Source organism: Danio aesculapii, chromosome 6 (genome assembly GCF_903798145.1).
Source record: "Danio aesculapii chromosome 6, fDanAes4.1, whole genome shotgun sequence".
Lineage (NCBI taxonomy): Eukaryota > Metazoa > Chordata > Actinopteri > Cypriniformes > Danionidae > Danio > Danio aesculapii.
In genome coordinates this window covers 52459330-52603508 of record NC_079440.1, presented here as the reverse complement: position 1 = coordinate 52603508, position 144179 = coordinate 52459330, and the positions used below count along the sequence as shown (strand labels likewise).

Sequence of the window (144179 nt, the reverse complement as noted above, 5' to 3'; positions counted from 1 at the left end):
TTATATTTCTTAGCTAAATATTTTAAATATTGTGTTAAAACAAGCAGGTCTAGTTGTAAACATACTTTTTTTCCAACATAAACTTCCTTTAAAATAAAATAAATGACAAATGTTTTAAAAACTAATTATTTTTTTAACTGTATTTTTATTTTAGGTTTATTTATAAACACAGTGTACACATAACATTTACTTAGAATGTTTACATTCACAAAAAACTTAAACAGATAAAAAATAAAATAGATAAATTACAATAATAAATCATCTGTTTCAGCCTTTATTATAATAATAAAGAATCTGTTTCAGCCTTTATTATAATAATAAAGAATCTGTTTCAGCCTCTGTGTCCGTTCTGTCAAAGTAAGTCTTCATCCAGTTCACTGTAATTTTTTTCATAGCTGTTATTAATATGTAGCGCAAATAGGTGAGATTTACTGAACTGATCATCAAGCAAAAAAAAAAAAGAAAATACTGGGTGTATTGGTATGTCGTATCCTAAAACTTTACTAATTTTCCTTTTAACCTCCTGCCAATACATTTGTATTATTGGACTAAAAACTATAATAAACTCAATGTATGCACAACTGTCTGTCCAGGTCAGTGTCCTCAGCAGTAAATACATGGGGAACTTTTAAATAAAGGAAAATAATTAAACCATTATAATAAATGGAGTTTAAAATATATATATATATATTTTTTTTTTTATTTTTTTTTTTTTAAGTTTAAAGTTTTAATAAAATTGGATTGTTGGTGATTGTATGAATGTTAATGGCCAGATTGGGTAGCTATACACAAACAAAGCAAAATTAAGACCTGTTTAAAAAAGATTTAGGACCTACAACACAGTATTTCAGTAGATTTAAGACTTTTTTAAGACCTAAAATTCTGTTTTTGAGATTTAATGCATTTGAAGACTAATAGCCTGTATTAGTTTTGTGGTCCAGCGTCACATTGGAACTGTTTTGGATAAACTCAATTTTAATGTTTGGATGTGTTTTTGTTTTTCTTTCGGGAGTTCCTAGAAAGCAATTTTCTAGGACAACATTGCGTGACTATATCAGCAGATCTGCACTTTTTGTGTGTGATGTTTGTGTTTTGCGCAGGGTGAAGTGTTAATATGAGTCCGTCATTGTGGCTGTGCTGTGTGCTGCTCTGTTTAGTCTGCTGTGTCACGGTGCACACACACATGCCGATGGAGGAACAGCACAGCTCCAACCAAAGCAACAGCAACTTACTTGCAAACAACCAAACAGATGCACCTCCTGTGCTCATAATCGGTAAGAGTTCTTTCTCACACACACACACACGCGCGCAATACACAAAACAAACACTGTAAAATGCTGGGTTCCACACAATCAATTTGTGTTGGGGCAACATGAAGGAATTAAGTTAAATTATTGTTTTTTACAAATTTAAGTGGATTGAACAAAAACAATTTAGCTGTCTCCCTTAAAAAATAAGAGAATTGTGTGGTTTCAGCCCATTTTAAATATGTCGTTTGAACAAAGAGCAACAATATTTTTCCTAAGGGGAGGATCCTCATTCTTAAAGAAGTATACTGTAAATAAATGGTCAACAACATTGTTTTTCCAACATTATTCAGATCATTTTTATGCTGCTAATATAAAAAAAACTGATCCGAGTTCAAACTTTTGTATTTTTTTTATCATCGAAGGGCTTTCAAAAACACCCAAGAAGAACAAGAAGTCAGACAAGAAGGCAAAAAAGGTTTGTAAACTTTGAATATTCTGTTTGGTGCCATTTATTTGTGGAAAGCAGACATAATATGCTTGTCCAAGATGGATATAATGATGAAACAAATGCTAATTTTTGATTAGATTTAGCTTATGGGAATTTTAAATGAGTTTAAAGCTATAATCGACAGCGTTGAATCTCAGCATGGTAAATTTTATTTTATTTATGGGTCCGTTTTGATAAATACGTTTATTAAAATGTTTGTTAAGCAGCATTCTGTGCTGGAAATTATTTTGTTAAACATTTTGGGAGGTATTATAGTTGGCATGTTTGTTTTGCAATGGCTAATTTTATTGCATTTAGTACAATTAAATATTTATTATTTTAAAAATCTTAATTTTTCTTTTACATGCAACGCTCTGACGATTTAAGTTTGCTAACTTTGATAAAAAATTTATTTATATGCATCTTTGTTGGTCATGGTGGATAATATCCTTTACCTAGCATGCTTTTTATATGTTTATTATAGATTTTTGCAAAAATATTACACTGGTTCATGTTTATTTGATGTGTGTACAGTATATATATATATATATATATATATATATATATATATATATATATATATATATATATATATATACATACATATACACACACACACACACACACACACACACACACACACACACACACACATACACAATGCTCAGCATAATTGAGTGCACCCCATTTTAAAAGTGAATATTTTTACCAAGTTCTCAGTGAATATAGGCAATGTATTTTGGTGCATTTAAACAAAACAGATTAAACAGATATATTTATTAAAATAATATTTTAGTCACCAAACAAATTTAGAAATTGAAATTGAAAATTTAAACTTTTTTTTTTCATTTTTTTGCTTCTCTAGATTTTTTCTCTTTACTAAATTTGTATTTAATATTTTTCTCTAACTTATAAATTTAGGTGTACTCATTTTTGTACCGTAATCGTAAGTTATATTGTTAGATTAGCTCTAGATTTAGCTTCAGTACTGACTAATCTAATGTGTGCACAAATATAATATTGTAAAGCTTGCTCTTTAAAATATGATTTTAAAAGATAGATTTGTGAGGGGTGTAATCATATATGCTGAGCACTGAGTTTATACAGCTATAGACAAAAATAAGAGCACATTACCGTTCTCAGATTCTCTAGATTTTCAAGTTATAAATGTTTGAGCAAAATATCATTTGTGTTCATTCTGTAATCTACTGATGAGATTTCTTCCAAATTAAAAAAAAAAGTTACAATTTAGAGCATTTTATTTGCATAAAATATATATAAAAATTGTGCCATGTAACAATGCAATACCAAAATTTTAATTCAATAAGAGTTTAGAAATTAATATTTTGATATTTTTTAATTTTTTTTTGTAATTCCAAAATATTCAATATTTTTTTCTATAATATTTCTATCAGTATTTTGATTTTATTTTGACATGAGAGCTGAATTAATACGCCTTTTATTCATGTATGGTCTGTTAGAATAAGACAATTTATAGCTAAGATGATCTGAGCTGAAAGAAAACATCCATATAAAGAGAAAAATCTACTTTAAATATGTCATTAACATCAAGCATTTTACTATTTAGAAAATAGATTATTGATTTACAATCGGAAAAACATCTTCGTGAAAGATGATCTGTACTTACAATATTCTATTGTGCGGTTTTTCCGCCAAGAAAACCCAATAGGCTAATTTTGACCGATAGCCTAGCTTATATTTTCGGTTTATACCAAAAACATACCAATGCAACATAAGACATTGTTTTTATGCTCCAGGGTCACAGATATGTGCTACTATATATTTTAATAATAAAGCTAAAACATCGCGTGTATCTGGTACATCATTACTAGCCTAAACAGTATTAACATGCATTATTAAAATCAAGTGAAAAGTCGTACATAGCTGGTGTTTAATATAGCAACACATATAAACGCACAATTGACATTTATGTTTCAGAAATTCCCCAATAAAGTGAAGAGAGCTGCAATTATTCACTAGGAAGGCTAACAATTAATTCGATTAAATTCAAGGACTTTCGGTGTTTGTTTTTAAGTAGGCTACTTCCCAGGCATTGAATCAATATATCTGAAATTTAATAGGCTACTTTTAAGAAGTGGGAAGATAGCAATGCATTTCATTATCCAGAAATTAGGGTTTGATTTACAGTAAATGATCTTACTATTCGAATGGTTTCTGCCAATAAAGAAAAATCAATCATTTAGACCCATATATTTTCGGTTATTACCACCGATCACAATTAGCATAGGCCTGATATATTTTAACAACAAAGTTAAAGCTTACCGCAGGTAGTCTACATGGTACATTATTATTAATATGCACAATTAAATTCAACTGCAAAGCTGTAAATTGTTGGTGTCTAATATAGCAGCACATATAAACGCACACTTAACATTTGTGTGTTTCAGAAATTCCCCAATAAAGTGAAGAGACCCCCGCCTCCGCCGAACTGTGTGCCTCTGTGGGCGAGCTGCAAGAGCCCAAACGCGGTGTGCTGCGATCAGTGCGCTTTCTGCCACTGCCGCCTCTTCAAAACCGTCTGCTACTGCCGCATGGGATACCCTAAATGCTGAGGAGAACCACCAGACTCACCCCGTCCTGTTTATGGAGCCCTGCGGGATTATCACCGGCGATAATCTCTCGCCCTGCATCATTATTTTCATACCCGCGGTCAGATTTTCTCGGGAGTTTTTCCCTGACCAGATAAACCTGAGGCGCACGGCGGGAAAACACATGCAGAGACACCTGGGTACTTTAAATCACCTTATGATTATTACTTATATTATGGGTAATATTATGGGAAGAATATTCATGTTTATACGGAGACTTTCTTTGGTTGTATGCACTTTATGGAGATAAGTTAAAAGCATTTGCTCTCCTGTTTGAGCTGCTATACACGAGAACAGAGAGCTGTGTGTTTATAAATCAGTGACGACAATTGCCGCCAAAAAGTTGTTTACTAAAATATATCCGCCATCATGCTAAACTGCAAAGAGATCGAATAAAACACACATAAAAATAAAAAAATAAGTTAATAATCGGAGGAATAGCAAAATATGTCAATATGATGTGGTGACGGACGGGTTTGGTCGTAATGGGCATTCTTATTTTAAGGTTTATGAGGTATATTTTTGTTGAAAGATGAATTATATTGATTTACTAGGCTTGTGATTCAGTAACATGTTAATATTTGTTTTATTCTATAAATCTCTGAGAGGATTTCTTTCAAATTTCATATATTGCTAGAAGTATAATTGGTCTAAATAACAAATGTTTTTCAATGGTTGTGATTGAAAATCAGGGTTATTCCTCTAAATATTGCTTCCTTAATTCTTCTGACGTTAAAACATTGGTATTGTGATGTCTATAAATATAAACACATGGCACCTTTACTGTTATTTTGACCAATTGTCCTTTTTATTTTAAATTTAAAAGAAGAGCAAAGCCAAAATTACATTTTACTTTACTATAAATTGTAAACACAACAAAACAGAGACTTTTCAAGTGATCTCTCGCTCTCTGTCCTTTTTTTATTTACCTACATGGCTGCAGTTCTTGGGTCAGTTTTAAAGATTCAAGATGCAATGTCTATATCATGAATGACTTAGGACCAATTTTATTATATTCAATTCATACCCAGTTATATACTAGGGGAAACTTTGCAGAATTTTATTGTGCAGATTCATAAATAACTTTAGAAATTAAAATAATAAATGAAACGTAATTTGTCTATCCATCTTATTACAAAAATGCCTTTGAAATCGAGTTGCCTCTTGTATGTGTATGTGTGTATATATATATATATATATATATATATATATATATATATATATATATATATATATATATATATATTTATTTTTTTGCTATTTCTATTCAAGATTTAAACACACACACACACACACACACACACACACACACACACACACACACACACACACACACACACACACACACACACACACACTCTACAGATACATTTCTGTACATTAATTTCGTCACTTAAAGAGTAAGGCAACAAAAAGGCGAATAAATCAATCGAGTTTAAAGCTACAAAGGTTAGACGTGAAAGGTTTTTCTGGAGATGCCAGTCAGTGATTCTCCAGCATATGGTGTGTAATGACAGGTTTAAGGCAAGCCATTGTAAAGTCTATGCATGGAAACAGTAAAACATTAAGTTACGCCACATGACAGAAAGCAGACTGTGAGATAAGACGACAAGTTAACATTTTAATTTAATTTTAACATTAAAATTTGCAAAACAACAATAAAATTTACCTGTGGAGTATTTTGTTCTTCTTTAAATGTAACTATCAAACAGAAATTATTAACTTTGATTACTGATTTTCTAGCTTATTTATCTTCTATAATATGTGATTTTTAAAAACAAGACTTTATTTTAGCGACCTATGTTATGCGTTAGGTTATTTATGCAGTAAACTACGCACAATTAAATGCAATTTAACCCTCGAGTAAATTCATGCTTTTAATTAATACCTAATTGTATAATTACACAGTGAGAAGGGCACCGCGACCCAAAATATTTCATTTTTAAATATAACACTCCTTTAATAGGGGTCATAAACTATGTGCACAAACAAACAGCTATCAAAATGCAGTTTAATCAATGCAAAAGTTAAAACATCTTGCTTTAGGGACACAACTCCTTATGAAAGGATGGAGATCAAAGAGTAATTGCCAACACCTCAAATAATTATCAGTCCAACAGGTAATAAAACACACTTTCCAACAAACACACACTCGGGGTGACACTAAAGGCTCCAGATGCCACAGCTGGTTCACATTGAGAGCAAGAATTGGCCCAGAGTGGATGAGGGGAGGAAGGAAAGGAAGGGAAGAAAAAAAAACCTCCAAAAAGATAGGCCCTTGTTATGTCTCTCGGGGGACACTTTCCAGACATTTTATGGGTCCAGGACATCTAATGGCCTAGTTTATTTCTTTACCCAACAAGCGCTAACTACAACATTTTACAATTTCCAGCTAATAAGGGCCAAATTAGATTGAAGCCATGTGTCTGTATGGCAGCTTGAATTAGTGAGGCATTGCTTATCTACTGAATAAACCATCGTAGGCTCATTAGATACTCAATGGGAGCAGATAGTGATTTTATAGGACAGCAGTTCTGCTATTATTCAGATGCTTTAGTGTCGGCGATCAAAACGTTGTGGTATCATGTGAGATTTTGCTGTAAAAATAAATCGTTCAGTCAATGTGAAACAGTGAGGTTTTTAATCAGGGAACTGTTTCAAGTACGCTTTGTGTTTTTGGCTTGACGTTGAGACCATTTATGGGAAAAGTCATAACACAAATATTGTGAATCAGATCTAGAAAGTGCTTTACTAATATTTAAAGGTGCAGTAGGTGATTGTCTTAAGAAACATGTTTGTTGTGCTGGTTGAAAGTCTCTTCACATTCCAATTATTAAAGTAAATGAACTAAATGTATTTATATGTATTTTTATATTCTGGGTAAGGCATAGGACTAAAAAATATTCATCCAATTAAAATTTGTTAGGCCGACAATTCCCATAATTCTGATAAGAAGTCCAAACTGTCTGTCAACAAATGTAGATTTGTAAATCTGTGTATGAGAGTGACAGCGGTCAAATCAAATGCTGAATCAAAACTTGTTAAAATCCTGAATCGATACTGGAGTTACTTTTACACCCTGGAGGAAGGACGACACCATGGCTTAAGTATTTCTTTTAGACAGGTAATGTTATGCTTTTAAAACTATTTTAGTCCCCCAAAGCTGATGTAGATTGTGTTGTATTACGAATGGGCTACATGCAAGGCATTGTTCAGCCACTGAAATCTTCAGCCGAAAGCTTGATGTAACTATTTTGAGTTTCATAAGGAATTGTAGTATTGTAAAGTACTATAAACATATTTTAACTGGTGAATGACATGATCTAGTGGGTTGTCTACTGTCATCTTTAACCCTTTAACTAACCCACCAAGTAAAAAATTTGGATTGCATTTCTTAACTCCTAATGTCGCTAGTTAACACACTCAATGCATTTTGTTTTTCCAACACATCCCATTATTTCTAAAATATTAACACCGACCAAATGGTTTATATGTCAGTTTATGGTAAAAGTACCAGACTTGACAAACTACGAAAATCTGAAAATATAAAGTATAAGACCAATATATATTTTTTAAATATTCAAAATAAAACTTTGAATACTAAATCTTCTCTTTTTTGCCGTAAGTATGCCATAAAATATTACAGATTCTCATTTAACATGTTTCTTTTTTTTTCTCTTCTTTTTACAATTAAACCAAAATCAAGTGTAGTAGTGCAACAGGATTATATTTGTTAGATTTTTTTTTGTAAACCAACAATGCTGTGTTTAAGCAAAGTCCCTTTAAAGCAAGTCATTTCACTCGGCGGCCATCTTTGAAACGCCTCACTGGCAGTATGCTCAGGCATTCTGTTTGAATGGGGAAACATCAAATTCTCCAAAATTGCTTGCCAAGCTTACAACTGAATTTCATACTAGCAATCACCAATAAAATTAAACAACAAGTCCCTTTAGTTTCATTTCTAAACGCTCAAATCACACAAAATCTTGGGGCTTGGACGTCTGCACCTTTAATGATGAATTGAGATCATCACTGTGCGCCAAAATGCTAATTGTTCACTCCAAAATTAATCTTGTGATAATTTCTTGTTCATTATGAATCTGTAGGATATTTATTTTTTAATTATAAATATTAAACGCCATTAATTTGCATTAAAAGGTGAATTTTTAAAAGAAAATCTTCATTTTTGGGTTAGAAATATGCCCTTAAACTGCCACTCATCCAATATTGTTGTTAAAAAGCCACAAGAATGACTTGCCAAAGAGAGAACCAGAAATAACATTAACAAACCACATTATTCTTACATTACAACAATTATGAAAGAAAAAAATGCAAAGGGAAAATGGTGGATTATCAAGCCAAACCATATTCAAACATAGGAATAGCTAAGGAATCATGTTGACTACTCTTTAGTTCTACATTATTAGATGACAAACAATTAGATCTTTTCTGAAGTATTTCCTTAAGGTGGTCATCATGCAGCTACCAGTGCAATATGTATAGTTGATATACTCTTAAAGCTATCATTTTCATGTTTTTGGTTTTGCTGCTTGTGTTTTAGTCATCATTTCCCCCCCAAGTCAACATGTTGCCATTAGTTTCAAGATTTTTAAAATATTAATTAAATGAAGCACAATTTTAGTTTATATTTCAGGTTAACTTCAATTAATGGCAATTCTTCATCTTCTTCTTCTTATTATTATTATTATTATTAAAGAGTTTGAATAAACAGCAAAATCATGTCCATGGATGTCCATTTCAAGTCTCACACTCTCAGTCTTTGTAATTTAACCAATATAAATGTTTTTGTTAATTTTAGAATGGATCATATGTATTTAAGTCTTTTTACCAGAGCAATTTCAACTCTGAAGGGCTGACGTCCAGCAGATTTAGCCTCAAACCCGCTCTTGCACAGTCCTGAATGACACAACAACGTTCCTCTTCTGCTTCAGAATTTAGATCATCTAATTTAAATTCACTTCTTGCAATTGTACTTCATTTTTCACATAAATCTCCATTTAAATCTTATAACTGTGATTTTTTTCAGACGGCCAGCCCAACGGCTTCCAGTGAACTGTCTGTCCATTACAAAATCCCCACGTTTAAGACCTGTTTTCTTTAAAAATAAGTGATCTTCACTGCCTGACAGATATGTTATAAAGTGGGTCTCAGACCAGGCAAGAAGCACTGTGTTTGATATCATTTTTTCCTGCCATCTCTTTAAAACATGAAAATTTATTTTACCCCAGTTTTTTTAATGGAGTTTCTGCGCTAACCTCCTGCTACTAATGGCGCTAGCAGTTACACGGTCTATCATCTATTTTTATGCTTGAACAACTAAATGAATGCTTAAGTATATTTACCGGATTGTATTTTGATGACATTACGATATCGATGCTTTAAAAGGAACCATATGAAATTGAAAATAGTCACATTAAGCTAGGTTAACATTAAAGCACATTAAGGAAGTTTACAGTTAAAAAAAACTGTATTGTCGGTTGAAAAACATTGTCGGTTTAATTCTCCTTATTAAACTTTCTGCCTCCATATTTTAGCCTTAGAATTACGAATAATAAAGTCAGAGTTCAAAGTTTGTCTTGGAATTGACTTTTTAAATGTCTCACATTTCTGATACTCGAATTTCTCGAATTCTGAAGTAAGAATAACAAATAAGTAACTAGCAAAAGCCAGAATCTATTGGCAAAAACAATCCTTACATTGATTTTAAACCATGGTATAATTAAATTCAAATACCCAAGCGAAGCAATATTGATTTACACTTACTAGCTGGGTTTCCATCACTCTGAGTTAAAGCACATTTTAAAGTATCAGATGAAAAACGAGTGATGAAAATGGCAAAATTCAAAACAAAAATCCCTTAATTCACAAATAATGAGAATAAATAATGTGTGTTTAATGCGAGATGAAAACATTTGCCATATAAACTGATATAGTGAACATTAAGGCTAGTTTATACTTCTGCATCGAGTGATCGGCGTGACCATGGCGCATGCCTTGCTCGTAGTAGTGCATTTATACTTCTTCATGCTGTTTGTGTTGCTCTGCAATAACACTTCTGAAACGCTAGCTGGCAGTAGGTTTTTAACGTTCCTCTGTGTCGAGTTTCTTCACAGGTGTTTTGTTTATTTCTGAATGCTACCTTAATGTACAAGTAGCTAGAACTCGCACATTCAGAGGTGGGAACTGGCGGATGTGCAACAACATTTAGAAGGAAAACACAAAACAAGTTTCCATCAAGAGCTCCTTCATGGGACTCGACACTTGTAAACACTTGCTCCAACGGGCTTGTGACTTTCAGCTCCACCCCTACTCACTGGTCACCGATACCAAGGCAACCAACCACAGAGCTTGCGCTATGCGTTGTTACGACATTGAGCGGTGCGGTCAGCCATAGCAAGCGCTATGCAACAGTGCGCCGGACCATACGGGTGCGCTTGACCAAATACTATAGAACACACAAGACACCGTATTCTTTTGAATGGGGAAAAGTAACTGTCAATATGGCGAATAAAGCCCGCCTTCAGTACAAGAACCAATCAGCAACCGCTACAGACTTACAATTTTCCGGGGGAGAAAATTTGGGAGGTTAATTTCTGCAGGCTTTGTGTGACTCAAACGTTTGGAAATGAAACTAAAGAGAAAATTGTTGCTTAATATAATTGTTAGTTCATGATATGAAATTCAGTCGTAAGCTTGGCAAGCATGTTTGGAGAATTTGATGTTTCCCCATTCAAACAGAATGCCTGAGCATACTGCCCGAGAGGCGTTTCAAAGATGGCCGCCAAGTGAAATGACTAGCCTTAAAGGGACTTTGGCTTAACGCAATAGTATAAATCAGTCCTTACACCCACGTGATTTAATTATGTTTGCCTTGTTTACTGTTGGTTGCTAGGTTCCAATACTACAGTCAGACACTTTAACAACTTGATGGAAACGCACCTAATTCGCATTCAGGATCTTCATTTTAATCTTCATTTCAAGTGGGAAACTGATGGAAACTGATGTGCTGAAATGGAAAAATGAAACAAAAGCATGTTACAGTCAAATACCACATTTATTTCATCAGGTCTTCATAAGTGGATGTAATAAAACAGGACAAGCTACCCAGACCCACTCAGACTCACAACCTGCTAACAGAGAAAAACCACACTTTCTTTATGTCCATTAACTTCTCATGGATTTACAAAAGATATGCAGGGCCAATGATCTGCATTTAGTTACCTGACAAACTGGAATCACTTCAGAATAAGACGTGGAAGAGCCGAAACAGTAATTAATTTACAGAGCGGGACTGAAATAACCGAGCAAATGGAAGAATTTTGTGTTTTAACATAACCGTTTTGTAAAACAGGGAATGCGAATGAGAGCATGTGCTCACAGATTAACACTGCTCTTGATATCAATGCAATAAAAGGCGTTGGTGAAGCTCGCAGGCACTCGATGACAGTGAGAGACACACGATTGAAGCAACACTAGAGCTGTACAAGTAACTGGCACGATAGCCCATGATGGTGCAGTCCGTCCTGATCCACAGCTGAAGCTGCCGTCACTCAAAGCTACTCAGTAGCGGTAGTGGTCCGGTTTGAAGGGACCTTCGGAGGGCAGACCCAAGTATTTGGCTTGCTTCTCTGTCAGTTTGGTCAGTTTGACGCCGAGCTTGTCCAAGTGTGCGGCAGCAACCTCCTCGTCCAGCTACATGTGCAGAAAGGACACCGTCAGAAGTATATATATATGGCTAGATGACAGATGACTAGGTGATGTTTGATACTTTTAGTGCACATATATAATTACAAACTCATGCAAGCTAATACAAATAATCTGTTATGGACTTCAGGATATTCATAGATAATAATAAACACTGACAGCATTTGTAAACAGTAAGAGTCTACATGAAGATAGCGCACCTTCTTTGGCAGAAAGTAAACCCCCAGTGGGTATTTGCTGGTGTTTTTCCACAGCTCGATCTGAGCAAGGACCTGGTTGGTGAAGGAGTTGCTCATCACGAAGCTGGGATGGCCCATGGCACAGCCAAGGTTCACCAGACGCCCCTCGGCCAAAACAATGATGTGACGGCCATTTTTCATGCGGTAACGGTCAACCTGTAAAGAAGAAGTCCCATTATGCTTCTTACACTTTTAAAATAGTGTGTAATGTTGTACAAAAAGAGGAAAGGTACAGCATCAGTCCAAAACAAGTTATTCTTTATACTCTATATAGCAAAGCACCGTTTCTGAACTTCCTCAAATTCAACTGTAGTCTTGAGTTTCTTGATCTTCACGGATCTAATATACTGATACACATGCAATTTCTTCTCATTGACATACACAGACTGATGACCAGGGCCAGACAGAATATGTGGACATTTTTACACTATTTCTGCACTGAATGTGCTAATTTACGGAGTATAGGAATCATTTTCGAAGTATCTGCTTTTTAAATCGTAACGTATTGGTGACGTATGAATTGAGAAAATATTCGTTTTGGACCACTATCACACATTAAAGTGAATTTGATATAAAATTATGGTGTACACAACAGTCTCTGGACTTGCTGCATCACAGACACCAATATTTTAACCATTTATAAAACATTAACCACTTTCTGGCCATCAGATATTTGGCATATTGCGATTGTGACTTTCGAAAGTATTACATCGCTTTGTAAATGTTTGTTATTACCAATTGAGGAGTCTCTCCATATGGTTTGATATGGCGCTTTTACCGAGAAGCCCCTTCGCGTGACGTCACACTTAACAAGAGGATATTAACTAAAAACTTTCACTTATTTAAGGTTTACAATGTAAATCCAATTAGATCCACTTGTTTGGTAAGCAAAGGAGGTCTCATATATAACGTACCTACTAAGACAGAAACTATTACTGTTTTGTAAATAAATCATGCACATTTGCACGTTGATCAATAATATTACTGAAATTAATATAAAAACTGAATAAAGTACATAAGTAAATAAACAGACTTAATAATGGGCTAAAATAATCTGTGGAAATCTGCGTCTACTGATGACCAATATTATGTGATGCTGTGTTTTTGCTAAAACGTGCCTATTTTAGTTTAATGGGATAGTTTACCCCAAAATTAAACCTCCCTCACTATGTCCTCATCCACAAGTGGTTTCAAACTTTCACAAGTTTCTTTTTTTTGTTGATCAGAAAAGTTGTGGATTTGAAAAGTGTTAGAAACCCTTACCAGTAAAAACATCCAATAGAAGTCAATGGTTGGAGGTTTTTCAAAATATATCCTCTCGAGTTTAACAGACGAAAGAAACTCAAGCAGGTTTTTGACAAGTGAATAGTGAGTAAATGACAATTGTCAGTTTTGGGGGAACTGTCCCATTAATTAATGGAGAACTTGATTTAATACTCACACAAAAGTTGTCTGAAAGCTGGCTAAAAACACTGTATCTGAGGAATAAATTGATGAGGCTTAACAATTCCTTACATTTATTCCTTGATTAATTCTAACAATCATAATCGGTATTGCTGGAGCAATTGTGGCACGAACTGTAAAGGCTCCGCCCTCTTTTGGAGAGGAGGTGGAGAGCAGCAGGACATTTGCATTTAAAGTGAGACAAATGAGAATTGTCGAGAAAACAGTAAAAGTTGTGAGCTCACGCAAAAAAAAAATCCAAAAACAAAAAGTAAACTGAAATACCCGGTTGATGGATTAGTTTAACCAATAAAGAAAAGTGCGAAATATTGGAGAAAAAAATAAAATAAACAAATAAATAAATAAACACAAATATTATTATAAAATAAACTAATAAATGAATAAACAAATAAATATTAATAATACACAAATAATATTAATATAATATAAACAATAAATAAACAAATTAATATTAATAAAAAACAAACAAACAAATATTAATATAAAAAACAAATATCAATAAAAATAAATAAACAAATAAATATTAACAAAACAAACAAATAGTAATATAAAATAATCACAAATAAATATTATTAAAAATGCAAATATGTTAATAAACAAATATTAATACAAACAAACTGATAAATATTAATAAAAAATATTAATAAAAATAAACAAACAAATAAACAAATAAATAATAACAATAAAAAAATATTACTATAAAATAAACAAACAAATAAATAAATATTAATAAAAAATAAACAAATAATCATAAAAATATTGACTGATTCTTGTTAAATGATTATAATCAATCAGGGAAAATATTTTTTTAATTTACAATTTTTATAATTGAATCTGGTCAAATTCCTAGTGAGTGAGTAAAATAAAACATGTATAATGGTTCCCCAGTCAGTGCAGTTGTACCTGAGGTTTGATGTTGATTTTCTTTGCTGCGTGTTCATTAAGCCACTTCATGTCGATCTCACAGTCAAAATGGCCAATGTTACAGACAATGGAGTCATCCTTCATTTGCTCAAAGTGTCTGTAAAACACACACACACACACACACACACACACACACACACACACACACACACACACACACACACACACACACACACACAATCTTTACTCTACCAGATAGATCAAACAAAACATAAGCTACATTTCAAGTCAAAGTACCATTTTCCAGCATCCTTCGGAACAAAAGTAAACCCAAAGCAAACCACATAGAAGAACACTAATCTAAAACGATGGTCACCCATATGGCACCAACATTAAAGGGGACCTATTAGATCTAATACGAATGTGAATTTTTCCCATCTGTTTACATTCACAGACATAATGACCATGTTTATGTGAACTTGTGTGATTTTGTGCAACTGACAGTTTAAGTGCAATAAGATGCTTAAGAGACACACGATGTACTCGCCTGTCTGTGCATGTGCTTCAGATGTGTGCTCTCAGAAAAGACACGCAGATAAAACTCATGATGAAGAACTGGAGCCCCGTTTCAAAAAGGAGGTTCAACCAACTCGGAGTTTAAACTTGAACTCGGAGTTAACTTAGTCTGACATTTGAAACTATTGAGAACAATTCAATCAACTCTGAGTTTAACCTTGTATAGCCTCAGACGTCACGCCGAGCACTCCTAGCGGACCTGTGGCTAAACGTCTGATGCATATGGCACACTTTTCTGGAAACACTTCGGCAGATCCTCAATGACCCTCTGATTAAATTAAATGCGCAATTTTTGTGAGTCAAGTGTGCAGCGACCTTAACCAGTCCACCTGTAAACAAGTCTGATTGGATAAAAAAAAAAAAGCTGTTATGTTTACCTCAATCGGTGTCTACATCTACATTTTAGGAACAACAAATAATATCTTGACTTCTAGTTGATCATTTGGTATCAGAAGTGGCTCATATGAAAAGGCAAAGGCCTCTAGATTACACTTATTTTACCATATTAAAAGATGATCATGCCTTGATTTTTAATTATTTAATTAGGACAGTAAGGTCTGACTTTGCTTAGACAAAAGTCTTGTCACTTAACAGTAATAATGTACAGAATAGAATATAAAGTCATGATGCAGTGGAAACAGAATTAATATTGTGTCTGACTCCCATGAGCTTGGACGACTGCATCCATACATCTCTGCAATGACTCAAATCACTTATTAATAAAGTCATCTGGAATGGCAAAGAAAGCGTTCTTGCAGGACTCCTAGAGTTCATTAAGATTCATCTTTAATGCCGCCTACATCCTAACCCAGACATGCTCAATAATGTTCATTGTCTGGTGACTGGGCTGGCCAATCCTGGAGCACCTTGACCTTCTTTGTCTTCAGGAACAGCAATCCTGCTGAAGAATTTGCCCTCTCCTGTGGTTTGTAATGTAATGGGCAGCACAAATGTCTTGACACCTCAGGCTGTTGATGTTGCCATCACAAGACTAAATCTTTTTGACAGAGCTACTGTACACTTGCATTTTGTAATTGACACACTGAATAATTTATTTTATTTTAAAATAAGTTGGCGGTTCATTCCATTGTGGCGACCCCTACTGAATAAAGGGAGTGAGCTGAAGGAAAAATTAATTAATAAATTTTTATTATCAAACTGGCAGATTTTATTTAAGCAAAATGCACTTAATTTAGATTCCCCCAGGATCTAAAATACCTATTAAAATACTTAAGAAATAGCATCTTAATTAAAAATATATTAGTACTTGAAATGCAATACTAGGTGACCAATGCATTTTTTAAGTGCACTTCAATTAATGAATTAAGCATTTAAACATTGCCTGTGCATTTAAAAGAGAGAGGAGACTGATAAAAACTCTGGGTTTACTGAAAAAACCCCGCTCCTGACCAGGTTAGGTTCATAGAGTAAGTTACCAATGTTGGTAACTGACTCAAAGTATAGCTTACCTCCCTTTAGGAAACAGACTTGATTTGCCCTGCTTTAAGTTTCACGTACTTTCTGGTCTAAAGTTCAAAGTTTCCTTCATTTCAGAGTTTCACTTATGGCCCATTGCCACAGAGTGGTTCGGTACGGTAAGCTTTTATGGCCATTTCCACTGTCAAAAGCTGCCAAAAAGCGAACTGTACCACTTTTTAGGTACTCTTTCAGAAGGATATCTAGCACAACAAAAGAGTACCAAAAAGGCGGAGCAAGACGTGCAGCTGAATGATATTGGTTTACAGTAAATCACTAGCTCGTGGACAAGCATTAAAATCAAAATAAAGGAAGCGCCATGTTTAAATACACATCTGAGAGATTACACGTAATAATATATACATATAATAAAGAGCCATGGACGACCCAAGTTTAGTTTAAACAAACTTGTCGTCATCTTGATGAACAGCCACAAAGCCAAGAAGAGCAGAATCTACCCTGTGCCCAGGCCGGTTGGATTTCTCGCTTGCGTTCGCCACGCATCTATATTTGAAACAACTAACATCTTGAGCTGATGATAATGATGATGATAGCGTGTGTGTGTGTGAATATTGAAGTGCTTCTAACATCGGATCCTGTCAGAAACGTGAGAGTGACGCGCGAAAAAAAAGGAGAAGCCGGAAAAACAAAAAGAGCAAATGATTCTTTCAGCAACTTAAAACATGAACAAACTGCCATGTTCAACTATTATTGTCACCTTTTGGACTATTATGAACTCTGAATGACGAAACTACTCTAACAGAGGTTACATGTACTGCTGAAGATTACAGATACAGATGAGAGTAGGGCTGCACGATTAATAAAAAAAAGATCACCATCTCGATTCGACCCTACACACAATCCTAATTCAGCTTTTTCTACGATTCAGCCAATTATTTTTTCAAGGTCAGGAGAGAAGAAAAGGCGGCCGCAGAAGTCTTCACAGCAACAATGACAACTTCAAATGGCATTTAAAGCATCACATACTGTATTTACAAGGTATAATTCACCCAAAATGTCATTTGTCTTCATGTAATGATGTATTCATGGTCGCGAAATCACACGTGAGCTGACGCACTGTTTACTGCAGAGAAAGCACGCGTGCATGCAAATGACGCCTACTTTAGTGAACAACTTGCATAGGTTGTGAATAACAGGTAATGAAGTTGTAAATAACGTTCAGTTTGTTGCACAGAGCGATCGTTTGAGGGCCGTGCGGGAGGTTTGATTTGCATGTATGTTTGTCTCAGTGACGGCAGCCATGAGCCGCACTTGGAAGTGAAAGTGAAACCTGTGTGCACATTTAAATGATCATTTTGCATTTTAGAGTTATGATTACGACAAGCATTTGATGTTTTTTCTTTCATAGCGAACACAAAGTCTTGTGCATGAAAATAAATGTTTACTGTGTCAGTATAACAACCCTAGCCTATATATAATTAAAATATAATGGTCTAATAATGTTGTCAATAACAGATGACAAGCACATGTCTTAAACATAATAAATCAACTTTATAATTATGAATAGTTATATTCTGATGTCATCATTTTACTGTGAATTACAAACAGGACATATTGAAAGTCTGTTCAAGCCCACAATAACACAAAATCGAGCATTTTAAGCAACAGTAGACCTACACAGGCCTAATATTATTGTTGTTTTACCATGCGTTTAAGAATGAACAATAATAATAGGCTAATCATATTAACCTTTATTTTACATTTACAGAATCGTGCGAAAAAAATCGTGATCTTGATTTTTAGCAAAAAAATAAATAAATAAAATCGTGATTCACATTTTTGCCAGAATCGTGCAGCCCTAGATGAGAGGTTTGCTCTGACTAGGCTGTATGTTGCCTACAAATGGCCACCTACAACCTGATCATGGTCATGTAGCTTGAGCTGAAACTTCACAGAGACATTCTGGGGACACCTGAGGCATGTATTACTTGTATGGCTTGTAAACACAAGCAACATAACAGACAGCCCCTTTATATAAATCAGCAACATTTAACCGCTAGCCATAATATCAAACCACACACTCTCTGCTCCCGCCATGAATGATGCATCAGATCATATGGATTTGAGGAAAAGGCGGCCAATTATGTTTCAAGGCAATCAGACTAAAATCAAAAAAGCAGGTTAAATATTTCACCTCCACCGTTTCTGGAGTGCATTTGCTTAAGCGCTGCCAGACAGACACTCGCAGATTGCCAGCTTTTAAACATGTCCCTGAAAACTTCCAGAGAATCTAAGACCCAGTTCTCACATCTGTGGATAATCCCAAACAGCAGCTGTGCTGGACGGGGCCCTGCGCGTACTCATCCCGACCATTCATCACAGAGGCCCACACCCCGTCAGAAGCAGCGGCCCGCTCACCTCCACATTTAGACATCAGATGAGTAGCGAGAGCGCATGAATCTCAGGCACGCACTGCATAATGTAGCAGGCCGGGGCCAGATCTCATGCTGAGCGCGTTTGATGGCGGGCCCGGGGGGTCCTTCACCGCACATGAATCTCCCGCCTGTTACACGTACAAGCTTCACTGCTCAAAGGATTCATGGTTGACAAACTTTGACGCTGCGCTGGATGACATCCTCATACGCAGCTGCCACACAGCCAGAGAATTCAATTCATAGCTTTAGAGAGAGATGGCCGACAGTCCTGGGATTGTGTGTTGTGGAGATTATCAAATGTAGTGTAAATGCATTGTCCAGAGTGGAAATAAATAAATGAAAGGTTTGTTTCTGCATACAATGGACTTTATTTTGCTGGAGTGTATAGCCGTTTTACTTCAGGGCACATTTATGCCGCTCTGTAGGCCTATTGGAGACATTCACAAACATTCCTAGCAAATCTAATAAATGTCAGAGACATACTCCTTACATAAACGCACTAAATCACACTGCAGCAGCGTTTATTTGAGAGCGCACAAGAAAATCTGTACTTGAGCAGCGCGCAAGACGTTTTGTGCACAAACAGAGGAAATTGGCACTCGAGCACAGAGATTCACATGCTCGTATTACAAGAATGCGATCTCGACTGTTAATACTGCGCTCACGACATTTGTCAATGAAATAACGCCTCAGGTAGTTAGTCGATCTGTGTAAAAGGCCCAACAGAGTCTGCTGCCACAGCTGGAAAAAATCCTAGAGGAAACACGGTCTACTTTACTGTAGCATACAATAAATGCATTAGTTGAAGATGAAATATCAATATCATACTACACACACACACACACAAGATATGATCAAATGTAACCTAAAGTGTAAATTATTATAAAAAAAATATTAGGATAATAATCATGCAATTATTTACAAGTAATTATTTTGCAAGTGAATCTTTCTATATTTCAACAGTAAATGTATAATTATTTTTATATTTAACAAATTATATATATATATATATATATATATATATATATATATATGCGCTCACGGGCCACTTTATTTATTAGGTACCTGTCCAACTGCTTGTTAATGCAAATTTCTAATCAGCCAATCACATGACAGCAACTCAATGCATTTAGGCATGTAGACATGGGCTGTGTCCGAAATCGGCAAACTTCCATAGTATATAGTATGCTAAAATCATTATGTGAGCTGAGTAGTATGTCTGAATTCATAGAATTTGAAAAATCAGTATGCGAGAAGTACCCAGATGACCTGCTACTACTTCTGGTGAGATTCTGAGGTGTGCATCGGATGGACACTATGCTACCCCATGATGCTCCGTGAAAGAAGTCATGAATGGGAGTTAAGCGACGCAACGCAGGTAAGTCACATGATCACGACAAAATGGCGGATGTAGTACATCAGAGTTCCATTCATACTACTCAGTCATACTATATAGAACATACTTTTTTAACAGCAGTGTAGTATGTTTAAATTCAAATGCAGTACCTACTGAGTAGTAGGCGGTTTCGGACGCAGCCATGGTCAAGACCAGTGGTCACCAAACTTGTTCCTGGAGGGCCGGTGTCCGAATACTATTTCACAATATCTCAGTTCTACTTTGTTGGAGCTCAATAAACACAGCCTCGGTGAGCACAAGAGACTCGTTTTTTTTGCCTGACCACAAACTTTTGAACAGAAGGGCAAATATTTGCAAGATATTCAATGAGAAGTAAAAACAAGAAATGTTTTAAATCATCCCAATCTGACCAAACATTATAAAAGGTTAAAGCAACATGTGCAGGCAAAACATCCACAATAAAAAAAACAATTTCTGCAATGCTGAGACAAATGAAGTCTGAATCATTGCCTTTTAGTAGGTGAAATAAATATGTTGACGCTGTTAAAAGCAATAAATTTGAGTGGGTAATAACCTGTTATATTATAAACTAGTTTTGATTTATTGCTTTCCTGTTTAAATAATGATTTCAACACTGGGCAAAAGGCTGCAGAAATTGCTTCAAGAGTTGTTCTTTATACACGCTTCATCTGATCCGTCTTTAAACGACGAGTATCATTACGAAACCGCAATTGAAATCGGAAATGGAGTTTTCTCACGATTCTTCCAGTCCTCAAGGAGAAGCACATAGAGCACAACACATCTGTTCACTGGTGTATGTTTGATTAATGCTGCACAAACCTGCCAAGCAGAATGTCCTCGCAGCCAGTGGTCGTCACAAAGATGTTTCCTTCTTTACAGGCCTCGTCCATGGTGGTCACTTCATAGCCTGAGTAAGCAGAGCCAGTGAAAATATGGGAAAACGCATCAGTATTCTGAAAACTAGCCTATAGAAACACTTTAAAAGCTCCTAAGAAAATACTGTGCATGACGAGTCCTTTGACTCCTATGTGGGAGATGATGGCGAATTACTGAAGTCCAGAGAAAACAGCAACAAGTACAACAGCTAATATTGGCTTTTTGGTAACCAAACTGAGAGAATCATTTAACAAGAGACCTGCATTATTAAAGCTATTATGTAATCTTACATTTTTAAAAAAGCGATCTATAATAGATAATATTTCTAACATGTACTATATAAAAAGGCTATCAAATATATGTAAAAAGTAATTAAATATTTAATTATAAATATACTGAATAACTGCTGATGTATAACATATTACAAATTATAACTGAATATTCCAAATATTTATTAAATGCATTTAATACTAACGGATATCTATCTATCTATCTATGTATAAAAATAATATGTATTAAAAAAAATAAATAAATAACATACATATATATATATACATATATATATATATATATATATATATATATATATATATTTTATATATATTATATAAATAAAAACACACACACACACGCATATACACAGTATTAAACAAATTTTATAAATATAAAATGAATATATATATATAAAAATGCATAAACATAAATATTTATTAACACTATGAACTTGTATAAAACATTTTATGAATTTAGATATGTAGTTAAAAACCTATAAATTATTTGAAACTATGTATGATGCAAAATCTTTGTTATCTATCTATCTAAATACACACAATCATAAATTACAAAATACTTTTTTTCCATTATAATATTGATTATAAAATATACAGAAATAAAAATCTGACAGCTGACCCTCCATAGCAGCCTGCAGAGCGTTGATGGGATCAATCTCAGTGACGATGACTCGAGCGCCGAAGCCTCTAAGCGCCTGAACGCAGCCTTTTCCAACGTCTCCGTATCCCGCCACTACTGCCACCTTCCCGGCGATCATCACGTCTGTGGCCCTCTTGATCCCGTCAATCAGAGACTCACGGCAGCCGTAAAGGTTATCAAACTTACTCTGAATAATTCACAAATAAATAAAAAAACACCCTGATATTTAGAAGGTGCTGCATGTAAGTTTTTGTTTCTTCTAAAGCAATAAAAACATCATATGTTTGCAGATATTTAAGAAGTGAACATGCTTGTTTATCTGAAAAACAATGCTAAACTCAGTTTTTTCTCATTTGAAAAAGTGTGTTCAGAGTGTCCGTCTTTGTTTTGGTCGGTTTTCTTTTTTTACCCAATTAATATTTTGGCACCCTGGGCTGCCATGATGGAGAAAATGGTGCATTTCAGACATGAATGCAAAGCGAAGCTAAAAGTGCTCCCACCAGACCCAAAGATCAACTGAATGAATTCAAAAATAGTAAAACTCAACTGTTTAAATATAGAGGGATGTAAAATGAGTATATTTCCCAAAAAAGGTTTCCCATAAAACAACCAGTGACCAAAAAAATTACAATAAAAAAATGATTAAATTTTCTTGTCATCAAAATTTCGTTTTTCTGTTGAACAATGAAAATATTTTGAAGAATGTTAGTAACCAATAACCATTGAGGTCAATTGTAGGAAAAACTACATATACTATGGAATTCAATGGCTACCAGGTAAAGTCTTGTCGTTGAACCCAGTTGAAAGAGCTACAAATATTAACTTGATCTCTAGTTGATCATTTGAAAAAGTGGCAGAAGCTAAACTCCATCCCAATCAATACAAATACTGCAGAAGATCTATTGGAACCCTTATGGACCCAAGATTGGTAAAGGAAAAAGGTTTGGGATTACATTCAATATGGGGGCATGCCAGAGATCTGCAGAGTGGATGGCAACATCAACAGCCTGAGGTATAAAGACATTTGTGCTGCCCATTACATTACAAACCACAGGAGAGGGCAAATTCATCAGCAGGATAGCGCTCCTTCTCATACTTCAGCCTCCACATCTAAGTTCCTGAAAGTAAAGAAGGTCAAGGTGCTCCAGGATTGGCCAGCCCAGTCACATTATTACAACATTGAGTATGTCTGGGGTAAGATGAAGGAGGAGGCATTGAAGATGAATTCAATGAATCTTGATGAACTCGCACTTCTGATACCAAATGATCAACTAGAAGTCCAGTTATTATTCGTTGTTCCTAAAACTTGGATAGGCGACAAGTCTTTTGTCAGGTGTATTTTCTTTAGTGCTCAACAGAGAAAAAACTAATCAAAATCAAACAAGTAACAAGTTTGCCTGTGCTTTTTTTTGTAGAATATCTGGTGTTTTTTACATGTGATGTGCTGCTAGTGCGGTTTTTTTGTTGACATTTGTGCTTTGTCTTCCGCATGTCTGGCCTAGGCATGGGATGATAACCGGTTTCAAGGTTTACCGCGGTTTGGAAAGAAGTCAATGTTTTGAAACCGTAAAAATATTCTTTTATACGGTACTAAGGTATTTGTAAGGGGTTTTTAATGTGTTTTTACCACTTATTTCATTAGAGTTTTTTTTAGGGCAACAGTATTTACAGCAAAAGGACCCTCCACATCAAAAGCTACTGGTCAGCCCACGATTCAGGAATTGTTTGAAAACATTTCATTCATTGAAAACAAGTCATTTACACTTACATACAAGCATGCTGTAAACATGGACAGTGCAGTGGCTTTACTTTATATGCAAAGAAATGAAAGCTATCCATAGATCCCTTTTTCAAGTTGTTATGAAATCTGTCATTTTGAAACTAATGAAGACTGTCAGTGAATTATTTAAATTGTTTTGCCTGATATGTTCAAAATAAAAAAGCCCAAATATTTTAAATGTTTCTTAAAATAAAACATATTGTGTTCAATGGGGGAAAAGGTTGTTGTTTTTATCCCCATACATTTTAAAATAACTTATTTTTGAGCAGTAATCACAATACTGTGAAACCGTAAAACCATGATCATTTTATCCAAGGTTATAAAACTCAGTTTTTTTTTTACTGGCCCATGCCTAATCTGGCCTCTGATAACACTCCATTTAGACACTTTGTTTTTAAACAATTACTGCAGTCTGTGTGTAAGACATCAGCACAAAAAAATGCTTGATGCATTTGATCATTGGTACATCTCTACATACTATCAAATTCAATTCAATCCAATTACAAATCATGACAGGAATGAACGGGACGACAGTGTAACGTTGCTATAAGGTGAACGAAGTGAAGTTTACCTTTGTCACAGAGTCATTGACATTGATGGCAGGAACCTTCAGCTCTCCGCTCTTCAGCATCTTGTAGAGGTTGTGAACTCCTGTGGTTGTTTCCTCAGAGATGCCCTTGATTCCTGAGGGAGAAAAACACAAAACACAGTTTACAAAAAATCCTGCTGCATCTGTTTGGAAGGAATGTTGATCTTACTGGTTGCTTATAAATTTTATTTGTGCGCAGGTTAGCTTGACCCTCTCCGCTATAAATGACGTGGCTGAATTAAACGCTTAAGCAAAGATTAGAGGCTGTCACACAACTTCAGCATCGCTGGAAAATCTACTAAAGCTCATAAGCCCAAAGTATTATCCTAATTAACTCCATATTGGAACATTTCTGGCATTAAAGGAACGGTTCACCCAAAAAAAAAAAATTATAAAAAAATTCTGCCATCATTTACTCACCCTCCACATGTTCCAAACCAGTTTGAGTTCTCTTTTCTTTTAGTTGAACACAAAAGGAAATAATTTGAAGAATGTTAGAAACCTGTAACCATTGACTTGCATAGTAGGAAGAACAAATACCACAGAAGTCAATTGTTACAGGTTTCCAGCTCTCGCAATCATATCCTCTTTTGTTTTAAACAGAACAAAAACTAATACTGGTTTGGAACAAGCGTGACTAAATGATGACAGTTTAAATTTTTGGGGTGAACTAGCCATCGAAACTAAAATAAGGAGGAAAAAAAAAAACATCCAATTTCAGACATTTGTAATTTTTATGTATTTTTTGGTGCTGTTTCACAGAGACCACGTTTAATTCTGTGATTCATAATATCATAAAAAGTACTCAATTAAGATTATAAAGAAACTGAATAGCAAAGACAGTTTATTTTCCACATAGCAATTCATACAAAAACTATAAACATGCTCATTTAGTGTACAGGAGCAGGAGAGGTGTTATACTGGGAAAATTAACAAAAACTTATAGACGAGGATAAATTATATTTATAATCTTTATACATTATTAGAATTATTATTAAACAAAGATACTTGTAGCAAGCAGTAGAAAAGTCATATGCTAACGCTTGTAAGTTGATTCTTTATCAAGGGATTAATGGCTAGGAAATAAACAACAATGAAACCATAAATTAAATGTATTGTATGGAGATATTCTGGACAGAATTAAATAAATAAATAAATCAGGCAGATTTTTGGCTTTATTAACAAATGACCTAACAGGAGTCATTCTTACTGAATTCTAATGGCCTTCAAAACAGCAGCATTTACTTAAAACAAATCATTAGTAGCATAAATGCCTCCACTATGGAGAATATATCGTTAGAGCATCGTTATCGCAATGCGTGTATCCCCAGCAGTCACATCACAGGATTAGATTAATAAAAATGATGAAGATATCATTAAATCTTAAAATTTTTAAATAAATGATACAATGACCATTTTATTTTATGTTTGACTGTTTCTGTACCTGAATACTGTTGGACTCTTATACAGCGCTGTTTATTTCACTTTTATGTTTGCTCGGTTGTATTTATATATGCTTGTTATTTATTAATTTATGCAAACGCACATCATAGAACAATACTTCATCATGCTGGTATATCTAAGTGAATAAATTTTTTCCAAATAAAGCCATTTAATTCATCTGGTGAAATAAAAATTCATATCACAATAAATATCAAAATAACACAATGTCAGATTTTTCCAATATCGCTCAGCCTCTCCTGTAACTTGATCAATTCATCATGCCAAAGCTTGATTAAAAGCTTTAATATTAAGGCTGCACGATAATGGAAAAAGAAGACAATTGACATTGCAATATTTAGTTTTTCTGCAGCATGTGTACATTTATGCGTTTATGCACACATGTATGAATATATGCATGTATACACACACTATGATATGAACACTATTTCACAAGACAATTTAAATAACTCTATAGGAAGAATTTGAAATTTTACATCAAGAGGGAATGCATCTGCATACTATATAACAAATACAACAGAACAAAGACACAAATGAAATAAGTGCTTTATTAGTTTTCTGGAGAGTCTCAGTGTTGAGGTACAGAAATTAAATCAAATGTACAAGTTTGTCTTAGTTAAAGCTACAAATTTTAGGATTCTTTGTGCCTTAATGGTTTAAATCGGCTTTAGAAATCTTACAAAGTGTAACCCACCGCTTCTATGGTTACATTAACCCCTCTAAACATAACTCCCATCCCAGACGAGTCCCAAAGCGTAACCCACTGGTCCTACTGCACCCAACCCGGTCTGAGCTGGAATAGAACAGGCGATTCTTTGCATGGGAGTCGGTTGCGCTAACAAGGAGGCTAAAGACCATGTCCTCTAGCGTCTGTTGTTAGAGCACCTTTTGAGGTCAGAGGAGTGAGATTTACCTGCATAGCACTTCGTTAGCTGGCCTCCGTAACAATCACCCCCCTAAACCTCACTGCCACCCTGGACGAGCCCCCACTTGTAACCCACTGGTCCTACTGCACCCAGCCTGGTCTAAGCTGGAATTGAACTGGGGATTCTTTGCATGGGAGTCAGTTGCGCTAACAAGAAGGCTAAAGACCATGGCGTCTAGCATCTGTCGCTAGAGCACCTTTAGAAGTCAGAGGAATGAAGTTTACCTGCACTAGCTGGCCTCTGTTACACAAAGTAACAGGCCTTAAAAATGAATCACTTTACTCAAGTTAACCTTTGTATATCTTCTGAGCTCTGTTTTCTGATAAATTATAATCTGAACTCAACATTGCACATCCTGTAATGCAACTACTGCAGATTCAAACATTGTGCCATCAATACTGAAATGATAGATTGTGCAGCTCTAATTAATATTATTAAAAACTAAGTAGCGCTTTAAACATATAAAACAGCCCTTTCTTTAATAGAGGTATACAACATCAAGCTTGAGTTTTGTATAAAGTGTCATTTATAGTTCCTTAACTGCAAGAACCCAAGAGTGACCTGGCTAGAAACCTATTGTTAATAGTATTGTTGAAAACGTATTGTTAATAGTATTGTTGAAAACGTATTGTTAACAGTTGACATGCAGCTTTACCTACAATCATCTATTAAGCGGCTCAGATACTTTAGTCTAGCAAACAGAAGAGATCAAATGGAGAAGCTTCATAAAACTGACTCATTAAATATGAGACAATATTTAGAGTAAGGCGAAGACCTCATGACTCCGACTCAGTGTAAAAACAACAGATCCTTCAAAATCATGTTGGAAAAGAACTGCATGATCGTGGATTAGGATGACATCTAGTGGCCGCTAAATAACACTGCAGCTCAACATAAGAATGGTCATTTATAGGAGAAATACAGAAAATGATAATTGGGTCAGTTATTGTTATAAAAGCTGTCTAAATCATGGGTTATCAATATTTTAGATATCAGGGATCAAAATATGATCATATCTCTGTCAGGAAGCTTAAATGTAAAAGGTTAAAAAAGCTAAAAATTAATCAGTTTATCTGACAAATTTTAATTAACCAGTGCTATTTTTAATTTTATTTGCATTATTATTATCATCTTATATTATTTACAATCAACACACTTTAAATATATTAATATATCTTTTTTCACTGTGTAACGTTTAATGACCCTTTAATCATATTGATTATTTTACAATGGTTCATTTATTTTAATTAATAACATTTTAATATTACTTTTTTTATACAATGTATTAGTTTCTTTCCACTGGTGCATTTATTTCTCTTAAAATGCTGGATGTTTAAAAATAGTTTTTTTATTATTTTATTTTTTTTACAAATTTAATTAAAAAGGAAAAACTCCACTTTTTTGGAAACCTGCTCATTTCTGAATCCAATTAGCCGATTTCCAGGTCTGGCAGGAGCACCTATATCTTAGCCTAGTATAAACCATTGAATTAGATTAGACCATTAGCCCTTCGCTCAAAGTTTAGATCATTTTCCTACTCAAGAAGGCTCACCAGCGCCTATTCTTCTTGAGGCAACTTAAGAAGAACCAGCTTTCATCAGCCGTCTTGGTGAACTTCTACCGCTGCACAATAGAAAGCATCCTGACCAACTGCGTCACAGTCTGGTATGGAAGCTGCTCTGTTGCTGAGCGTAAGGCACTGCAGCGGGTGGCGAAAACTGCCCAACGCATCACAGGGACCAGACTGCCAGCCATTGAGGACATCCAGAAGAAACACTGTCTGCGCCGAGCATGCAGTATTCTTAAGGACACCTCTCACCCTGCTCACAGACTGTTTTCTCTCCTGCCTTCTGGCAGGCGCTTCAGGCTCCCCCGGACAAAAACCAGCAGACTGAGGAACAGCTTTTTCCCCAGAGCTGTCTCCCTTTTGAACTCTGCCCCTCACTGACTCTTTTGCCCCCCCCCAATACACCCCCCACTCTCCTCTAACTTATACTCCTCACAATCACTGCACTATTTAACATTTGCACATTTAAAGTTTGCACATATTCATTGCACTGACTCACTTATTTGAACTGGACATACCCACTGCACATGGACATTTGTAATTGTTTATCTATCTGCCACTCCTGATTATTAATAGTAACCTGTACATATATTCATTTATTGTAAATCTGTTCATAGCTAATACAACCTGTATATAATGTTCATAGTACATCCATCTGTAAATATCACCATAGTTTTTCTATAACTGCACTTTATAACTTATACCTGTATCCTGCACTTGCTGCTATTGCACTGCTGGTTAGACCGAAACTGCATTTCGTTGCCTTGTACTTGTACATGTGTAATGACAATAAAGTTGAATCTAATCTAATCTAAGCTCAACTTTTCTGAACTTAAGCAAAAAGCTAATAGTCCCTTTTAAACTTAAAGATACCATTCTTTTTCCAAACATTGGTTAGCACTGTCACCTCACAGCAAGGTCGCTGGGTCAGTTGGCGTTTCTGTGTGGAGTTTGTTCTCCGTGTGTTGGTGTGGGTTTCCTCTGGGTGCTCCAGTTTCCCCCACAGTCCAAAGACATGCGCTATAGGTGAATTGGATGAACTAAATAGGCCATAGTGCATGTGTGAGAATGTGAGAGTGTATGGGTGTTTCCCAGTACTGGGTTGCAGATGGAAGGGTATCCGCTGTGTAAAACATATGCTGAATAAGTTAGCGGTTCATTCCACTGTGGCAACTCCTGATAAATAAAAAGGACTACGCCAAAGGAAAATTATTGAATGAATGTATAATATAATAGAAGGATGTGTGAATGCCAGTGTTGTACCTGCGAGCAGTTTGGGGTACTTCTGGTGCACGAGGTTGGTCAGGTCTCCACCGTCGTCCAGGATCATGTTGAGAGGCTGACCGTCCTTGAAGTAGATGGTCTGCTCGATGCACCACACATACTCTTCATCAGTCTCTCCCTTCCAGGCATACACTGCAGAACAACAAACAAAAAAAAACACACACATTAGACACTGATTGTGCACATGGCTGATTACATACAATGAAGAACTGATCTAGCTCTATAGTGTACGTGTATATTCAATCTTATTCTCAAAGTTACACCCAATTTCAAATGGTCCTAAAATCCAATTTCTAGACTTGATTTGATTCAATACTTGTTTAGATTCAGTCAAAATGTGACCCTGGACAACAAAAAGGGACTTTAATTGAAATTTGTACATAATCTAAAGCTTTCTGTTGATGTATGGTTTGTTAGAATATTACGATATTTGGAAAATCTACAATCTAAGGGTGTTAAAAACAATTAAATAAATATAGTATATATAAAGTGCTTAGCAATGCATATTAATGAGCAAAAAGTTAATATATAGAGAGTTGGAAATGTGTAAAATATAATTAATGGAACATTATATTTAGATAATATGAAAAAAATTGCCATAAAAGAAAAATCAATAATTTTGACCCATACAAATTTCTATTTTTTTTTGGCTAGTACCACAACTATACTCAAACTATACTCTATACAATAACAAAATGGTGCAGGGTAATATACAGAATTTAATGTAAACGCTAGTCACATTTCTAAATGTCAAGACTGATGGTGAAAATATTAATAATTTAAAAATATTAAAATCAGAGCCCCAGACCTGTATTCACAACACTTTTCATTTCAGTAAACATGGGATGCATCAAAAACACAACTCGACTCCTTATTTCAAATGCAAACAGTGAGTAGTCAGAAGACAGAATATGGAAGAAAGATGTGGCTTTAGAGAATTAATTAATTAGCACATAATATTATACATCTTTTTTTTTCTCTTTCTTTGCTCTGTCGTAATTATTCTTACTCAAAAGTTTATTATTATTTCTTATACATGATTTAAACTCTAAATATACAGTGCTTTATCAGGGTTTCTACAGATATCATCATGTCAAATTTAAGACCTTTTTACGACCATTAAGTATTAAATTTAAGACCTATATCGCAATATCAAAAACACTCATACACAAAGAGAAGATGCTAAATCACAAAATCAGTGGTTAAACAGCACTAAAGACAGGTTAGATGCACCATTGAACTACAGAAAAAACAAAAAAACAAACATCTTAAGGCTGATTCATACTTTCACCAGGCGCTGCATTGAACCTCATGAAACAGACGAGGCTTTTATACTTGACGCGTTCGCCATTGAGATATTCTTTTAAATAACAGGGGGCGGTCAAAAGAAAGAGACAGTAAAATCAGACAAGTGGAAAGTTTCCGGAAGCAGGTCATATCGTTAATATCATTGAAGATTTTTAAACTAATTGTTTTTTATAATTTATTGAAATGATTATAAAGATTTTTATAACCATTCAAGATTTTAAATCAAACTTTGATGCATCACTTGCAGTTGTTCATATCTCGGACAGTTTTACCTATTAAAATTAAATATTAATGCCAACAGAACATGGGTTGCTCTACAATTCTATTTTTATTATGGCAAGAATAAAAGCAAAAAAAAAAAAAAAAATATATATATATATATATATATATATATATATATATATATATATATATATATATATATATATATATATATATATATATATATATATATATATATATATATATATATATATATATATATATATATATATATATATACTTACTAAAAAAATACTGACTTTTATTTTTATTTTGCCCACTCAACAATTCACGCATTGCTGTCTGGCTAGTTTCTGTCCTCTACTTATAAGCTAAAAAGGCAATAATGGTCCAACATTCTTGACCATCATCACCAATAAAGCCTAGAAAAAGAGGCATCAGCATATTGTAAACCGATAGGTTCAAATATCAGGTCCTTTTCAGTTATCAAAGACATAATTTGTTATTTAATTTTAGTTTGTAATTTGTAAATTGTTTTAAATTCAAAATTGTAATATCTACATCAGTGTAAAATGTTATGAATGGTGGAAAAATATATTCTGTAATATCAAAACCACCCGGGTCTCCACTTTTGCATGGCCTCTTTTTTGTTTTAACAAACTCATCCCTCAGGATTTTCCAAGCTTTTCCAAAACCTTTCCTCCTTTCCCACGGCTGTTGCAATTTTTTGGACGGATCATAAAGATGTGTGTACAGTCGTACCTGTTTCAGACAAAATCTCTTCAAAGTGTTTCATACTTAACTCAAATCAAACGCGGTGCCTCGCGAACTGTTCACTCGAGTCTCAAAACTTTTTGTGAGCTCCGCTAGATGAAATCATGTCGCGCACACCCAAAGCGAACCTCCGCAATCACAATGATGACATCACATTCACCAGGCGCACGGAGTTCAATAACAGAAAGCTGATTGGCTATTGTATGTTGGTCTTATTTGTAGTTGTAATACCGCAAGTTACATTTGGACTAGTGAAATAAAGAACTACAACACCACAAAAACCAAGCAACAACAAAAAATTATTTAAATGAGCATTAGATGTAGCGTTACATTGACATCAGAAAAATAAGACCTGTGCAAAAATATTTAAGACCTAGAACATCGAATTGAAGACTTTAAGGCCTAAAATTCCCATTTTTAAATAGACTTTAAGACCCTGCATGGTTTCCAGAGTCAAACAGTATTCAGGTACAGAAATTAAATAGTGAAAAGTAAAATCCTACTATATAGTCTTCTCTTGAAACTCTTGAAATGCCTTTAAAACACATATAAATGATAAAGTTTCACTCTGTTATGGCTATAAATCTCATGTATTCTCAACTGTTGATCAACTATAATCCCAACTCAACATTGCATATACTGCGATGTGACCAATGAGGACACACATTGCGATATCAATGCTGAATCGATATATTGTGCAGCCTTAGCAGGAATACTACATTAAATTATACTTTAAAATAAAAAGAAAATGTCAAAGAGTATTGTGCCTTTTGCCTGGTAACTGAAACTAATGTCACAATATTTCAATGCTTTTCGACATGGTTACAGTCTCAGCTCTCAATTTAAGATAATCCTCCGAACTTGCATTTTTCTTCTCTCAAAACACCCAATATATCAATTTTTACAAAACTGCCATTGTTCCACAAAGCTCTAAACCAATATTCATTTGTTCCACAACCTGAGCAAGGCCACAGAATTAACTGCATCACAGTTGAGCTCCCAGAATGAAAGAGGTTGTTAATGTAATTATGCTGCTACTAAAACACCTTCTTAAGGCCAAGTTCTTAGGCGGCGTTACATTAAGCTTGTACTCTGTGGAGAAGGCAATCTCGTAATGCACTGTGATAGGTTAGAGAGAAATGGGGATTATAAACACTTAATATTCACTTGACAAAGTAGTGGTAAGAAACTGAAACATGCTATATCACGCAGTATGTTTGTGTTCCTGGTAGAATTTAACTCACATTCTTATCCAACTTATTCTCATTGACTTCATCTTTGTGATGCATAAATTTATTCATAAAAGAAGCTGATTCTCAAAACACACATTTACTTAGAGATATAACCGTTTCACATGTATTATTAGATATTTAAAATAATAATAATAATAATAATAATAATAATAATAATAATAATAATAATAATTATTATTATTATTATTATTATTATATTACATAACTTTTGTAAAACATATCTCTCACACTTTCATTACATTAGCTGGGTTTCCATCATTCTGTGTTAAGGTATATTTTGAATTAGTTGCATGGGAAATGGGTGATTGAAAAGCCTATTTTTAAATAAAAATATTATCATTTACAAAACATATTTTTACACTTGCAAAAAGCTTCCAATGTAAATAATGGCAGATTTATTTATTTTTGTAATGCCATATCAGCAGCATTGACTATATTCATGCTAACACTTGTATTAAATATACAATATATTTTTTAAATCAAAAGTTTCTTAATAATCAGTACAAATCTATATCAGGAGACATCCAATAGGCTGTCAGCTCGGCTTTGACTTTGTCTTCTTCTGATTGACAGGTTGTGATGCTGGTGCTGTTTTCTTAAAAAGATACAGTGGAAGTAATGGACTGAACACGGAGACTGTAAAGCCTAATTTAACCCAATGCGTAAAGTTGTGAACGTTGAGCTGGTGCAAATACAAGCATCAGATGTGTGTCTAATGTAAAATTATATATTTATTCTATTTATCTTTTCCCCCCTTTTAATTACCGAACATTTGATGTGCTTTGCACCACTCTCTGTATTATGCTGCCTGACTGGGTTTCAACTAGGTCAGCTAATGACGTAATGGGGGCAGGTACTTTCACTTTTCACTACTACAGCTTCTCACCTCTGCTCGTGTTTTTCACATGGCAGGTTTCTACGTCCTTCATACATGATGAGAGATCGAGCTGATCGACTTGATAAGGGAATATGTCTTGACAATCCACACAGACGTGACTTAATAAAGTGTGAAGACATGTATCATTTTAATCATTGCATTAGTCTGAATGTAAATCCCCTCATCAGGCAGTGTTGGAGCAGCGGGAGAGAGTGGACCAAAGCGCATCAAACGAGAGGTATCAACAAAAGAAAAACACAACTTAAGACACTTAAATGCTTGTATTTGTTGTATGTGCACCAGCTCTGCGATGCATGTCCACAACTTCCTGCATTGGGTTAAATGAGGCTGTCCAGTCTCTGAGTTCAGTCCGTTACTACCATGGTTGAAACCCAGACAGGCAGTCAGGCAGCGTAATACAATGAGTGGACCAAAGCGCATTGGTGCAATTATAATGCATCTAATATCTTTATTAAAAATAAATAAATAAATCATGATCCCTCGATTTAATAATTAAATCGTCTTAAAACGTAAATTTGAATTAATCGGGGAATAAAAATAAATAAATAAATAAAAAAACGAAAGAATCGCCCAGCCCTACAAACAATACAAATAACACAAAACAAAACAAATCATAGTTGCTTCAGTTTAATTGATCAAACATATTTCTAAAAACATGCACACTGCTAAACGCAACTTATTCCTATTCTTATTGCTTTTTTTGCAAATTTGAAAAGAATTGTGGCCTAGTGGTTAGCACTGTCACCTTACAGCAAGAAGATCACTGGTTCGAGTCCCACCTGGGCCAGTTGTCATTTCTGTGTGGAGTTTGCATGTTCTCCATGTGTTGATGTGGGTTTTTCTCCGGGTGCTCTGGTTTCCCCCACAGTCCAAAAGACATGCGATACAGGTGAATTGGATGGACTAAATTGGGCATAGTCTATGAGTGTGTGTGTGTGCGTGAATGAGTGCATGTATGGGTGTTTCCCGGTACTGGGTTGGGGCTGGAAGGGCATCTGCTTCGTAAAACATATGCCAGAATAGTTGGCAGTTCATTCCACTATGGTGACCCCTGATAAATCAGAGACTAAGCCAAATGAAAATGAATAAATGAAAAGATTTGCTTTACATTCAGATGGAAACCCAGCTACTGATCATCTCTAAGCAAAACTTAAACACTTAAAATAAAAACGTCGCCATTAAATATTGTATTTATTTTATTAATGTGCATATTTGTAACAAGCTTGTGCTGTTGCAAGTTATTTTTGCAAACAAAGTAATAAAGATAAGCTATTGATTTTTAAAAGTAGTCTGAAAATAACTTTGTTAGATAAAGTTGTGACTTTTAACCCTAAAAATCATTCAGCGTGTAACTTTTTCCAGGTTTAAGTCGATTTGTCAACCGAAAGCTGCAATGATGACGTTCGCGGAGTTCACTTTTATCCCGTCCACTCTTGTACGCTAGTCCTTCAGGTCTACAGATTAAACCTATTTGTGCTGATTGTAGCTTTTCCTCAGCACATGCTGTAAAGCTGGACGTGTCTCTAAACCCTGTGTTCTCCTTATCTACACTTGATTACGCAGCTCTAGAGTCAACAGACGGCAGGATTACACCAGAGCCGCGGTTATGAAACAAACCAATGGTCCAGAACAGAAACACCTGTTACCTGGAACGCCGGTTTTGGCGATGGCTGAGGCGGCGTGATCCTGGGTGGAGAAGATGTTACAGCTGGACCACTGGACCTGAAGGAGACACACATCAAAGAGCAGGAATCAGATCTTTAGACTTACAAAGACTTGCGTTCATAAGTTTCTTGCTTTGGGCTGGGAAATTCCGGTTTGACTGAGGTTTTAAAGGGATAAGAAGGAGGAAGCATTTCAGTCAGACTGTGCTTTCAGGCAATTAAAATTACGGTTCCTTTCCTAACAAAGTACCGTGGTAATAAGGCCCGGTAGATTTAAAATAACATAATGACTATTATATTAAGTTTGAAGGAGCAAGGTTTTTTTGTTGGACATGAGAAAGCCTAGCCTGAGTCTCAAAAGCTTGAAAGTAGTTTAAAGCAGATTTACGAGTCTGGAAGGGTTTTACATTTACCAAAGTAATTTTACAAGTCCCCTAAAGTTAAACTGTTGAGTTTTACCATTTTTCAATCCATTCAGACAGTCGCTGGGTCTGGCATGAGCACTTTTAGCTTAGCATAAATCATTGAATCGAATTAGACCATTAGCATCTCTCAAATTCAAAATAGTTTTTTGATTTTTTTACTATTTAGAGCTCGACTCTTTTGTAAACACAGTGTACTAAGGCCAATGGAAAATGCTAATGCAAAGATGCTAATGGTCTAATCCGATGCAATGATTTATGCTAAGCTAAAAGCACAAAGCTCCGCATATATATGGATAATTGACATACAATTTCATATAGTTACTTCAAGGGATGCAAAGCTGAATATTCAGCATCATTACTCCAGCGTCATATAATTTTATTATCTAACAAAACGGTAAGTTATGATCTATTTAATACATAATAAACCTCTTTAACATTATTAAAAGTACATAAGTTACTGAGTGACTGAGTCAAAGTTCTGACTTTCATATCAAATGGTGTTCAAACTCACATTGGCTGCATTTAACACTGAATGAAGCCTATAATCTGTTCCTGAGATGATCACTGTCATCGCTGTTTATGCTGTTGTTCTGCTGCAACGTAAATTTCTAAAGTAATTATTTCGGCACTATTCGTGGCAGGACACAATCTCCTTTTAACATAGAAAAGATAGCATTTATGGGATGTCCCATCATGTGTAGTTATCACACTACTTAACTATACTAAGGGCGTATTCACACTAGCGCTAAGCGAGAGCGCTTTTTAAACTGAACAGCGCATCGATGACGTAAGCATGCTCAGGGTTGAATCCAATGTGAGTGCGGGTCATCGGAGGAGACGGGAGGGTGGACAAGCGTACATAGATCGAGAGTATACCCTAAATAAAATAGTCATAAAAAGCATCTAAAAACAGGTCGCCTATCCAAGTTTTAGGAACAACAAATAATATCTTGACTTCTAATTGATCATTTGGTATCAGAAGTGGCTTATATGAAAGGCAAATGCCTCTAGATTACGCTTATTTTACCAAAATAAAAGATGATCATACCTTGATTTTTAATGATTTAATTAGGACAGTAAGGTCTGACTTTGCTTAGACAAAAGTCTTTTCACTTAACAGAAATAATGTACAGCATAGAATATAAAGTCATGATGCTGTGGAAACAGAATTAATATTGTGTATGACTCCCATGAGCTTGGAGGACTGCATCCATACATCTCTGCAATGACTCAAATAACTCATGAATAAAGTCATCTTTAATGGCAAAGAAAGCACTCTTGCAGGACTCCCAGAGTTCTTCAAGATTCTTTGGATTCATCTTCAGTGCCTCCTCCTTCATCTTACCCCAGACATGCTCAATAATGTTCATTTCTGGTGACTAGGCTGACCAATTCTGGAGCACCTGCTGGAGAATTTGCCCTCTCCTGTGGTTTGTAATGTAATGGGCAGCACAAATGTCTTGATACCTCAGGCTGTTGACGTTGCCATCCACTCTGCAGATCTCTCGCATGCTCCATACTGAATTTAACCCCAAACCATGATTCCTCCTTCACCAAACTTGACTAATTTTTGTGAGAATCTTGGGTCCATGCGGGTTCCAATAGGTCTTCTGCAGTATTTGTGATGATTGGGATGCAGTTCAACAGATGATTCATCTGAAAAATCTACCTTCTGCCACTTTTCCAAATGATCAACTAGAAGTCAAGTTATTATTTGATCGACGACAAGACTTTTGTCAGGTAGTGTACAGTAAAAACTGCGTGACAGAAAATTTTAGTGGTCTTAAAACCTGGACTTTTCCAAACCACAGTAAACCTTGAAACCGGTTATCGTCCCATCGTCCTACTGACCTCAGCACCGAGAGTGGTCAAGGTCTCGATGAGCACAGCGGTCTGTAGAGTCATGTGCAGACAGCCGGCGATACGAGCGCCTTTCAGAGGTTTGCTCTGGCCGTAGAGCTCCCTCATCTTCATCAGACCCGGCATCTCATTCTCAGCGATCTCAATGGCTTTACGTCCCCACTCAGCCAGGCTGATATCGGCTAAACAGGGAGAAAAATCAACAATAAATTAGACCTGAAAAAAAAAAAAAAAAAAAGAAATCTGCAAACTAGTACAGGTTTCAGAAAGCATTTAGAGCACATCTTTAGAGAGTAACAAAAATAGATAAACATCATTTAAAGTTATTTGAAGTGTCAGTCTCGTATTGGCAGATCTCAAAGAGGAATGACACTCAAAACCACATGCCAAACATGTCCTGAACTGGTTGAGGAGATGGTGTTTGGTTTCACAAGCTCACTTAAAGGAATTGCTCAGCTAACTATTTTAATTTGCTATTAATTTACTTACTCTCAGGTCAATACAGGTGACTTTTTTTTTGTTCAGTGGAAAAATAAAGAAGATTATTAGCTGTAAATGTGCAAGTTGACAGCTACCGGCACATTCGAAAAATCAAAGGCAAAACAAATTAATACTCATGGTTCTTGGTGATACACTGAGGTCTATTTAAAAATAAGCATCAGTTCAGGTGCCCGTTTAAACCTGCACATTTTGTCAATATGCAACACGACAAGTAACAATTTTCAGTTTCTTGCACAGACTGAATGCTTAACTTCATAAGACCTCAATGTATCATCAGGAGCCACAAGTATTACATTTGTTTGACTCTTAAAGTACAGCTTGCAGTTGCCATGCATTTTATCAATCACCAGAAGCCACTGTTTCAGCAAAAAACATATTTCATGGGTTAACAAACACCATATTTTCACAATGAATTACAGTTGTCATGAATTTGGTACCAATCGATACTTGAATTTTAAAAACGGCCATTTCCCACTAACATTTGAGCAGGTTGTTAAACAGCGTTGATTAACCATTGGGAACACTTGCTCAACAGAAATGACTGTGATTGGCTGTGAAGGTCATCAGTTCACCAAACTCACCGCTGTTTTCAAAGTTTAAAAAAAAAAAAAAAAAAAAAAAAAAGTACAAAAAACTTGACCATCCTAATATTCAGTGACCAAACAAATGACCACGACAAATGTGACCAAATAAAAAGGATTGGCATTCAATTTACTTTTTTACATTGTTGAAATTCGAAAGTGCTCAAGATCGACATTAGGGCTGCACGATATTGGAAAATTCTGATATCGCAAGGTTTTATTTTTCTGTGATAAATATTGCAATATGAACACAGTTTAACAAGATGAACAGCTGTGCGGAGGTTTTTTGAGGAGTCTAACATTATTCAGGTACAATACCAACAACGCAAAAATGCATTCGTTACGTTGCATCATCTCGTTTCTAGTCCAAATATCAAAAAATTCTTAGATCAAGTACAAATACTGTATTATTTTCACCTTCAGAAGAAATAACCCAAAATTAAGAGCTTTTCCACAATGCAAGCAAAATGATCTGCCATAAGGGTAAGCAAAATAATCTTGTTTTTGCTTTGAAATGTAGTTATTTGAACTAGAAACAAGACAAAAATTCAAATGATTTATACACAATTTAAATTGTGCATAAATAATTAAATGCAATTATTATGTCACACCCCATTCATCATAATTTTTTTGTGCCCAAATGTTTTAAACTCTGTTGAAATGCTCAGTCACAGGCCTTAAAAACACATGCGAATGATAAACCTTCACTCTATTATGGTTAAACTTAGCAGCAACTCTACAAATCGCGTGTTCGGCTCCTTTTTAACTATAATCCAGACTCAACATTGCAGATCTTGCGATGCAACTATTGCAGATTTGCACATTGCGATGTATCGATTCTGAAACAATATACTGTGCAGCTCTAATCTACATTAATGCGGAGTTTGAAATGCAACAACAGTATTTTAGGAACAGTGTTAATAGTCATATGACTAATTTCCATCATTATCCTTTTTGTTTTTCACCATAAGAATCCTGTGAGAAGATTTCAGAATAAGCTATCATTAAATAAGTCAGATATAAAGTGCTGGGGCTGTAAATGACAAACTTTGACATTTCATTCACTGAGTTTGAAAAACTGAACTCTGAACTCTTAAGACTGCGGTGCAAAGTCCAGCTGGATTTACTATTGAATGAATTTCTCCTTATCTACACCACTGAGAACATCAGAGAGATTGCTGGAAAAACAACAACAGATGCTACAAATGTCCTAACCCCAACCCTAAGCTCAACCCGAACAGTTGCCAAGATCGGTCAATGCAAACCAGGCTGACGTATGACTAGCATATAACATATATATTTGTTAAATCTTATTAAAAACGAATGGTTCTTCGAGTTGAATCATTTCAAATGAATTGATTCACAAACTCATTCGAAATTAACAAGGTTTCTGATTAAAACTGGATTAAGGATCATTATGACACCTTTAGAGAAAATACGGCTGATTTAAATAAGAAATATCTTACGCAATGAGCAAATATTTTTTTAATTTGTATGGGGTATTGTGAATGAAAATCAAATTTATGCTTTAAATGACTGCTCAATAAGGAAGAAACAAAAGCATTAATAATTACCAATCAAAAATAAGTAATAAATAAAAATTACCTGCTTATCTTTATCATAGACTAAAAAATCTTTATACAGACGTTTTACATTTTAAACGGGACCACGTGATGGCGTTGAGCAGACGTTTTGAGAACTGTTCAAAGGATCCGACTCACAAAAACGAATGAAGCTGTTCAATGAAAAGGGGCGCGTTTAACCACTGCATTATGGGAAATGTAGTTCAGCATGGCGGCAGATCACTTAGAAAGCGCTTCTAAAGCGAACACAAAAAACTACAACTTCCAAACTTTCTTCTTCACGTTTGCTCAATGGAACCACGCTAGCTTGTTTGACAGGTGTTAGTTATAAAATCATATTTAATATGTCGTGAGTAAACAAATATATAGATATAGTGATAAAATAGATGAATATAGTGCACAAACAGTGATTTTAAAGGAGAGGGCGTGCATTAGAGAGGTTTGTGCACGGCAGCGCTTACAATGACGCCTCCGGTGCCATGTGATACATAAGCACAAGCAAGCAACTAAAGATTTACAGTTCATACACGATTAAATATAACTCTACATCATTTTACACAGATTCATCCGCTTCATCAAGCACATATTAAAGCGCTGATTACAAATCATAAGCGCGGAATCAGCTACTTAGCATTGGCGGTAAACACACGCTTGCATGATTTTGTGCAGACTCACATTAAGCCCACTCCTAAGTCAAGAATCAGATAAAACTTGTACTAACCAACTTTGAATGGAAGCTTCTCTGACATTTTGACGCTGTGCTGTCTGGTAAAGCCTGATACGGGTTGGTTTCAGCCCGGCTGTGGACCTGAGTGAGTGCAGAAGGAGGTAACTGTTATGTGAACTTGAATATAAGTGTGTACAAACCGGTTGTTGTAATATTCATGAGCTCACGCCGTCTGTCGCTTCTCATTGGTGGATGTTCGCCCCGCCCCTTTGGCTTAAATAACCCGTCGTAGGCGTGATCATATCGTGCTGCGGAGGCCAATGAGAAGCCACAGTGGTTCAAGGTGTGTAATATCATTTGGAATGTGAGGAGAATTTGCTTAATATACAACAAGTTTGAGCTGGCTGTTAATAATAGTTAACATAACGAGTTTGAGCATGTGGGAAGAACGCTGTTTAGCTGCTTGATTTTTCTGTTTAAAATTGGCTTAAATACAGAAGCGTGATGAATATTGAGTTACTTTGCATTCTTAACTAAGTGTTCGTTCATTCACTTTCTTTTCGGCTTAGTCCACAGCGGAATGAACCGCCAACTTATCCTACCACATGTTTTTATGCAGCGGATGCCCTTCCAGCTGCAACCCATCACTGGGAAACACCCATACACACACTCGTTCACACACATACACTTTGGACAATTTATCCAGTGGTGGAAAGAGTACTGATAAATCATACTTAAGTTAAAGTTCCATTAAAAGTCCCTAAAAATGTAGTGAAAGTAGAGTAAAAAGTCTCGGTTGTAAATATTACTCAAAGTATGAGTAAAAAGTACCCCTTTTTAAAAGTACTCAAGAGTAGTGAGTAATACGCTGTAAAAAGCTGATGCGTTTACATGTAATTTGTGGATGTGTGTAAACGTAACATTCTGTAGAGCATCTAGTTATTGCCCAGCAGGCACACAATGTCATGTTATTATTAGGTTAGATTTAGGTTGTAATGTCAGGTGACCAAAATTCAACGTCTAGTCAGCGTCTAAGGACAATCTTATTTTGATGCCCAATAATGACGTCAAATGGCGTTGATTTTAGGTTGTGTTGGAAAGTGAGCAAAATCCAACGTCGAGCCAACATCTTAAACCAACGTCATATTGACGACAAATACTGATATTTATTCATCAGGTATGGCAATCAAAATCCAATGTCTGATAAATGTAATAGTGGTAACGTCCCCACATCAAGCTGTAACATCATTAGACGTTGATATTTGGTTGGTTTTAGGTTGGATGTTGGACACTGACGTCAGCCTGACATTAGGTTCAGATGTCAACGCGATTGTCATTTCCAAACAGAATGCAACGTCCCCATAACGCTGGGGAACAACGTCAATCTGACGTCATGTTGACGTCTTGTGCCTGCTGGGTGTTTAAAGACCATTTCGTTCATCATACAGTAAACATCTGTCATCTTCTCATCAGTGACATGCATCTAAACAGTCTCTGGGTCAATGCGTGTAAAGACTTTGGATATCTTCTTGGACACTTTCAATATCTCCAAACAGTTTTCTGCAAATATAAATCGCACATGTCTTGAGGTAGTTCAGTACGATGTGATTCACCTTCTATGTGGGACTTGATTTGAATCGCAGGACTGATTTTTCTAATCCTCATAGACAAGAAAAAATAAAGTAGTGACTGCAGGTTGAAGGAAAGTAGTGGAGTAAAAGTACTGATACAGCACTAAAAGTGTACTCAAGGGAAAGTAAAAGGACATATTTTAAAAACTACTCAGTACATTACGATTCCTGAGAAAAACCTACTCAATTACAGTAATCTCAATATTTGTAATTTGTTACTTTACACCACTGAATTTAGCCTACCCAATTCACCTGTATCGCATGTCTTTGGACTTGTGTGGGAAACCGGAGCACCCAGAGGAAACCCACGAGGAGAACATGCAAACTCCACACAGAAACGCCAACTGACCCAGCCACGGCTCAAACCAGCGATCATCTTGCTGTGAGGTCATTGTGTTACCCACTGTGCCACTGTGCTGCCGTAACTAAATGTAAACAAGGGTCCCCCCCCCACAGTAAAGTCTTTGTAAACTAACAGAGGTTATTTTGTGTTATTTGGACGACACCAGTGTAAAGTACAGTGTACCAGTACTGGGTTACAGCTGAAAGGGCATCCGCTGCGTAAAACTTATACTGGATAAGTTGGCGGTTCATTCAGCTGTGGCGACCCCTGATGAATAAAGGGACTAAGCTGAAGGAAAATGAATGAACGGATGTACAGATTTACAGAACAGCCTGTCAATCATAAAATTATTAAAGGTCTAGTGGGTGGTTTGAGGACAGAATAGTCTGGCTGCCTGACCAGAATTTAAATGTTGAGGTAGATTATTACCTAAACTACTGTTCAAAGTTAGGGGTTGAAGAATAAATAAATAAATAGGTTTATAAAGTCCTGTCTTATACTCGCGAGTGGTACATTTATTGACTAAATACATTATTCTTCATACAATATATACACTCACCGGCCACTTTATTAGGTACACCTTACTACTATCAGGTTGGACCCCCTTTTGCGTTCAGAACTGCCTTAATCCTTCATGGCGTAGATTCAACAAGGTACTGGAAATATTCCTCAGAGATTTTGACATGATAGCATCTCGCAGTTGCTGCAGATTTGTTGGCTGCACATCCATGATGTGAATCTCCCTTTCCACCACATCCCAAAGGTGCTCTATTGGATTGTGCTCTGGTGACTGTTGAGGCCATATGAGTAAAGTGAACTCATTGTCATGTTCAAGAAACTAGTCTGAGATGATTCAAGCGTTATGACATGGCACGTTATTCTGCTGGAAGTAGCTATCACATGATCGGTGTGGTCATAACGCGATGCACATGGTCAGCAATAATACTCAGGTAGGCTGTGGCGTTGACACGATGCTCAATTAGAACTAATTGGATTCATGCTTTCATGTTGTTGATGCCAAACTCTGACCCTACCATCAGAATGTTGCAGCAGAAATCAAGACTTATCAGACCAGGTCACGTTTTTTTCCAATATTCTATTGTCCAATTTATGTGAGCCTGTGTGAATTGTAGCCTCAGTTTCCTGTTTTTAGCTGACAGGAGTGGCACCCGGTGTGGTCTTCTGCTGCTGTAGCCCATCCGCCTCAAGGTTGGATGTGTTGTGCGTTCAGAGATGCTCTTCTGCATACCTCAGTTGTAACAAGTGGTTAATTGAGTTACTGTTGCCTTTCTATCAGCTCGAACCAGTCTGGCCATTCTCCTCTGACCTCTGACATCAACAAGGCATTTGATTTGTGCCCACAGAACTGCTGCTCACTGGATATTTTCTCTTTTTCGGATCATTCTCTGTAAACTCTAGAGACGGTTATGCATGAAAATCCCAGTAGATCAGCAGTTTTTGAAATACTCAGACTAGCCCGTCTGGCACCAACAACCATGGCAAGTTCAAAGTCACTTAAATCACCTTTCTTCTCTATTCTGATGCTCAGTTTGAACTGCAGCATATCATCTTGACCATGTCTACATGCCAAAATGCATTGAGTTGCTGCCATGTGATTGGCTGATTATACATTTGCATTAACAAGCAGTAAGACAGGTGTACCTAATAAAGTGGCCGATGAGTGTACGTTTTCATTGAACACATCACTGCATGAAAATGAGAATTAACAGTTTTAACCACATTTTCTCAAACAGAATTATTCACGTACATATTCAAGTTTATCAGTAAAATGAATTCTCGAGAGTGTGTAAGATAGGGGTGAAAGAATAAATAGATGGTAGACTATTAAAATAATGGGAGTCCAAAATTAACTGAAACATGTTTTTTGTTGTTGTTGTAATAGTTTTATGTCTTAAAACAACGGTAAACTGTATATTTTGAGTATTTCCAAAGATTCATTCCCAGTCAAAAAAGGTTTCAAATCTCTTTCATTTATATACTAGGACCAACAGAGCCTCAGTCAAAATATTTTAATAACAATAATAAGTAAAATTATAACGATAGCAGTATAACAATAAATCCAAGACCTACAAGAGAATGAAAACATACAAATGTATTAAAGCTTCATATCTTTCACATCCTGTACAAATAGGTTTTCATTACTACACACACAGCGCATTGCGTCTTATGTTTCCTTGCCACAGCAAAAGCACCTCTGAAAAGATTCTGATTGTATGTGTATTTTAATTAATAAGTAGGCCCACACGGAATCTGCGCGCAGAGAATTCTGCAGATTTTTAGCCCAGCATTAATTCTGTTTATTTACTTGAGTAAATGTGTGTAAATCTATATTTATTCAGTTTTTAAATTAAGTACAGTAATTTTATTGACTAATATGAAAATGTTCATCTGATTTATGTACAGTGCAGTTTGTACAGTAATATTTTCTGTCTTTTAGTAGAGATATTATATGAGAGACTTGCTTTGTTTACCAAATAAAGTGAATCTAATTGGGTTTGCATTTTAAACATTAAATACAAGTTAAAATATTATAATTTTTTATTTCACATATTAAGGTTTTAGTTATGATACTTCCAAAATAATTCCGCAGAAATCTACAGATTTTTACCATAATTCTCCACAGATATAGCAAAAAACGTCCGCAAATTCCGTCGGCCCTAATAAGTTCAATACAGTTGAAGTCAGTCTTACTAGCCCTCCTGAATTATTACCCCACCGTACATTTATCTCCAATTTCTGTTTAACGGAAAGATTTATTAAACACATTTCTAAACATAATAGTTTTAATAACTAATTTCTAATAACTGATTGATTTTATCTTTGCCTTGTGATATTTTTCAAAATACTAGTTTTCAGCTTAATGTGACATTTAAAGGCTTAATTTGGATAAATAGGCAAGTTAGGGTAATTTAGGCAATGTATAACAGTGGCTTGTTCTGTAGACAACTGTTAAAAATATTGCTTAAGGGGGCTAACAATATTAAAAAGTTTTTTTTTAATTAAAAACTGCTTTTATTCTAGCCGAAATAAAACAAATAAGACTTTCTCCAGAAGAAAAAATATTATCAGACATACTGTGAAAAATTCCTTGTTCTGTTAAACTTCATTTGGAAAATATTTGAAAAAGAAAATTCACAGGAGGGCGAATAATTTTGACTTCAACTGTACACATTCTGCCTGGGTTGTTTCTACAAACTAATGCAGAGTTCAGTGTGCAGGACTTTCCAAGTCGTCGTGTCACATATGTTTTCAAACTGCATGACTATCTGGGGCAGCATTCCGTCGCTGCTGTGTTCACACTGCAATATGGATCTGCGACAGGGGGTTTCACACGGCATGACTTTACAATAGGAAGAATCACTGACAACTTTGTTTCGTCTACGGACTATGTCTCACAATCAAACACACGCGAGAAGTGACATGTAAACAACGCAAAGTCACATAGTATATCTTTTGTTATTAACTACATAATGAGAAAGAAGCCTTTAGTGGAGTAGAAAATGTACTTATTTTACTCACCTGGCTTTTGAAGGAAATTAGCTATTTCTTTTTCGACCTAGTTGTGATATTGCTTAGATGACACGTCAAACAGACATGAGTGCTCCTGCCAAATTTACACTAGTTTTTCCTTCATTTCTTCAGTCCAAATAGACCGAAAATGAGCACTTTTAACCTCTCCCACAACCTCCCTCTGGCCTGCAGATACCCATACTAGTGGATGCTGCTCTCTTATAGGCTGTAGGTGATCGCTGATGTTATTTTCAATCAGAACACATTTCACACGGCATGATTTTGAATCGCCGACAGCTCCAGATATTTAGCATGTCAAATATCTCACAGGTGTCTGTAGGAGCACCGATGGTCGGTACGGGCCCTATTACAACATTTTGATTTTTGGGTTTTGTCGCAGATGAAAGAGAAGAGCGGGGTTTGGGGGGAGAGAGGGTGATTGGAGGGCCCCAAATAGTATCATTGGCGATTCTCTCAGATTGCGTCTTTGATAGTTCATACTGTGTGATTGTTTCTCAGGTGAACGAGCACAGATTTGCCTGTGATTTCAGGCGTTTGTCTGCGATTTCTCAAAACCCGTCGGCCAGTCAAAACTGAGGCTAAAATCATGCAGTTGGAACTCTGCATTAGTAATCAAAACACAAAAAAACAGAGACGTCAAATAGTCAAATAATAAAAAGAAAATAGAAACAAACGTCCAGAGAAATGTTAATTTTGGCAAAACTTTAATGTAGGTGTAAGATTGAAAGGCAGAAGAGGACAAAATAAACGAGAGTCAAAAAGACAAACGAAGGATACGGATGAAACATTGGGAGTCTGATAAATAAACTCAGTTACGTGTTCAGCGCTTATATACCCTTTCTAAAATATTCAATACTCAAATGCGTAATAGACTCTTTCAGGAACGGAAAAATGAATCAAAACCACTTCACCAGAAAATCATAATAGTTCACTCTGTAAAATAAAGCATGATATTAACTTAATCTGTGCCGTCTGTCCTTATACAAACAGTCCTGAATGCATCCGCACCACAAAAATAAACCAATAATCTGAAATCTACAACAAACCAAACCTTTTTTCCACTCTAACACAACACCCATTTCAAGAAACCACTCCTAATGTCAAGACATCTTTGCGTTTTTTCTGAAATATCCCAAATACAGTACACGTTTCTGGAGTCAAGAGCCCTATTTGATAGGAATCTCATGCTTTCGGGATAGCGTAAACCATCATGCCGTTAAAGAGAGACATTATTTACAGTAAAATCCTTTCTGTTGCATCATGACTCAAACTTGATGCACGTTCAAGAGGTGATAAAGACCTTTTCCTCCACCTCAAGTCTTATATTCATTAAGACTAAGTGCTGATTTGGGGCGTCTTGTTGAGAAGCACCAGCACTTTTATCACCATCTGAAACGCTTGATGCGAAAAAGGGTGTGCAGTGCTTTTAAAAAATGTGTGCATGTGAATAGAGGAACTCATAATACACCACACGTTCCCTTCAATAAACATGACAGACTGCTACAGACATTTTCCCCTGCGTGCAAAGGGTGTGTGTGTTGGTTTTTCAGTTTCCTCGTGAAGCGGGATTGAAATGATGACTACTTTTATAGGTAACGGAGGGCCGTACGAACACAGACACTCATCTACAACAAGACTTTCTTTCCTTTCCTGTCAGAAGAGTCCGAAGTTGAGGCGCAATCTCAGACTTGAGTAGATGAGTGTGTTGATTGTAGGCTTGGCGGAGAGTTTAGATTTTCTCTTGTGGGTGTTTATATATTTACCTATTTTAGACACAGAGATGTCAAACTGTAACATACTGTAGAGTCCTTCCTGGGTCCTTTAATAACAGGTATTGGAGTGAGGTTTATGCCTTGTATCGTGTGTATGGGTTGTTTTTTTGTTTTTTCTGTGAAGTAATGCGAGCATTAATTGGCAGCCCAAGCCTCCAGGTCTTTCATGTCATCCTCATCCTCTTCTTCTTTCTTCTTCGCTGCAGACACACAATACACATGCATTTAGTAAAAGACACTATAAACACATTTGCAGGAGTCTAACAGAACAATTTAAAGGGAGTAGAACTTAATTAATGCCACAATTTAAAGAGCACTTATGATGAAAATTAACTTTTGTAAGCTGTTTGGACAGAACTGTGTGTAGGTATAGTGTGTCCACAGTCATATTTAAGTGATAAAACCCAACAAGTCTCTTTTTTTTTAATTTTCTGACGTTAAAATAGGATCCAAATCACAGTGATTTTGAGGCACATCGCTGAGTCATACCTGCCAACACTTCCGTTTTTTCCCGGGAGTCTCCCGTATTTCAGACCCATCTCCCACCACCCTCCCGTTTTGTTATTTCTCTTGGAAAACTCCCTTAATTTCACACGGCCACATCCACCTCACCCCCCAGGTCCTCAGGTTTTTGGTAAAGTCTGTAACACCCCTGGGTTGCCAACTTTGATATAGTATCTGATCGCAGCAGCCACCCGAAAACCGGTCCATACTACAGTTCCTAACACCCCAGTACAGTTACTAACCTGGTTCTCAACAGTGTTATTTAGACACCTCACATTCTACATTATATAATAAATAATCTGATGGGTATTTTGAGCTAAAACTTTACAGACACATTCTGGAGACACCAAAGGCTTATCTTACATCTTGTATAAGGGGTAAAAAAGGTGCCATTTAAGTGAAACTTATGATTGTAGGTAAATGGCTGCAATTAACTGCCTTTTTTCCCTGTGTGTGTTTTTGGCTGTTTGCAGCGTTCTTCTACAACTACTATCATAGCATGTCAAGTGCAAAATGGGCTAAGACTTTCTTTTTGGGGTGTTAAATAATAGTGCAAATACCTGACAACCAAAAACTTCATAAATGACAGTTATTTCAATTACTCTCAGACACATTAACACTTTATGTGCTGCTGAGAATGTTTTCATCCACTCTGGGGTGATTTTGAGTCTTAATTTGGCCACAACTTTCTCTGTTTCCTCAAATGGAATGATTTTTGGTGACAAATCTTATTTTGACACATATTCTGGGAAAATGTTCAATATTCAAAAATATTCAAAAACTGAACAACGCTCCCATTGTCCCATTGACTTCCATTATAATGACATTTTTGATTGCAAAAGTTGTTAGCTCTCAGAACACAGTAAGTGTATTTACACACATTATAATTTGCTTCTATACCAATAGAACTCCAGATAACAACCAGAAACTTTTTTGCACAACCCTATCTAAAGGGTTATTTATGTAAAAATGACAAATATTATCTCTTTCCAACAGGGAAAAACATCAACAATCAAGAATGCATGATTATGGCATCATGGCTTTGCAATAAAAAATGTCATTATAATGGAAATCAATGGGGCAAAAACAGCCATGAACATAATGAAAGTGAAAAAAATCTGCACAATACACACAAGTTGAATACATGCATAGATCCTGAGGCCACACTTTGAAGTTTTGGCACCTTATGTTTGAATAAAAGAAAAATGTGATTGCCTTTGCTAACCTTTACTAATAAATAAAATGTTTCCAGGTTTATTGAAATACTCTCCTCCAATATGCAGTATTTTATGTCTGAATGGGAATCTCCAACAAAAGGCACATGTAATGTAGGTCAGAGACAAAATTTGACACTTTACCAAATTTAATGGTATTTTTTGGATGCCACAATAAGAGTTGCCTTGCTTTGGAGTGTGTGTTTAATACCTGGTCTGGATGGTAAAGACGTTGAGGGGACGTTTGGCAGTGGTACATTATCTCCGATCTCCAGAAGGTTCTTGTCCAACTCTTCCTGCTCCAGTTCCTCCAGTTCAGCTAACAGCTCATCCTGAAACAAGATGCAGTCTGTTAATACCAAGAATTTTCAAATCTGACTAACAACAGGCTACTCCATACTAGAAACAAGTTAATCCACACTAAAATCATGCTAGCAACATGCTCCATACTTTTCCAAACTGTTTCAAACAAAACAAACTCCTTCCAACAGGCTTTCTCAAGCCACCATAAAGTTTGCCTTCAAACATTAATATCTAAAATCTGACCCCCTCTACAGCCTTTTGCATTTTTCATTTCATTTAATTTTTATTTATTTTTTCTTTTTTAAAAGATTTACCTCAGCAGTTTTGCATTTATTAGAATAGGACAGCATTTAGACAGTATTCTGCATTTGAAAAGGTCAGGGAGCCGGGACTTGACCATGGAACACCCCAAGAACAATGACACTATATGTCAGACCAGGGATGTCGCTAGATCAAATTTACTGGGGCACGTGACAATGCGAGTCCCGGTAGTTGACATGCGCACCAAAAAAGCAGGCTACTTGCTTGTTACGCCCCGCTCATGCATTGTTAAACCGGCGTAACAACCTTTTTTGTAAAACTAAAACTTAAAACAAAAATTTAAACAATATGATCTTACCAAGCATGCCTCCTGATAGATTTTTTGTATGAAGCAAAAAGGAGGGATGAAGAGTCAGAAAAGTAAGACTTAAACCTAATTCTCTGCCATGTGTCAAGTCTAAGACAACAGATAATTCTTTTTTAACACATTTTATTAACACATCTTTTTTGTATTTTATTGAATTGTATATAGAGTTTATTCAAATTAAATACCTATGCAAAAGATTTCCTAAATGATCTTAGCATATCACTCCAGTTGTCTTAACATTGTTTTCCAGTTACATTTAAGATTATTTAGAATAATAATTGTATAATAATAAGAATACTTTTATTTATAATAATTTTTTTAAAATGTATATATAGTGTACTTATATATAGTGTACATATATACATACACACACACACACACACACACACACATACACATATATATATATATCTCTACTGCGTGCCCCAGTAGAGCTTTTTGTCTAGCAACGCCCCTGTGTCAGACTCTGTTCACTGACCATGAGGCTAACTGTATTTAACATAGACAATCGTAAATGTTTCTTGAGCATGTGACACTGAAACTAGAGTAAGGATGCTGAAAACTCAACTTTGACTCAAAAGGAATAAAATACAATTAAACATTAAAAATGAAAGTGTGAATTTCTATATTTTTTCCACAATACTGTTGATGTTACTATATAATTTACTGTATCCTACCGAAAATGTTCCAAAATTATGCAAAGAATGACCCTAAATTATTAAATAGTAGCCTATACCAAAAATGTAGTGTATGTTTTACATAAAAAAATGAATCTAAATGTGTTTTGGCACAGATATGTGTTAAATAAGCAAGATGTCATTGATTAATGCATTTATGTCATGTGGCACTATATGACTTTCTAACCATGTCATAAAGTACTTCACAAATGCACTGGACCCCTTCACACCTGCATTTATAATCAGGGTTTCTGCAGATTTCACAAAGTCAAATTTAAAGGGCACCTAGGTTAGCCCTTTTTCAGATTTAATATGAGTCTTTTGTGTCTCCAGAATGTATCTGTAAAGTTTAAGCTCAAAACACCCATATACCTTTTATAAGTTTCTATTTTACACCTTTTAGCATCAGGTAGCAGTTTTATTGTACTGCGCCTTTAAGGCTAGTCCTCCCCGCCGACCATTTCTACATGCCTTTCAGCATGCCTTAATCTCCTCCCTCGGCTGCCACTTTACCAATGAGTATTTGATGTATTTGTTGTGGAGTTGCAACGATGTGTCACACACAATGTCGTTACAAAGTTCACGCACACACACAGATACACACACACACACAGACAGCGCGAACATGCACACACAGACAGCGCGTTGAGCTTTGCACTCTTTTTGACCGCAAATGTGTCAGGATACAGGTTAATATCCACTGCTGTATGAATATCTGTCATGTTAATGTACAAAATAAACCTGATTTAACGTCCACAAACCGGGATTGAAGCGTCTTCTTTTATAATTGTTCTGACACGCGGCTGTGGTGATAAAGCTGAAGTAAATTGCTGTACTTCATTACACACATGCTCCGTTTTAAAACATTTTAAACTTGTAAAACTCACTCTTGATCCTGTTTGATGATGATTGATGATCCTAGCAAAATGAACAAACCTTTTATTCCCGGTTGCTTTGCGCACGCCCTGTCTTGTTGATATGATTATACACGTGACTACCTGGACATGGTAATACGCGCAGCTGTCAATCAATTCGGTGGGCGGAGGGGATCGCACTCCTACATCAAGTTGCGGTCAGTCTGAAAACTGATCCAATTGGTCCACCGTTTTTATGTTGTTAAATTGGAAGAAAAAAGGACTGGGTGTGCTTATATCACCCCTATATGACGGTCTATATACTAACCTTACACATATGTCTGTCCAAACAGCTTTAAAAGCTTATTTTTCCCCATAGGTGCCCTTTAAGACATTAAGACCATTAAAAATGACATTTCAGACTTGTACAGGACTTTTTTATTTTTATATAATATTATTATTTGTTATTTCTTAGCCAGATGTTTTAATAAATTGTCAAAACAAGTAAAGTCTAGTTGTATACATACACATCTTCAATAAAACAGATCTTTAAAAACTATAATAAACTATATGTATACACAACAGACTGTCCAGGTCAGTGTCCTCACCATATATGGACTATAAATACACAGAGAACTTGTAAAGAAATATTATTATAAGGACGATAATTAAACTATATTGTAAATAGAGTTATAAACAGAGTTGTGTTAAAAGTTCTATAGAGATGGATTGTTGGTGATTGGATGCGTGCTGGGTTGCTTTACACCTGTTTACAATTATTTAAGACTTTTTAAGACCCCACGGACACCCTGATAATAAACACAGGTGCAAATTGTGAAAGTAAATGGAAATAATCTGAAAGCGGTGAGGTTTGCATCTTTTACTCTTACCTCATCAAATTCCTCTCCAAACCCGACAGGTTTGGAGATGGCGTCTGAAATTTCTTGTGCCAGCTCCTGCTGTTCTGTGATGTCCTGCATGAGTTCATCCACTTTGTCGATGTCCCTGAAAGTACACAAGTAAGATACTGAATCACAATGGTTATGATAATCTATGCAAATATATTTAGGAAGTATTCCTAAAATAATAGTTTTTAGTGACACCAGTGGCCTCTAAGTGAACTATCAGCTCATGCTTGTACTTGAGCACAAGCATGATTCAATACCCTGATATACTCATGGACAAGTTGTTTTTTTAAGATCATTGATTATTGGAAATATTTTGGACATTCAGATAGCATGCACGATGCTGAGAGTGATGTTTTGATCAAATATGTAAATATGTGAGAAAACAGACAGAAGTGAGAGAAACTACAGTTAAAGGAAGCATCTGATCACAACAATACAGAGATGTTTGCATAAGTTCTGCAATTCACAGACATCATGTCGACAGATGAGCTCATTAAAATGACTCTGTTCTGTAATTAAAATAAATGTAAGACTACAGTTCAGCTAAGTGAAACTGTATGAAATTATCTGTTTCTTTGCACAACACTTTGAGAACACAGGACAGCTCTATCCTGAACATTATATGCATTTTTTTCAGGTGTAAAAAGGTAACACTGGGTGTTTTTCCCTTTTCTGGCTTTCATACACAGCAAAAAAAATGCTTTTGTTTTGTTTTTAGTCCAAATATCTAAAAATTGTTAAATCAATAGGCATTTTCTTAAAAAATATATATTGTCTTGTTTTAAGAAATAATCTGCCAAAATTAAGGAAGTTTTTCCATAAAACAAGCAATATAATCTGCCAATGGGGTAAGCAAAATAAAAAGTTTTGCTTGTTTCATTTTAAAAAACTCACTTAAGTTAAGCAAGAAAGGGAGTTTTGTAGTGTAATTTGAGTCAAAGTCTTGTTTTGTCAAAGTTTTCTTCCATACTGCTTTGTAATAAAGCAATTAAAGTAATAATTCACCTAAAACTAAAAATGATTTCATCATTTACTCATGCTTTAAATGTTCCAAACCTGTTTGAGTTGATTTCATCTGTTGAATACCAAATTACTATTTAAAAGAAAGCTGGAACCTGGAACCATTGACTTCCATTCGTATTTGTTTTAATGCTGATTATCAATAGTTACCCATTTTTTTTAATCTTTCTTCAGAGTATCTTCTTTTGTGTTCATTAGAAAAAAAAAAGAAACTCATAAAGATTTGGAACCACTAGAGAGAGAGAGAGAGAGAGAGAGAGAGAGAGAGAGAGAGAGAGAGAGAGAGAGAGAGAGAGAGAGAGTAAAAAGACCATGGGTCTGATCTTAACTTCTTTTTAGACAGGTGTGAAAATTCAAACCCTCACCTAAATATTCCTAAAACTAAGGAGATGGTTATTAATTTTCTCATCCTATTAACAAACGCATCCTGCATTAATTAATGGGGAGCAAAAAAATTATAAATATGTGGGTGTGATGTTGGACAATAAACTTAAATGGGCTGCATGGACGGACTGTATGAAGAAAAAGTTTTAACAGAGAATGTACTTCTCAAAGGAACCATTGTCTTTAATGTTGACAACACATTGTTGATCATGTTTTATAGTGCTTTATTGAAAGTATCGCAACATTTTTTGTGATCTGTTGGTATGCAAATGAAGCCCAGAAGAGGTCACTGGGGAAGGTGGTACAACAGCCAGTAAGATGTTGGGAATAAAACTAAAGAGTATTGATAGTATACACAAAGAAAGAGTGTTTAATAAGGCTATCATAATTGTTATTGATCCATCCTTTATCATACATGTTCAAACAGTTACCATCAGGTAGTCGATATCGTGTTCCCAGATGCGTAACAAATTTAATTCCTCTTCTCTCAGTGGCAGTTGATGGCCAGTATAATGGATATTTATTTAAAGTAGGGGTACCATAGTACTTCAGGTTTTTAAATGATTTATTTACATCAATGCCAAATGGGAAATTGTCAGATGTCTCTGTGAGTGTACACTGCAAATGAAATCTCCCTACAAAGACAAATAAAGTTAACTAATTTACATAGTGCTTAAATTGTGGATTTTTGGGTGAACTATGCCTTCAAGACATACACATACTAACAATCGAAGTCAGAATTATTAGCCCTCCTGAATAATTAGCTCCCCTGTAGTCCCCCCCCCCCCCATTTTTGTTCAACAGAAAGCAGATTTTTCTCAACACATTTCTAAACATAATAGTTTTAATAACTCATTTCTAATTACTTTATTTTTGCCATGATGACAGTAAATAATATTTGACTAGATATTTTTCAAGATACTAATATTCAGCTTAAAGTGACACTTTAAGGCTTAACTAAGTTATAAGGACCATTTGAGTAATTAGGCAAATTGTTGTATAAAGTGGTTTGTTCTGTAGACAATTGGAAAAAATATTCGCTATGAGGCTTAAAATATTGACCTTAAAATGTTTTTTAAAAAAATGAAAAACTGCTTTTATTCTAGCCAAAATAAAACAAATCAGACTTTCTCCAGAAGAAAAAATATTATAGGAATTACTGTGAAAAATTCCTGAATCTGTTAAACATCATCTGGAATATATTTGAAAAAGGAATAATAATAATAGTTTTGACTTCAACATTTAGCTATTTTAACAATTCATTTCTTTATGTTCTTGTACTTGCAATCTGCATAAACACAAACCCAGGCAGAGAGGAACAGAGCAAAAAAAAAAAGTGATAAGAGCCGAGAAACTCCTCACATGTTGTCGTGTGCCGCCTTCATGGCCTTGGCAGCGTAGCCCATGTTTTTGATGACCTCGGTGTTGGTGTGTGCGTTTTCTAGCGCCTCCCGCTGGAACTCAATGGTGGAAAGAGTGCCGTCAATCTGAGCTAACTGCTTCTCATAGCGCTTCTTACGCTTCAAGGCCTGTAGTGCCGCTGTTTCAACAAGAAAAACCAAGGTAAATAGAATTATTAAAGCAGAAAATGGGAGAACTTAGTAAATGCATTGCATAATACTGCACAATTTAATTAAGGGTCATTTGATTTAAAGTTATTTAATTTTCTCAGTACACTGAAAAAAAAATATTCAAAGATGATTCTTTACATTTACTCAATTTTTTACGTTAAGTGGTTGTAAACAATTTATTTGGGCTGAATTTAAACAAACAAATTAAGTTGAACATTATTAAATTAAATTTGTTTGTTTAAATTCAACACAAATAAATTGTTTGCAATAGTTTTGCATGCAACACTTTTTTCAGTGTAAGAGTCATGAATTCGCAGCTCCTGATATTGCTCTGTAACATCACTTTGATATGATCGTTTTCACAGAAAATAAATGTTTATGATAAATTTAGTTTGACACTGTAAAAAAAAAAAGATCTGGGTTAATATTTGATGCCAACCTTACATTTGAACCACAGTAAAGATCTTTTTTTTTTCATCTGAGAAACACTGCCAAATTTTGTCCCATGCTGACAATTTCCACTGCTGAAAAATGAATTAACACCTTTGCGGATAAAATCTATGGGGGAAATCAGGCATTCTATTCATTGCCACTTAAATTGTCGAACTCTCTGCCCTCTAATATACAGAACGTAGAATTCCTTGGAGTTTGCATGTTCTCACCGTGTTGGCCTGGCTTTCATCTGGGTGCTCTGGTTTCCCCCACAGTCCAAAGACATGCGCTATAGGTGATTTGGGTAAACTAAATTGGCTGTAGAGTGTGAGTGTGAATGATATGCTGGATTACACGCTGTGTAAAACATATGCTGGATAAGTTGGCGGTTCATTCCACCGTTGCCACCCCTAATGACTAAGCTGAAAAAATATTAAATCGAAATGTAAAAAAATGAGCATTTACTAATTTGACCAAAAACTAAAACAGTACATTAGTGAAACAAAAATATGATGGTAGTAGTTGCTCTTAGGCCTAACAGAGATGTTTTTTTGGTCTTTTTGGAATTTAAAATCCCAAACCTTTACTAAACAATGATTAGAGGTGTCATATCAACAAGCAGAACATACAACAGCAGATGTGGAAAGAAGACAACAGCAGCTGTGTTTGTGCAATGTATGGAATGTAATCTGAATTTATCAGGTTTGCTATGCAATAAAACCCCAGTCAGACTCTTACATCACATGCGCGCTCAGAGAGGCCATTCAAAAGACGTCACATGACATAAAAATAATGCATGTCATACACTTTTTTCCATGACAGTACTGGAACTGTAAACTATGACAAAAGCCCAGTCCCACAAGCCAGCCAGCAGTTGTGTCCCAGCAGCAGCAGCAGCCCATATAGGATAATCAGATCAATTATTGATTAACTCTGTTCTGGGGACTTTAAATGTAGAGTTGTGTTACAGGCCCTACAACCTAGATGGCTCTTTAATGTGGCCCTAAAATAATTTATGGATTTTGGCCTCGATTTAGACAGTTCTGGAAGGACAAAACAACCTTCTAAATATATTTTTAGTAATTGTGTTTACATTATAATACATTTTCACTGTCTGAAAGACTTTAATACTGATCTATGACAAGGTTTTTATTTTATATTTTTAAGGCAATCAGTTTTAGTTTATTTTTAAATAGTATTAGCATTGAAATAGCTGCCAGAAAGAAACATGATTGATTTACACTAACAGTTTACAAAACAGCAACATTAACGATATATTAATAAATATAGAATAAACACATAAAAAGAAAGAAACCGATTTTAAAAGCTTCAGAATATTTATCATATTCACTTTGGTTTTTGTAAATAAAGCTAAATGTTGGTGGCGCAGTGGGTAACACAATCTGCCTCGGCTAGGTCAGTTGGCATTTCTGTGTGGAGTTTGCATGTTCTCCCCGTGTTCGCATGGGTTTCCTCCGGGTGCTCCGGTTTCCACCACAGTCCAAAGACATGCACTTTGTGAATTGGATAAGCTAAATTGGCCGTAGTGTATGTGTGAATGAGAGTGTGTGTGTGTTTCCCAGTGATGGGTTGCAGCTGGAAGGGCATCCGCTGTGTAAAACATATGCTGGATAATTTGGTGGTTCATTCCACTGTGATGACCTCGGATTAATAAAGGGACAACGCCGAAAAGAAAATGAATGAATTAATGAAGCTAAATATTGTCATGTTTTCATAAACAGAGAGCTGCAATCATGTCCTGGAAGTTAAAAAATAAGTTAAATAATTTTCTCCATAGGGTAATTAATAACAATAAGTGATAAATCTTTAAAAACAGGCCTGTTCTGAGTTTAGAAGCTGCTCATAGATTATGTATGTTTTCATTGAACCCATATGTTTGCATTAATTAAACTACTTTATAAAACAATTGTGTTAAACAGCAAGAGGGAAAAACTACATTACCAATGCTGTGCAGTTAATAAAATCTCTGTATATATATATATATATATATATATATATATATATATATATATATATATATATATATATATATATATATATATATATATATATATATATATATGGATATTTTGGTAAGACTTTATGTTGATGGTCCCATATTGCACATTTTGTTGACTAAATGTTGCATTGCAACTACATGCCAATTACTTCTCATTTGAGTATTAGTAGACAGTCTGCTTAATATCTGCTGATACTGCTTCCTCAACAGACATTTAACTGACTATAAGACACCTTGCAAGTACATGTTTACTTACACTAACCCTAACCCCAACCTTACACTCTACTTAATCTATTGAGAACTTGGCATGTAGATGTTAAAGTTAAATTCAACAAAATGTGTTAAAGGGACCATCAAAACAAAGTGATACCGATAATTTGGTGTAATAGTTTTAAGTTTCTCAGTCCTTTTTTATTCAACTGTTTTATTCATTTATTAAGCTTGGGATTGTAGTTCTTTTTCTCTCTGAAGCAGTAAAGGACAGTCTTACAATTATACATACAGTTGAAGTCAGAATTATTAGCCCCCCTGAATTATTAGCCCCTCTGTTTATTTTTTCCGCCAATTTCTGTTTAACCGAAAGAAGATTGTTTTCAACATTTCTAATAACTGATTTATTTTATTTTTGTCATGATGACAGTAAATAACATTTAACTAGATATTTTTCAAGACACTTCTATACAGCTTAAAGTGACATTTAAAGGTTTAACTAGGTTAATTAGGTTAACTAGGCAGGTTAGAGGAAAATTAGGCAAGTTATTGTAAAACGATGGTTTGTTCTGTAGACAGTTAAAAAAAAAATAGGGGCTAATAATTTTGTCCTTAAAACGGTTCATAAAAATTAAAAACTGCTTTTATTCTAGCCAAAATAAAACAAATAAGACTTTCTCCAGAAGAAAAAATATCATCAGACATACTGTAAAAATTTCATTGCTCTGCTGAACATCATTTGGGAAATATTTAAAAAGGAAAAAAGGGGGGCAAATAATTCTGACTTCAACTGTATAATTATGTGCATTAAATCATAGTTTGTAATGCAGTGATTCTCATCATAGCTGTTTAGTTTGGTTAACAGCTTATAAATCTGGAAATAATTTCAGAAACGGTGCTGCTATCAAAAAAGGTAAGTTGACAATAACATTAAAGAGCTATGAGTCGGCCCACACGGAAGCTGTGCGCGCAGAAATCTTTTTTTGGGTAAATGTGTGTACATTGATATTTATTCTGTTTTTAAATTAATTTCAGTAATATTATTGACTAATAGAAAAACGTTCATATTATTTATTTACAGTACAGTTTGTAAAGTAATATTTTCTGTCTTCTAGTAGATATATTATATAAGAGACCTGCTTTGTTTACCAAAAAAGTGGATCTAATTGAATTTGCATTGTAAACATTAAATAGAAGTTAAAAAGGTATTATTTTTAATCATTCCTCATAAATCCACAGATTCTTTACATAATTCTCTATAGAAATAGCAAAAAAACTGCAGACTCTGTCTGGCCCTAGTTATAAGTAAGCTTTTTTTTTTTTTTTTTTTTAACATATTTTATGTCAACTCTAATTTTAAGTCACTCCAAAATGACAGAGGACATTATCTATAAATTATCTCTGTTCAAAAACCTCAACTGAAGTATTTTAGAAACTACATTTATCCCACAGAACAGATGTGTATCTTCCAACTACCTCTTTTAAAAGATAAGACTAATTAAACACAAGAAATCTGTGCACAGAAATCCGCAGACTTTCACCCCATCATTGAGTCTATTTATTTACTTGTGTAAATGTGTGTACATTTATATTTATTCAGTTTTAACCTGATTTCAGTAATATTATTGACTAATATGAAAATGCAGTTTGTAAAGTCATATTTTCTGTCTTCTAGTAGATGTATTACATGACAGACTTTGTTTACTAAATAAGTGGATCTAATTGGATTTGCATTGTAAACATTAAATAAAAGTTAAAAATGTGCTACTTTTTATGTCATATATTAAGATTTTAGTTACGATACACCCAAAATCATTCCGCATAATCCACAGATTTTTTTTACAAAATTGTCTGCAGAAATAGCAAAAAGCAGCAGATTCTGTCTGACCCTAGCTATAAGCAAGCTTTCTTTGCATAGTTCTTACCCATTATTCTCCATTTTAGATCACTCTAAAATAACAGGACATCATCTATAAATGATCTATGGTCAAAACCTTCAACTGGAGTAATTTAGAAACTACATTTATCACACAGAACATAGGTATATCTACCAATGACCTCTTTTAAAGGATAACACTGACTGGTAGGCCCAAACGGAATCTGTGCACGCAGAAATCCACAGATTTCGGCAGATTTTTATTCTGTTTATTTACGTGTGTAAATGTGTGTACATTGATATTTATTCAGTTTTTATTAATACATAATTTCAGTGATATTATTGACTAATATGAAAATGTTCATATGATTTATTTCCAGTACAGTTTTTAAAGTAATATTTTCTGTCTTTTAGCAGATAAATTATATAAGAGACTTGCTTTGTTTACAAAATATGGAAATCTAATTGGATGTGCATTGTTAAAGAGGTATTATTTTTTTATTTCATATATACGTTTTAGTTATCATACTCCCAAAATCATTCCACATCATCAACACATTTTTTAACAAATCTCTCTGCAGAAATAACTAAATATGTCTGCAGATTCTGTCTGGTTCTGCTAATGAGTAATTCTTCATTTATTTTATAAATAATCCAGGAAAGTCCCAGAGTCAAACGTGACGTACATGTTTGTCATCACCATAGATACTAGACCACTAACGTTAGGCTGGGGCACAGGTGAACTGATGGAGAGCAGTTTTATTTATCCCAGCATCCTAAAATAATACCGTTAGATCAATTTAAGCAAACTATAGTCTTATGTATATAAAAACGTCACGGACGATTTTACATCATAGCCAAAAGAGCTTGTGCTTAGTAAAAGTGTGACTTGCCTAATTAACACTAGTCCGTTAATTGTTTTATCTCTTGTTTATTAGTTTAATACGTTCCACAGACAAAATACATGTATACTTTGTACAAGGCTAAACTAGCAAACACGAGAACCTGCTGTGGCTAACTGCACCGTGTTAACGAGATAATCTAGACGTTACCAGGGTAACCCAGATGACCGCTCACCTCTTTTGTTCTTCGTGCCGTTTTTCTTGGCCGTAAGGAGCTCCTGCTCGATCTTCTTCTCCAGAAACTCCTGCTTCTTGGTCAACATTTCTTCAGTTTCTCGCAGTCGCTGGATTGCCTCCTGAGGGCTTGCAGATTTACCCCCTTTCCCACCGCTACCAAACATCTTCCCGAACAAAGACATGTTTCCCGCGGGTCGACAGCAAGGACTGACAGGAGAGTGGTTTTTGACACTAGGGTAGACTGGTCACCTCGGTGTGGCTTCTGGCTGTCACTGAACCCAACAGGCTTGTTGTTGTTTTCTGCTTCCTCTTCTCCAACTCAGGCCGCATGACATCATCACGTCACGGGAAAGTGACTCACGTCATGACGTATCGAAACGTTTCCGCTCTGTCACGCTGTATTACAAATGTGAGGTGGTAAAGAAATGAATATTGTACAAAGGCAGTGTATGTATATCAGCACTTTCTGTTTGTTCTCCTAAACCTGAACAGAACTCGGTTTTATCTGTTTCTCTGGATTTAAGCCTAATAATCACAAAATTAGACCTTTAATCTTAACAGAAAATATGTCTACACCATATGTTATTTTTATTGGAACAATATCTTTAATAATATAAACCGGACTCAAGTATGGTCATTACCTCAATTTTTTTAATTACAGATAAGTCTAAAGAAATATAATTTAAATTACTTCATAGAGTTTATCCTACAAAATTATTTCTACAAAAATTAAAAATTGATATTGAATTAGCATGCTGTTTTTATGAAAGCTTTAATGGAACTATTTCACATTTATTTTGGTCTTGCCAATATACTAGACTTTTTGGATTAATGCTGAAGCTTTTATTGCTCATAATATTTTAAAATCATTTTCCTTATCTTATAAACATGTGATTTTGGGTTATTATGTTAAGGATCACTCTTTAAAAGATGCTAGTTTTATTATAAACTTTATTTTATTACTATGTAAATTTCACATACATATATCCAAGTTTGTCAAAAGCAAACCTCTCTTCGTGATGCTAGAAAAAGAGATTCAAATGTATATAAAAGTGATTTTCAAGTCTAAAAATAGAAAAGCAATTAAAACAATTAATATTTGCTCCTCCTTTAACATTTTTACATAAAAATGTTTGTATATATGCATTTCCTGTAGTAAAAGTGCATTAATAACTCTTGTTAAGAACTAAAATTGGCGTGATATATTTGTATGTAATTTGATAATTATGTGCCCTCTCCTCTTTGTTTTTCTTTCTTTCTTCTCTTCTTCTTTAATTTCTTTTTTTTCTCACTTATTTCATTCTTGTTAAGAAATGTAAAGTGATTTTACTGTATAAGAAAACTTTTTAAGAAATCTTGTTAATTAAAAAAAAGAAAAAAAGAAAGAAATTAATTTTAAATGATACCTCTTTAATTTAAATTGTTATAAAAAAAAAAACGTCTGTGAATCTTAAAAGTCTCGTTCCAGTTAACATCTTAAAATTGTGATCTCTAATAACCAATGGCTGAAGAAACATTGACAATCCGGCAAATCATTCTAATTATTATTACATTTTTCTTTTATATTTATACCTTCCAATTTAGGACTTAAATCTAAATTTGTATTTTGAACTTTTTCTAATAATTTCTTACCTGTGCACGATAAAAGAAACAAAAAATGCCAAAGCAAAAAGAACTGTTAAGTATTTTAAAGCCTTAAATTTAGTATTTTGAATAATTGTAATTTTTTTCTTTTCTTCTTATATTGTATTTGTTTTGATGTCAATATAATGTTGTTATTGCCCTCGTATGTTCTGTGTTTTAAAATTGCAATAAAAAAAAAAAAAGAAATACATTTTGGGATATTTTAGGTATGATAATGTGAAGAACGAAGTTTTTGATTAAATCTATTGATTTTGCTGATTAAGCTTCATATTCATAAATGTACATTTTGCAAAGTCATGTTTTGCAGTGCTTTTATAAAAAAGGCCAATTAAACTGTACAATGTGTTTTATTAAAACAATAAAAAAGGAAAAAAACGAAAATGTATAAATAAATTAATAAATAAATCCATAAATTATGGCATGAATGAAATAACAAATAAATAAATATGCTAATAACTAAATAAATGTATATATAAATAATAAATTACGGCATAAATAAAATACTAAACATATAAATATGCAAATTACTAAATAAATGTATAAATAAATCTATAAAGTACAGCATAAATAAAATACTAAATAAGAAATATGCAAATAACTAAATAAATGTATAAATAAATCCAAAAATTACTGCATAAATAAAATGATAAAAAATAAATATGCAAATAACTAAATAAATGTATATATAAATCCATAAATTACTGCATAAATAAAATGATAAATAAATATGCAAATAACTAAATAAATGTATAAATAAATCCATAAATTACTGCATAAATAAAATAACAAAAATAAATATGCAAATTACTAAATAAATGTATATAAATCCATAAATTACGGCATAAATAAAATAACAAAAATAAATATGCAAATTACTAAATAAATGTATATAAATCCATAAATTATGGCATAAATAAAATAGTAAATAAATAAATATGCAAATAAATAAATAAATGTATATATAAATCCATAAATTACTGCATAAATAAAATAATTAATGAATAAATATGCAAATAAATAACAAAATTTATATATAAATCCATAAATTTATTATTTTATTTATGCAGGAATTTATGTATTTATTTCCTCATATGTTTATGTATTTATTTATTTGCGTATGTATTTATGTATTGTTTTTTGCAGGTTTCGTCCTCCCTAATTTTAAGCGCCTTCATTCTTCAAAATACATTTGCCTAAAAATAAAACTTAACTAGAATCAAACCATTTAGTTTAGGTTTAAAATTCTTGCTCGGTGATTGGTTAAATTCCACCACGAGTATAATGATTGACGTGTTTGCCGGCCAATGAGTATGTGCGCCGGCCTATGACGGAGATTCCGGCGACCGTACAGGCCTTGTCCTCGTCCTTGATCAACACGAACAGCAGCACTTGACGGACGCTAGACGCACATTTACACGGAAAAATGGTTGCTTACTGGAGACAAGCAGGGCTGAGGTATCTAAATGACTGTCAATAACCAATTTAAAGAGAGTAGTGCAATTTGTGTTTAGTTTGTGTGCGCTCTGCAGTCTGTGAAGCTAAATGTTTGCTCTACTGTGGCTTTGACCTTACTGCTGTTTACCTTAGCAATAGCGCTATGTGTATATTTTTTTATCACAATGGATTTATTGATGTATACTAGCAGTTTAGATGGTTATTAAGCTAATGATTATGTTGTGTTTTCAGCTACATCAGGTACTCTGCGATCTGCGCTAGGGTAGTGCGTGCTGCACTGAAGCCGCAGATCAAAGCTGAGGCGATTAAAAACGCTGAGTCCAATGTGAGGGTCACCAAAGTCAAGACCACATAATGATGTGAGTGTGAGTTGTGCTTAAAAAAAACGCCAAGTGTTCATTTAAACTGTGCTAAACTTGATCTGTTTTTTCCATGACATAGCCAAAGAAGCTGAAATGCCAATAAACTCAAAATTCTCTCTATAAACTGTGCTACACATGTGGAAACCGTGTTGGGTGATTAATTATATCATTATAGGCAATAGGTTTGGGCCGGTATAAGATTCTGACTGTATGATAACCTTTAATAAAACATCATGGTTTCATGGTATTGTGATTACTGCTCCAAAATAAGTTCTTTTTAAATGTTTGGGTAAAAAAAAAAAACTTTTCCCATTATACAATATATTTTATTTATATACATTTCAAACAATATATTACCTTTTTTGAGCCATAAAACTATATTAAAATAGTTGTGAAAAACATGGAAAACATTTTTTACTTTCATCATAGGAACGGTACAACAGAAAACTTTTAAAACCTTGACTTTTCCAAACTGCAGTAAACACGGTGTTGTGCAGAGAAACGCACCTCTGACACAAGCACCCCCTCATAGACTTTTATTAACATTCTCAGTCTACATTTAAAAAAAATAAATCAAAGGCGATAATTAATTAAAACGTAAAATGATTATTTTGATGGATAAAGCAAAGACAAGAAGTGAAACCCATTTTAAAACGCACTAGGTTTACAAATAAATGTAAAATAATATTGACTCTAATGTAGCCTAATTTTTGGTGAGTTTAAACAGACTTTTAGGCTACATGGAACACAAAATGGTTGTTGCTGTTTTAAACTAAAACACACATGAAACAATTTACTTAATCTCATCGGTATTGTATTTAAAGTCAATCTATTTATTAATATACCTTCTGTAAGGGAAGGGTTTGATTCATGAAACTCACCTCAGTTACTCTCATTAGTGTTGTAACTCTATTGTATATTTTTTAGCAATTTCAGTTAATAGATGCACATTTCATTTGGGGTGCATTTTACGGCAGGGGTGCGCCTCCCGGCACAACACCGGTATAAGATACTGACGGTATGATAATCTTGGATAAAAACGTCACCGTATTGTGATTACTGCTCCAAAATAAGTTCCTTTTTAAATGTCTGGGTAAAAAAACACCACCATTTTATCAGGCATTCAACACAAAATATTTTATTTTAAGAAACATTTAAAATATTTTGGAGCAGGAGCTTTTGATGTGGAGGTTTATTTTCTGCTGAATTTACTGCTGCCCCAAAAAACTAGATTAAAATAGTTGTGAAAAACATGTTCAAAAACAAATCGTACATATACCTTAGGAACGATATAACAGTAAACTTTGGCGGTTTTAAAACCTTGACTTTTCCGAACCGTGGTAAACCTTGAAACCGGTTCTCTTTTCATGCCTAATAGGCAAGGCATGTTTATTATAATTGTATTTAAATTACATTACTAATTACTTTATAAGTAACTGAATTACACAGTGAAGAATTTAATTACGTGACTCACTCAATACTAAAAATCTCAATACATCTCAATGCACAATCAATTGATATTAAACCATTTTAACTGTTTGAGTTTGAGTCAAACAGGGGTGTGAAACACAGTTCATATTAGTTTCATACATTTCATTAGTTTCAGACTCAATTAATTGATAAATCAAGACTAAAGTTTGGATAAATGCGACCTTTAGTTGAAAATGTGTGTAAGAGAATTATCTGAATTAGGGCTGGGCGGTACGGCAAAAATGCAATCTTGATAATTATTTTCCATATTAAACGATAACGTTATATATTTCGATATAAGTTGTTAATGCTTTCAGATTTAAAAGAATACCTCAACAATGACTGAAGCTAAAATTAGAAGTAAAGATTAGAGGGTCCATTAAATGGCGTAACATATAATATAATTTACATACAGTAAATTATCTCTAATATCAAAACATTTCTAGATTCCCATTGTTGCACATTTCTGCGGGGTGATTGGCTCTTAGATCAATATAGAGCAAATATTATATTGTTTATCAGTCCAGCCCTACTCTGAATGGATATATTCAGAAGTGCTGAATTTCTGTACTGTATTTAAAGCACGTACATTATAAGAGTTGTAATTAAATTACTTAAGAATGAAAAGTAAACCCTTAATATACTTTTTCAGTGAATCAGTAATTTAATTACAGTGACTAGTAGGCCTGTCACCATATCTGTTTTTGTTGTATGATATATTGCACCAAAATATATTGCGACGAACAATATTATTGTAATTAAGACCATTTTATGCCACTCATTATATAATGCCAGAATGACAATATAATAGCATCGCAATGCAAGTACACTTCCAAAGAACACATCATATTTTATTCTTAAGAATATTTCATTTAATTATAGTCATTTGAATAATTAGACAGTGGAATCAGAATGTGAAAATGCATATCCTACATAAATAATAATAAATGTTAACAAAAAAGTGCAACCTAAGAGTAACAGAGGCTGCGAAATCTGCTACCAGATCCATTTTCAGTTGTCAGACACCCACATAAAAATACTCTATAGTAATTTATAGTAAATACTACAGTGTTTTAAACCATATTGACACTTCCAGTAGAGATGGAGATGTTGCACAATCAGCTAAAATGTTGAAGAATTGGATTTTATGTATGGGCGATCACCAAAAATGATTGAGGTCATGTCCATGTGTTGTACTATAAGTCGATAGATTGATTATTGTGCCAGGCCTTATAACTAGTTAACTCGTTACCAAATAATTACATCCAACACTGTGTAGAAAGTGATGCATTAAGTCCATTTAGATCAGGGGTCGGGAACCTTTTTTCTGCAAAGAGCCATTTCAGATTTTTTATATCAAATGCATTTTTTTAAAGAGCCATTGGGGGTGTGTGTAAATAACAAAATCTTTTTTTATATATTTTGTTAATTTATTTATTAACAAAACCTTCATTTATGTCCATTAACAACTCAAAAATAATAGAATTTTATAGAATCTCTTTTTCTTTTTGCCCTGGCCACTCATGAATGAATTGGTGTCACAATTCATTCAAACCACAGGGCCACACATGAGCATTAGTTGAAATGTCCAGTTATTGTAAACTGCGTTTTTATTTATTTTGCTGTAAAAATGTGATATAAATTGGAATTGCAGTTGTATTTTCAATAAGAAACTGATTTCTAGTAACAGTTATGATTTTTTAAACTTTAAAATATTATTGAAGAGAGACAGCTGGAGAGCCACAGGTTCCCTACTCCTGATTTAGATCCTCATTTTAGTGAATTGTTTAATCTATTAGTATGTTATTTTGTGAATATTGATTGATTGTATTTCTTCTTTTGTAGGAGCTGTAATTACATCCTGCGATCCCCACGTCTCCACACACATTCTCTGTTGGATTTACAAGACCAGCAGTTATGGTGAATGAATGAAAATAGCTGTTCTTTTGATAATAAATTATGAAGAGTCTCAAACTAAAGCAGCCTCCTCTTGTTTGTGTGTTTAGCAGGGGCATAAGCTTATCATTGGGCACACTGCGTGCATTACTGTTTATTTATCAGATCAGTTTTACTTGTGTGCAAGTAGTTGATTTTAGAGAACGGTTAATGGAGACAATACAAGTATTACAGGTTTACAATTTCTGTGGATTCATCTGGTTTATCAATATTAAAGCTCTTTTAAATTCATATTGTATCAAGCAATAAAAGGTGGTATTCATCAGGACCATGTAATTATATGTTAATTATTGCTTCATATGAAAAAAACAGCAATGGCCATACACCCAAAGCACTTCACAATCATGAGGGGTCTCTCCACACCACCACCAGTGTGCAGCATCCGCTTGGATGATGTGAAGACAGTCACAGGACAACGGCGCCAGTGCGCTCACCACACACCAGCTATAGGTGGAGTGGAGAGACAGTGATAGAGCCAATTCAGCGGATGGGGATGATTGGGAGCCCATGATGGCTAAGGGGCGATGGAGGGAATTTGGAGGGACTTTTAGAGACAGATCATTTATAAACAGGTGATTAATAATTATATGAACGTATGATCTCATATAGCCGTCCCCCCGCTTTTAAAAGTTTTTGTAACCAGCGTTCATTCAGAAATGGCTGAAGAACAGCTTTTTTCAAAAGTTTAGCATGAAAACTTGATATTTACAATAGGTGTACAATGCAAAAACATCAAAGATATTCCAGGCAGTTGTATTATAAATTGATCATATTAAAATGCATATTTTAAGCTTTTATTAAAGAATAAGCAAAACAAAGTAGCCTTTGTTGAATTTTGACAACAAATAACACATCTTTAAGCCAATATAGAACTATCACAGAATAAAAGCTTTACTATACACTGTATTACTCTTACTATATTTTCCACACGCTATACATTACTGCAGATATCTCATCATTACAGAACATGCAGAGATGGTTTTGTGTTAATACACTAATCTTCCAAAAGTTTAAGGTCAGTAAGAATTAGATAACATGCAAATGACAATTCAGCAAGGATGTTAATTAAGGTTATATTTCATAAAAAAGGATCCTGAAAGATCTGTTATGTATAGCATACATAAATATTAAGCAATTTAAGCACAAATATTAAAGCATCATAACTGTATTCAGTAATGAGCAGCTCGAGCAAAAAATCAGCATAGTAGAATAATTTCTGAAGCATCATGAGAGTAATTTGCACAGTAATATGTTTCCCTTTATATTCAAATATGTATTTGAAATTGCAATAATATTCAATATTACAATTTTACTGTGCTTCTGAATAAAACAATTGCAGCTTCTACAATATAAAAAAAGTCTTACAGACCCCAAACTTTTGACCAGTAGTGTACATCCAACATTAAAACATTAGAAACATAAGTCAATTATATTTAGACATTTTAATCTAATCAATCCTATTTTTAATTGTGTAATTTGACTCTCTTCTGGTCAAAAATATTTCAGTTTGCTATGTACATTGGCTCCAAATAGTATATAAGCACATTTAAAACAGTTTCATTAAACTTTTTTTTCCTTTTTCTTATTTAAGTAAAATATTTGACAAAAATACGTTTTGATGTATTTGATATAATCACAGGTGTCAAACTCATTTCCCGGAGGACTGCAATTTTGCACAGTTTAGCATCAAGCTGAATGAAACACATCTGATCAAACTAAATAAGTCCTTCAGGCTTGCTTTAAACATGCAGGCAAGTGTGTTGAATCAGGGTTGGAAGTAAATTCTGCAGAGATGCAGCCCTCCAGGAACTGAGTTTTACATCCCTGTTGTAAATAATACACACTTGGAAAACTCATGAAGAGTCAAGCTGACCCTTGACTTCACATATCATATCTAATGTAAAGTAATTAATACATTGGTCTGAAGGGGTTATCTTAAAGTCGCCATAAACAGAAGTTAAGTTTGTCCTTTTTTCCCATATCGTAACTTCTATCCAATTTAAATTCCTGAAATAAGAAAAAATGTAGGGTGGTGCAGGATTTCGTCCACTGGGAACTGATTGGATCGTTGGAAGATGGTCGTTGCTGGCAAAATGAAGGAAGATTGATGAATGAAGGAAAGCAGAGCAGAAATGGGCAAGTAGGTATCGCTGCAGCCTGGAGACCTCCAAGTGGAGGTATTACGCCGCAAATAGGTTGGGTGACCTCCAGGTGGGAGGGATTTACACCACAGGTGGGCTGGGTTTAGATGGTGTAGGTGGCGAAAACATTAATAAAATACATCAGGTTACTGTGAGGTTGGGTTTAGGGTTGGGGTAGGTGTAGTCGTTAATAATATACACCAGGTTACTGTGAGGTTGGGTTTAGGGTTTGGGTAGGTGTAGTCGTTAATAATATACACCAGGTTACTGTGAGGTTGGGTTTAGGGTTTGGGTAGGTGTAGTCGTTAATAATATACACCAGGTTACTGTGAGGTTGGGTTTAGGGTTGGGTTAGGTGTAGATGTTAATGAAACACAAGAGGTTACTGTGAGGTTGGGTTTAGGGTTTGGGTAGGTGTAGATGTTAATGAAACACAAGAGGTTACTGTGAGGTTGGGTTTAGGGTTTGGGTAGGTGTAGATGTTAATGAAACACAAGAGGTTACTGTGAGGTTGGGTTTAGGGTTGGGGTAGGTGTAGTCGTTAATAATATACACCAGGTTACTGTGAGGTTGGGTTTAGGGTTGGGTTAGGTGTAGATGTTAATGAAACACAAGAGGTTACTATGAGGTTGGGTTTAGGGTTTGGGTAGGTGTAGATGTTAATGAAACACAAGAGGTTACTGTGAGGTTGGGTTTAGGGTTGGGGTAGGTGTAGATGTTAATTAAACACGAGGTTACTGTGAGGTTGGGTTCAGGGTTGGGGTAGGTGTAGATGTTAATGAAACATGGTTACTGTGAGGTTGGGTTTAGGGTTGGGGTAGGTGTAGATGTTAATGAAACACGAGGTTACTGTGAGGTTGGGTTAGGTGTAGATGTTAATGAAACACGAGGTTTCTGTGAGGTTGGGTTTAGGGTTGGGGTAGGTGTAGATGTTAATTAAACACGAGGTTACTGTGAGGTTGGGTTTAGGGTTGGGGTAGGTGTAGATGTTAATGAAACATGGTTACTGTGAGGTTGGGTTTAGGGTTGGGGTAGGTGTAGATGTTAATGAAATAAGAGGTTACTTTGAGGTTGGGTTTAGGGTTGGGGTAGGTGTAGATGTTAATGAAACACGAGGTTACTGTGAGGTTGGGTTAGGTGTAGATGTTAATGAAACACGAGGTTTCTGTGAGGTTGGGTTTAGGGTTGGGGTAGGTGTAGATGTTAATGAAACAACAAGTATCTGTGAGGTTGGGTTTAGGGTTGGGGTAGGTGTAGGTGTAGACCTTAATAAAGCACAACAGGTTGTGAGGTTGGGTTTAGAGTTTGGGTAAGGTGCAGATGTTAATAAAGCACAACAGGTTACTGTGAGGTTGGGTTTAGAGTTTGGGTAAGGTGCAGATGTTAATAAAGCACAACAGGTTACAGTGAGGTTGGGTTTACAGTTGGGGTAGGTGTAGACATTCATAAAGCACAATATTGGACTCTATATTGGACTCTGTGTCATGTACAAGACATTAAATAAATAAAAACTCCAGTTTTGTACAGCCCACTTGGAGTTGGCTCCGACCTTCGTTTATACCCTTCTTGAAATGAGACTAATAGCTGATAGCCACTGACAGCCCCTCCCGAAAGGCCTTCCGTGTGACCAGAAATTAAGACAAGTCAATTCGAGAGATACTTATGGTATTTGATAAAAGATTATGAGGCCAAGTTAAATTTTGCATTGTTTATAACAAGCACTACGATATAAACATAAAAATATGAAGGGCCAATTTTAATTTCATGGTGACTTTAAGCATCTGAATACTTTTTTTGGAGCTCACTCCACACAATCTGATCCACTCGTCCCATGTTCACTGAATCCCACTCTCACATCATTCGCTGACCGAAGTTTCAGTGACCACTTCAGTCTTAATCTCCACTCGAGTGCTGTGCGCTATTGAAGACTCTTCCTCCATCACCTCCTCGTCTCCTTCATAATCCATATCGGCGGTGGCGTCCTGATACTGCTGGTATTCTGACACCAGATCGTTCAGGTTGCTCTCTGCCTCACTGAACTCCAGCTCATCCATGCCTTCACCTGTGTACCAATGCAGAAAAGCCTTGCGTCGAAACATCAGGGCAAACTGCTCTCCAATGCGCTTGAAAATCTCCTGGATGGCGGTGTTGTTTCCGATAAAGGTGGAGGCCATTTTGAGCCCTCGTGGAGGGATGTCGCAAACGGCCACTTTGACGTTATGAGGAATCCAATCTACGAAATAATTGCTGTTTTTTTGCTGAATGGCGAGCATTTGTTCGTCGACTTCTTTAGTGGACATCCGACCGCGGAAAATGCCTGCAACGGTTAGATATCGTCCTCGACGGGGATCACATGCGGTCATCATGTTACGGGCGTCAAACATCTGCTGGGTGAGTTCGGGCACGGTTAGGGCTCGGTATTGTTGGCTACCACGTGCTGTCAGAGGAGCGAAACCAGGCATGAAGAAATGAAGACGTGGGAAGGGCACCATATTGACAGCTAACTTCCGAAGGTCAGCGTTAAGTTGGCCTGGGAAGCGAAGGGAGGTCGTGACCCCGCTCATGGTGAGAGATACGAGGTGGTTGAGATCTCCGTAGGTTGGCGTTGTGAGCTTTAGAGTGCGAAAGCAAATATCGTACAATGCTTCGTTATCGATACAATACGTCTCATCTGTGTTCTCGATCAGTTGGTGAATGGATAGGGTTGCGTTATATGGCTCTACTACTGTATCGGAAACCTTCGGCGAGGGCATTACACTGAAGCTATTCATGATGCGATCAGGATATTCTTCTCGGATCTTATTGATAATCAGGGTACCCATTCCTGAGCCAGTGCCGCCACCTAATGAGTGGACAAACTGGAAGCCTTGCATGCAGTCGCAGCTCTCAGCTTCATTCCGGACACGATCCACGACCTGTTCCACAAGCTCTGCGCCCTCGGTGTAGTGACCTTTGGCCCAGTTATTGCCAGCTCCAGAATTGCCTTTGCATTTGTGGAAAGAAAAAAGCATCAGGAATGATGTTATGGCATATGAGTGCCATGTGAGAAATGTTCCTGAATCAACTCTTCTAACAACCAAATTAATTCCAGAGTTTTAAAGTTAGTCTTCAATGACTAGTTCCAACGCAGGCTCATTCTGATTACATACACCATATTCATTTCTGGAGAGAGCAAAATACATCCCAGGAGCTACGATTTATTATTCGCCATTTGTTTTGTCTTACCCACTTTCTGGAACCGTTCTTCACCGGTTCACTCAAACCTCGTCATTGTGGTCAACTCCTCTTTGTGTCTCAAGTCAGCCAACATTCGTGTCCACATGTAGGTAAGTGGTCAGCTGGTAAGCACGAAAAGGAACAATATCATACCACCCCGTAGCGTTCCTTGTAAAAACGAAATGCAGTCATACGTAGCTCTGGCTACATAATTTGCAATCTCCAGAAACGTATATAGGGCTACGTTTACAGAATGAGCCTATGTTGACTAGTTTAGACCTTCCAAGGTGTAGGTGACTTATGTTTTTCTTCAGTAGAATGCTGAAGATGTATTTTAGCTGAAACTGTGGTACTCACACTTTGATAGTCAAAAAATATAAAATAACCCAGGTTTCTGGTGACTTTTTTACTTTATTACCCTTGACAAACATCCCTTAGCCCATTCATGGCATTTCATATGATCTCAGTGTATTTTCAGGAGCCCCAGGGATTACTTTTCACAGATTAACTAATAATTGAACTATCACAGTAGTTGTTGACAAGCATTATGAATCAAGATAGACAACCAACAGTTTGAGCTGAAAACCTTTAATGTTCCAATTGATGGAGTATTAACAGCAAATTTTAATTTTTAACTGAACTATCCACATTAGCTATGGTTCTTTTATAGCAAAAGTGTAAAAACCTGCTGAAAATATTGTACTGTGTGTTTTATTAGTGATGCTGGGTTGTATTAACGCAGTGTTGGGCCAAATATGGACAAATCAAACATTTGGGTTAACAAAGTGTTCAGCAGCGGGACCATGCCTCACTTTGCCTCTTTAACCAATCACCTACTCCCTGAAACTTATTTAAGGCAGACCAGCCCTGTAGCACTGTTCTTCTTGCCCCCCGTTGCCTCCCGTTAACAATCCTTATAACCCTCTTTTCACTCCTAGGTTGAATCAGGTGGTCTAAACACTCTGCTAAAATATTAGAGAGACGATACCGCCACTCTGAGTCTCTGTGCATCATCGTAGGACGTCCCATCACTCTACCTTACCTATTCACTGCACCCTTCATCCCACTGTTCACTTACTATACCTTTCATCCCTACATCCCTACAATACAGTCTAGCTCAAAGTGTGGTGTGGTGAAATTACATTTAAACCATATATTTTTTAACCTATCAAATGGGTTTGTTCATTTTTGACCCAGCACCAAGTTATAACAACTCTGCGTCTTTTTAGAGTGTATAGTTTATAGAAGTTAATGAGAGAGAATAAAGAAAGCTTTAATCATCAGCTCACATAGTCTTTAAATGTAGCTGATTATTGTCTCACCATGTATAAAATTATCAGGTCTGAAGAGTTGTCCGATTTGACTGCCCCTCACGCTGTCCATAGTGCCCGGCTCCAGGTCCACTAACAGTGCTCTTGGAACATATTTTCCACCTGACACACAATGTAACATCTCAGTTCAGATTTAAATTAAGATTAAGAGCTGTGGACATGGATTTCAACCAGATTTTGGTAAAAACCCAAACAATACAGACATAAAAAAAATAACTTAAAAAAAGTCTGAAAAACAAGTTGTGTGTAATAATAATAAAATGACAAGGAGAAAGTCCTGAACTTCTGAAATGTATTTAATACTTTATATAAAAGGCTTTTTTTGTTTATGGCAGCTTAAAGACGCCTCTCATATGGTTAAATCACATGCATTGCTCAGGTGTGAGTTTTCCACAGACTTCAAGAGAGTGTAAAAATCTTGATGGTTCTGTGGGTCTCGTCTATCAAATCTGATCTTTAATTTGTATTTTCTATTAGATTCAGGTCAGGTGATTGGCTTGGTCATTCTACAGCTTGATTTTCTTTCTCTGAAAGCATTTGAGAGTTTCCATGGCTGTGTTTTGGATCATTGTCTTGCTGAAATGTTCACCCTGGGATCATCTTCATCATCCTGATAATGCAGATGTTGGACTGAAGCAGCTAATATTCATATACAATGAGGAAGGGCTGAGGGTTGCTGAAGAACTAATGAGAGATTTCAGCTGCAGTCTGGGCTTTCACCAATTTTCTACACCTCCCTTTCTTCATGTGTTCAATACTTTTTCCCTGTGTCATTTCATTTTATTATACATAGCTTAATTTGTAAACTAATTAGATTTGTTTTCTTTGCATATATGTTTTTTGTTGTTGTTGTTACCAACATCTGGGAAAAATTTCAAGCCAATATCAGCTTAAGGGAAATGTATTTTCTGAGAAAAATGTTGACATGTTCAATACTTATTGTCCCCGCTGTATATACAACAGAAAACATGAATGTAAAGTGTCGGTCCGCATACCATGAGCTTCATTGAAGTAAACATTGACTCTCTCCAGCTGAAGGTCCATATCGCCCTCATATGCTCCCACTCTGTTAATACCATGTTCGTCACTGATCACCTCCCAAAACTGCAAACACACAGAAACACTTTTGGAAAAAATGTCTGCATATTTTCACCCATTTATTATTACTGAATAAAACCTTGGATGACGTTCTGGTTTTATTGACATTGACTGTCATTTTAAACACCACCAAGAACTGCGTTCTCTGTTCAGAGTTGCACTTGTTCCTCCAGAGTCCATTCTGTTTTTACCACAATCCCACAGCATGAAACTCACAGCCTGCTGAGCTCATTTCCATGATAAAGTAGGCCCACCCCATCAGAGGAGCCTCTGCTCTTATCTTTACAGTAGACCACACTGAAGTGAACACCCTATGACTGCACGTATCACCAATTGAAATATATAAATTATTATAATATGTACATTTTATACATCTAATATTGAATAAAAGATATTGATATCTGAAACCCTTCCAGTTTTTATCCACAAGCAGAATGCTATTCAAAATGACTACAGAAATGACTATAATAATAAATTAATGACATTATATAGAGAGATAACCAACTGAATTAACAAAATACAAATAATTTCTTCCTTTAAATAAATGCATGCCATCATTTCACTTAATCCAGCATCAGATTCTTGCTTGAAACAAGTCAAGGGTGAGATGGCAATGCTGTTTGTAATACTAATTAACCAAAACACACATATAAAAACACACACAAAGTTTTGAGTCACCTTTGAGCCGATCTGATTCCCACACTGTCCAATCTGTAGATGAACAATCTCGCGCATAATGGCTTGCTGGCTTGCTGAAAGAGCAGGAATAGCCTTAACCGTGAGTCCGAGGTGCCCACTGTGTGTGTAATACCAGTGATGACATCATCAAGAGGGAGTCACCCAAACACCACATAACGAACGCTGAATTAGCAAACTAGTGCAAGAGGTTGTTGCATTTTAGTGAAGAACAGATATTGTGTTGGTAACAATTATCACACCACAAACAGCCAAACTGAGGACGTTAATGAATGATTTAGAGAACGTTTACATGTGTATTATAAAATTTCAAATGCGGGATGCAAAGTCATCATGTGCTTAGATCAGTCGCTGTCTCTCTGGTGTTCATGATAAGACTCTTGCAGGCCGTATCTGTCGTAATGCAGTGACACAGACCGTCAGAAAGACAGACAGGCCGCATGCTCATTGTCTAAGTGTTTCCTGCTACAGTTTGTTCAGCTGACATTTCTATAAGGCAGGAGTGGGCAATTCAATTTCAAAAGGGGAGAGATTAGAAACTGGGGTTGTTTACAGGGCTGGACCAATATACAGTTAACTAAGTTCTGCCTAATATATTGTATATTTTCAATGTAAATGAAACTTTATTATGAGAATGTGTAGTACGTAGTTATATCATTATTTAATAAACATTCATAACAATTGTTTTAGGCTATTTTTATGATGTTTGGGCCAAACAGCAATATAATGTAGATTTATGTTGACTCTAAATATCAGACATGGGTAGTGCACGACCCCATTTTGCGTTTGAATTTATATTAACCTATTACTTCATGGACAGTTCACTTAAAAATGAACATTTAATCTATTTACTCACCCTCAAGTGGTGGAAACCTTCAAGTTTTTTTCTTCTGTTAAACACAAAAGAAGATATTATGAAATAAGCTGAAAGCCTGTAACCATTGACTTCCATAGTTTGAAAAATTTATATTATAGAAGTCAATGGTTACAGGTTTTCAACATTTAGAGGGGAAGTAAATGATGGCAAAATTTTCATTTTGTGGGTGAACTATCTCTTTACAGTAATATGGAAGTCAGTGGTTACAGGTTTACAGCATTCTTCAAAATATCTTATTTTCTTATTTTGTATTTAAAAGAAAAAAGAAACTCATAAAGGTTTGAAACATGCTAAAGGTTAATAAATGATGATAGAGTTTTCATTTTTGGGTGAACTATCAGTTCTGTGAACTATCACAGTTTTTAAGTGACACTGAACTGAGCTCAACTGAACTGAACTTAAACACTACAAACTGAACTACACTGTTCCTATTTACTGTGACCTTTTATGTGAAGCTGCTTTGACACGATCTACATTGTATAAGCGCTATACAAATAAAGGTGAATTGAATTGAATTGAATTAAAAACCTTCAAGATTCTTTCTTCTCTTAAACACAAAAGAAGACATTATGAAATAATATGAAAACCAGTAACCTTTGATTTCCATAGTATGAAAAACGAATATTATGGAAGTCAATGGTTACAGGTTTTTAAATTTTTTTTGTTCAACAGAAGAAAGAAGCTTGAGGAAAAGAATCACTTGAGGAGGTGTAAATGATGGCAGAAATGTCTTTTTTGGTGAACTATCCCTTTATAAGAATATGGAAGTCAATGGTTACAGGTTTACAGCATTCTTCAAAATATCTTGCCTTGTGTTTAAAAGAAAAAAAAAACTCATAAGGGTCTGAAATGTCTAAAAAGTGAGTAAATGATGAAAGAATTTCACTTTTGGGTGAAAAATAAAAAAGTTTCTCAGTAATTACTCACCCTACAAACTTGTTTGAGTTTCTTTCTTCTGTTGAAAACAAATGAAGATATTTTGAAAATGTTGTAAACCTGAAACCATTGACTTCCATAGTAGGAAAAACAAATACTATGGAAGTCAATGGTTACAGATTTTCAGTCTTCTTCAAACTATCTTATTTTTAGTTGAAAAGAAAAACGAAAGTAGGTAAATGATGACAGAATTTTCTTTTTGGGGTGAACTATCTCTTTAATATGTGGTCTTACATGTATATGCAGATTTATATTTTACCAACAGATGCCACTTGAACATTTTTCAAAATAACTGACTTTCTTTTATTTAATATTTTAATTACTCACCCTCCAAACTTGTTTAAGTTTCTTTCATCTGTTGAAAACAAATGAAGATATTTTGAGAAATGCTGTAAACCTGCAACCACTGACTTCCATAGTAGCAATAACAAATACTATGGGAGTCAATGGTTACAGGTTTTCAACGTTGTTCAAAATATCTTATTTTGTGTTAAAAGAAACTCATAACACCTAAAAGGTGAGTAAATAATTACAGAATGGTTATTTTTGGTTGAACTATCCCTTTAACATGGAGTCTCACATGTATATGCAGATTTATATTTTACCAATTGACGCTACTTGAACATTTTTCAAAATATCTCCCTTTTTGTTCAACAAAAGAAATAAGCTCTAAGGTTTTTTTAAAATCACTTGAGAAGGAGTAAATGATGGCAGAAATGTCATTTTTTTGGTGAACATTCCCTTTACAAGAATATGGAAGTCACTAGTTATGGGTTTACAGCATTCTTCAAAATAATATACCTTGTGTTCAAAAGAATAGAAAGAAACTCATAAAGGTCTGAAACATGTAAAAGGTGAGTAAATCATGATAGAATTTGTATTTTTGAGTGAACTGTCTATTTAAATGGATGGTTCATTAAAAAAATGAAAATTTCCTCTAATTACTCACCCTCAAGTGGTTCCAACCTTGTTTGAGTTTCTTTTTTTATGTTTAAAACAAATGAAGATATATTGAGAAATGCTGTAAACCTGTAACCATTGACTTCCATAGTAGGAAAAACAAATACCATTGAAGTGAATGGTTACAGGTTTTCATCACTCTTCAAAACATCTTCATTTGTGTTTCAAAGAGAAAATAAAACTTTATGACGAATAAACGATGACGAAAGTTTCTTTTTTGGGTGAACTATCTTTCCCTTTAACATGTGGTCTCACTTGTATATGCAGATTTATTTTTCACCAGCAGATGGCACTGTTTTGCTCGAAGTAGTTTTCACAAGAGCTCTTCGTTTACTCCTAAATTAAAATTTAGATTCAGTCAATAATTTTCCTATCATTCATTCACCATAGTGATTCTTGACTGTCAGCATCCAAACAACCATAAATAAAACAAGTTAAGATAATCCACAAGAAGTGAGTTGTTAGAAAGACCCTGGAGTTAAGGGGAAGTGTGAAGCGCCGGCGCTGTTGTAGATAATGTCAACGCATGAGGCATCTTAGAGGACAGATTAAGAACAGAAGGCAAGCTATTGTGCAAGTTATTCAACCTTCCAAGAAACAGGAGAGCGGTCGTATATTTAGCAAAGTGCTGTGGTGTTTGTTCAAAGTGTGTCAGATCTGTAGTTACAATGAGTTCTTTCATAATTCTGAGTCATTTTATTAACAGAAATCAAACAGAGCTGGGCAAACGAATCTACTTCGCTTTTATATAGTTTGAAACATCAAGATTTTTTGAAATCTTATTGGTCACCAAAGCTGCACTTACTTAATCTAGAATACAATAAAACATTTTCGTATTTTAAATTTTTTTTGTTCATTCAATTTAAAACAACTGTTTTCTATGTGAATATACACTCACCGGCCACTTTATTAGGTACACCTTACTAGTGCCTTTCGCTTTCAGAACCGCCTTAATCCTTCATGGCATAGATTCAACCAAGTACTGGAAATATTCCCCAGAGATTTTGGTTCATTTTGACATGATAGCATCACACAGCAGATTTATTGGCTGCACATCCATGATGCGAATCTCCCGTTTCAACACATCCCAAAGGTGCTCTATTGGATTGAGCTCTGGTGACTGTGGAGGCCATTTGAGTACAGTGAACTCGTCATGTTCAAGAAACCAGTCTGAGATGATTCAGGCTTCATGACATGGCGCATTATCCTGCTGGATGTAGCGATCTGATGATGGGTATGCTGTGGTCATAAAGGGAGGGACATGGTCAGCAACAATACTCAAGTAGGCTGTGGCGTTGACTCAGTTAGTACTAATGGGCCCAAAGTGTGCCAAGAAAATATCCCCACACCATTACACCACCACCTGTTGACTCCAAATTCTGACCCTACCATCTGAATGTCACAGCAAAAATCAAGACTCATCAGACCAGGCAATGCTTTTCCAATCTTCTATTGTCCAATTTTGGCGACCCTGTGCGAATTGTAGCCTCAGTTTCCTGTTCTTAGCTGACAAGAGTGGCACCCGCTGTGGTCTTCTTCTGCAGTAGCCCATCTACCTCAAGACTGGATGTGTTGTGTGTTCAGAGATGCTCTTCTGCATACCTCGGTTTGTACAGAGTGGTTATTTGAGTTACTGTTGCCTTTCTATCAACTGGAACCAGTTTGGCCATTCTCTTTTGACCTCTGGCATCAACAAGGCATTTGCGCCCACAGAACTTCCACTCACTGAATATTTTCTTTTTCGGGCCATGCTCTGTAAACCCTAGAGATAGTTGTGCGGGAAAATCCCAGTAGATCAACAGTTTCTGAAATACTCAGACCAGCTCGTCTGGCACCAACAACCATGTCACATTCAAAGTCACTTAAATCCCCTTTCTTCCCCATTCTGATGCTCGGTTTGAATGGCAGCATATTGTCTTGACCATGTCTGCATGACTAAATGTTGAGTTGCTGCCATGTGATTGGCTGATTAGAAATGTACGTTAACAAACAGTTGGACAATATAATGTACCAAATTAAGTGGCTGGAGAATCTATATTAAAATATAATTTATTCCTGTGGTAAATGCAGATCTTAAGCATCCTTACTCCACTCAGAAATAATTGTTATATGATTATTTGGTGATCCGTTATTATTGAAAAGTACCATTCACCTAATAAATAATGAATTGTTTATTTATAAAAGACATTTATAATGTCACAAAAGACTTTATTGATAGGAGAATCTTCAAATGTTTTATGGTTTCCAGTAAGATATGAAGCAGAATAAAAGTTCTCCAAAAATAAATGACCATCAAAATGTCACCAATAATAAATGCAATAAACTATTTTCACCTTTAAACTTATTATTAAGTTTAATACCTGACACAAGCTAGACAAATACATCCTGCACCACTTTAACTTTGTGTTCTGTCACACAATTGTGCTATGTGGTTTAAAATACTTTTGTAACATTTTAAATAAATCTTATAAAATATTTTGCATAAAATGATAAGACATTTTTAACATCACGTTTCTAATTAGTTTACAAACATTTAATTTATTTCAAAGCTTATTTTAGATCTTCAATTAATTTGTCTGACGTGTACATCCCGGTTAATGCGCAACAGCGCCATCTACAGGGAGTTATAATTACTCAACTTTTGTGATATTTCATGCATCCCGTAGTTTCAAAAGCCAGAACAGCTAATGTTAAACTTATTTTAACACGATCAGAGTTTCGACAGAGTTAATGGACGTAAATTGAGAACATTTCAAAGTTAAGAATATGTAATAATAATGAATAATTTGAATATAACAAGACATAAAGCGCACACAACTGGGATTAATTCAGCAATTCAGAGTTGTAAAATACAACATCATACTGATCTACATAACTTAAAATTTAATTTACAAAAAACGCTAAGGAAAATATTTGACTTTTAATCACACGTTTTTTTCTTCTTTCTATCTATTTACACTCTAACAAAATGCTGGCTTGGTGTGATCCAACATTGGGTCAAATATAGACAAACCCCGGAAAAACCCAACCACTGGGTGTAATTTAAGTTTTGTAATTTAAACTGTTGTGCACTGTTCGAATGTCCTTTTGTTATGTTAGGGATGAAAACATCCACTGAATTAAACTGCTGTAAAAATGCATCAGATAAATATTTTTTTCAAATGTTCTCTGCATGAATCTGTTAATCAACCTCAGTCATGATCAAAACTACTGAATTGTTTAGCAAATTACAGGATTTTAACTTTTTAATCACGAAAATTCATAAATTATGTGAGTGATTTGGTGAAAAAACAGACAAAATAACGCATTGTCAATAGAATAAGTAATTTTGGACTGGATTTTTTGTACCTTTTATCACAGTCTTGGACATGTGACAATTGGCTTTAATGCATTGTTTGATTTTCATAATCTCCCTAATTTACTGTTGGTGGCTGTTTTTGCCGCTTCCATTATAACCACATTTGATGGTGCATAAATACAGAGTCTTTGTTTTTGTTTACTCCGTGTAGTTCTGAGAGCTGAGATGCATATTTAGATTTTCACAGACACATCAAGGCAAGTGCGCAAAGGTCACTCTCCCAGTGACAGAAGCACAGGTATACAACCACTTTCATTTGCTGTTATACTCAATATAAAATCCTGAAACTGAGCTGTTTTGCACAGGCATATCTAAAGGGTTAATAGTGTCACCTGATGATCAACAGTTAAAATTACAAATTTCACCTCTTCCCAACAGGGAAAACACCCAACAATCAAAAAAGCACGATTATATGGTGTCATGGTTTTGTAATAAAAAAAGTGGTTATAATGGAAGTCAAAGGGGCAAAAACAGCCACTAACAGTAAATTAGGGAGGAAAAAAAAAGGAAAATAAATCAAAACCAATACATCAAAGGCAATGTTGTTTCACATGCCCAAGACTTTGATAAAAGGTAAATAAAAAATCCAGTCCACAATTACTTTTTATATTGAAAATACGCCATTTTGTGTGTTTTTTCCACATCAAATCATTGACATCATTTATGAGTTTGACAATTAGAGTTAAAATCCTGTAGTTTTCTACGCAATTTAGTAGTTTTGATCAGGACTGAGGTTGATGAACAGATTTATGCAAAAGAATGTGAAAGAAATATTTATCTGATGCATTTTTGTCAGCAGTTTAATTTAGTGGAGGATTTCATCCCGAACATAACAAAAGGGTTGTAAATTAGCCCAGAGTGAATTGTTGAGTTATTTTTTAATCAAATCATTTTCTCAAAATAAGTCACCAAAATCATTCTGCTAGCTGAAACACAGAAAAAGTTATGGCCAAATTAAGACACAAAAATCAAAATCACCAAATCACAAAAATCACCCCAGAGTGGATGAAAACATCCTCAACAGCACATAAGGGTTAACAAAAAATAGTTGGGTTTTCCATATTTAACTCAACATTGGCATATGACAACCCATCATTTTTACTCATCTAATCTTTACAATAATATCTAACACTATAAAATTATTAAAAAGAATACAATACATTATAACAACATTAAAACTAATTAACAGATAACTAAACTATGCATAGATAAAGGGAGTAAATGGCTCGCAAAACTGTAAAATCGTGATTGCAGTTTCTCCACGTGACGTCACAGAGTGACCTTTTTTTATTCAATGAACAACAACATTATACAACAGCATGAATAACAGCCAATATAACATTACCGCCAGGGGCGATAGCTGAAATAAACACTTCGTTTCATAAAGTACGTTTAAGTTCAATGCGTACATTTATATAGTAGCCTCACATGAAGTATGCTTTTAGAATATTGTTTATAAAGTATATACCTAATTTAACAACACTTATTACTGGATTTAATACATTTAAATCCCTTTTTAAAATCTCCCTTAAAGCAAAATTTGTGAAGCCACAAATATTTAAGCAACGTCACGGAGTGAGTGACCTCCCCCTGCTGCTCGTGAAAATTTAACGCCGTGCAAAAAAAGTTACAGCAGAAAACTGATCTCCGGTCAGCGGCGTTAAGCGAGCGAGAAGCGGACGAGGAGGGACTTGGAGCGGCGTCTAGAAATAGTAGAGCAAGAATAACAAACAGTGAAAAGTGCGCTATGTGTGTCAGGTCAAAGTTCACTCCTGTTAATACCAGAACCTGAGGGGGAAAAGCCGATGCGGCTAAACGACACCTTTGGAAAGCCTGAGCGGTAATGCTGTAAGGGATAGCGAGCCTTTCTCTCCACCTGACCTGGATAACCATCATCATCATCACCATCTTCATCATCACCATGGTGTTCTTATCCTTTAAGACTTTCCTATACGGATGTTAAACAGGAGCATTGGTCATGGGGATGTGCCACAGCTTCAGATCGAGGTTATCAGAATCAGCGATCACGTACACGGGCGGCCGTAGCGCTGCGGGCGCGGGGATCGATGCGGAGTCGGGCGGCCACTCAGACAGCTGTGACCCGCAGCTCAGAGAGCGGCGGCGGGCGGAGGAGCGAGCGCGGGTCAAGGCGGAGAACAAGCGGAGCAGAAACATTGACAAGAGCCTGAAGGCGGAGAAGAGAGAATACAAGCAGACGCACAGGCTGCTCTTATTAGGTAAGAGAGAGGAGATTCTGGGATTCAGGTGGTGCGACTATACTTTTATCTGATGTGTCAAATGGGTGCAGACGTGCTGATGGAAAGTTTATGACTGAGTACTTAAATCATACATTGTGTTAGACATAGTTTCCACCAAATTAATATAGTATTTTTTAAAGTGTTAAAATTGTTTATTTTATTAATATGGTTATTTTGGCCTGTATCACTTCTGAGATCTCGACTGTACTGCAACAGTTGAAACTCAGTCATGTTAAATTGATATGTAAATTGTGGTACATGCACAATGCAAATCATATATATAGGATATAAACAAGTATCTAAAACCTTTGACATAAAATTTCTGGTTTTAAACTTTACTGATACTAATGGTTTATTCCTCACTTGCAATTATATTTCTGTCTGGTTATCGAATCTGATTGGCTGTCAGCCGTGCTTTATTCTGCAATATCAGAACTCCCACAGCCTCCTCATCCTTCTGTATTACTCCACCCACATAGTGACAGCAGATCAATAAACTCACTACAGTTTGACAAATATTGCAGCTGTTGGACAACATAATGTGCTTTTGAGGCTTTTTTAGGCAAGAATGTAGTTGTTTAGATTGCATCTATGCAATTTATTATAGGACAGTGTGTCTATTTTAAATATTTATAATTTTGGAGATACAGAGCGTCCATCAGCCTGTCATACTGAGCAGAGCAAAGACGGTTGACTTTGTCCATCCACAAGATGGCGACAGAGACTGCATAATAAGCCTTTAGAAGAGAAAAGATTGGAGTAATTTCTAATTACAGCTGATCAAATCATTATGAAATTGGTACCTGACATTCTAAGCAGGGCCGGTGCGTCCATAGGGCCATAATAGGGAAGGCAGTACCTTTTGCTTCCCCCCCAGCGTGATTTCCAAAAGACTGTTCTGAAAGTAGTCAGCTACATCTGGAAACACTGGTTGGGGGGGGGGGGGGGGGGGGGGGGGGGTCCTTTGCCTAGAGCTGCAGTTCAGCTTGCTCCGGCCCTAATTCTAAGTCGACCTCTCTCTTTAGTATTTTGTAGTGCTGTTTTTATCCCATAGTAATTATAGTGTATTGAGTGTGAGATGAGACTCACATATCAGAAATGTGTGTATTTTGTGTTGGCCACTCTTTGTATAACCCTGAGTTACTTTTTGGTTGACCATCTGTTTGTTTTAATGCGTCTCCTGTTTTCATTACTGCAAACTAGTTCAGTAAGCAGAAAGAAAGAAGAAATGCCCGCATGTGTTTAGCATTTTTCCTTATCGCTAACACAACAGTAATCTGGTAGTGTTTGCTTTGCTTTGGCTTTTTCAGGGTTAATTATTGTGATCTGATTGCAACAGAGATATACTGGGAAATGTCTGTAGACTGATGGCATTTCATGCAGTTCAGCCTTATAATCTTAAAATGTCAGCAAAATTACCTGTTTTGTCATCACTTTAGACACTACGCTAGAGAATCATACAAATACTAGCTCTAAAGTGACATTTGTGACGTAACAATGGTTTCTGCTGTTCTGACGTCAGTTGCAGATGTGAATGAATGGTGGAAGTAAGTAGTTTCTCATGCAAAAGGTTTTTGAGACTCTCCGTGTTTGATTGTCTTTCTTATATACAAGATTATGCCGTCGAACTGTTGTATGAATGCAATATCCCACTCATAGCAGTGCGGCTTGGCTGTATATCATCACTGGTGGGATACTAAGGTACTCGGCCGCAACACACACCTCCCACCAGTGCCTACAGACGAATTACCATGTTTGTAAACATTCAGGATGCGCTCGCAGGGAGGTTGCAGAAAAAAACCGGGAGCGCTAGCATTTACAGTGAGGGAATGACATCCAATGCAGTACAGAGTTTGTTGTTGTCTTAGAAATAAGTTATATAGATCAGTGTTTCCCAACCCTGTTCCTGAAGGCACACCAACAGTACACATTTTCAACCTCTCCCTAATCAAACACACCTGAATCAACTTATCATACCATCAGAAGAGACTCCAACACCTGAAGTTAATGGGTCAGAAAAGGGAGACATCCAAAATATGTATTGTTGGTGTGCCTCCAGGAACAGGGTTGGGAAACACTGATATAGATTACATATAAAATATATATTATTTAAATAATGCTTTCAGCGTATTATAACAGCTTGTCACCCAGTGTTAAGCACAGTGATTGGGCAAAATTGAAAGTGAGCAGTTAAAGTGAGCAGCGTTCGTCTGACAGGTCCATTTGCGATAGCACCCTCCCAATGGATATTGAAGTAGACGAAATGGCCAAGCATCCAGCCCCAAATATACAATCTCATTGAAGCTCCAAGTGTTTTAACAAGATGTGTGGTCATGTGCAAGAAATAAGGTTTCATGATTACCAGATTCAAAACTTTGTAGTGCTAAAAACCGAGGTTCTGCCTAGCCAAAGACAAGGAAAAAAGACAGAGCTAACATTATACAAGGCCTGGGTAATCATCAACAAGCAAAACTACTGCATTCTGACAGCGAACCACACCTGAACTTACGGCAGGGATTTATATTCACACATTCGGACTTTCTCCTTAATAATATAATTTCATAAAAGTATTATTTGCAAACTCTAAATAGTGAAATCATATTAGCAGCCAATGACTATCAAAGTACAACATTGTTCACAGTCAAATAAACAGTGTTAATGTTGTTTTCAAGTCACACTTGCAGGTTTTTCAGACCGAATATTCAAAGTGCCGTGGTAAACAATATACTGTAGGGAGTGTGTCACAAGCTGTCACTGAATGAATGTGTGAATATAAAACCAACTTTACCTTAATAACTTACACTTTCCCATTTCATTCTGAGCATTCAGTGTCCACAGTTTAATTAAAAAATATTTATCTGTTTTTGCTGATATTATTGCTGCAATCAAAAACGAGTTATGTGTATGATTCAGCATAGTGTGAACTTACCTGATACAACAAGAGAACTGCAGAGTCCAGCATTTTAAATTAGGTCGTCACTTCATTCAGCTGCCTTTTAGCCAAAGACGTCTGCAGTTAGCCTTAAAGCAGTGTGGTGTACAGTAAAAGTAAAGTTTTCTATTTTTGGACTGTTTGGATTGGTATTGGCGAATTTGGCATCCTACTGCACAACATCATGTGTGACCTAGGTTGGTAATTCGTCTATATACAGCCATATTGCACTGCTACTCGTGTGATATTGCTCATATATATAATGCAGAAAATGCCTTTACAGTAATACAGTTTCAATGGATGCTAAGATACAGGATCAGTACAGGCAAGAAGGCACAAATCTGCATTGATTCTTCATAATATCCTGGTCCTGCTTCTCTAGGATAGTTATGTAATTTATATGGGTGGAGTCAACTTCAGTTACTTGCTGTCCCATTCCTAATGTGTCCTGGTATCTTTTAATGAAGAGACAGTCAAATGACCTGCTAGTATCCAATACTATCTGGCCTGTTCAGTATACAATAGTGATTATAGTTTACAAATAACATATTCCTGATGAATACTAAAAATATCTTGCACCCATGCTTTAATTTTCAGCTAATTTTGGCCTTATTTGTGATGTCTCTCTTTTAATTGTTATGAAAGGATGTGAAAAGTTGTTACCCATTCTCTTATTCAGAGGTTAATTTGAGTTTAATAAACTTATTCACATAAATCTGAATCTATATTTAAGTTTCAGGCTTGTACACCGTCCATGGAAAAGACTGTAAAAAGTTGTCATTTTGGTGGAAACTATGGTCACTCGGGTTTGTGGCTGGTTACTGAAAAACAAACATGAATGACTAGAATTTGTCAGCTAAATATATATATATTACGCCAAACGAGCATTTAAAGCAACTTTGATGGACTAAGGTGTTAAACGAAGATTAAATGTTGTTTGTGTGATTGTCATGAATTGTCATAACAGTGAAAACATCTGGTCAAGATCTAATCTGAGGCATGAAAACTGGCCCTACTTGATTTCTCTATAGCAAACACACAAGAAGTGACAGGAAGAACGAATCTAAAGAAGCTTTCGCAGACATTCAGCTTCAGAGTCTGGTCTACAATTGTGTGATCTAAAAAGTGAAGTGAAACTGTCGTCTGAGGTACATTTTTATTTTCTGAACTTCAGTGCTATTCCTGTGGCATATGTGTTTAGTGGCGTTTTCCCCTTCCGTCTACCTCTGCGCTAGTAGCATGGCTTAACTTCCTCTTTAGATAAAAAATTCCAAGTGACATGAATTATTTTCTCTAAAGCAAAATGAGCTGCATCCAAGCCTATCCGACTGCATTATAAAATCTTTTTATACTCTCTCAAACTCACTGAATTCTTGAATTTCCCTTTTGGCCTTTCTTGGAGGTGTAAACAGCGTTAGACCGGCCATGTTTTGATGAAGTTGTATTACACAAGGTCTCAAATGCCGCTACCTTTATGAGAGCTGTTCTTCTTTTTATTAACAAGTTACACAAGAAAAGGAGGGCAGCCTGACGACACAAATGAAGAAACTGTTAAGCTCTGTGACCAAAATACTCCAGTCATGCGGGCGCTCGGTTCAAAAACAGATGACACACACATACAAAGCTGATTGTTGCAACCTTAGAATGTAGGAAAACCAACCATCTCTGCATGTTCCAGTTGATCCTGGACAGTAGCGCTTGTGTGTGTGTGTGTGTGTGTCAAAAAAGGAAGTGTTATTTGTTTTTGGGCTATAATAATAATAATAATTTGTCATTTTAAAGCATCAGTTAATTTTTTTGTGGCCTAACTTGGTCTCCTGATTTTTGACTACGGCCTCTGTTGTTGAAGCAGGATCGCTGTGCTCGCGGTTGCAAGCCCGCAAGTGTAATATCTTACTTTAAGTGATTGCATGGTGTTATTGCTCACTTAAATAGAATCACATCCCCTCATGAAGGATGAAATATTGCATGAAATCAGATGAATGGACTCATAAGGGGTCCACTGTTCATCATGCAACTTAATGCAGGGCATGACAAAAGACATTCAACACATACCACATCCAGTTTTTAATAGAATCAGTGTCTGGTTATACACAGCTAAATTAGGCCAATAGCTTTACAATGAATGCTGAAACCTTATCATCTTGATTGTCATGTAATCGTATAATAGTTTTTTGTTCAGGTCTTTGTGAATTTAGTATTTCACTTTTTGAGGAAGGCGTGCAGATCTTAATATAACATCAGAAGGAGACTAATTCCCCAAATTATCTCTTTCCTTGAAAGGGGCTGTTTTATGTAATGTGACATAACACTAATGGGTCATGAGTTAAAAGTTTGACTATATTAAACCTCACTTATTTTTGGGTGAAAAAGTGGGTGAAAAAAACTTCATACGCTACAGTAGGGAAAGAATATCAGAGAGATTTCTGGGAAAACATCTCATGCTCTGTATTTGTCTCTTCATTTTGTGATCATTCATATCATGCAAATGCCTGGAATCACTATTTAATTCTTTACCATACAGCTATAGACTTTAAAGGAGACACCAACTAAAATTATATTTAATTTAACAACAGCTTTGATACAAAAAAAAAAAAAAAAAAAAAAAAAAAAAAAAAATATATATATATATATATATATATATATATATATATATATATATATATATATATATATATATATATATATATATATTGTTAGGCATATTTAGAAAATAGTCATTTGATGACATTAAAATTTTAAAGATCACAGCCTTAAAATATTAATTAAATGTAATTTAAAATCTTTATGCTTTGCTAGTGGTTTTACCTATAATATAATATAATATAATATAATATAATATAATATAATATAATATAATATAATGGCGACGCAGTGTGAGGTGACACCTCACAGCAAGAAGGTCGCTGGTTCGAGCCTCGGCTGGGTCAGTTGGCATTTCTGTGTGGAGTTTGCATGTTCTTCCTGCGTTCGCGTGGGTTTCCTTCTGGTGCTCCTATTTCCCCCACAGTCCAAAGACATGCAGTACAGGTGAATTGGGTAGGCTAAATTGTCTGTAGTGTATGCGTGTGAATGAGTGTGTATGGATGTTTGCAGCTGGAAGGGCATCCGCAGCGTAAAACATGTGCTGGATAAGTTGGCGGTTCATTCCGCTGTGGCGACCGCAGGTTAATAAAGGGACTAAGCCGAAAAGAAAATGAATGAATGAATAATATAACTAAGTATGAGCACTTATGGGTAGGGCCAGACGGAATCTGCGGATGTTTTTTGCTATTTCTGCAAAGAATTTTCATAAAAACCTGCAGATTTTTGCTGAATTATTTTGGGAGTATCATAACTAAAACCCTAATATATGAAATAAAAAATATTATGTTTTTAACTTTTATTTAATGTTTAAAATGCAAATCCAATTAGATTCACTTTATTTGGTAAACAAAGCAAGTCTTTAATATAATATATCTACTAAAAGACAGAAAATATTACTGTACAAACTGCATTGTGCATAAATCACATGAACATTTTCATATTAGTCAATAATAATACTGTAATTAACTTAAAAACTGAATAAATATAGATTTACACACATTTACTCAAGTAAATAAACAGAATTAATGATGGACTAAAAATCTGCAGAATTCTGCGCGCGCAGATTCCGCGTGGGCCCTACTTATGGGGTGGCACGGTGGCTCAGTGGTTAGCACTGTGGCCTCACAGCAGGAAGGTCGCTGGTTCGAGTCCTGGGTCAGTTGGCATTTCTGTGTGGAGTTTTGCATGTTTGCATGTTCTCCCTGTGTTTGTGTGGGTTTCCTCCGGGTGCTCCAGTTTCCCCCTCAGTCCAAAGACATGCGCTATAGGTGAATTTAATAAATTGAATTGGCCGTAGTGTATGTGTGTGAATGAGTGTTTCCCAGTGTTGGGTTGCAGCTGGATGGGCATTCGTCTCGTAAAACATATGCTGGATAAGTTGGTGGTTCATTCCGCTGTGGTGACCCCTGATTAATAAAGGGACTAAGCCAAAAAGAAAATGAATGAATAAATGATCACTTATTTTTTCAATATATTTTAATAAGTACAGGTCAAAGTAAGTTTAATTTTTTTATAAATAGATTACAATTAATTAGCCAATTCATATTTAGACAAAATTTATTTGGGAGATTATAGTAAACACTTCATTTGCATTAAATATGCATTCTATGTATATAAAATAAGTTTTGTAAATTTAACTCCAAAATGGGAAGACTTTGACCAATGTACAAAAATGCTAATTAATTATGTCAGAAATGACAAGAATACTACACAAAGAAATTTAGTCAATTCATCCTTGAGAGTTTTGAATGTTACATCATTTGAAACTCTATATAGGATCTTAAAAACAGAATGTTTATTTTCTTAAACAAACCTTATGAACCCAGAACTGAATTTGTGTTGTTGTTCAAAAGCCTGTCAGAGCAAATGTGGCCACTAAAATAGTGTCTTGATATATTGGTCTATATCTCTGGATGTGTAATATGTTGTGAAAGATCTGTTATAGATATTAAACATAAAATAGTAAACAAGAAAATACTATAAAATTATATGAATCCAATCTACGTACAAAGTGAAAAACAAAGTTAGAGACTTCTAAATATAACCAATTATGTTTTCCAGAAATGCTACACTGCATTTTTTCTATTTAGATTGGGGATTTTTAATAAAAGGGTTAAAAACACCTAATGAGACTTTTATTTTACTGTTAAAAACGAATGTAATATGCAATATATATCTATGCCTTGTGCTCTCAGTGCAGAGAATACTTGATTGTGTATATTCTGTCCTGAGGATTCTCCTCATTTAGAATTGTTGCATATGTTGTTTTGGCCACAAAGCACTTATTCTTTCAATATATGTACATGTCAACATGAGTTTTATTTGTTACATACATAGATGTAACCATTCACTTGCATTAAATATGCCTTTTATGTATATTAAATAAGTTTTGTCAATTTAATTTGATGCAGACTCCAAAATGGCGAGTTTTGCCTTTGACCGATATACAAAGATACAAATGAATAATGCCAGAAACAACAAGAATAATACAGTAATATTACATAATCTAAAACTCTATATAAAATTGTCTCAAATTAAAGCAGAATGTTAATTATCTTAAAGCTTATTAATCGAGAACTGAATTTGCGTTGTTGTTCAAAAGCTCCACACGTCAGAGCAAATATGGCCACCAAAATAGTGTCTGATATATTGGTTTATATCTCTGGATGGTTTAATGTGTTGTGAAAGATCTGCTATATAGATAATAAACATTAAATAATAAACAAGACAATACTATAAAACAATATGAATCCAATCAAGTTAGAGACTTCTAAATATAACCAATTATGTTTTCTAGAAATGCTAAACTGCATTTGTTCTATTTATATTATATTTTTTTATAAAATGGTTAAAAACACACTAATGAGACTTTTTTATTGTAAAAAATGAATGTAATATGTAATAGACATGTATGCCTTATTTCAGGGGTCACCAAACTTGTTCCTGGAGGGCCGGTGTCCTGCAGATTTTAGCTCCAACCCTAATCAAACACACCTGAACAAGCTAATCAAGGTCTTACTAGGTATACTTGAAACATCCAGGCAGGTGTGTTGAGGCAAGCTGGAGCTAAACCCTGCAGGGACACCGGCCCTCCAGGACCGTGATTGGTGACCCCTGCCTTATTTGATGCAGACTCCAAAATGGCGAGTTTTGTCTTTGGCCAATATACAAAGATAAAAATGAATAATGCCAGAAACAACAAGAATAATACAGTAATATTACATAATCTAAAACTCTATATAAAATTGTCTCAAATTAAAGCAGAATGTTAATTATCTTAAAGCTTATTAATCGAGAACTGAATTACGATGCTGTTTAAAAGCTTCACATGAAGCTTCAAATATGGCCACTAAAATAATGTCTCATATTTTAGTCAAAATCTCTGGATGATTTAATATGTTGTGAAAGATCTGCTGTATAGATAATAAACATTAAACGATACACAAGACAATACTATAAAACAATATGAATTCAGTTAAGTTAGAGACTCCTAAATATAACCAATTATGTTTTCCAGAAATGCTACACTGCGTTATTTTCTATTTAAATTGGGGATTTTTAATAAAAGGGTTAAAAACACCTGAGGAGACTTTATTTTACTGTTAAAAACGAATGTAATATGCAGTAGATATGTATGCCTTGTGCTCTCAGAGTAGAGAATACTTGATTGTGTATATTCTGTCCTGAGGATTCTCCTCATTTAGAATCGTTGCATATGTTGTTTTGGCCACAAATGGCCTACTGTTCCTCAAAAATAACACGTCTGCAGGAGAGCTAATATTAGAGAAATGCTGCCACCTTCTGGTGACAGATCACAGTATATTGGACTCAACTAATATCATGCCAACTTTTAAATAATAGTATCCATACAATGCTCATTCATCAGTGCATGTAAAACAACAGTTTCATCTCAGAATGCTGGTTATTTCTTTATGGATGTGTCCATTGTTGAAAAGGTGAGGGTATTTTTAAAATATTTATTTTAAGCTCGAAATTTTAATACGGTCAATAGAACTTTATTCTAAAAAAACAGACTTTATATTGTTTCTGATCGAGTCTGCCTCTGCGCCCTAACACCACACAGAGATTAAGGGATGATCAAAAATAGATGACAGTGTGTCAAAAATAGCTCAATGAAACATCATTTTCCAATCCGGTCATTGTCATACAGTAGTTTATCTCTCACGAGTTGACATCACTTTGACTTGTGTATGATCTCTTATACTAGAACTTTGTTTCTAGATTCTTTCGTTTACTTTCCGGCTGTCAGCTTTTCACTATTTTAGATCTTTCTTTGGAGCCGTATAGAAAATGGCTTGAAAAAAAATGATGGATAAATTTAACATGTCAACACCCAAATATACTTGAAGACTCATTTAAGTTATGCTACAATACAATTATATCAGCACTTTGCTTGTTTTTATTAGCTTAATAAAACATTATTATTAAAAAAAAACATGTAACCTGTATATAATTCACATTTAGAAAAGCAGAGGATGCTTATGATTAATACATTATGTTTATTGCACAATATAGGCCAGTATAAACGTTTGTTTTAACACGTTTAATAAATGTAATCTATAATAGTTTGTATGTTTACGGCAGACAAGTAATATTTTGAGTGATATTTAGTTTTAATTTAATTAGATTTATTGAATCATTTTAGAAATCGTGTTTTAGTGTAACAAATAGGTCATTGAATTATGTTCATTCACACAAATCAGTATTGTTAGTTTTAATTAATTACGACTTAAACCACGAGGTCCTCAGTATTGCATGTTAATTGCATGTATTTACTAAATATTTGTAACTTAAAATACCTGGAAAGAGGAAATGTAACTCATACTACGTTCACTATCCTCAGCACACTGGTGTCAACAGTATTTTAGGTATTAAGCAGAAGTACTTTTATACATTTACAAAGTATGATTTTAAACCTGTTTATGACTATACTGCAGTGTAAACACAAACAAAACAGGCTGAAAATTAATTAATTATTTTTATAAAATAAATTACTTGTGTTTTTGCAATTTTTTCCCTTATTTGTCGGATTATATTTTTTTATAGCTTGTTTTACATTACATGTTCTCAACACACGACTTACAACAACATATGCTTACACTTTAAGACTCTTTAGACTGCAAACAAAACATTTTGAAAATATATACTTTATTTTTATATAACAACACTGATCAGTAAAAAACTTATGACAGTGGTATAGTACTCCGTGTGATTCCTAAATGCTTTGATTCACCGAGAAGAGCCGACTCATGCGAGTCATTCGTTCGGGACTCGCACTGCGCCAGTCGGTCTGAATGCTGGAGATTCATAACAAAGAACCGACTCGTAAGAGCCATCCGTTCAGGGAGCCGAACTGCACTGGTCAGAGTATATTAGTCTGATTGAAGAATGTACTTCAGTGGATTATTAACGGAGTAAAATTTAATTACAACATAAAAATTGTTATTTGGTATTATTAACGCAACCATTTCTCGCTTTCAAATACTTTATAAGGTGAAGATGTTAATATAGTTCAGCTTGAAGCTGTTATTCAGAGCGTGCATTATAAGAGCACATCACACTGTTTGCATATAACCAGAGATTTTGGTCAGCAGTGAAAGATGGATAGGCTGGAATCGCGAACTTTATCACGTATGAATCATGTCTTCAAAGAGGGCGCCTTTTCTCCACTTGCTGACGTTTTCTGGCTGTCATGTGATTATACTCAGGGTTCAATGAGAGCTGTTTGCCCCACCCATCTCTTCAACGCTATCTATCTCAATGTACAATTCACTGAGAAAAGGAAATAATCGCTAAAAATATACCCTCGAAAAGGATTCATTCGCCACAATTGGGGATTCAACGCGCTCCGTCCGTAGGGAATCCACCGCTGTCGTTGTGGTATCGGATTTATCTTTACGTATCCAAATGCACATGATCTACCACCCGAATTCAAGAAGGATACAAAGCGTAGCCTGACAGCGGACTCGGACTGCGATAACCGGTAAAAATATCGACGGAATCGGTCGCATTTGCATCTGCGGTTGAAAGAACCGTAAGGATCGCCGCTCGCGTCAAAGCAAAGTCTACGGATGTGAGGAGAAATTCAAATTACAGTAACGGAGAAGACGGCGAAGGGCCTCGTTTGATTTGGACAAGCCGAAAAAAGCGATCAGTCACCATAAGCAGAACAGGAGGGAAAATAGCGTCAATCTGAGGGGAATTTTTCAGCAGCACCACCGTATTTTGCTCGCAGACAACGTCGTTTCGTAACGGAGTTAAAAGGTTCATGTCGGCCACGGCGCAGGGCGGAATGATCCACATGCCGTCATTTTGGTGGAAATATTTATTTTTTTAATTTGTAGCCACCCTTTCTATCTCGTTCTGCCCGTCTCGTTGCATCGCCGAACGGATTCGACAGCAAGCCACCGAAAACAATCGCGTTTTGTGGAGCTATTCATGATTTTAATAGGAGTCGGTCGTTATTTCGGGAAAGCGACCATGGATTCGCGACGGGAAATCTGCTAAATCGCCGTCGTGGGAAAGCCGAGATCATTCATGTAACGTCGAAGGCTTTTGCTGGATGCTCATCCATACACAGAAATCTCATATTTTATAGTAGCAAGCGCTCGACAGGACTTGGCCGTCTGTAGGCCGGCCTAGTGTTTTCACCACCACCACCTATTCTCGCCAGTACTAGTCACCCAGAGCTTTTTCCTATTTCCCCGTGCTCCCCTGCCCACATCGGCGAAATCCAGGGTAGTTGTGAGCATACACGTATAAATGTCCCGGTTTTCCATCACAGTGTTCTGATCGGAGGCCAATCGAGGGACTTGGATCATTTATTCATACGGTAGATTCACCTTCCCCTCACCCCACCCCAAAACTTTTCTTGGGTTTTTGGGAAAATGGGTTGTTTGGGCAACAGTAAGACTGAGGACCAGCGAAATGAGGAGAAGGCCCAGCGAGAAGCTAACAAGAAGATAGAGAAGCAGCTCCAGAAAGACAAACAGATCTACAGAGCAACTCATCGACTACTGCTGCTGGGTAGGTTGGTCTGAAATGCTGAGGTTCTGTCACTGCTGCAAACACACACACACACACACACACACACACACACTTTCCCGATGGACGCTTGTGACTGATGCCCGTGACGTCATCGGGCCTGTCACACGTAGCGTTTGTTGTTTTGTTTGTGCGAATTTAATTCATTTGCTCGAGTACATGATGTAGGTACAGGCGTTTTGGTGGGGATTTCGATGCCGTGCTATAGTGGAGGCCTGTGGTGCTCCGTTTAACGCCGCTCAATCTCTCCATTCATTCGCATCTGATTTATGACGAATGCGTTTTGCATTATGGAAATGTTTGGCCTCACATGATTTAAAAAATTCAGTTGTGTTATGGAGATCCATCACTCGTGAGAATATACTTTCACATGCAGGGCTCTGAACACATCACAGCTTCTTTAGGCTTGTGAGTTTAGGGTTGTTTGTGCATCTTGTTCAAGATACAATGTGCTTATATCTTTACATATCACGTGAATATTGAAATTACTTTTTAGTTAAGACCTTTTTGTCATGCTGTATAGCGTTTTAGAACCACCTCATTTTCTGTCTGCTTGTATATATGCATTCAAGACCTATGAAAGTTTGTTTACATGATACTGTTTTCATTCATTCATTTTCTTGTCGGCTTGGTCCCTTTATTAATCTGGGGTCGCCACAGTGGAATGAACCGCCAACTTATCCAGCATTTGTTTTACGCAGCGGATGCCCCTCCAGCCGCAACCCATCACTGGGAAATAATACTGTTTTATGGTTTAGCTTTCTGGGCATCGTCAAAATGATAATAGCACAATATGCCACTTTATTTTTTTGCATCATACATAATAACTGTGGAACAGAAACTGATTAGATGATTTGATTCTGTTTCATATGCTTTGAATATAATGTTTTTTATAATATAGCAGTGTTGCATATTGTCAGTTCTTGATAACAATGATAACTGTTTTCTAGGTGTAACGCGGTTTGGGAAAAGTCAAGGTTTTAAAACCACCAAAATTTTCTTCTATACCGTTCCTACGGTATATGTACGATTTTATTTGAGGCTTTTTATTACAATAATATTTTCAGCAGAAAACATCTCCAAAGATGTCGTTTTAAATAGTAAAGAAATCAGTGTTTTTGAAACTAATGAAGACAGCAGAAGTCAATGATTGATTTGAATTATTTAGCCTGACATGTTTACTGCTCCAAAATACTTTAAATGTTTCTCAAAATAAAGTATTTTGTGTTCAAAGGGGAAAAAGTGTTTTGTTTTTTACCCAGACATTTAAAAATAACTTATTTGACAGCAGTTGATCACAATAGTGTGAAACCATTGTGTTTATATCCAAGGTTATCATACAGTCAGAATCTTATACCAGACCATGCCTAGTCAGTTCCAAAATCTGCAGATAGTCAACAAGTAATCGATTATAGTCTTTTTATTATTATTATTATTATTATTATTATTATTATTATTATTATTATTTGTAGTAGTAGTAGTAATTAATTAATTAATTCATAAAATGGTTTGAAATGAAAAATGTTAGAACTTAGTAAACTAGCATTTTTATATCAGCTCTTTGTGGGACCCTGCTCGACAGATATGTCATTGGTAGGGCCAGACAAAATATGTGGACATTTTTTGCTATTTCTGTGCAGAACTCTGTAAAAAATCTGCAGATTTATGTGGAATGATTTTGGCGGTATCGTAACTAAAAACTTAATTTATAAAACAAAAAAACAATACCTTTTTAACTTTTTTATTTAAGTTTTTCAATGCAAATCCAACTAGATCCACCTATTTGGTAAACAAAGCAAGTCTCTCATATAATACGTCTACTAAAATACAGAAAACATCACAAACTGTATTGTAATTAAATCCAATTAACATTTTCATATTAGTCAATAATGTTACTGAAACTGATTTAAAAACTCAATAAATATTCATTTACACACATTTCGTTCCCTTTATTTTTGTCATTCAAAACATCACAATGAATTGTAATGCAGAATGAAGTTATGTTGCATCAGACCCGACAAGAACATAAAATACATCAAACGCTATAAAAACCTAAAATAATAAATAAGCTTTTATAATTTCATCAATGTATATAAAATATAATTATATAAAGTATAACCCAATTAAAAAAATCACAGAAGGGAATAAATTAATTCTTTAATACTATTGCACCGTTTGTTATAATAATTATAATATTAAAAGTTTGTGCTAGTTTAATTATTAATTGATTTATTGATTTACACAAGTAAATAAATAGACTCAATGATGGGCTAAAAATCTGCAGAAATCTGTACGAGCCTAGTCATTGGTATTACTGCCCATTAAAAAAAAAAAAACACCACTACCTTGGGCCTGACTTAATCAGTAAGCATTTCAGTTTCATAGGCGTGCTGTAGCATGGCATTAAGATGCATTCTTTTGATTTGATTTAGTCATTGTTTAAAACACTAGTCTCGCTAACTCTGATACAACCCAGTTCTCTAACACCCTATTTGTTTGGCATGATAGACGCATGGCGTGAAAGTATCCCATTCTAAATCAAAATCCTGTGTATTCAACATAGCGAAGCACTCTAAATCATAATGTCTGGTATTTAAGGAGGAAATGGGTATATTTCTAGATACCCGTGATTCAAGTGTGTCGTAATGATATATGATTTAGGGATGTGTACCAGTGTAATTGAAGCACAAAAGTGGAATTCCTCCATGCAAACGGGCCTATTTGACACAATTGGAGCCTGGTAACTGAATTCGTTGTGATAAACAGATTCTCACTGCTTAAATCGGAGTTGTTTTGGTGTTTCTGCAGTTCGTTCTTCACATCCATGGGGATAAGTTAACTCTCATTTCATGTTTAGCATTTAGAACCTCAGACGACTGTGCGCCGTAAATGTAATAATTGTTCAGTACTGTCAATGTTTGACAACAAGTAGTGTATGACAGTAGCTGATGTTTCCAGATACTTCCTCACAAGAATTTTGTTTAGCATTTTACCGTCTGATTTGATGGATATAGCTAGTTACTTTTTAAGTTTGGGCACTGATTGTGATTCTGGAGTGATCATAATGTAATTAAATACTAGAATCAGTCTACATCTCTTTGTTTTACTTCATGAAATATGAAAACAACTGTTAAGTTTCTATGGGAGCATGCTAGTTATTTGAAAACTAGTGGTAAATATTACTTTAATAGTAAAAGATGAAGCTATGATGTCCCTTTTTAGTAAGATATTATGATTAAGTTGATATTATTAATGAAAATTTTGAAAGTAGTTACACATTTTAGCAATAATATGATAATCCAGTTATTAGCGTTAGCATGAATTTTCTGCTAGAGAAGAATGTTTAGTTTGCCATTTAAAAGCAATGCTACTGTGAAATCTAATTAATTATTCTTGTTGAATCAGGTGATATCTGACCCCCCCCCCCCCCTTCCTCCCACATCCCTTGTGATTTATATCTTTCTTTTTGCTCGTCTCTCAGGGGCTGGAGAATCGGGGAAAAGCACCATAGTCAAACAGATGCGCATTTTACATGTCAATGGCTTCAATGCTGAGTAAGTATGGCTTTCTGGATTTATATACTTATTTGATTCTTCTCAAGTCAAACCAAACTAGATGTTTTTTTAAGTAGCCTACAGTTAAGGATGATGTACAGCGTCAAAACAGTTTTCATTTGTTGTGCAGTTTTGCTGGTGATACAGTTTTGAAATGGTGCGTTTTGGGTAAAGTCCCGCTCTTTTGGGAGGATGTTGATATCGTTGTCATTGTGCTTTCAATGCAATGGGATGTTACGTTTTTGCTTACTCATAATTAAATATTGACTTTATTTCAGTAAGTAATGTTTACTAACATATTAGCAGTTGGTCTGAAACCAGTTTTATGATTACTGCTCATTTGTATTATTTAATTAGGGCTGGGCTGATAAACGATGTTATATCAAATCGCAATAACAATGATACGCTCTGGACTTTTTTTTACTCTATATTGATCTAAGAGCCAATCACCCAGCAGGAATTTGCAACCATGGTTGTCTAGAAGTGTGTTGACATTAGAAATAAATTACCGAAAATTTATCGGCCGAAAATTTTATGCCATTTATTGGATCCTCTAATTTTGTAGCTTCAGCAGGTTGTACGTGGGGTCTTAAAAAGTATTTTAAAGTTGATAAATCAATTCTGAGAAAACTAAGGCCTTTAAAAGTTATCAAAAAGTCTTTATCACATTTTTACAGGATCTTTAATTTTGTTCAAGCGTTGTCCAAAGTGTTTGACTCTAAAAGAGCATAAATATATTTATTTTCCTCCTAATATTAACAACGGCGTGCTCGATCCACGCGATTGGTTCAGGCTTTGTGCGTCCGCCCAAGTTCCTTTGTCTGGGTGATGTCACGTAATTTGCGACAAATGTGGAAAAATGATGTGACACGAAACCATAGAGCGAAACAGACGAACAAATGGGAAAATATAAGTTTGCGTACTGGTTGAAGAAAGACGAGTTTAAACAGTGGCTGAAGCCCATCGCTGAAAACAACCGTGTAATTTATTCTTTCAAGCTTTGTTTCTTCCGAGCTTATCTGAGGTCTGCTACATGGTTGTGCTCCATTGATTTATTTAGCTCAACTGTTTATTAAGTTAAAGGTTTGATAATGACCAGAACTTGAAATGGTGATGACGTCCTAAAATATTATGAGAAGGTCTTTAAAAAGTCTTAAAAAGGTATTGAAATTATCATTCTCACCTATACCCTGTTCAGTCATTGTTGGGGTATTCTTTTAAATCTGGAAGCATTAACAAATGATATTGAAATACATAACGTTATTGCTTGATAAGGAAAATTATTATCGAGATTGCATTTTTGCCATTTGGCCCAGCCCTAAATGTAATTTAATATAATAAAATCTAGTGCAATAGATATAATTAGATATAATATAGATATATAATAGATATAATATAATCTAGTGCAACAGATATAATTAGATATAATATAGATATATAATAGATATAATATAATCTAGTGCAATAGATATAATTAGATATAATATAGATATATAATAGATATAATATAATCTAGTGCAATAGATATAATTAGATATAATATAGATATATAATAGATATAATATAATCTAGTGCAATAGATATAATTAGATATAATATAGATATATAATAGATATAATATAATCTAGTGCAATAGATATAATTAGATATAATATAGATATATAATATAATCTAGTGCAATAGATATAATTAGATATAATATAGATATATAATAGATATAATATAATCTAGTGCAATACATATATATAATATATATTATAGAATCTAGTGCAACACAATCAGTGTCATAGGGATATAACAGACCGTCCCAGACCGTCAGGATTAAAATTAATTAATGATTAAATTAGCAAATCAAGTAATTCTTGAATGAATTGGTCAATAGTAAAATTGTAATTCAGCAACTAAAACAAAGTTGTTGATTAGAAAGCAGGAAAAAGTCACTCTAGGGTAGCCTGATATTATATGCTGTGTAATGTTTAATATCGCTGTACCATTTATGCAGTAGTAGATATATTTGGTGAATGGCTGCTTTATGTAATACTTAAACTAAATATTATATTATATGCTTGTAAATTATGTACAGTTACTTGTTGTACAATTTTTTTTAAACAACTGTGGCCAATCCAGTCAGACTCCAAAGATAGCTTTCATAATATTAGTTAAACATCTTTAATTTATTTTAGAGTTTTTTTATGATCAAGTATTGGTGTGTTTAATTAATTGGGATATTCATACACATGCCTCAACAAGTACTATTTAATTAAAACTCTATTAAATATCAAAGCTTTGTAGTTAAATAACTTGTTTTGCTGTATTGTAATGATATTCGAGGGTTAATGCTGCAATATAAAAACTTGGTTTGCTTAATTTCTTGGTTTTACAACATTGAACACTGCATGTTGCCGCAAAATGAGGGGATCTGAAGTAACCATGTGTTGTTTTTTTACAGAGAGAAAAAACAGAAAATTCAAGACATCAAGAATAATATAAAAGAAGCTATAGAGGTAATTGTTGAAGGTTTTATAAGTAAAATATAGTAAAATAAGGTTTTATAACTAATAATCTGACAAAAATGCGAACAGAAACTCTAAATGGCTTTGTTTTTCCTGTAGACTATTGTGACGGCGATGTCCGTGTTGGTACCTCCAGTCCAGTTAGCCTGTCCAGCAAATAAGTTTCGAATTGACTACATCCTCAACTTAGCCAACCAAAAGGACTTTGAGTTCACAACGGTGAGTATTAAGGTTTTTTTGTCAACCCATGTGCCCAGTTTTGCTTTCCAAGGCGGTCTGTGTACCATCTCAGATTTATTTTCGCATTTTTCATTCAGATGAGGCATAGATTTAATTATTTCAGGCATAGAAATGGTTAAGAATCATGTGTGCGAGCGTCGCTTCTTAAACAAAAGCCATCACATGCATCAAATTGTTGTGCAGATTGTTGAGCATGTTCAGATGTCACAGTTAATTGGCAGATATTCTTTGCTGTGGGACAACATGTTGGTGAATTGAAAAAGCGCCCCACCTGAGGGAAATGTGGGTGTGTGAACGTGTGACTCTCAGGTATAATGGTGCGGCGTTCATTACGACTGATTACTTGTAATAATCTCTAAACCCTCCCTTAAGAGGGCCTCACCTGAGCCACACACCTTGTCACCCAGGACCTCCCTGCTCCCTCATCACCTAGACAGGTGCTCTGTGTCTAGGGAAAGGGGAGCGGAGAGCCGCCCGGACCTGCACCAACGGGCCTGCTTAAGATTTAATTACAGGTGACTCAAACATGGTGGCCCTGTGGACTTAAAAATAGAGAACACGAATGGTTCACTTGCTGTTTTTAGATAGATAGCTTTACGTAAACATTACTGTAATTATTCGATTGTGAAAACAGTCAGTTGTAATTGTTGATGCCGCAAAACTGGATGGATGTAGAATAGCGGTTTTGCTGGGTGTAAATTCTTTAGTATGGTTTCAGGATCAGCAGAGGAACTATGTTATTTGGAGTTGATCGTTAACTGTTAAACTTCAGAATCGAGTGCAGGAAGTGTCTGTAGTTTTAGCATAACTACAAAGAAGATACTGCCCCACCCTCCCTCTCTCTCTCTCTCTCCCTCGGTGGCCCCAGGGCCCGCTGGGAACCAGTCTGACTGGTTGATTGTGTTGCAAGCGAAAGACAAAAATAAAAAAGCAATAGCAATTATTGACATTTATAACTCAGTAATGCCAATTTAGGATATAAAGACCCATTGAAGTTTATAGATGAAGGCTATTTCTGCACTGTTTGTATGGCCAAGTGAAAATATTTCTTTAAAAAAAATTTAAGCTACGAAGTGAGACGGAAGCTGGCAATACGTATAAGCATAACTATTTTTAAAGTGGAGAGAAAGACAGATGTAGACGAGATGATTGATTCTCATGTTCTTTACTTTTAATTTTAGTAGTTTTCATTAATATAATAAACAAAGTAGTTTTAACCAGATTATTTCAATTCAATTCAATCAATCATTTCAATTTGAACTAATTGAAAACATTAAAGTTAAATGAGATGACCAACTGTTTGGCTATTTTAACTGAAGTTTAAATCTGAGGTTGTAAAATCCCTATACCTGTAACCTATACACTATTTTGAGGGATGTAAACAACAACAATGTTCCCAACGTATCTCCTGTTTTACATTTTTAATTTCTATTGCTTCAGAGAATAAAATAAAGCCACATATTGATAAATAATGTTATAATAGCTGTTTTAATGTTAAATTATAATTGAATTGTCTCTTGTTACAGTTATGAAATAGTTTGAGAAGAAGCAGGAACTGTTTATGGGCCAATGACATGACCACATTGTAATGGTCTATATATTGTTTGTACATTTAATTAATAAATGTAAAGATAATGAATATTCATAATTTGCATGTTGTAGAAGAAACATTTCAAATATATAATTATAAAGGTTTGTTTCAAGAACGTCATGTTTTGTCTTTTAAAAGCTACTGTCTGGTGTGCCTCACTTATGCTACTTACTTGTGATTTGTTTATTATCTTATGTCAATTTTTTTTATTAGCATACTTTGTTTTATTATTATACTGTAAATAATTACACCGTAAAAGGACACTGTAATACGAACTGTAGCCAAATTTTGTTAACTGTTTGGTTTGCTAAAGTTTATCTATAATAATTTCATTAATATATAATAATAATAATATTGTGTGTGCAAAAATAAATTGAGGCCTCGAATTATCTCCTCTGACCTGTAAGGAGCATGTTTTGTGTCTATGAGAGCATGCATTTATTTTTAATAATAAATATATTTGCATATTTATTACATGGTTTCCACTACAATTATTCTTCCATGGCGGGACGCAAAGCCAAAATTCATCCCGCCACGGCTACATTACAGCTTCTCATTCATTTTGTGTCGGGGAGGGAGATCACAAGCGTTTATACACCGTTCTAAGCATATGTATGCGAAGAACTGGAGCTATGGCATCTATTTGGGAGATCAAAACAGGTTTATGAGGGCAGACCGGGGCTGGCGGGAACGCCGTTGCAAAACCTCCCAAATTTACACTACCCGCCTGTGTCACTTTTTACCCACAAAAATAAATTTAAAACCACCCAATTGGGTGGGAAACCATCCAATCTGGCAACACTGTCTGCGCTTGAGCAGCGCGTATTTGAGGGCGCTAGAAGCTTTGTGCATGAGCAGAGGAAATTGGTGCGCAAGCAAAGAGATTCGCATGCTGTAGGCTATTACATAAATGCGATCTCGACTCGTAATACTGCGCTCACGACATTTGTCATTGAAATAACGCCACAGGTAGTTGGTAGATCTGTGTGAAAAAGGCCTGCCGCCACAGCTGGAAAAATCCTGTAGGAAACAAACACTGTATTAGCAGATGCGACAATGTTTGGTGTATCAAATATATCACAATATACTGTTATGGTTAAAAAATTCTGATAGTTGTATGTTAAAAATAGAAATGTAAGGTGCAGTGAATTTGGTGGGTGGCGTGATCCTGAAGTGTGTGGCTTTTGTCCTACACATTCAGCAGAGTAGTGGCACTTTTATTTTTGATGAAGAATCTGTGCCAAATTGAATGCAACCATTTCTAAACGTACAAGATAAAAGATCTGGCCAGGCAAATTTTCATTTCTGGTCAGGAATACTTTGTTCTGTGTTTTGTGAACTAGTCCATTTACTGTTCAGGCTCATGCTGCAACATATAAACAGTTTAGCAAGGTGAGACCATTCTGTCTGTGTCTCTCGTCATGTTGTATTTGCTCACATTGGAAGTTTCTCATTTCTAACGCTTGTTCATGCTTCACCACCATGTCTGGATTGCAGTGGGCGGCCAGAATTGTTTAGTTCTGTCTTGAACTCTTCTATAAATGTGGCTTTTGTTATACATAAATTGCATATGTTGTTTTGTGCATTTTTAATACATGTTTTCCGAAAAAACTGACAAGACAAGATGCATAATGTGAACATTTCTGTTTTTTTGTTGGTATACTAAATATGTCCATTCTCTTGTCAAATTCTGAAATTCTATTAAAATATATATATATATATATATATATATATATATATATATATATATATATATATATATATATACATACACATACACATATATATATATATATATATACACATATATATACACATATACATACACACACATACTGTTGAAGTCAGAATTATTAAACCCCCTGAATTATTAGCCCCCTGTTTATTTTTTCCCCAATATCTGTTTAATGGAGAGATGATTATTTCAGCACATTTCTAAACATAATAGTTTTAATAACTCATTTCTAATCACTGATTTATTTTATCTTTGCCATGATGACAGTAAATAATATTTTACTAGATATTTTTCAAGACACTTCTATACAGCTTAAAGTGACATTTAAAGGCTTAACTAGGTTAATTGGGTTAACTAGGCAGGTTAGGGTAATTAGGCAAGTTATTGTATAACAATGGTTTGTTCTGTAGACTATAGAAAAAATAAATAGCTTAAAAGGGGTAATAATTTTGACCTTAAAATGGTTTTAAAAAAATAGAAACTGCTTTTATTGTAGCCGAAATAAAACAAATAAGACTTTCTCCGGTAGAAAAAATATTATTCGACATACTGTGAAAATTTCCTTGCTCTGTTAAACATAATTTGGGAAATATAAAAAAAAGAAATTAAATTTCGAAGGGTGGCTAATAACATACAGTTGAAGTCAGAATTATTAGCCCTTCTTTGAAATTTTATATATATATTTGTTGTTTTGTCGAAACTAGGGCTGCACAATATATCATTTGAGCATTGATATAGCAATGTGCGCATCCACAACATTTACATTACAGGATCTGCAATGTCGAATCGAGATTATAGTTATCAGGAGCCATAGTTGATTTGTGGAGTCATTGCAAAGTTTAACCAAAAAGTTACCCAAAACTTTATCATTTGCATTTGTTTTTTATGTCGGTCACTGTGTGAGAATTTCACTTCAAGAAAGATTATTGTATTTATGTACATATACAATGAAGAATACAGAGTGTTGTTTTACTTATTTAATTCTGTGTATAGAATATTAAAGAATGTTTAATTTGTAACTTTGCTCTACTGTATTTATCAACACTGTAAAAAATGCTGGGTTCCAGACAATCTATATGTGTTGAAACAACCTGAAGGCTTTAAGTTAACTTATTAGTTCTTACAAATTTAAGTTGATTGAACATAAAACAATTAACCCCCCCCCCCCCTCCAAAAAAACTAAACAAAGAACTGTGTTTTAGCTTATTTTAAATAAGTAGTCTGAATAAAAAGGACACCTCGTTTTTTTGAGAGAATGCTTGTGGTTGGTTTTAGGGCTGCAAAAAAATGGCATTGCAATATAAAATATTTCTGCAATACATATTGCAATATTGAGTATATTGTTACCAGATGAAATGAATGGCTCAATATGGTCATCATTCATCATTTTAGATTAATTGCTATGTTTTTGTAGAGCAGTGCATCTGCATAAAATATACTAAACCAATCACGAGTGTTGATAAATGCAGTACAGCAAAGATACAAACTAAATAAACAGTATTTTATGGATTTCTGGAAGTCTCGTAGTATACACTGCAATATGTATAATCAAATGTAAAACGGCCCAGTATAGTCTTCATCGTATTCATACATGAATACAATTACAGTTTCTTAAAGTTACAAACAATATAATTTGTGTGTCTGAATGCTCGACATTGCAGATCCTGCGATGTGACTATTGTGGACATTACGATATAAATGCGGAAACCATATATTGTGCAGCCCTAATTGGTTAATTATGTTTTATGCAGATGATGATCTCCCCTATAAAATAATCCTAATTAATCTAAAATTATGAATTCTTTCCAAATGGAGCTTTTCTTTTAATCTGGTAGAATTTGTGCTCAATATCGCAATCTGTATCGCAGAAAAATTAAATATTGCAATGGAAGTTTTTCCAATATTGTGCAGCCCTAGTCGAATCCTAAATTTGCTGTAATCTGACAACAGATTACTGATAACTATTAAGAAATCTAAAAAATATGGTCTAATTGTAATTTGAATGTGAGCTAAAATCTGGTATCCTTGTGTGCAAAAGTTTAAAAATGAAATATTTTTTAAAAATAAGAACAATAATAATATTTTTAATATATTGATTTCTTTCAGCAGGATAGCATAGTTTAAAGCGTCTTTGCAAACCAAATAAACATGTTGACAAAATGGCCAAACTACAGCGGTGTAAAAGATTCCGACAGCTTATTTATGGGCTTGTCCTCTCTTCCACTTTTCTTCTCAACAGGAATTTTATGAACACACAAAAACCCTGTGGCAGGATGAAGGGGTGAAAGCTTGCTTCGAAAGATCCAATGAATATCAACTGATCGACTGCGCGCAGTAGTGAGTATTCTGTTCATTCTGAATGCTGGATTTATTTTTAACTGTGGAGTGTTTTGCTAATACAGGTGATATTAGTTGCGTTGGAATCTTGTAACAGTCCGATTGGTTGCTCTCGACCTGGGCTGAAGCTGTTTGTGTGGCATTCCCAGCACACTACATGTATCAGACTGATTTATGCACACAATTGAGAGGGAAATTAGAAATGCGATGAGGGTTGAAGTGACAGAATGTGAAGCTAGTGCTAGACGCTTCATGTTGAACACTGTTGACTATATGGTGAAATGTTGTGCTGTATATGTGTGTGTCCTGTCCTCTCCCTCAGCCACTGGTGGTTGTTGTGGATCAGATGCTGGCCTGAGCCGTTTAGACCGGAAGTGGCCCCCCTCTACTGCTCCCCGCTGCACGCTTATGTAAACGTAGTGCGGAGAGAGAGAGAGGGCTATTTTTAACTCGCTGGTTCACTCACTCGCAGCAGAAGTAGACTGTAGCAGAGAGAGGCGATCCGCAAGTATCGCAAATAATGCATCTCCCTTTTTAAAGGAGCAAAATGAGCTTGAAGTGATAATGGTGGATACTTTGGAGGATTTGCAGGGCAACTTCCAGCCTGCGAAGAGGGACAGAGGAGAATGACGGTGCTTTTTCAAGCGCGCGCACGCACATACACGCGTTCGACAAGAACCGTGCGTCGTCAATCGCTAATCCTGTTATGAGCTCATTTTTCTGTCTGAGTGTTATCAAGGCTCTTCCTGTCACATGGCCAGGTGTCCATATTGTGCGTGTGTATTCACTTTCATTCATCTGTGTTTCTTTGTACGTTGGAGCTGCAGCAGTATTGTGGGCTCAATAATGTTATCATAGATGTCGAGACGAACACAAAAATAAGTACGCAACAACGCATCTCTATTTGTTTTTGTTCAGCCTGCAAGTTGTTTTTTTTCCCCTCTCCTGACTAGTTCTTCCTACATCTGCTGGTGGCGTCACTGCAGTACCAGAAAATGGCTGAGATAAATAAAAAAAAAAAGCAATGACAATAGTTTGACTAGGATTATACTCCTTTCCGTTTGAAATTGAAGATTTTTGAAGATTACACTGATGAAATGTCAGCTAATTTTCTGTATTTGTTGTAAATCTTAAAAGAGAAAGCATTTGCTTGGGGCTACAGTGTTTTTATGGCAAGCATGTTTAATTCCAAAGTGATTAATTTCTGTTATTTTGTGAAAAGAATTGCTTTTACTAAATTATTAACTAAATAATCATTGAGTATGTTTACATGGACACCAGTAATCTGATTTTAATGCAATATGGACAATACTCTGATTAAGAGTAGGCCTGTCACGATATCTATTTTTCGTCGTACGATATATTGCACCAAAATATAATGCGATAAACAATATTATTGTAATTTTGTGCCACTTATTTTATAATGCCAGATTGACAATATAATATCATCATAATGCAAGTACACTCTTACAAAGAAGGCAGTATTTTATTCTTAAGAATATTTAATTTTATTTAATTATAGTGATTTTAATAATTAGCAGGGGTCATGGATAACCTGTAAGTCATGGAATATCAACATGGCATTTTCCAGTCCTGGAAAAGTTTTGGAAAAACAGAAAAGCCCACAAGGAAAAGTCATGGAAATTACATTTACATTTAGTCATTTAGCAGACATTTTTGTCCAAAGCGACTTTATCTGTGTTCACACTAGAGGTTGTGGTTGCAAAAATCGGTTGTACGGCGCTGCAAAAAGGGGCAGGTTTAAACAATATGATTAGTCATTAATAAAAGTCAGCGATTGCTCCATATTTAAAATGTCTTATTTTAAATGATCTTCTATTGGTCTTACGCAATCACCTGATGTGTTTTCACAGGTAAGAATTCACCAAGCTTGAACTTTTAAATGCAGTGAATCGCGAAACTTTGCCGCGTGCTTGCGTTTCTGGTCTGCTGCATTCGAATGCCTATGAATGAAAGTCTATGGAGCGAAAAGTGCAGTGTGATCGCAGCTTTATAATAGAAGTAGTTTTACCTACTATTACTTGTTTAAAAAAACTATTAAGTTTATCTAAAATTTGTTTGACAAATATCTGTATACTAGAATGGAGGTTAGTTGTTTTTACTTTTCTTTTCTTGGCCAAAAACAAGCTCTCACATTATTAGTGCTGTGTAAGCATCATTTATTTTACATAGATAAATAAATTGAAACTATTGTGTGTTTTATGATATGCTGGAATAAATGTAAACGTTTCTTATGATTTACCACGTATATATGAAACATTTGGTTGTGAAAATTGGCTTGAAAGTCCTGGAAAAGTCCTGGAAAAAAATGTGTATGAACCCTAAACTAGGTGTTAGAATCAGAATGTGAAAACGTAACATCTTAAACAAATTAATAATAATAATAATAATAATAATAATAATAATAAATGTTAACAAAAATCTACAAGGTAAAAATAACTAGAGTAAAGTAACAATATGATTAGTCATTAATAAAAGTCAGCGATTGCTCCATATTTAAAATGTCTTATTTTAAATGATCTTCTATTGGTCTTACGCAATCACCTGATGTGTTTTCACAGGTAAGAATTCACCAAGCTTGAACTTTTAAATGCAGTGAATCGCGAAACTTTGCCGCGTGCTTGCGTTTCTGGTCTGCTGCATTCGAATGCCTATGAATGAAAGTCTATGGAGCGAAAAGTGCAGTGTGATCGCAGCTTTATAATAGAAGTAGTTTTACCTACTATTACTTGTTTAAAAAAACTATTAAGTTTATCTAAAATTTGTTTGACAAATATCTGTATACTAGAATGGAGGTTAGTTGTTTTTACTTTTCTTTTCTTGGCCAAAAACAAGCTCTCACATTATTAGTGCTGTGTAAGCATCATTTATTTTACATAGATAAATAAATTGAAACTATTGTGTGTTTTATGATATGCTGGAATAAATGTAAACGTTTCTTATGATTTACCACGTATATATGAAACATTTGGTTGTGAAAATTGGCTTGAAAGTCCTGGAAAAGTCCTGGAAAAAAATGTGTATGAACCCTAAACTAGGTGTTAGAATCAGAATGTGAAAACGTAACATCTTAAACAAATTAATAATAATAATAATAATAATAATAATAATAATAAATGTTAACAAAAATCTACAAGGTAAAAATAACTAGAGTAAAGTAACAGATCTATTTTAATTTGTTAGACACTCACATGAAAATAAGTAATTTATAGTAAATACTATAGTGTTTTTTAAGCATGCTGACACCTTTAGAGCTAAAATGTTGCTGATATTGTTTTTTTTTTTTTGTTTTTTTGGGGGGTGACGATTATATATTGCATATAGACTGTAAAAGATATGGACGTAGTATCCGTGACGTCACCCATAGGTTTCTGAAGAACGCAAAAGAAGATACGAGTAGGCGTGGCCAACCGTCGCCATTTTGGTCACACATCATACAAAACAAAAGCAAAGAGGCGGAGTGTGTGCGGAGCTACAGACGCCTGCTAGCATTTTGCTTAGACAGGCTTTTCTTTGAGAGAAATGCTTAATGCTTCATTACCTGCGACTTTGTTTTCTGACCACATGTGCTTGGTTGTACACTATATAAATAAAGTGTTTAGACTTTTAAAAACACTGTTGTAATACATTGAGCCACTAAACATTGTTCTTATGATGTTTTTCTACAGGAGGAAAGCACGAATAACTTCCAAACACTTAAAATATAGTCTGTGTTAGTAAATGCTAGGCCATTAATAAAATCCAGGCATAACACTGTATGATAATGGTTCAGATGACTGTTCTGTAGCCTAAGCTAATGAATCTGTCAGATTCTGGAGTGCATTCAAGTTCTAAAGAAAAATATATATGATAAATGATCCTAAATAAAACAAATACATTTATAAAGATGGTATTTAAGAATAAAATTTCACTCACCTGGAAAATGGAGGCCACGTGAATGGTTTATAAGCACAGTTAAGTACACACAGCATGCCATATCATCTGATAATTGTAAGAAATAATTCCAAATAGCAACTGACTGTCTAAAGCCACATAAAACTAAACAAAAATATGATGAGTTCAGCGGCTAATCAGCCAGAATGACATGACGGCGACCAGCGAGACCTAGCTGTCGCTTTAGTGGCCACACCCTTAATTATACAGACTTAATATAAAGGAAACGGATGAGTTATAAAAAAATTCACCCCCTCACAGTTGTCATGAAGGGTAATATTAGCTATATGAACCAAAATCGTTCTTTGTACCAAGCTGTAAACAGCTTTTTTCTTTTGTAAATTTGTCCATTTTAACAGTGGGCTTAATAGAAATTTGCTCTATAGTGGAGCCAGGACAAGCAGAATTTCAATGAATTACAGTTTCTGTTACTTGCGTATTTGCTTCACGAGGGAGAGCGGGACGTTGCCGCTTGATATTGCATCACCTAAATGATTGAGGTCATAGTCATGTGTTGTGCGATAAGTCGATATATTGATTATTGTGACAGACCTAATTAAGAGTCTACAATGTATGTAAACAGGGATTTTTGATTAATTTAATCAGATTAAGGTCATTATTAAACTAAACAGAAAAGGAATTAGGACATGTGGAGTATGCCGTAGTTGTGTTATTGGAGTGCAGACGTGTAAACACCTCAATCAAACTATTACCATTGTGTAGGATTTTCACCGCATTTTGCAACTGGATAGTCTATACACACATGGCTGTTTGACACTATTCTCTGCACCTACCGAGTCACTGAAGGACCACAGACACCTGCATTGTGAAATGCAGAGGTTTTTACCCCATACACGTGCGGTATCAAATTCCATTAAAACAACACTCTTCCAGCAGTTCATACTCTCGTCCAATATCTTTATTATAGGGGTAGGGCTGTGCGACTAATTGAAATCGAATCGCTATCTAATCGCAAGAGGCTGCGATATGAAATATGTTATTTAACTCCACTTTTGTTCTGCCCAATCAGAATTGTGTAAACGAATTATGTGGAAGAACCACAATAAAAAAAACAAACAGGAAAGCACAATCGAGTGCAATTTTGGAGTTCTTTGCTAATTGAAGTTGATATCTTTTCAGTTCCGCTCACTGTTTTTTAGTAGTAAGAAGCTACGATACATATTATTGAGCTGAAGCTTGACTTCAAAATTAAATCGCAAATCAAATCGACATCGCAATATCTGTCAAAAAGTCACAATTAGAAATTTTCCCCAAATTACACAGCCCTAATGGGGGGCATGCATGAAATGTTCCTGAATGGAAGTGAAAGCGCCAAACTGCAGTTTTAGTCAACAAGTCGACAAATTAAAATGAAACACACGAAACTACATGACACTCCGGAGGAAACATGGATATTGTGACGCAATGATGTTATTCTAATTATATGCTATAACATGTAAAACGGGAACATGAAACGAACATTCAAAAAGCAACGCATGTAAAACACCTTAATCATATTATTGTCTTGTTCAGGTTATGGCAAATAACTCGATTACTGATGTCCATGTAAACGTAGTCACTACATTTCTTTTTTGCATTGGTTTGCGGAAATCCACTCTGGAAAAAAGAAGAAATGCTTCTTTGATGTTATCTGTGAGCTTTCTATATTTCCATAAAACAGAGAAATGCTGTGTTCCTCCCTTTTTGCAAATGCAAATCAAGTGCATGATTTAAAAAAAAAAAATTCCTGACAAAGGTCTCATGACTGAAACGTTGCTATCTCAGTAAATATTGGATTTCTTGCAGGATACAGCAGTACGCAGGTTTTTTCTCTCTTATGCATTATGTCCTCTATCCAACGCACCTGCCTGCTACCATTCAGGTGTGCGAGAGATGTTTGACTATAGACAAAAGACATTTTTCTTTACCATAAAGTTAATACACAAATGTGTGTAACACTGGCAGTATTTTCTTCTATATTTTTGCAAACCAGTGAAATAATACCAGTACACATTTTCCTGACAATAATGCTTTAGGATTTTCACAAAAAAATTTAACCAATAGTTAATAATTGTGAGTGAAAATTTTTTGGAAATTGTAAATAATAATACAATTGAAAAGTGATCATAAACATGGTCTCTGCGGTTCTTAAAGAGTCTTAAATTCACTGAAATATTGTGTTGTAGGTCTTAAATCATTTTAAACTGGTCTTAATTTTCCTTTGTCCATGTAAAGGCTACCCAATCAGGCCAACACCCATTCAATCACAATAATTCCATCTTAATAAAAGTTTTGACAAATGTTTATTTATTAATTCTATTTACCAACTGTTTATAAACGTATGATTTAATTATCTTCCTTACAATAACATTTGTTTTTAATGTTTTTTTTTTATGTTTTAACTGGGCCATTAGAAAAAATCCTTGGCGTTTAGCCTTGTGTTAATCTGAAATTTCATTCATAATGATCTTAAAGTCTTAAATTTTATCTGATGAAATCTGTAAAAACCCTTATAAAAGTGTTAGCTAGGTATGTCATGATCATGCATCTTTGTTTTTATGATAAATAATAATGTATAATAGTATTTAAAACCAGCAATTCTAATGAATGACCTGGTCTGTTTCACATTATAAGCCTAATGAATTCTTTTGTTATATCTTGGAAACATTGAATAGTCGCCAAGATGTTTTTTATTGTCTGTAGAACTGTAAAAATACTTCAAAAGTAGATGCAAACTTAGCAAAATGCAGTGAAACTTATATGTTAACAAATATTTTTGTCTTTGTCCACTTTACATTCAAAATGGAGCCTACCAAACCTGAATATTTCAGTTTTTTTTCTTTGAAGCATTGTTAAATAGTCCTATGCTTGTTTTTCCTGCAGCACTTAAATATATTTTAAAACTAAATTTTAACTGGAAATTGACATTTATTTATTTAGCAGAAACCTTTATCTAAAGCAACTAGCATTTTTTTAAGATGTAGCAGTAAAACCATTCAACAACCATTGCACAATAATACTTAATTGTTGTTTGTTTGCTTAAATTTCCCTAATTTCAGTGTCAAAATGTGACTGAAATTTAAACTGCACAATTATCGCCGTTTTCTCAAATAATTGTGATTTATATCAAATAACCATCATCAGACAAAATATTCAAAAAGCTTTCAGTGGCTTCATAAATCAGAGAAGCTTTGTGTTTCAGCTTGTTTGCATTTCGTAAGTGTAAATCCAGTGGATGGAGATTTATTTATTAGAGTTTATGCAGAGTTTATAGTTAAATTGTGTGTAGTATTAAGAAATGTAATCCATGAAAATTGTAAACCAAATGCAAACCAGAAAAATCTTGTGATTCCATGGTAGGGTTGGACGATTCATTGAAATAAACCAAAATTATTAGTTTCCACATGTCGGTCATTTAGTTTTTTAATCCTGTTAATACTTCTGCTTTAAAAACGTATTAGTGTGTGAACAAACTGGCCGAGCGGTGAGTGCATTGTTCATATGACAAAAAAAAAGAGAACGGCAGTCTCTCATATGTCAGGTAAATCATATTGTTTATTGCTGCTTTATTTGGTATACAGCAGGAACAGTGTGATTCAAAGTCCCGCGGCCCTCCACACATGTATCATCCGGATTTTCAATTCAGCAAATCAGATTGAGCGAATGCAGATTATTAGTAGCAATAGTTATTATTATTATTATTTTTTTCACTCACCCTTAAGTTATAAGAGAGTTATGCTGGCAGTTCATTCTGCTAATGTGGCCAAGTTCTATAAATTAAATAGGCAGTATTTAATGCCCTGAAGTAGGACTAAACAATATATCATTTGAGCGTTGATATTGCATTGTTTGTATCCTCAATAGTCGCATCACAGGATTAGATTTTTTAATTAAATATTAAAACATAAAAGATATTATTTTTATAACATTGTATCGAATTATTTATACAATGATGATCATGCTATTTTACATTTTTGTATATAAATACTATTGGACTCCACAGAAAGCCATGTTATGTCATATGATTGTAATTTAATATATTTTAGGCGCACTTCATAGACAGGGACTCGATCACTCCAGTCGATCTAAATTATACAAATCTTTTCAAACAGTGCTATTCATGTCGCAATATATAATCGCAGCAAAACAAAATATTGCACTGTCAGGTGTTTCCAATATCGTGCAGCCCTACCCTGATGTTTTGTTAAATCTTTAGTTTTGTTTGCAAGAGTTGCTGGCTGTTTTCTATTTTTGACAATGAAAAATTCTATTATTTTGTTTGCAAAAAGAAAAGTTTTTTTTTTAATGAAAATTTTCTTTTACACTAAAACTGAAATGTGTATCTGTACATTTGATGAATTCAATTTCAAGCAATTTGTGGTTTGATTTGCTTCATCAAATAATCATTGAGTATGTTTACTTCAATTATTTTAATATCATACAGAATAGAAACTAGAATTATAAATAAATACCTTTTAATATTTGAGCATATTTACAGTATAAATGATTACATAATTAGTTATGAGATGATTTCTCTTTCATTAAATAATCATAAAGAGTTTGTTTACTTCAGTTATTTTAATATCATGAATAGAAAGTAAAAAATAATACCTTTTAATATTTGAGCATATTTACAGTACAAATGACAACATAACGAGACAGGAAAAATAAAAAGTAAATAAATAATTGTATTGAAGATAAAATAATCATTCATTAATTGAAATTGAGATGAGATGAATCAAAGTTTTGATTTTAGGCAATATTGTCCTGCCCTGATGCATGGTAAAAAATAAAAATATCCAGTTGGATATTCATGGCTTCATCTGTTAAAACCCAGAGATTTCTTGCATTCCTTCTGAGTAGAGCTGCACAATAATGGAAATATATTGTGTCTTATTATATATATTAAATATATTAGAAATATTGGTCTAACATTGCGAGTAATTTTTTTTTTTTGTGATATATATTGCGATATGAATACAATTTGACCAGATGACTTTATATCTCTATTTGGAAAGAATTTATAATGTTAGATCAATTGGGATGATTCTGCAGTAGGTGTGGATAAAATCTAAATAACAATCTATATACTTTTGAGGTTTCTCGACACGTTGTGATCTGTGCTATTTGCAGTGCGTTTCTGTATTTGCACATGTTGTGAGTATTTACATGCATAACAATCTATAAATACAATTAAGAAACTGATACAATTGAAATAGTGTTTTATCCTTTCCCGAGTCTAACAGTATTCAACTACATTAGCTGAATGATAAAAATAAAGGTAATTCAATAATATTAATCATAGTTAATGTCACAAATGGTAGTTTCTTATTCCTGAATGTTTTTAAAATCTTGTTTTATACACATAAATACTTGTGTAGAAATGTTCAGTACTTACCTTTATATGAACATTATTTGATTATAACTGCAAATCAATGCGAAATAGCCTACTGTAACGTCTGCAATTATATAAAATAAATAAATAAACATATATGAACACATACAGAGCCTTACAGTCTCCGATATGTTATCAATTACAGAAAAACTACACACATCATACATTTAGTCCTTATTTGGCTTCAAAAACACGCAACATACAGCCCACAGTCAGTGTAAACCTCTCATCTGTATCTTCAATCTTCACCAGCACATGTAACCTCTTGTTAGAGAGTTCATAAGTCCAAAAGGCGATGGGAATAGTTAAACATGGCAGTTTGTTCATGTTTTAAGTTGCTGAAAGAATCATTTGTCCTTTGTTTTTTCGTGCTTCACTCTCGCATTTGTCCGTTTCTGAAAGGATCGGATATCAGAAGCACTTCAATAATCATACACACGTTATTAGCATCAGCTCAAGAAGTTCGTTATTTCGAATATAGACAGGGGAAAGAACGAGAAAGCAAAACCGCTTGTGCTTTAGACGGCCTTGTAAACAACTACAGTGCACAGGGTAGATTCTGCTTCTCTTCTTGGCTTTGTGGCTGTTGATCAAGACGACGACAAGGTTTGTTTAAGCTCTGGTCGACCATGGCTCATTGTTATATGTATATATTATGATGATATATTTAAAAATGGCGCTTCCTTTCTTTTCATTCTCCTGCTTGTTCAATTCAATTCAATTCACCTTTATTTGTATAGCGCTTATACAATGTAGATTGTGTCAAAGCAGCTTCACATGAAAGGTCATAGTAAATTGGAAGAGTGTAGTTCAGTTTGTAGTGTTTAAATTCAGTTCAGTTTACCTCAGTTCAGTGTGGTTTAAAAAAAAGATCGTGCTTGTGCACGAGTGAGTGACGTATCTCTGTAAACCAATAGCGTTCAGTTGCATGTCTTGCTCCGCCTTATGTACCCCTTTTGTTGTGCTAGCTACCCAAAAAGTGGTACGGTATGGTTTACTTTTAGGCACCTTTTGACTGTAAATGGACATAACAGCGTACCAAACCGAACCATACCGTACCACTCAGTGGAAATAGGCGATATATGCAGACATGTTTAATTATGTCTCCGTGTTTTCAGAGAAAGCAAAAGATTTACCATCAGGTTTCTATTTCTCAGAAATGTTGCAATCTCACCTGTATGTTTCAGAGGAAAATATAATCTTTCATGAAGTTGTTTATTTTAAAAGACATCCTAAACTGTATGCATACTGTTTGCAAACCAGATAAATGTTGCATTCAGTAGGATTGTCCGCAGTTCCTCAACATAAGCCCAGTGCATGGAGAGAAAAACACAATTCTAAACCACCCGCCATGTTTCTTTCTGCCTCTCTCTCACTCTCTTTTCTTCCTCCATCCCTCTTCTGCGAAACCAGACCTGTTTTTTCTCTCTCTTTTTTTTTTGCTTTCCGACTGGCCCTTCTCCACCTTTCCCTCCTCCCGTCCTTTCCCTCGCTCCACTCCCCATGTCTTTCTTTTTCGCTTCACTCTTTCTGTCTGTCTCTCCCTCTCTCTGGCCTCTCTCCAGTCACACAAGATTTGGAGCTGATAGTCTATTTATAGCGCCTGTGGTTCTGTCGCTATGACAACCGAGCTGGAGGCCAGGGCGCCAGGGAGCTATTTTTGGAGCGCCGCTGTAATGTCAGACACAGCCTTCTCTCTTTTCTTTCTCTTCCACCGCTCCCTCTCTCCCGCTTTTCTGCTGCTCCCTTACTCTGCTGTTGCAAACTTAAAGAAGTGTGTGTGTGTGTACGCGTGTAAGGCAGAGAAAATGCGGTGGAGGCTATCGATTAATTCACCGTTGTCACCGAATTAGCATATTTCCAGAGATAAGTATAGCTAGCTGTTTTTGTAGGCTGTTTTTCAGTTAATTCTGAACTCTGAATCCAACTAATATACCATTTCTATATTATTTAAAAGTTTTGAAATGAGATTCAACAATAAAAGGATTAAACTAATGTGATTGTATATATTTTAAACCTGAAACAGTTGTTGAATGCCACTGTTGTTTCAGAAAGGCTTGTTGTGCTCTGTACCATATCGTGCCACGCACACACACACACACACACACACACACACACACACACACACGCGCACACACACACACTCACACACACAAACACACCACTCGCTGTTCGAGTCTAAACAGTGTTTGTCGTATTGGCCCCCGGAAGCTGCCTAATCCACACTCTTAATACTCTGCTGTTAACTAGATGAGCTGTAACATTAACCAGATTAGTAAGCGATGAGGATATTATCAGCTTTTCCATGCTAATACACCATCGGCACAACAGCTCTCTCTATTCTCTATCAAGAGATTTTTCTATTTGCATATTTTTTTTTAGCTTTCATTTATCATATACTCGTATAATAATAATAATAATAATAATAATAATAATAATAATAAACATTCTTCAAAATAAGGGTACTTTATTTTCACTTTGGTTAACATGAAAACATTTGATCTTAATATATTAGTACACTGTAAAAAGTGAAAACTTACACAAATTACTTTAACTTGTTACAAATAAATGAATTAAGTTTGACAAACTTAATTTCTAACAGTTTTCAGTAATAAATGAAGTTAGTTTAGGTGTAACAATTTTTAGTAATTTATGGCAAGTACAAGTATTGTTTGCTATTAATAGCGAACAATACTTGTACTTGCCACAAATTATTATATTAATATGGGAAGGAAAATATTTTTACTGCTGGAATCAGCTTCCAGAAATGATCAGATGTGCTCCAACATTAGGCACATTCAAATCAAGACTGAAAACACATCGGTTTAGCTGTGCCTTTACTGAATGAACACTGTGCTACGTCCGACAGATCGCACTATTCTATTTTTCTCTTCTTTTTCATTCTTTTATAGCACATTTAATCTGTTTTTATGCTTTTTTTTTTTTTTTTTTAACCATTTTTATTATTTGTTTTTATTTCTCTTATACTTGTTTCTTTTATTCCTGTTAATGTAAAGCACTTTGTATGAAATGTGCTATATAAATAAACTTGCCTTGCCGTACATCTAAAAGAGCTAAAAAAAAATAATTTATTTCTAAAAACTGTCATAAATTAAGTTTGTCCGACTTGATTAATTTATTTGTAACAAGTCGAAGTAATTTAAGTTTTCACTTTTTACAGTGTACATATAGGGGCTGAATCACTTAAAATCAAGATCAAGATCTTCTCACAATTCTGTAAAATAAAGGTTGATATGAGTAGGCTATTATTATTGTTATTACTCAAACTTATGATAAAGCAACAACAACAATAATAATATCAGGCCTATGTGTTGGTTAAAACTTTGCATAGACTTTGATTAGTGGACTTGAATTGACTTTACATTTGTCCTGGTCAATAATGCACAGTATAGTTATTATCAGAATATAACTTTTCATAATTGTGAAGTTGATTTATTTTGTTCATTGACAACATTATTTTATTATTACCATTTTTTTTTCACTGCTAAACCTCACACATTTGTCATTATCAGATTCCCTCTTGCATTATATTCAACATTATATAGGGTATAGTAGTTGTACAGACAATGCAAAAATTTTATTTTCATGTGCAACACTTTGTGTTTACTATAAATGAAAAAACATATAAAATACTTGTCGTAATTATGACTCTAAAAAGCGATATGATCATTAAAATGTGCACACTTTTCGGTTTCACGAGTGCGACTCGTGTCATGGCTGTCGTCACTTTGAGGAATAAAAAAGAGCCCTAGTGTTAACAAAACAATGTATTTTGAAGTATTATATTATTTCTTAACTAATTTTGCTTTTTAGTACTCTGCTGTAGTTATTTTTCTTGACCAACATGTACATGTTTATAATTCTTTTGCTTTATATATAAAACTTGAAAATGTTTGTTTCCATTTTTTTTGACAAGGAGTCACTTTATCCTAACATGTAAGTGCAGTAAAGATTGTGAAATAGATCATTAGAAACTATTAGACTTAATTATAAATATCAGTAAAGCCTTGGTTTGTTTTACACACTGTCAGCTCTGTGACCACTTAACACCACAGCGCACCGAATATATCATATTTTAGACTAGGGCTGCATGATTTAAAAAAAATCCGATTTTGCGGTATTTTATTTTTCTTTGATATGAACAAAGTTTCACAAGATGGTTCGAATAGCACTATTGGGCAGTTTTCAGGGAAGTCTACCAGTATTCACATACAGAAATAAAAAATAAATAAAAAATCACACAGAAGTTTATTTCTTTCTTTACTTTGTCTCGTTCACTCAAAAAAACTTTTTTTTTTGTTGCTCGTTTTAACTAATTTAAAAAGGATTGAAACAACACAATTCTTGAGATTTAGTTGGGACAACTTAATTGTTTCATTTTCAATTTACTTGTAAAATCCAACTTTGTAAAAATTAATAAATTCTATCATGTTGTCCAGTGTCCTTCATTTTTTACAGTGTTCAAATATTTAAAACTTCTTGAAGATCAATTAAGAGTTTTGCTTTAAAACAAGCTAAATTATCTGCCAGTGGGGTAATTAAAATATCTTAATAAATAAGACTAAGACTAATAAGACTTAATAAAAGTCTTATTTTCACTTTGAATTGTAGACATTTGGGATGGAAACCAGATAAAAATTCTAAGAATTGTTTTCTTCATAAATCGTATAAATAATTTAACACAATTAATCTTTGTTAAACCTCCAAACGTTCAACTTTTTGTACATAAACTCTCTTAAAATGCTTAAAATGCAAATGATAAACTTTCACTATATTATGGTTAAACTTAGCTGTGACTATAAATCTGATGTGTTGGCTCCTAGTCAACTTCCAGACTCATATAGGCATGGGATGATAACCGCTTTCAAGGTTTACCGCAATTTTGAAAAAGTCAAGGTTTTAAAACTGCAAAAACTTTCTGTTTTACAATTTTTTTTAATGTATTTTTAAGTGTTGTAAAAAAAAAAATCTTTTTTTTTTTTTTTTTTTTAAACTAAAGAAACTAGCAGAAGTCAATAATTTATTTTAATTATATAGCCTGTTTACTGTTCCAAAACATTATAAATGTGAACTGTAAATTGAAAAATGTCAAATGAAATACTGTATATTATGTTCAATGGGGGAAGGATGTGTTGTTTTTTTACCAAGACATTACCAAGAAAAAAAAAAAAAGAAGGTCTTTTTGAGCTGTGATCCCAATTCCTTGATACCGTGAAACCGTGATATTTTTGTCCAAGGTTAGCCTACCATCACAAACTTATACTGGCCCATGCCTAGACTCAACATTGCAGATCTTGCCATGTGACTATTACAGATGCGCACATTGCGATATCAATGCTGAAACGATATATTGTGCAGCCCTATTTTGGACCTTTCCTTTACATAAATGACTAGTCTGTGCCATCAGCGTCTCCTTTAGAACAGCTCTTTGGCTCAAACTTTACACAATACACTTGAAAACCAAAAAGATGTTAAGAATCAAACAAAAGTCAGCACAGGCAATTGTTTTCACATGACTATTTAATATTTTGATTTACAAAACAACCCTGTTTTCACGATAAAATTTAATTCTAAATATCTTTTAACAATCTTCTTCAGCATGTAGTTTAGTTTTTTGAATATAGCTATTTACAGTGTGTGTGTGTTTAAACAATAAGCCTCATTTCAAGGAAGTTATTTTATAGTTTGAGAAGAAGCATAATTTAAGTACAATTGAATGTGATCTAAACATTGAATACGATGTTAAATTATCTATGACATTTGAACTGTTTTGGTTCTGTTTGAGGAGACTGGAAGGCAAAAATTGAGCGTTTATGAACTTCAAGTAGAGAAATAATAACTACTGTACGTTTTATTAAATTAATGAACACTTATGGTTTAAATGAACCTTAATTAAGCAGTTGAATATCTTTCTATACACATTTATTGATCTTAATCATTACAGTATTTCAAAAAAAGATAAATATTACAAAACTAATATCAGGTTTTGACAAGACATTTTAAGGATGAATTATTGGTGACAATTTGCAGTATCCACAATAGGAATGCAGTTGTATTGAATGGTGTTTATTATGATATAACATTGTAAAGCAATTAGATGTATTCAAATGCTCTTAATCTTGATCTTTTTAAAATAAATCTCAACAATCAACATAAAGTAAGTTAATAGGACAGATAATGTATATAAATTTAATACAAATGTAAATTATTTTGCCTTTTACATGTATTTGGTATATTATTACAATTAACAGTTCACTTGCTTTAAGTGTGAGCGAGCTGCATACTTTTAATATAATAAATAAAGGGAGCTGAACAGAAATTCTGTGTGGGCCAAGTCATATGACTCATGTGATGCGTTTTGTGTGTGTGTGTGTGTGAGAGAGTGTGTGTGGCCAGACCATCCATTTACTGCTTGAAGTGTTTTAACTTTTTTTTATTGAAGTTACTGCCTAATTATATCTGCACTGTATGTTAAAAGCAAGACAAAGGAATATGCAATGATACATATGCGCTAACATCTACTTTCACAGCTCTTGCTATTCACTGAATTGCTGCAACTGTTGGCAGCCGTCGACGCACAACTAGAATTTCCCGAACTTCCTGCCGTGCGGCCGTTTCGATTCTAGAATTCCACTTGAGCTGAATTTGGAATGCAGGCCTAAATATACTCGGCTGCAGCTATAGCTGTCTCTTCTGCTTGGCATTACGACAGCAGAGGCTGTATGTGTGCTCAACTATTGTACCCAGAGGGGCATGAGTTGTATTATGTCTGACCAGCGGGCTGAGCTATTGTTGGAATTGTGCTATTAATAGGAAGAAAGGCAATAATTGAGATATGGTGTTAGACAACGGCTGCGGTCACAACACAACTGTCTGTTCTAGCCTCCCTGTCTGCATTTTATCCTGTCTGTCTTTCATTATTTGCTGCTTTTTATTTCTGTTTATGCCCGCTCTTCCATGTGACGTGCCACACTTTCATTTGTAGGGCCTGCTGTGTGTGTTGCATTCATGCGTGCACACACACACACTAGTGCAGTCCGTGCCGCTGTGTGTGGGACCTACAGCCTTGCCGTCACATTTCAACCCTGCATGTCACATTCCTGTTGGATTTGGACGGGGGGATGCACATGCGCGTCCGGACTGCAGATTTTTCTCGCTTTCCTACTGATTCCCTCATGCTTTGATTTGAGGCGTTAGTCTTTCACAGGCAATTATGAGGAATTTTAATGATTCTAATTAACTTCCTTATTGAATCCTTTAGTACTTTTGCAAAAGCAGATTTTTGATGCATGAGTAAATGGATCCTAAATGGTTAATTGTGAGGATTTAGTTAATGAGTCATTAGTTATAAATAATATAATTGTTAGTTGCATAATTATCTATCTATCTATCTATCTATCTATCTATCTATCTATCTATCTATCTATCTATCTATCTATCTATCTATCTATCTATCTAAATGTATACATATATATATTAGGGGTGTAATGGTTCACAAAAATCACTGTTCAGTTCGATACATCACAGTGGTGTCACGGTTTTTCTGGCAAAAACGAAAATAGCCAGAGGATTTCTCTGATTTTAATTTTTTTAATGTATTAAAACTAACATCATTAAAGTATGATCTTGTTTTTTTTCTATTACTTTGAACAGTTATAGAGCTATACTTCTGGGGTTTCTGCTTAGCAGCTAATAAAACAAATCCTTCTTTATACTCAAAACCAAAAAGCTGCTTATAAAAAATAAATGTAATATTGTAGTGGTTAAACAAATAAAAAGAAAAGAACAATTTAGTTTTTATATGGAGCTCAGTTTCAATCAATTTTTAAGTATTTTTTTATTTTCAGAAAGATGAGTGTCCACCTTTTCTTCAGACAGCGCAGATCTGCTTGATTTGACTGCCACCTGCCACTTTAGTGGATCTGAAAACAGGAATTATCTGACTGAAATTGGCTTATGAAGGAATAATGTAACAGGGCTCTATTACATTTAACATTTTCTTAAAACCCGACATTTCCACTACTAAGGTCTCACAGGGCTCAAAATGAACCTTTTTTTCTTGGTAGCACCGGTGCTCTTAACTTCAAAAATTTTGCCGCACCAGACAAATTTTAGTCGCACCTACCAAAAATTATGAGCACCGTTACAACACGTTTTATATTAACACATTATATTATTTTATTTTATTTTATTTTATTATATTATTTTATATTATATTATATTATATTATATTATATTATATCATTTTATATTATTATATTATAATATATTATTATATTTTTATTTTATTATATTATTTTATTTTATTTTATTTTATTTTATTCACAACTAACAAATAAACAAACATCTGCATGCTCTCACCGGCCCTGCACGAGCTGCTTGACAAGAATGAGATGAACTGAATTAACAATAAAAACTGTGCTGTTCTCACGGGTGCTGTCTGATATTGCACAGATGATATTGACCTGTAACTTATTATTTGCATACGTCATCTTAATAGCAGTGACGGTCTTTTCATGAGCAGCAATATTAGTTTCATCTCAGCGAATGCATGCTCTTTAGCGATGGTGAACGCACGATTGACAGCATCGTGACGATTAAATGAAGGATTAAATAACGTTAGAACAACTCGTGCTTAAAATGTGTAGATTCAGTGGCAAACACTGTTACCTGAAAACTTTATGGAGAATGTAGTCTCCCATCTTCGGAACTGAGTGATTGATAGCTGATATTAACCAATCCATTCGCGTTCTGTTCTAGCGCATTGGGCCAATAAGAAGAGCTTGAAGGCGGGGCAAGCAGGGCTTTGTTTACTGCAGCACGTTGACATGTCAAATGTTTTAAACCATTCCTGAGCGCTGCGTTTGGTGTTTTTAGGTGCAAAGTTGCTCAATGCGTGAATGCCTCCTAATTCCGAGCATGTGGTGAACATTTTGCTATGAAAACTGGTCGTACAACATCAGGGCAATTTCAAGACCTGTCTCATATCCTATAGCTATAAATGTGTTGTTCGAATCTGTAGGAATGCTGCGAGGATAGCTGCATGTAGTGTGCGTGTTTCTAGTTTTCGTCTAATTCCAGTTAACTTAGTGATTCTGTGACGTCTGTGTAAATGAGTTGACATGCTCAAATATTACCGCTGAAATAGCTTACTGTCATAGCAGATGTTATTATTTATTTTTTTTCCACCACTCTCTTGCCATCACCCTCATAACTTACAGGGAACCCAAAGTGCTCCCAAACGCCAGACCCGCTGTTGGTTGTAAGAGGATTACATTAACGTTACTAGCCATTTTGCGAGCTAGTGCAGCATGTGTCTGACTAGAGTAGTGTTTGGAGGTGGGTGGGGAAGGCAGCATGTCATGTCATTTGGGATGCCTTGTTGAGCGTTGTTGCACAATATTTTGTACACTTATTCTCTTTTATCTTTTTAGATATTAGTCTGATTCGTTCGGTTTGTAACGCGTATCGAACCGAACGTCTCGTACCAAACTGTATATACTGTGTGTATATATATATACAGTTGAAGTCAGAATTATTAGTCCTCCTTAGATTTTTCTTTTTTTTTTTTCTTCTTTTTTAAATATTTCCCAAATGATGTTTAATAGAGCAAACAAGTCTTCACAGTATGTCTGATAATATTTTTTTTTCGGCTAGAATAAAAGTTTTAAATTTTATAAAAATCCATTTTAGGGACAATATTATTAGCCCCTTTAAGCTATTTTTTTTTTCGTTTGTCTACAGAACATACCATCATTATACAATTATTTACCTAATTACCCTAACCAGCCTAGTTAAGCCTTTAAATGTCAGTTATTAGAAATGAGTTATTAAAACTATGTTTAGAAATGTGTTGAAAAAAACTTCTCTCTGTTAAACAGATATTGGGGTGAAAAACAGGGGGTCTAATAATTCTGACTTCAACTATATATATATATATATATATATATATATATATATATATATATATATATATATATATATATATATATATATATATCTCTGTATAATTTATTATTATCAGGGATCGCAAAATTTCTAAATTCCTGGTAGCCCTCGGGCAGGCACTCATATGTTTTTGGTAGCCCGAATATAAATTTAAGTAGCCCAAATAGAAAATAAGTTTTTTAAAACATACATTTACTAAATAAAAAGGTTTATTGATATTTGTTATAGGCCATATATTTATTTATAAATAACCAAAATTGTAGTAAACATTTTAAAGTTTTTATTTAATTATTGTTTTTTTTTAATAACCAAAGACATGATGTTAAGTGAACATTGTTTCAGGTTATTTTTTTTTTGCAGCCATAAAGACATTCCAATATGTTACAGAGTAGTTTTATTTATCTAGTAGATTTATTGCTGCCGTATCAGCAGCACAGCACAGCACATACAGAATTATATACTTTGTGAGAATGTAAATGCATTGATATAAATTTTTTCTCCCGCTTGCCAGCCAGGCAGTGTCTAGATGTTTTTTGGTAGATTTTGGCTACCTGATTTTGCGAGCACTCATTATTATTATTATTATTATTATTATTATTATTAGTTTTATTATTATTATTTTGTATTATTTAGGGTGTGGAATTAAAAAAACAAATCAATCTGTTGATATTAATCTGTTCTCATTTTGATGAACTGATACTGATTCTTAAATCTCAAGACTTTAATCTATCCAGTTTTTATTTAATGTGTGGAGATATCTTAATGAAGCATTATATGTGGCATGTCTTTCATCCAGTAAAGCTTATTGCTTGATTGATAAGCTTTGTACTTTGTACTTTTTATTTAAAACAAATTATCAGCTTTGAAATTGTACTTAATTTAGTTTTTTAATGGAATAATAATAATAAAAGAACATTGTGATGCTATTTAATGTGCTGTGACTGTAGCTGACAGTGCAGGGTTTGAGAACATGTTTTTGGGCATACAAACAAATAGAAAAGTAGTTCACCTACACCTTAAAGCTTTACATAATTTACTCGCGCCCTTAACAGGTTTTCAATTAATCACCTCTATCGTAACAATGTCTTCTGTGGTTTTGTTCTTGCTTTGAAACATCATCCTTGACGCCCTCTGCAAAAATGATTTACAGTAGATGTGTGAGCTGTAGATTAAAAAAAAAAATACTAATAACCGGACTGTGCCGGTATAGCATGCAGATTTAACATTAACTACAAATTACAGTTAAGTTTAATGTAGTCGTTTAATTTTGTCATCCAACAAACTCAGTGTTTCCAAATCCTGTGAAAGCGCACACCTCGAAATATATCATTTCTTATGGCTAAATCAGTGTTTCCTCAATGGAAATGAGCTGCTTCTGTACAACATCATGTAATGTTGCATTTATTGATTATGTACTTGTGAAGTTAACTGGCTATTATATAACTCTAGAAAGGAATATTTTGCTGTATATGTTTCAGATAATGGTTTCTTAACCTGTTTCAATATTTAAATAAATCTATTGTGAAAACAAGTTATGACATCCACCCTTTAAATGTTTATAACACGAGTAGAAATGCAATTATATCATTAAATTAATAATGCATAATCATTTAATAAGCATTTATTATATAATACATTACTTATGCGTGATTTTGAAACGTTTATTTACAGATTACTTTAATATAGGAAAGCACCCTGCATATTTTACTATATAGTTTACAACGTTAGTGGAGTTACATTATACTGATGTTGTTTAAGACTTAATATAGTAAAGCACCCTGCATATTTTACTATATAGTTTACAGCGTTAGTGGAGTTACATTATACTGATGTTGTTTAAGACTTAATATAGTAAAGCACCCTGCATATTTTACTATATAGTTTACAGCGTTAGTGGAGTTACATTATACTGATGTTGTTTAAGACTTAATATAGTAAAGCACCCTGCATATTTTACTATATAGTTTACAGCGTTAGTGGAGTTACATTATGCTGATGTTGTTTAAGACTTAATATAGTAAAGCACCCTGCATATTTTACTATATAGTTTACAGCGTTAGTGGAGTTACATTATGCTGATGTTGTTTAAGACTTAATATAGTAAAGCACCCTGCATATTTTACTATATAGTTTACAACGTTAGTGGAGTTACATTATACTGATGTTGTTTAAGACTTAATATAGTAAAGCACCCTGCATATTTTACTATATAGTTTACAGCGTTAGTGGAGTTACATTATACTGATGTTGTTTAAGACTTAATATAGTAAAGCACCCTGCATATTTTACTATAGTTTACAGCGTTAGTGGAGTTACATTATGCTGATGTTGTTTAAGACTTAATATAGTAAAGCACCCTGCATATTTTACTATATAGTTTACAGCGTTAGTGGAGTTACATTATACTGATGTTGTTTAAGACTTAATATAGTAAAGCACCCTGCATATTTTACTATATAGTTTACAGCGTTAGTGGAGTTACATTATACTGATGTTGTTTAAGACTTAATATAGTAAAGCACCCTGCATATTTTACTATATAGTTTACAGCGTTAGTGGAGTTACATTATGCTGATGTTGTTTAAGACTTAATATAGTAAAGCACCCTGCATATTTTACTATATAGTTTACAGCGTTAGTGGAGTTACATTATGCTGATGTTGTTTAAGACTTGAACTGAAACAAGTTTGAAATCGTAATATGACAAGTTCTTGAAATCAAATTGTGAAATGTCTTCATATTCAACCCTTGATATATGTTAAAATATAGTTTTTTTTTTTTAGAGAGCGTCATCTAGTTAATAATTTTGTATAGAATCAAGATTGCTATAATGTATATTATATCTAAGTCTGCGTGAACTGGAAGTTGCTGAGACTAATTTCTAGAGATGCACGATATATCGGCAGCCATATCGTTATCGGCTGATAAATGCTATTTTTAAGATTATCGTTAATGATCGGACGTCTAAATTAGGCCGATATCTTTAAGCTGATAAATTACGTAATTGTACAGAACTGCCTGCCTCGCGCATGCGTGTGCGGAACTTGTTCAGACTTGTCCAGTGCACTATAATGGATCTCTCCTCACATTGTTTATTCCTTCAAAGTCCGTTCTTTCTTTATGTGGTATTTCTGTGCATAACCATGTTCCTTATCATTGTAGATATCTTTGATTGAGTGCCATTGTGTATTTTGCTTTAAATCGCCTTAAGAAAAAATATTACATGTGTAAACATAACAGCAGCGATGCACACGTGCTAAACAACTTGTTGGGTTGTTTGTAATCTACTATGATTATTTGTTATTATCAACGCGTTGCTTGCCATGTGTTGTTGATGTAAGATTGTATTCAGTTTGATCGCAAGAACGACAGCAAGAATTGTCGGCAAGAACGAACACAGAAGCGTTGTCTGATTGACAAGCAGCAGCTACATGTGTTCAAAAGAGTCTAAAACTCCAAATAGGATGAATCTGTCGCATTTTCTAAAGTAATACAATCTGTATTTAGCTGTTCGCTTGTACGGTGGCTCTGAACTGTTAAAACACTATTACATATTTGTACAAATGTACATTAATGTAACACGTTTTATTCAAGAACATTTGAGCTGGTTTCAGTCCTTCGCTCTTTCATTTTTATTTTATTTAAAATATGTTTAACTTGTTGATTAAATCCCTTTTTGTTTTTTAACCTATTATTTTTATGCAACAGTCAAGTTGCATGTTAATTTGCTATGAAGAAAAGGAAATAATTTATTTTTTGCATGCCGATTTATGTTAAATCGTGAATATAGGTCTATATAATCACCTTGCAGTTTTGAAATTGAAGCTTTTTTTTGCTTTGAGTATAGACTATTCAGTTCATTAGAGCAGTTCAAGCTTTTCTGAATTTTGCTGTATAAAAATATAACATTTTGAAATATTTATAATTATCAGCCTATATATATCGGCTATCGGCCTCCAAGTCTGAAGAGGTATCGGTTATCGATATCGGCCAAAAAATCCATATGCTGCATCCCTACTAATTTCAGTATGTTGATGCATTTTTAACTGAAACAGAATATTGAGTAGGGGGTGGGGCTTTTAATTCTCTTGTAGCAAACTAACAGAAAAAAGGGCGTGGCTAAGTATATTGTGGCTTAAGCCGACAAACTGACATCAACACAGAACTATCGCCACTCCAAACGCAGAAGCAGATGGTCAGAGTTTGATTTGAGATTACCGAAATAACCTTTTAATTCAGTGGCTTAACTTGCAAGAATTAACTGTTCACCAAAATAGTAACAGTGAGTACATTTACATGGACACCAATACTCTGATTTTAATGTTTAGTACAGTACTCTTATTAGGAGTCTACCATGTAAACAGCGAATTTTTTTTTTTTTTTTTTTTTTAATTTTTTTTTTTTGATTACCTTAATCTGACTAAAGTCATAATCAAACTAAACAGAAATTGAATTAAGACATTTAGTGGTAGTAAACTACTAATTAGCTGTTTATTAATAGTTAGTAAGGCAAAAGATTTTGGTTAGGATTTCCTAATTTCCTCTTTGTATTCGTAATGGTTGTTGGGCGCACCTCACATTTTTATATCCCAGTGTTGACCGGTATGGTTTAATCACTTGCTTTTAGTAAGCAGATCTTATTTCTCATTTAAATATGTAAATCCAATTTATATATCTAAAATTTCAAAGATATACAAATAGGTCATATATACATGCATCATATATTTAAAAATGTATCAAAAAGAGTTTGTATATAAATAAGATGACATATAGCTTATATTTATGAGGTCCAAGGAACATTTCCAGGTTTTATGATTAGGCTATTTTTTGGATAATACTTTACATTTAAATCGGAGGAACCTAACATCGAATGGTGACGTACTGACGTCAATCAAAGTATGTACAATGGTCCCTCGCCATAACGTGGTTCACCTTTCGTGGTTTCGCAGATTTATTTTTTTTTTGCACAATTTGACATGCATTTTTTTTTAACAGTGCTTTGTGTTCTGCGTCCTGATTAATCTGTTGCTGAATGCGTTCAGCTTGCCAAATTTACATAAATCTTCCATCTCAAGCTGTGTGACTCTGAAGTAGGCATGGGATGATAATCATTTTCAAGGTATACCATGGTTTGGAAAAGTCAAGGTTTTAAAACCGCCAAAATTTTCTGTAATACCGTTCCTAAGGTATGTCCAAGATTTTTTATTTACTTTTTTTTTTTCAGGCAACAGTATCTCCAGCAGAAAAGATCTCCAAAGATGCCATTTTAAATTGTAAAGAAATCTGTTTTTGAAACTAATGAAGACAGCAGAAGTCTTAATAAATAATGATTGATTTTCATTATTTAGCCTGACATGTTTGCTGTTTCAACATCTTTTAAATCTTCCAAAAAATAAAATATATTGGGAATATATAGGGAAAATTAAAAAAGAACATTTAAAAATAATATATTTTAGAGCAGTAATCACAATACCTTGAAACCATGATCATTTGATCCAAGGTTATCATACCGTCAGAATCTTATACCGGCCCATGCCTACTCTGAGTCTGAAGTGCTGGACTATATATTTGCAAGTCCCCACAATGTTGACGAAACATTCTGCACCATCAAAGGCAGAGGAAGATGCTAACCATCGCACAAAAAGTTGGACTTCTAGACATGCGAAAGGAAGGTAGAAGTTACACGAGTGTTTAATTGAGAGAAAAGTGTGAAAATGTTAATGGCTATCTGAAAAAAGTGTATAAAGAGTGTAGTGAGGGGTTTTACAGCCTTAAAACAGCTATAATAATTGTAAAAGATAAAGCTAACTGCTTCGCGGATTTCACCCATTGCTGGCTATTTTTAGAACGTAACTCCCACAATTAATGAGGGACCACTGTAAATCAGGAACATTCTCATGTAAACACCTTAATCATATTATTATCATATTCAGATTAAAGCAAATAATTAGATTACCGATGTCCATGTAAATGTAGTCAGTGTGTGCTAGGAAAAGAAACTTAATTAATTTTGCCTCATTTGAATAATATGCGAGCTTCTGTGATGTTTCCTTAAATAATCTCAAGTCAATTCTGAATGAGAAGCATTTCGTTGGGGCATTGATTGCCATCGTCTATGCCTTTTTTTGCGTGATTATTTCTGATGAGTGTCTCTAAGATCTCTGCTCGCGAAGAACCAAGAGGCGAGTTTGAGGCGTACCACCATCTTGCAGCCGTTTCGTCAGATAGCAGCTCGACTAAGACAGCGTTTCTTGATCCCCCTCCCTCCCTCTGTTTTGCCCTCTCTTCCCCTCTGTTTCCTCCCACTAGAGCCGATCCATTGACTAGAGCAGCGTCTGACTGAGAGCTCTCTGATCACTATGACTCAGAACCCTGCCTGCTTTGATCTGCAACACAAACATGCGCCACCTGCTGGCTGATGCCGCAGCTGCAGATTGTGTCAGCTGCCATTTGAAAATTTGTGTGTGAAAGTTTCGCTGAGGCTTGTTGGCGTTGTGTAAAGGCAGGATTTAGCTTAATTAAAAGTTGTCCTGGTTATTTTTTTAAGCTTTTCTGATTCAAATTAAAGGTTGGATCAGCTTATCACACTATTAAACACAACAGTACAGGACAATATGGTTTATAAATGTGTAGAAGTTATGTGGTGCTGCTTTTGTTTTGTGGTTGCTTTCCAGATGTATGTTGCTTGTTCGGAAATGGCTAAACTATTGATTGTAGATTGTATTATATTATTCTTCCTTCTCCTAAATCATTTAAATTAAAAGAAATTCTATTATTGTGTTTCAAGTCAAGTTTTATTGGATGGCGCTTTTTACAATAATTGTTTCAGAGCAGCTTTACGAAAGGTTATTGCATTCCAATCAAATTAAGTCAATGTTACAATCAAATACAAGTTATTATATATAAACATAGTTAACCTGCCGTTTTATAGCATATAGGTGATGTATGTGTACATGTTTAATGAAGTGTATTAAGTGTAGTATCACAAATAACATATCAGTCTTACCCTATTGATTCTGATAGAGTTGATGAAATATTGGAAAGTTACTAATTTTACTTACTCTCTTTTCAGTTTCCTGGACAGGATTGACACTGTGAAACAGAGTGACTATACCCCCACTGATCAGGTGTGTAAAGATTCAGGAAAAATCACTCGTGCTGGGATTCAAACTGGATCATCTTTGTTCTAATGATATTATAGTGTCTGATGTCATTTATTGTGATGTATACCTGATATATATGATGTCGTCTTCCTCTCCCAGGACTTGCTCAGATGCAGAGTTCTGACTTCAGGGATCTTTGAGACAAGATTCCAAGTGGATAAAGTTAATTTTCAGTGAGTTTAACTTGAAGGCTTTTCACAGATTATTAAAACTTCACAGAACTACAAAACATAACACAATTGGACAGTAACACGGACATAAGCACAGTCCATAGCATAGTATTCTCCTTTTTAGGTTGCACATCAGTAATAAGTGCTTAATGTAAATCTGTTTGTGGCCTGACTAATGCATTGTGATTTTCTCCAGTATGTTCGATGTTGGCGGACAGAGAGATGAACGCAGGAAATGGATCCAGTGTTTTAATGGTATATGCTGTGCATTTGTTACTTAAAAATGTTTTGGTTGTTTTTATTTCTTTTGTATTACTTTATTACTCCATTAAAATGGGTTTAAATGCTGATTTCTAAGGGAAGATTAAGGCTCAATCCCAATTCTACCCTTTAGCTCTTACCCCTAACGTTTTGCACGTTCAAATGAAGGGGAAGGGGTGTCCCAATTCTCTTTAGCTTGAAGGCGTAGGGCTAGTGGGAAGTGCTAGATGGCCCTTGAAACAGAGATTTTCCAGGTCCACACTTGAAACCAAGGGGTACGGAAATTTCCCAGAATACACCAGCCACAACGGCAACATGGCTGCATACACGAGTCAGGAGATGCACAAATTAGTATTATTGTCATTATTATGAATTTTTACAACAAACCAGCAAATGTTTTATTACATTCATAATAGCATTCGTGTTTTACGTCTTGCTTAAAAAAAAAAAAAGCTAAAATAAAAATACGCTAAATTTTGCTATCTGTAATCCAATATAATAACTTCTGTATTGTAGTCTCACAACATACTTTCACATATGACACTCGATGACACTCGAATACCCTGTCAAATAGTGTAGTTGCTGGAAATGACAGTTTTACATTGTTTAGTTGGTATAATGTTGTTTTCTTGTGTTTACAGATGAATATGGCCACGGTGTAAATACACAGCACAGTTACGAGCTTATTGCCACATTATATTGTTATGATAACATGATATCGTAGCCTTTAGTGATTTCCTGAAGATAAATACTAAAAAATAAGTCTAATAACTGCAGCAGTCGCCATTGTCAATCCCATATGAAGTAAGAGATCACAATGACATATGATGACGTGTGCAGGTGTTGTAGTGGTGGCCCATTTCTTAGGGGTAAATTCTGAAGCCTTTCCCCTTCACTTTGTTTCAAGGACCAATGGGAAAAGGGGTAGGAGTACAAAAACCGAATTGGGATTGGGCCTAAATGCATTTTTTCCATTTAGTTATTACTTTGATCCATCGATAAAGTTGATATCAAAGGGAAGATTAAATGCATTTGTTTTGTTTTTAGTCTTTTTTTTTATTCATCAATTGATATAAATAGTGGTTTAAATGCTGATATCAAAGAAACGTTAAGTGAATTGTTGTTTAAAGATATTTACAATGTAATGACTGGTGCTGTAGATTTTTAGCATAGTACTTACACTTGTATTAGAATATTTAGTATAATAGTAACACATTTATACACTAAGATCTATCTATCTATCTATCTATCTATCTATCTATCTATCTATCTATCTATCTATCTGTCTGTCTGTCTGTCTGTCTGTCTGTCTGTCTGTCTGTCTGTCTATCTATCTCTAATTGCTCTATCCATCTATCCATATCATCTATCAATCTACCTATCAGTCTGTCTATATATTTACCTACTACCTACCTATCAATGTTCACAGAATTAGCACAAAGGTTATTGGCCTGGCTTATACATTAGTTTCAATCAAGAAATAGTTGAAGAGTTTAGATGCAAAAACCTCTAAATGCCATTAGATATTTTCTTCTAAAATGACCATTTCTTTCAGACTCCTTTGTGTAGGCTCAGTAATTTTACTTTTATAGTGACGAATAAGTTCTTTTTATTGCCTTTAAAGTGAAATAACTGAACATAAACATAGGAGGCAAAAATTTCAGACGGCATTTACAGGTTTTTCCATCTGAACTCTTCAGTTATAAAATAGATGTTTGCATTGCTAGTTCAAAGTGAATGCTAAAAAAAAACTCGTCTTTGTTACAGACGTGACAGCCATCATTTTCGTGGTAGCCAGCAGCAGTTATAACATGGTGCTCAGAGAGGACAATCAGACCAACAGACTCCAGGAGGCACTTAACCTGTTCAAGAACATCTGGAATAACAGGTACCTTTTTAAACACGCTCACACATGTAGAGAACTAGGAGGCTTGATGAAGGTGTTGTTAAATGTTCTGATGATCTTTTTCTAGATTTCCTCATCATTTTCTCTTCCTCTCTTTTCAGGTGGCTTCGAACAATTTCTGTCATTCTGTTCCTAAATAAGCAGGACTTGCTGGCTGAGAAGGTTTTGGCGGGAAAATCAAAAATCGAGGATTACTTCCCAGAGTTTGCACGCTACACTACACCAGATGATGGTCAGTGATAAAAAGTTGTTCATGTAGTTTAATTGAGTACACATTAGGCATGGGCCGGTATAAGATTCTGACGGTATGATAACCTTGGATAAAAACATCACGGTTTCACAGTATTGTGATTACTGCTGTAAAATATATTCTTTTTAAATGACTGGATAAAAACTACAACTTTTTCCCTTTTGAACACAAAATATTTTATTTTGAGAAACATTTAAAGAATTTTGGAGCAGTAAACATGGTCAGGCTGAACAATTCAAATCAATCATTAGCCCCTTTCACACATATAGATCTTTCCGGAAAATTACTGGCAATTTCCGGAAAGGTCTGTATGTGTGAACTGGCCCTTTTTGAAAATACAGGTAAATTCGTTCCGGCTATTTTCCGGAAAGAGAAGTTGTGACATTACAGGTAATTTGACGGAATGCTGCGCTGTGTGAACGCAGAAGGAAGATTGCTGGAAAGAGCGCGTTCATGTCTAGAACGCGCTGACGTGAGACGTCTGCTTTAGCCAATCAGAACATTGAAACGCATTCACATCCGCGCTGTTTATAAAGATAAAAGCATTTGAATATTTTTCCAGACACATTTAGCTGCTAGTTGTTAGTCAGATAACATTTTTATAATCTTTCTTAATGCCGACTGTGGAAAAAATGATCAATAAAATGCTTATGATAAACCGCTGTTTGTTTACCTTCAAGCTCTGACGCGTGTTCACATAAAGCAGCCGATGAGCGCCAGCACGCACACATATTATGTACTTCTCGACATGTGAAAGTGTTCCTCCATATGTTTTTATCAAAGTTTTCACGATATTTATCCATCCACAGAGTTTGTAATGTTGTCAAATGTATACAGATACAAGCGCAGCTGTTTAGAGGTCATTTTTGGTTGATGATATCAGAATTTACCGGTATTTTGGAATGAATGTGTGAATGGTCTTTTCCGGAAAAATTCCGTAACGTCCTCGCCTGTGTGAACAGCTGAATTTCCCTGTGAAGTCGTTCTGGATTTTCTGAATATTTACCGGTATTACTGTGTGAAAGGGGCTAATGACTTCATTAGTTTTAAAAACACTGATTTCTGTACTATTTAAAACAACATTTTTGAATATTTTTTCTGCTAAAAAGACTAAAAAGGCTTTTCCCAACAAACAAAAAACCCAAAAAACTTTTGGCGGTTTTAAAACCTTGACTTTTCCAAACTGCGGTAAGCCTTGAAACCAGTTATCGTCCCATGCCTAGTACACATTCTTGTATAAACCCTAGTTTAACTGCAGAGTGGACTTATAAATTAGGAAATCATGTGTTTTAATTAAGATACCTCTACTTTTATTTCCAACAGCAACACCAGAGCAAGGGGAAGATCCACGAGTTACAAGAGCAAAATATTTCATCCGTGACGAGTTCTTGGTGAGTCTGGTTGTTCTCTGTGAGACAAAAGTCATTATGCAACACTCTTAAGTATTTTACTGTGGCAGTTGTGGAAAATACAACCTATTTATTAATTGTTGATTTGTTTGATAATTAAAAAGCGAAGCACTTTACAAATGTTTCTTTTAAAGATATTAATACTTTAGAGATTTTAAATTGAAACGTTTTGTTTTAAATGTTCAACAGAACAATAATATTTAAAGGTCATATGAAGTAAGGCTGTGCGATTAATCGAAATCGAATCGCGATTTGAAACATTGCAATTAGCTAATCGCAAGAGGCTGCGATATAAAAGAGATTATTTCGTTTCTCCCACCCAGAGCAAATACGTGACTGCTGTCTGTGTGTGGCTGTTTTACTAGCCAATTGAGTGAGGACACCTTCGTTCTGCCCAATCAGAATTGAGTAACCGAACTATATGAAATGCCCACAATAAAAAAAATAAATAAATACATTTAAGAGTTGTTTCAGCCATGTTTGTTTGCTGAGTGTTCTGTATTTTTATAATTATTATTTTTTGTTAGTATAATAAGCTACACTATCTCCCTAATTTAAGTTTAACTTGTTTACAGAAAGGTAAGGTCGTTTTATTTGTGGCTTTGGAGAAATGAGTGTTTAATTTCAGAAAATTTAAAAACTAATTTGAATTAATGTTTAAGTAAATATCTTTTCAGTTCCTTTTTTTTACTAACATTCATTGCTTTTTAGCAGTAAGAAGCTGAGATACAGGTTTTTGAGCTGAAGCTTGACTACAAAATTAAAAATCAATCAAATCGAAATCGCAATATCTGTCAAAAAGTCGCAATTAGATATTTTCCCCAAATTACACAGCCCTACTATGAAGTGCTTTGAAATGTGCATTTTTATTGGATGTTTGACATAATCTCACCCGAAACACGAAGAGATGGTGGGACATAGTGTACCCCCTCGCCTTTTTAAAAAAAACAGCCAATAGCGTTGTTTTATTCATAGTTTTGCCAGCTCAAGCACATCAAATGAAAAGCAAATGAGAAGTGTCTTGAAGGGGGCGGGGCATGTCAGACACTAGAGAGCATTTGATTGGTTATGATGTGATGAGAAACTGTAGTATGGGTTAATAAAATGGGAATAAAATCGTTGATTCATTTAAGCGGAAGTGACAAACTGCAAACCTTACATGTTTATATCAGTTTCATATCTTCTAAACATGAATTTGGAGCACACTAGCTTATACAGGTAGATATCCTAAAAAAACATGCTCCGTTTCAGGATTTTTGCAGCAGATACCAATTCTTTATTATGGTAATCGCTCGATACGGAGTACTGATTCTAATGCTTCAAGCTCTAAAATGCATTAAGCACATTTTCCCTCTAAGTATGAACCTTAAGAGAAGATCTTGCCTTACCTAAGGGAATAAATGAAGGATGCTGCATATAATACCTTAAACAGGTCTCTTATAACCATTTAAGTGTGAACGTGCCATAACCAGAGGCAGCTTTACAGAAAATAATTCATTAATTCGTTTTACCTCGGCTTAGCCTATGTGTAATATACGAGAGTGCGTCTTCCTCTGCTTGTAAACTCATAAACAAGCACCTGCGATCGGTTCATGAGATTGGCCATATTGGTGAGTACCAATTGAGTTATGAAATGTGATTATCGGCCGATCGATCGGAGCATCCCTACTAAAAAACGAACAATACTGATACTAACATCTATAAAATATTATTTTAATTTCATGGGACCTTTAACATCACTACGAAACACTGAGAACATAGAATTAAATGTAGAATATTACTGTTTTATAGTGTTTTAGTGAGCAAAAGAAACTTCAAAACCTATCCGCTCTGTTTGTATATATAGAGATAGAGTAGATGGTCTTTAATTGAAACGGATTTAATCCTAATGACATTTTGTTTTGTCTATTCAGAGGATCAGTACAGCGAGTGGAGATGGCCGGCATTACTGCTACCCCCACTTCACCTGCGCCGTGGACACGGAAAACATCCGCCGAGTGTTTAACGACTGCAGAGACATCATCCAGCGCATGCACCTACGACAGTACGAACTCTTGTGATCGCAGCAGGGATGACAGGACGCAAATTCACCACCTGAACTTTCTTTAGGCCCCCCTGCCCTACATCACGCCCCAATTTCAAAACCATGAACCTTCAAACTGATGAGTCCCCACCTCTTACACACACATGCATATTATATAGATATATACATATGCGTATGTATATATATATATTCACATATATATATATATACACATACATACAGACACACACGCACACACATACATGGCCTTTCTCCATCCTGAGTGACTAGGGGCTGGGGCAAGGGGACGCACTGTGTTACTGATGAAAGCGTGGCTGTGATATCTGGCAAAAAGACTTGTTAACACAGCCAAGGACTACAGATGTTAATAAAGAGAGAGAGGAAAACAAAACATGTGAGAGGGAGAGGGAGGGGGGGGGGAGAAAAGAGGGAAGAAAAAAAAAAACTGTCCAGGACTGCTCAGGACAAGGAAGCCATTTCGTACACATACAGACACATAATGCGTCCAGCTAAACTCCTGACCCGCAGTCCTATGTATGTTACATGTCAAACTTGTCTTTTTTTCCAATCATATGCCTAAACACACATTACTTATATTGATGCGCACGCACAAGACATACACACGCTATTCTTATCCTCCACCGTTTTGGTCCTGTTGAACGTGTAGTGCCTGTGCGAGCCTGGTGTGTCCCTTTCACCTTTTCCCCCAACATACCATCCCACAAGGTGGACCGA

At 34.9% G+C, this 144179-nt stretch overlaps 6 protein-coding genes across 10 annotated transcripts in view; 3 read left to right on the top strand and 3 right to left on the bottom strand.

Annotated features, from left to right (window-relative positions):
* The window catches only part of asip1 (agouti signaling protein 1), a 6606-nt gene extending 1897 nt beyond the window's left edge, over nucleotides 1-4709 (top strand). For 3 of the 4 annotated variants that reach the window (XM_056459155.1, XM_056459157.1, XM_056459156.1), the window contains exons 2-4: nucleotides 1101-1274; nucleotides 1673-1725; nucleotides 4167-4709. In XM_056459155.1, coding sequence (XP_056315130.1) covers nucleotides 1115-1274; nucleotides 1673-1725; nucleotides 4167-4331 — 378 coding nt within the window. In that variant the 5' untranslated portion in view covers nucleotides 1101-1114 and the 3' untranslated portion in view covers nucleotides 4332-4709. The remainder of the gene's footprint in view (nucleotides 1-1100; nucleotides 1275-1672; nucleotides 1726-4166) is intronic. The other variant, XM_056459154.1, reaches the window with a different exon arrangement.
* Nucleotides 4710-11423: 6714 nt separating this feature from the next.
* ahcy (adenosylhomocysteinase) lies at nucleotides 11424-41807 on the bottom strand. The gene is made up of 10 exons (XM_056460513.1): nucleotides 41689-41807; nucleotides 38294-38484; nucleotides 36000-36075; nucleotides 29878-30030; nucleotides 24643-24755; nucleotides 22271-22478; nucleotides 21305-21392; nucleotides 14699-14816; nucleotides 12293-12487; nucleotides 11424-12080 (listed from the first exon to the last, which is right to left on the bottom strand). Exons 1-10 carry the CDS (start codon nucleotides 41714-41716, stop codon nucleotides 11949-11951), a joined length of 1302 nt encoding a protein of 433 aa, XP_056316488.1. The 5' UTR covers nucleotides 41717-41807; the 3' UTR covers nucleotides 11424-11948.
* A 6040-nt stretch (nucleotides 41808-47847) lies between these two features.
* On the bottom strand, nucleotides 47848-62953 carry chmp4ba (charged multivesicular body protein 4Ba). Its single transcript, XM_056460514.1, has 5 exons — nucleotides 62611-62953; nucleotides 56787-56964; nucleotides 54003-54117; nucleotides 50862-50982; nucleotides 47848-49132 (listed from the first exon to the last, which is right to left on the bottom strand). The coding sequence occupies exons 1-5, from the start codon at nucleotides 62792-62794 to the stop codon at nucleotides 49068-49070; spliced, it is 663 nt and encodes a 220-aa protein (XP_056316489.1). The 5' UTR covers nucleotides 62795-62953; the 3' UTR covers nucleotides 47848-49067.
* Nucleotides 62954-65598: 2645 nt separating this feature from the next.
* On the top strand, nucleotides 65599-69522 carry atp5f1e (ATP synthase F1 subunit epsilon). Its single transcript, XM_056459153.1, has 3 exons — nucleotides 65599-65711; nucleotides 65943-66070; nucleotides 69389-69522. Exons 1-2 carry the CDS (start codon nucleotides 65680-65682, stop codon nucleotides 66064-66066), a joined length of 156 nt encoding a protein of 51 aa, XP_056315128.1. The 5' UTR covers nucleotides 65599-65679; the 3' UTR covers nucleotides 66067-66070; nucleotides 69389-69522.
* Nucleotides 69523-71922: 2400 nt separating this feature from the next.
* tubb1 (tubulin, beta 1 class VI) lies at nucleotides 71923-78072 on the bottom strand. The gene is made up of 4 exons (XM_056460509.1): nucleotides 77964-78072; nucleotides 77183-77291; nucleotides 76179-76289; nucleotides 71923-74623 (listed from the first exon to the last, which is right to left on the bottom strand). The coding sequence occupies exons 1-4, from the start codon at nucleotides 78018-78020 to the stop codon at nucleotides 73497-73499; spliced, it is 1404 nt and encodes a 467-aa protein (XP_056316484.1). The 5' UTR covers nucleotides 78021-78072; the 3' UTR covers nucleotides 71923-73496.
* Nucleotides 78073-85780: 7708 nt separating this feature from the next.
* Nucleotides 85781-143835, top strand: gnas (GNAS complex locus). Of its 2 annotated transcripts, none has more exons than XM_056460510.1 (12): nucleotides 85781-86349; nucleotides 102435-102507; nucleotides 104957-105011; nucleotides 105120-105239; nucleotides 110826-110923; nucleotides 137314-137368; nucleotides 137504-137577; nucleotides 137771-137829; nucleotides 139603-139723; nucleotides 139843-139973; nucleotides 141315-141382; nucleotides 143314-143835. In XM_056460510.1, the coding sequence occupies exons 1-12, from the start codon at nucleotides 86091-86093 to the stop codon at nucleotides 143458-143460; spliced, it is 1260 nt and encodes a 419-aa protein (XP_056316485.1). In that variant the 5' UTR covers nucleotides 85781-86090; the 3' UTR covers nucleotides 143461-143835. The 2 variants fall into 2 exon arrangements, with proteins under 2 accessions (XP_056316485.1, XP_056316487.1); XM_056460512.1 differs by lacking the exon at nucleotides 85781-86349 and adding an exon at nucleotides 97622-98935.
* Nucleotides 143836-144179: the final 344 nt, after the last annotated feature.

Excerpts from the sequence above, each read along its gene's own strand:
- ahcy (XM_056460513.1), bottom strand. The coding sequence starts at position 41,716 with ATGTCAGAGAAGCTTCCATTCAAAGTTG. Across the intron at positions 21,393-22,270 it reads TCTGCAGGCTGCTATGGAGG|GCTATGAAGTGACCACCATG; the intron begins GTCAGCTGTCAG and ends CTGCTTACTCAG. Across the intron at positions 12,488-14,698 it reads AAATCAACATCAAACCTCAG|GTTGACCGTTACCGCATGAA; the intron begins GTACAACTGCAC and ends TCTTCTTTACAG.
- chmp4ba (XM_056460514.1), bottom strand. The coding sequence starts at position 62,794 with ATGTCTTTGTTCGGGAAGATGTTTGGTAGCGGTGGGAAAGGGGGTAAA. Across the intron at positions 56,965-62,610 it reads CGGCACGAAGAACAAAAGAG|CGGCACTACAGGCCTTGAAG; the intron begins GTGAGCGGTCAT and ends TTGTTGAAACAG. Across the intron at positions 54,118-56,786 it reads AAGGCGGCACACGACAACAT|GGACATCGACAAAGTGGATG; the intron begins GTGAGGAGTTTC and ends GTGTACTTTCAG.
- atp5f1e (XM_056459153.1), top strand. The coding sequence starts at position 65,680 with ATGGTTGCTTACTGGAGACAAGCAGGGCTGAG. Across the intron at positions 65,712-65,942 it reads TGGAGACAAGCAGGGCTGAG|CTACATCAGGTACTCTGCGA; the intron begins GTATCTAAATGA and ends TTGTGTTTTCAG.
- tubb1 (XM_056460509.1), bottom strand. The coding sequence starts at position 78,020 with ATGCGCGAGATTGTTCATCTACAGATTGGACAGTGTGGGAATCAGATC. Across the intron at positions 77,292-77,963 it reads GGAATCAGATCGGCTCAAAG|TTTTGGGAGGTGATCAGTGA; the intron begins GTGACTCAAAAC and ends GTGTGTTTGCAG. Across the intron at positions 76,290-77,182 it reads TTACTTCAATGAAGCTCATG|GTGGAAAATATGTTCCAAGA; the intron begins GTATGCGGACCG and ends ATTGTGTGTCAG.
- gnas (XM_056460510.1), top strand. The coding sequence starts at position 86,091 with ATGGGGATGTGCCACAGCTTCAGATCGAGGTTATCAGAATCAGCGATC. Across the intron at positions 105,240-110,825 it reads AGGACTTTGAGTTCACAACG|GAATTTTATGAACACACAAA; the intron begins GTGAGTATTAAG and ends TCTTCTCAACAG. Across the intron at positions 110,924-137,313 it reads CTGATCGACTGCGCGCAGTA|TTTCCTGGACAGGATTGACA; the intron begins GTGAGTATTCTG and ends CTCTCTTTTCAG.